Source organism: Desmodus rotundus, chromosome 1 (assembly GCF_022682495.2).
Source record: "Desmodus rotundus isolate HL8 chromosome 1, HLdesRot8A.1, whole genome shotgun sequence".
NCBI lineage: Eukaryota > Metazoa > Chordata > Mammalia > Chiroptera > Phyllostomidae > Desmodus > Desmodus rotundus.
In genome coordinates this window covers 98,813,839-98,919,244 of record NC_071387.1, presented here as the reverse complement: position 1 = coordinate 98,919,244, position 105,406 = coordinate 98,813,839, and the positions used below count along the sequence as shown (strand labels likewise).

At 54.7% G+C, this 105,406-nt stretch overlaps 6 protein-coding genes and 1 long non-coding RNA gene across 13 annotated transcripts in view; 4 read left to right on the top strand and 3 right to left on the bottom strand.

The window, feature by feature from the left end:
* The first annotated feature begins 5,618 nt into the window (after window positions 1-5,618).
* Window positions 5,619-6,479, top strand: UQCC4 (ubiquinol-cytochrome c reductase complex assembly factor 4). The gene is made up of 2 exons (XM_024553418.4): window positions 5,619-5,757; window positions 5,833-6,479. Exons 1-2 carry the CDS (start codon window positions 5,726-5,728, stop codon window positions 6,200-6,202), a joined length of 402 nt encoding a protein of 133 aa, XP_024409186.2. The 5' UTR covers window positions 5,619-5,725; the 3' UTR covers window positions 6,203-6,479.
* Window positions 6,480-12,325: 5,846 nt separating this feature from the next.
* UNKL (unk like zinc finger) lies at window positions 12,326-61,698 on the top strand. 7 transcript variants are annotated; one of them, XM_053927802.2, is made up of 16 exons: window positions 12,326-12,449; window positions 13,502-13,711; window positions 26,391-26,567; window positions 26,984-27,117; window positions 31,759-31,894; window positions 32,718-32,835; window positions 35,246-35,330; window positions 36,042-36,127; window positions 40,031-40,093; window positions 46,826-47,003; window positions 54,547-54,639; window positions 56,018-56,245; window positions 58,405-58,607; window positions 58,704-58,973; window positions 59,156-59,270; window positions 59,878-60,003. In XM_053927802.2, the coding sequence occupies exons 1-15, from the start codon at window positions 12,373-12,375 to the stop codon at window positions 59,267-59,269; spliced, it is 2,172 nt and encodes a 723-aa protein (XP_053783777.1). In that variant the 5' UTR covers window positions 12,326-12,372; the 3' UTR covers window position 59,270; window positions 59,878-60,003. The 7 variants fall into 7 exon arrangements, with proteins under 7 accessions (XP_053783777.1, XP_053783775.1, XP_053783773.1 ...); XM_053927800.2 differs by lacking the exon at window positions 59,156-59,270 and having other exon boundaries at window positions 58,719-58,973; window positions 59,878-61,698; XM_053927798.2 differs by lacking the exon at window positions 59,156-59,270 and having other exon boundaries at window positions 59,878-61,698.
* Window positions 61,699-62,332: 634 nt separating this feature from the next.
* On the bottom strand, window positions 62,333-80,265 carry GNPTG (N-acetylglucosamine-1-phosphate transferase subunit gamma). Its single transcript, XM_053927827.1, has 11 exons — window positions 80,145-80,265; window positions 79,969-80,026; window positions 79,817-79,884; window positions 63,923-63,977; window positions 63,774-63,857; window positions 63,589-63,682; window positions 63,396-63,510; window positions 63,243-63,325; window positions 63,031-63,162; window positions 62,857-62,938; window positions 62,333-62,755 (listed from the first exon to the last, which is right to left on the bottom strand). Exons 1-11 carry the CDS (start codon window positions 80,194-80,196, stop codon window positions 62,658-62,660), a joined length of 921 nt encoding a protein of 306 aa, XP_053783802.1. The 5' UTR covers window positions 80,197-80,265; the 3' UTR covers window positions 62,333-62,657.
* On the top strand, window positions 66,736-68,300 carry LOC139441043 (uncharacterized). Its single transcript, XR_011651442.1, has 2 exons — window positions 66,736-67,178; window positions 67,968-68,300. It is a non-coding gene; the product is annotated as an uncharacterized lncRNA (long non-coding RNA).
* TSR3 (TSR3 ribosome maturation factor) lies at window positions 80,262-83,116 on the top strand. The gene is made up of 6 exons (XM_053927823.2): window positions 80,262-80,462; window positions 80,567-80,786; window positions 81,394-81,587; window positions 82,066-82,239; window positions 82,387-82,450; window positions 82,730-83,116. Exons 1-6 carry the CDS (start codon window positions 80,351-80,353, stop codon window positions 82,944-82,946), a joined length of 981 nt encoding a protein of 326 aa, XP_053783798.1. The 5' UTR covers window positions 80,262-80,350; the 3' UTR covers window positions 82,947-83,116.
* Window positions 82,908-96,843, bottom strand: BAIAP3 (BAI1 associated protein 3). Its single transcript, XM_024553161.4, has 35 exons — window positions 96,825-96,843; window positions 92,462-92,602; window positions 92,176-92,263; window positions 91,909-91,989; window positions 91,470-91,577; window positions 91,057-91,116; window positions 90,853-90,919; window positions 90,547-90,739; window positions 90,191-90,235; window positions 90,017-90,094; window positions 89,832-89,934; window positions 89,409-89,516; window positions 89,206-89,301; window positions 88,981-89,084; window positions 88,700-88,820; window positions 88,121-88,245; window positions 87,952-88,042; window positions 87,770-87,826; window positions 87,586-87,683; window positions 87,437-87,488; window positions 87,216-87,346; window positions 86,835-86,958; window positions 86,608-86,751; window positions 86,426-86,518; window positions 86,136-86,327; window positions 85,984-86,052; window positions 85,812-85,891; window positions 85,638-85,746; window positions 85,199-85,270; window positions 85,017-85,097; window positions 84,816-84,936; window positions 84,616-84,739; window positions 84,335-84,540; window positions 83,863-84,238; window positions 82,908-83,201 (listed from the first exon to the last, which is right to left on the bottom strand). The coding sequence occupies exons 2-34, from the start codon at window positions 92,590-92,592 to the stop codon at window positions 84,135-84,137; spliced, it is 3,456 nt and encodes a 1,151-aa protein (XP_024408929.2). The 5' UTR covers window positions 92,593-92,602; window positions 96,825-96,843; the 3' UTR covers window positions 82,908-83,201; window positions 83,863-84,134.
* A 5,746-nt stretch (window positions 96,844-102,589) lies between these two features.
* The window catches only part of UBE2I (ubiquitin conjugating enzyme E2 I), a 15,126-nt gene continuing 12,309 nt past the window's right edge, over window positions 102,590-105,406 (bottom strand). Inside the window, exon 7 of the mRNA XM_053927797.1 lies at window positions 102,590-103,222. Coding sequence (XP_053783772.1) covers window positions 103,159-103,222 — 64 coding nt within the window. The 3' untranslated portion in view covers window positions 102,590-103,158. The remainder of the gene's footprint in view (window positions 103,223-105,406) is intronic.

Below are 105,406 nucleotides of genomic sequence, written 5' to 3'. Positions count from 1 at the left end.
TGTTGCGGGCAGTGTCAGGCCTTTTGGAGCTCTGTGTCCCTCCTGTTCCCATTGGCCCCCACCTGTCATCAGGCCTCAGTTCCCCGGGAGAAAGGCTCTGTTCTTCCAAGAGTGGCGGACCTGCCTGTCCCCACACACCACGTATTGATCTTCCCAGGGAAAATCAATAGCTCCAATATGTCAGCTCTCAAGTGGCGCTACAGTGAATTGCTCTCGGCTCTGGGCATGCGAGGGCTGCAGCCTTCCTGCCCATTAGTGGGACATTAGGCCTCGTGTGAGGTTTCTCTGTGTGCTTTGAGATAATGAAAGCTGAGGTGTTAGTTTATTTCCTTGGGAGGGTGGAGGGGGACCCAAGAGCAGGCAGTGCTGGCAGTGCCAGGCACCTGCCACCCAGTACGCAGGCCTGCTGGGGTCAGGGAGGGGAGGGCATCTGGCTTTGCCCACTTTGGGCTCCAGTGCATTGAGGGGTTAAGTGTACTGTAGTAGTTGGGGCTGCCGCTGCCCTCCAGCCTAGGCCGCCTGGAACAAACCTGTGGCTCAACAAGGTGAGTTTGAGCTCCTTGAAGCCAGGAGAATGTGCATGGGGATATGGGTGTCTCAGTAGGAGGGCGTCAGAAAGGGCTGTGCATTCAGGCCCGTGTTGGGTGTCACAAGTGGGCACAGGTAACAGGTTCTTGGTGATGGTGGGCAAAGAATTGAACCGAACACAGAGGTGATAGAAAGAGAGAGAGCAGATTTACTAAGCAATAGTACACCCCACTGAACACGGGAGGGGGCCAACTCCAAGCAGAGATTGACCTCAGGGGCTAGAGGGATTTGATTCTTATAGGGTAGATATTTCCTGGCTAATTTTGGCAGGTTTTTATTGCACATGTACAAGTAGTTATATCACTTTAAAGCTACCGTGCATGTGGTCTCCCATGATTTTCCTTGACTGGCCACTGGGGAAGCGGGTCGCACATGTTAATTTGTTATAATGCTGTTATAACGAAGCAGGGTCATGCAGCATCCTCTGCGCAGGTCCATTCATGATTCACCGTGATTCAGCGCTTTTCCGGAGAGCGGGAACGACTGGTCTCTCTGTCCTGTATCGACGTCCTTTATCTTAGCCCTGGGGCTCCTCCGGAGGTTCCTCCTTCCTGACCGTCTCCTGTCTCAGGGTGAATGGCTTTGCTCCAGGTTGCACACTGTCAGGCCGCAGGGTGACTGGGTGAGTGGCTGCCTGTCTCAGTCTCCTGGGGCTGCCCTAACAAAGGACCGCTAGCCAGACGATTTAAAACAACAGTACGTTGTTTTCTCACAGTCCTGGAGGGCAGAAACCCCAAACCAAGGTGTGGGCAGGAGCGCACTCCAGCTGAAGGCTCCACGCTGCAGGGAGAGTCTCTTGCAGGCCTGTCTCTGAGCTTCTGGCGTTGCTGGCAATTCTTGCTATTTCTTGGCTTGAGGCCACATCACTGTAGGCTCTGAAGATTTTATTTATTTTTTTAAAAGATTTTATTTATTTTTAGCGAGGGGAGGGATGAAGAGCGGGAGAGAAACCTCAATGTGTGGTTGCCTCTCATGCACCCGCACTGGGGACCTGGCCTGCAACCCAGGCATGTGCCCTGACTGGGAATCAAACTGGCGACCCTTTGGTTCGCAGGCTGGCACTCAATCCACTGAACCACCCCAACCAGGGCCGCAGCCTCTGCCTCTTCACATGGCCTCCTCCCGTTTGCCTCAGTGTCTTTTCTCCTCTTCTTAAAAGAACGCCAGTCATTTGGTTCAGGGCCCACCCTATCCAGTATGGCCTCATTTTAACAAATGACATCTGCAAAGACCCTGTATCCAAACAAGGTCACGCACTGAGGTTCTGGGTGGATGTGAATCTGGTGGGGGTAGGGGGGGCACTATTCAGCCCACTGCAGCATCTTAAAACGTCAGAAAGAGGGCTGAAGAGGCAAGGCTCCCACATGGCTGGAAGGAAGGCCATCCCTTCTCTAGCCAGGACAGGTGCGTTTGGTCTTTTTTGAGGTTTGGGCTGTGTCCGTGTTCGTCTGTGTTCAGATGTGACTAGAGGGGTTGTGTTTCATCTGGAGCTGTCACAGTCACGGGGTGGCCTGGTTCAACACTGATGTCCTCTGACAGTTTCCATCCAATGGAAGCCCTGGCTGTGAGCACAGGGTGGCTCCTGGAGACTAGGGGCTGCCATCCTGTTCAGCCTCTACAAATCTATGTCTTTTTTGCTTTTTAACCCTCACCTGAGGACACTTTTTTCATTGCTTTTAGAGACAGAGGAAGGGAGAGAGAAGCATCAATTAGTTGCCTCCCCTATGTGCCCAGACCAGGAATCGCAAGCACCTGGACTGGGAATTGAACCTGCAACCTTTTGGTTATGCGACAATGCTCCAACCAACTAAGCCACACCAGTCAGGGCTACAAATCTATGTTCTTTGCATCAGGCCTTCACCTACAACAGAAACCAAATGGCAGCAGGAGCTGGGGACAGAGGGATCAATTGAACATCTGGGTTTGCAACATTCTTTGTTGTGGTCATGCGCTGCTTCTCCCAGACCCTGGCCTCAGAGTGCCCCAGCAACCTGCTGACAGTGAGAGTGACCTCCACTGCCTCAGGATAGAAGGACATTTCCATGCATCCAGTTTTCAATCATAACAGCTGTGCTGGGATCACCAGTGGTGTCCCAGGCACAGAACCGTCCTAGCAGCAGCCTGCCAAGTAGGTGCAACATTTTACAGCTAAGGAAGCAGAAGCTTGAGGCTTAAGTCGCCCACCCAAGGTGTCTTCTTCCTGTTGCCCATCTGATGCAGTCATCCAGCTTAAGCCTGAGCCCCTGCCAGAGCCTCCCAGCTCTGCTCCTACTCTGCTGTCCCAAAGCAGCTTGTGCCCTGAAGCATCCCAACCAGACGACTGCATCTGCCCAATCAGCAGCTCCACCCCTAACCTTAGGGCTCTTTGATCTCCACCTCCTCTATAAAGCCCTCCTAAACGATTCTGGCCCATCCTACCACTTCATGCCCACTCCTCCCTCCCACAGTGGGTGCTCCTGGGGTTCCCTGTGGGCCACTTGGTTTGGCAGTGATTCTGGGTGCGGTTCTGTGGTGGAAATGGTGGGGCAAGGCACAATGAGGAGGATCTAGGCACAGAGATGCCTCTGTTGACCTAGCAACTTTGAACTTCTGGGCTGGGAGCTGAGCCGCCACCAAGCACCTGGAGCTGGGCTTCCTGGGGTGTGGAGGACTCCCAGATGTTGCTGAGTTCAGAATGAAGCAGGGCGCAGCCAAGAGGAGGGCCCCAAGAAGGGATTTGTAATGGGGTCCAGGACTCGGGGTGTCCAGGAAATATTAGAAAAATGTTTGTAGGATGTCCTCACCCCCACAGGCCTGAGCCAGGGGGATAGGACCCATGGAACAGGGCCATTCATAGCTGTTATGGGTAGCAAGAGCTTTGCAGCTAACCCCTGGCACAGTCATTTAACATGTCTATAACCTTTAACTGGTTTCATAGATATGTTAAATAGCTGTGGCCCTGCTTTGAGCCAGGGAGATGGGAGTGACTTCCACCCATGATGGGACTGGGAAGCAACTCCCCCTGGTTACAGGGCCTGCGTGAGAGCATGGAGATGATTGGCTCCACACCATGGGGCCACACCTGCCCAGACTTACTCTGGCAGCCCAGTAAAGCTGGAAGAATACGGGGATGCTGGCAGGTGTAGCTGACTGTAGGAGGAGTCGGAAATGGGGCTGCAAAGGAAGATGGGTGCTGGGATTTAAACAGGCGCGGCAGCCATAGAAGGGGGAGGACCACAAGGTTTTGGGGGAGAAAAGAGTAGACCACGCGGCTCCGAAGAAAATAGGGGGCCACACGGTTCTGGAGTGAATAGGAGAACCACGAGATTCTGAGGGGAAAGGAAAAGGACCACGCGGTTCTGAAATGGGGAAAAGGACCACACGGTTCTGAAGGAGAGTAGAGAGGACCGTGTGGTTTTGGAGTGCTTCTTTTTGCCACGTGGCTTAGGCAGCAGGAGAGACTTTGCCAAGAAGAAAAGGGGAGAAAGGACTCTTGCTGGTGGGCCATGAGAAGGTGCCTCATGTCTTTGGATTGGCTGGAGATTGCGGCAGCCACACAGCTGATGGTGCCGGGAGCCTGAATCACAGACTTCTACTTCTTTTCCTGAGACACGGTACCCCGGACTGGGCAGAGGGAGAGGGAAGGACTGTGCATCTGTGGGTATTCTAAAGGACTTTAGTATCTTATTGAAGACATTAAGCCATTACTCTAAGTCTGTGTAACTTAAATAAACAATTCCTTTCCTTTTCACCAGTCTCTGGCATTGAGAGAGGTCTTTCCTCTGGCGGCCGGCATTTCGAACCTAGCAGGTGGGCGTGGGGGAAGGGACCTCCAGAGACAGAAAGGGGGAATCCTTTCTGTAATAATTTATCGTGAACCACCCCCTGCCCTGCTCTGTAACAAGAACATTTCTAGCCCACCACCATTGCTCTAACGCCTGGAGAGTTCCTGGGGGTACAAAACTAGTTGTGGAGTCTGGTGCTTTTCCTCCCAGGAAGATGTGGGAGAGATGCGCTCCAGAGGCAAAGATGCTGAGCTAGCTAGCACATTAGTTCACAAGGTGGCCTCGTGGTCTTATTTTGTCACTAAGTCACCCCACCCCCCAACACACACACACACACTGAGTCTGTGATGATGCCTGGGCGTTCCTATGTGGTTTTCAGACAGGATAGCTCAGTAGAGCCAGGGCCAGTTTCCCTTGAGGGCAGAAGGCTCTAGCAGCTCCCCTATGAAGCCAACTGGGGAACCAGGTAGAGCAGCATGCTCCAGGACACTCTCCCAGCCTGACTCAGGAAGGTGGAGGGAGCTCACTGCAGCCTCATCCACAAAGAGGGCGAATGTTAGGACGTGTACACATGGTTCCGTTGGGCAAGAGATGGATCCGAATCCAAGTGCAAGTTGGCTTCCCCCAAGATCCCTAGGTGTGCCCTGCTGCGTGGGATGAGGGATCACGGTCAGGCGGCGGGGCGAGCACTGCGTGGCAATGCCTGTCTTGCAGAGCGGTGGGACCTGAGCAGCCTTGGGTATAGTATAGATGCAGCACAGAGCAACGGAAAGCACCAGGGCGCGGATCCCAAGGGCGCAGGGGCGCTCCGTGCCAGGGAGAGCCGGTGGCAGGCTCTGTGCTCACGGAACTCGGTCCTAGTGGGAACACTAATCGAGTTAACAAGGTGACTTCCTTGTCTTAGTCTCATGAGGATGGCTAACCGAGCCGTTGAGAGACTGCGGGGAGGAGGCGTCCAGAACTGTGCCGGTATTGCGCCAGCACGGCGCAAGGTGGGCAGGCTCAGGGCGCCGATCTGGGGCGAGGCCGGTCCTCTGGAGAACCCGCTCGGAGTCCAGCTCGTTGATAGACGATGACTGCAACCTGTTTGCCGGCTGGCCTCAATTTCGGAGCCGCAGCCCAGGAACCCGCAGGGTAGTTCCTCCTCGGACCACTGGAGAACTACATTTCCCGGCATGCCGTCGCGGCTTGCCCAGGCCGGGCTTGCGTCGAAAGAAGCCGCCAAAAGGATATACGTTAGTTCCGTTGCGCGAGTAGTCCCACGTTCTGTAGTCGTGAGCTGAGACCCGGAACAGCGGCTGGTTTCCGGTTCGCGCGACGGAAGTGACGCAACACCGGCGCGCCGCAGAGCTAAGACCAGAGCCGAGGTCGCGATGAATCGCGTCCTGAGTGTGCGGGCGGCTGGGTGAGCTCCGCGCGGTCTCGGCGGGGCCGAGGGCGGGCTCAGCGTGTGCCGCGCTCACTGCTCTCTTTCTTCCAGGGCTGTCCGGGACCTGAGGCTCGTATGCTGGGCTTCCCAAAATCTGCAGTCTCCGCCTGGTTCCCGGGCTCGGGCCCAGCCCGAGGGCGAGGAAGAGGACGACCCTAACCGCCCTATTCCGTTCTCCTCCAGCAAAGCCCACCCAAGCCGTTGGACTGTGGAGCATTCCCTGGGAGGGGAGCAGCAGCGGCCCTGGTTCAGGGTGCTTCCCTTAAGCCTGTCCCTCCTGGCTCTGGTCATTTGGTGCTTCTTTAGACAGGAGACCGACACAGACCTCTGGTTGAGACAGGTATTGGAAGAAGAGGTGCCGGAGCCCAGCGATCGTGCTGAGGAACGTGGAATTCCGGCTACCCACGAAGCGAGAACTTAAAAGTGGCGCCCTGGTGGGGGGTGGGGGCAGCGAAGGACTAGGCAGCTGCTCTTTGGCTTTGACGTCGCGTTTGACCGTTTCTGTCGTGGTTATGTGCGTCCCCAGACTGAAGGATTTGTTTGGATGGCGCATCTGGCCACGCCGACCCGCGGGAAGGAGAGAGCAAAATGTCCGCAGATCGGAACTGGTTCCTTGCTTGATACTTAATGTTCAGCGATTATGTTCAAATACTTTTTGAACCATAAAAAAGGTTTTGGTTGCAGCGTGTGCTGTTGTATTTGTGATTTTGCTCAATATGATGTTTCCAAAGCAATTCTTGCCACACTTGTAAACCAGTGTGCAGGTCATTTCCTTTCTGAGACAGAATAACTGGCAGAAGAGTTAAACTATTTCATAATGTACTGTTGTGTGTATGAATTTTAATTTGCTAATACAGAATTAAGCTAATACCCCTTTTTTCCACATCTCTAGTTCTTTTTCAGTTCCTTTGTTTTTTTTTTACCTCACCCCCACCCCCAGAATAGGAACTGAGGGGAAAAAACCTAAGTAAATGTAAATTGTGAAATACATTATCAAACGATACCAGAATGATGGAACTTAGATCTCTGCAAATTTTTGTTTAGCAAGGCAACAATTTTCTGAATAGAACTGATACATATTTCTTTTGACAAATTATAGACAGTGTTTCGGGTGACCAAATATGTTTTTCAAGTAGTTCTTAGGAATCTTGCATAATTCTGAAATACATGGTGCATAAAAGCAAGATTTTATTTACGTAAAGTTCTAGTGAAAGGTTTCTCCTTGGCGTGTGTATGATGCTGAAGGTAATGGGAGGCTTTCTCACTAGGGTGTCTAAAGGCCACTGGCTCTGTGGCAGTGCACTGGCTTCTCACAAGGCCTCTGCTGAAGTGCTCTGCGTCCCTGGCACGCCTCGGTAGATTATGCTTGTCAGGGAAGTGGGACTGATACAGGTATGTGCATTTTTTAAAGATGGAGAGTCCAAGGTTTGGAAACACTGACCCAATCATAGCTCAAGTCCCATTGTCAGTCCCTTTGACCTGGTGGTGTGAACTCTCTCTCTTATTTATTTTTTTAAAGATTTGTTATTTTTAGAGGGGGGGGGGAGGAAAAAGAGAGGGAGAGAAACACAAATGTGTAGTTGCCTCTCATGTGCCCCCTACTGGGGACCCGGCCCACAAAGCAGGCATGTGCCCTGACTGATCATTGAACTGGCGACCCTTTGGTTCGCAGGCCGGCACTCAATCCACTGAGCCGCACGAGGCAGGGCTGAACTCTTCCTTGAGCAACAGGCATGCAAACCTGAACCCTTTCTTTGCCCTCACTTGCTCCTGCATGAGAAAAAAAGTCAATTAATGAGAAAAATTTTATTTTAATTAAAAGTAACTCACAAGAAAAGCAATGTGATTGACCTGGCACAGCTACACATGATAACAGGCAGAAGGAAGAGAGGACACATCACACCATATGCAACAGATCCTGAGTGCCTCCAGGGTGGCTATTAACGAGGACTTTTCCTAGGTTTTGTCGTGAACCGAAAGGAGGACCGAAGGCCCACTGGCAAGTGTGGGCAGACCCTCCCAATACTTGGACTTTGCAAAGGGGTAGCAGCAGAATAGGTAGACAGGTGAACTGCAGTTGAAATCCTGTTATTACTTAACTACTTTTGTAGTATGCTTGTCTTATTTCCCCAACTGGGCTGTAGATTTTATGTTTCTCAGGGTGCTGGGGACATTCACTGCCTCAGGTAAGCACCCAGTAAGGATTTGGGAGGCAGAGGCCGAGTGCAAGCATGCTAGAGCAGAAGCGGTTGCAGTGATGAGGAATTACTGGGCGGAAGGAGGAGAAAATTGTTTCAAAGGAAGAGGAGGTTAACTAAATGGTCTCACATCTTCCAAGCAGCTGAGTTGTGTTGGAAGGTTCTGGTAATGCTGTGCATTTATTTACCCCTGTGCTCCAAAAGTAAAACACTTCTAAATTTACAGTGTTTTGCTATTTTATATACCTAGGTACTACTATAGCCTTTTAAGAACAGTCTTCAAAATCACAAAAAGTTACACTGAATTTTAATAATAGCCTAGCAGAATTTTCTTTGATCTCTTCAAGGAAGATGCCTCACAGATGAGGTAGAACAGTAGGCATCTTGGTACTCCCATCTCTATAGCAAAGGTCCCCAGATTTTAAGATCTTGAGCCCCAACTTCCTTTTCTGAGCTCGAAGTGGCTGTCTATACATCTCTCGTAGGTTCCAAATGGGATTCATCTCTTCCCAAACCTGTTTCTTTGTTAGGTATCCCTTCCAAGCTGGGGACCTTGAAATTACCTTGGACTTCTTTCTCATTCCCCTCTTCCTGGCAGTCTTCCTCCTTCAACAAATTCATGGGCCCTATCCTCTGCTTCATTTTCCTGCTTGATCTTAGAAGCTATCATGCTGATTTTTTTTTGCCATTTCCCAGGTTTAAATGTAATGATTGTAGAGGTAATGATTCATTTAGAAAATAAACATAAAAAGCAGGTGAGAGCTTTTATTGTGTTACTTGTAGTTCAAAAAGTAACTTACATACTTGGGAAAAAACATATGGAACTGTTATATCTTTCTTTGTTTTTCATTTAAATAGTATTTTTCACATCAGTAACAATTCTCAGGTAGCACTGCCATTAGCGTAGCACTCGGAACTTAACCCCGTCATGATTACTGGGCTGTTAGGTACTCTCAAGGTTTTGCTAAACGACTAATAATTACGTTTGTACGTGAATCTTACTCTGAATCTGATTCATTTTTAGGTCAGAGTTCCTACAAATGGAACATTTTTTCTGTGAAGGCCAGCACCAGTTTGCCCTCCCAGCTGTGCGCCAGTCTGCCTCGTTGCAGCCACCAGCGCTGCGGGTTGCTGTTCAGAGCAGGAGAAGTCTGCCCGCTCCAGTGCTCAGCCCTTGTTTCTATTTGATTTCTATTACTGGCAGGGTTGAACATACAAAAAATGTCTCTTCTGCCACATATTTACAGAATAATATACTCTGGGCCTGGGCTGTGTCCTGAAATGCACACCCTGGTTCTTACTCCATGGCCGGCTGAGCTGGGGCAGCTGCTGCTGTTTCTGAGTTCCCACCCTGTTGGTGACACTGAGCCTCTTGGATTCTTCTCTAAAATCAGCTTTACTGGCTTCCGGTCAAGATGTCAATGTGTGTAGACATGGCTTGCCTCTTTCCACAAACACTTGAAAATTATTACTAAAATATAGAACGACCATCACTCAGGGACATCAGAAATCAAGTTGAATGGAAGTCTGACAACTCTGGAAGCAAAGAAACCACATCCATCTAGATGGGCAGGAGGGGTGCGGGTGCAAAACGGGCTGGCTCCACACCCACGTGAATAAGAATTTGGGAGGGAGATCTCTGGAGGGAGGAGTCCCAGACCCACACCAGGGTTCCAGTGTTAGGAAGATAAGTCCCCACAACTTCTGGCTGCAAAAAACAACTAGGATTGAGTTGGTGGAGGAGGCTTCTGGAATCCCAAGCAGTTCCTCTTAAAGATCCCACACACATGCCCTGGCTAGTGTGGCTCAGTGGATTGAGTGTTGCCTACAAACCAAAGGGTCACCGGTTTGAGTCCCAGTTGGCACATGCCGGGGTTGTGGGCCAGGTCCTCCAGTAGGGAGTGAACAAGAGGCAACCACACATTCATGTTTCTCTCCCTCTCTTCTTTCCTTCCCTCTAAAAATAAAAACCTTAAAAAAAACCCCACAAATTTATTTTAAAAGAACCCACACATGCACTCGCCTACTCAGACGTACTCCCTCTGAGCCTGAGCACCAGGGTGGCAGCTTGAAGGGCACCAGTGGCATTCAGGGAGAGACTAAAGTGTCTGGCATCTAGGTGTGCAGAGGCCGTTGTCCCTTTGCTGAGCCCTGCCCCCAGAGCAGGTAGGCTGGTGGCACATCTGAGACTCCATCAAGCTCACTTACGTTGTTTGACCCACCTTGGAGATCCATGGAGGCTCTGCCCCACCCAACTTTATGGGCCCACCCAAGCTGCTTTTCCTTAAGAATGGCTGGTCTTGGCTCCTAATTCCTATCGAGCAAGTAACAACTGGTTACAGTGAGCCCGAGTGGCAGCCAGATTAGATTCATGGCTGGGCTTTGCTTGGGAATTTCCAAGCCCAGCACAAGTAGCAGTGCTCTCAGGTTGCTTTACAGCTCAGGCAGGGTTCACTGCACAAAACACAGGTGAGGGCTGACCTTGACCTGTTCCACCTGGGAAATCCCAGGGCCACAGTATGGGGCAGAGCACCCAATGGACAGCTACAGACCACATTGGAACACCACCACCCTGCCCCTGCACAGCTGATCCTCACAGGAGGTGGAGGTGGGTCGTCAGTGGTCACAGCCAGTCATTGTAGCTGACTGGCCTGGGTAAATCCCTTGCATTGATCTGCCAATAGCAACAAAGGCTCAACTACAAGAGGAGGGTGTACTCAGTACCTAGCTTGGGTGATGGTGGAGGCTGTGCCAATGGATACCTACTACATTAGGCCACACTACCAAGATGCGGGGTCAAAGCAGCTCTACCTAATACATAGAAACAAACACAGGGAGGCTGCTGAAATGAGGAAACAAAGTAACACAGCCCAAATGAAAGAAAAGAGCGACATTGCAGAAAAAGAGCTAAACAAAATGGAAATAAGTAATCTATGAGATGCAGAATTCAAAACAGTTTATAAGGATGCTCAAAGAATTTAATGAGGACCTCAGCAGCATAAAAAAGACCCAGTCAGGAACAAAGGATATACTAATTGAAATAAAGAACAATTTACAAGGAAACAAGAGTGAATGAAGCTGAGAAACCAATGATTTGGAACATGAGGAACCAACAACCAACCAATCAGAACAATAAGAAAAAAATAGTCCAAAACAATTAAGACAGCATAAATATCCTCTGGGACAACTTTAATAGGTCCAACATTTGCGTCATGGGGGTACCAGAAGAAGACAAAGAGCAAGAAATTGGAAATCTATCTGAAAAAATAGTGAAAGAAAACTTCCCAGTTTGGTGAAGGAAACAGACATGCAAGTTCAGGAAGCACAGAGAGTCCCAAACAAGATGTATGCAAAGAGGCCCACTGCAAGACACATCATAAGTAAAAGGCCAAAGGTTAAAGATAAAGAGAGAATCTTAAAAGTAGCAAGAGGCCCTGGCTGGTGTGGTTTGCCAGATTGCAGGGGGGAGGGGAAAATGTGTGAACAGGTGGGATGGAAAGTCCAGTACAGGAAATGGAGCAGCACAGAACCTATGGAAGAACCTATGCATGACCCACCGGTATGAACAATGATGGGGGCATTGCCTGAAAGGAGTGGGGGTGCTGGGTCAAGTAGGGCAAAGGAGGAAAATCAAGATAACTCTAATAGCATAATAAAATATAATTTAAAAAATAAGAGAAAAAGCTTTATTGATATATAGTTAACAAATTATTTAATTCACTCTAAGAATATACAATGAAAAGATATTTAGTATGTTCACAGGGGGCACCCCCATCACCCATCACCACAATGCAATTTTAGAACATGTTCATACTCCCTAAAAGAAACTCCGTGCCTAGGAGCCGGAAGCAATGGGACCCATTATTTTCGGCCTCAGCTCGTAGCTGGGGGTCAGAGTCAGTGAATGAGTGACAATGACTGAGTAGCCTGTGCAGGCTGTCTAAAAACCCGGGACCTGTTGGCTCCATCTCCTCCCGGAGCCCAGCTCCGGGTCACGCATGGCAAGCTGAGGGTCTGGGCAGCACCAGGCGGAAGAGGGGCTGTGGAGAGGGCAGGGCGCGTGTGCACTCGGACCACCCGGCACCCTCGGGGGACTGGGCGGCGCTGTGCACGAGAGATGCGGGAGTGGCACAGCCAAGCGCACGGGGTGTGTCCCGGGCTGGACTGGGTCTGGGGTCCGCGCGGATCGCCGCGGGGAGTTAGCGGGGCGCTGGCCGCTGGCCGCTGGCCGGCGCGCTTCTCCCGCGGAGGTGCACGCTGGGGCCGCGGCCGGGGCGGGACGGGTGGGCGTGGCCCACGGGGCCGGGGAAGGTGGGCTCCCGCCGCGGGGGAGCCGCGGAGGGGCGGGGGCAGGCCTGCGCGGCGCATGCGCGCTGCATTGTTTTGACTGAAAATGCCGTCTGTTTCGAAAGCGGCCGCGGCGGCGCTGAGCGGGTCCCCCCCGCAGACTGAGAAGCCGACCCACTACAGGTCAGTGTCCCGGCCGCCGCGGGAGCGGGCCGGGGTGGCCCTGTGCGCCCCTGATCCGCGCCCCTGTGCCCCTGGGCCTGGGTACCGCCGCTGGGTGCGGCCTGGGGCCCGGTGCCGCCCCCGTCCCACGCCCCGCGCGCCATCCCCGGCCTCCGCCGGCGCGGCGCCTGGGCTCTGGGCCGGTGGCCGTCTGTCCGACTCCGGCTGCAGCTGCCTGAAGTCGGGAGTCGGCGCTCACGGTCTGGGGTGGCACCTAGGCTTGGGAGCTGGGGGACGCACCGGGGTTCCGGGGTCCACGCGCCTCTGTTTAGGGGTCGGGGACTGAGCCTGGGGTCGGGGTGGGGGGCGCGGAGAATGCACCTGGGATCCGGGATGGGGAGCCATCGGGACTACTGCTGCCTCCGCCCGGGGTCGGAGGTGTTACCTGAGCTTTGGGATCGGGCGCTCTTGGGGTCTGGGTGTCGCGCCTTAAGTTGGGAGTCGGGTCTGTGGTCGGGATGGGGGGGGTAGCGCCTGAGATCTGGGAAACGCTCCTGGGCTCAGAGGGGGGCGAGGCTGGGGTCTGGGATCCTCTGGAGTCGGAGTGGCAGGCGCGCCTGGGGTCGGGGATGGAGGAGGCGGCGCCTGGGGGTCCGCGTCGTGGTTCCGGGGGTCCGCGTCGGGGTTGGGGATCGTGCCTGGAGTCGGCGAACTCTGCCTAGGGTCCGAGGAACGCGCCTGGGCTCGGGGCGGGTTGCCGCCGTTTCGACTCCGAGCGAGGGGTCGCACCTGGGGTCGGGGATGACACCCGGGCTCGGGGGCCGGGGCGCTCCCGAGGTCGCAGTGTCGCGTCTGTGATCGGGGGGGGGAGGGGGCTGTGCATGTTGTCTGGGGGATCGACACTGAGGTCCGGCTCAGGATGGGGGAGTTGGTGGCAGGAGCCATCTGGACTCGGAAGGGGGGTCGCGCTTGAGGTCGCGTTCCTCTGGGCCTGTGGGGTCAGGTCATCCCGCCCACGAGTTTCCAGGCTGCTCGCCGGCAGAAGCGACCTGCAACGCTGTTTGTCTTTTTAGGTATCTAAAGGAGTTTAGGACAGAGCAGTGCTCCCTGTTTGTGCAGCACAAGTGCACCCAGCACAGGCCATTTACCTGTTTCCATTGGCATTTCCTAAATCAGCGTCGGCGCAGACCGCTCCGCAGGCGCGACGGCACCTTCAACTACAGCCCAGACGTGTACTGCTCCAAGTACGACGAGGCGAGTGGCGTGTGCCCCGACGGCGACGAGTGAGTGTGTGTGTGTGTTGGGAGGGGATGTCAGCCTCCAGGGTGACAGCTCCTGTTGCTCTGCCTCTCCACCTGGCCTTGCCAGGGCGCGCAGACCCCTGGTTCTTTTAAGCACCTGGCACACCTGTACAGGGGATCCTATCTTAATTTTGAAGTTTTTCCTGGGACCAGGACTGGTGGGGGGGCGGGGCAATTCCCTATCTTTAGGCCGATGTGGGAAGGACTGTGTGCCTCAGTCGACTGCCACACACTTCTCCAAATTTCTTGCATTAGAACCAGCCCAGCCCTGGCTGGTGTGGCTCAGTGGATTGAGCGCTGGCCTGTGAACCAAAGGGTTGCTGCTTCAATTCCCAGCCAGGGCGCACGCCTGGGTTGTAGCCTCAGTCCCGGGTGGGAGGTGTTGGAGAGGTAACCACACACATTAATGTTTCTCTCCCTCTCTTTCTCCCTCCCTTCCGCTCTTTCTAAAAATAAATGAAATCTTAAAAAAAAAAACACGAAAGCAGCAGCCCAAATGAGGTATAGCTTTTAGGTTTGGGACCATTTTTGTACAAGAGTTGCCCATTGTTTTTGTAGCAAGAGAGTTTTTTTAATATGTGTGCTCACACTATGCAAATATATCTGTAATGTTACTGTTTTTGCTGTTTACATGTTTAATTGAAAAAACAATTTTACACCTTGGCTGGTGTGGCTCAATGGATTAAGTACTGGCCTGCAAACCAAAGGGTTGCCGGTTCGATTCCCAGTCAGGGTACATGCCTGCGTCGCGGGCCAGGTCCCCAGGTCAGGGTGCACGAGAGGCAACCACACACTGAGGTTTCTTTCCCTTTTTCCCTCCCTTTCCCTCTCTCTAAAAATAAATTTAAAAAATCTTTAAAAAAATTTTTAAAAATTGTATTAGGCTGTCGTCATTTATGCAGCACTTTTAAAGTTTCGGAAATCAAGATTTTTTGGGGATTGATTTTTTTTTTAGAAGTTTCCTGATGGTGTTATAAACAGATGGCTTTATTTTGAAATATAGGGTGGGGTTAAAGTAGGTCTACAGTTTTGAGTATGAGAAAACAGTTTATTCTTGTATTATTAATTATTGTGATATTTGCCATACAAACAACTGTGAACTTCCTTTTGCCCCAGCCTGTATGTAGAATGGGAAAACAGAAAAAAGTACAGTCAACTTCTATATTCATGGACAGAGATTGGGAGTTACTGGGAGGTTTTGCTTTTTCCTATGGGCTGTTTGATGGGGGTGGGGGGCCATTCCTGCCGAGAGGTAGGGCGGCATCACTGTGCCTAGGCCCCTCTAAGAAAGCAGCTTGGAACGCCTCTGTCTGGAAGGGGATCTGATTTGGGGGGGCCCTCAAGCCCCATCCCCTGACCCTCTGAGGGAGGTGATTCTTCAGCTGTGCTACCTTTTGAAGACTGGTTTTATCCTGCGACACACAGAGACTGGTGTGAGTCTGTTCTTCTTCATTTTCCACGGTGCTTAGGCCAGCGAGTCCATTTTTAATCAGTAGTGATTTTATAAACTTTATGCTCTACTGAAAGCTGTTTAGTTAACGCCAACTAGTTACATAGTGTTGTTGTTAAGGGGCTTGAAGCCTGCGGAAATAATGTAGCCAGCTCCACCAAGGTTAGGATTGTTTACTTCTGTGAGGTTTGAAAAGTGCCTTTTTAAATGCTTGTTGAGCCAAAGTTTTCTGCAAATGGGTCTTCAGCAGAGAGAAGTTTTTGTCTAGCTGAAGCCTGGTATCAGGTCCCCATTTCCCTGGGTCGGGTCAGTCACCTCTCTGGATCTTGGGGCCCGAGTCGCTCTGCTGCTTGACGTTGGTGCAGGGGTCCAGTCATCTGGTGTGTCTGACCCCGTCCCAGAGTCCAGCATGGGGGATTGAGTGGCAGTATTCGCTGGTGCTGCTGTTAATGCATGAAGAGAAGCACGTTCTAACAGCCGTCTTGGGTCCTGGAGTCTGGATGATCCGGTGGTGACCCGGCCGCACTGCTGGGCGTGGGGGCGGAGACCCACTCTTACAGGGTGAGGAGTACTGCAGTGAGCCGCTGTCTGAAGCTGGTCCTTTTAAGCTGGGTTCAAACAGTAACTAAGTGATACGTAATTTACTATAAAAATATTAAATATTATTATTAAAATAAAAAATATTAGTGTAGTCTAAATGGAATGTAGGTTATCATTGAGAAACAGGATGAGTGGGACCAAGATGCTTGCCTGGCATTCTCTGTTTTGGATGCATCCTGTGTATCTGTACACAGTAAGAAAGTCACATGTGTCTTTTTTAAAAAAAGACTTTGTTTATTTATTTGTAGACAGAGGGGAAGGGAGGGAGAAGAAGTAGGACAGCAGTACCAACGTGTGGTTGCCTCCCACGTGCCCCACACCAGGGACCTGGCCCACAACCCAGGCCTGTGCTGACTGGGAATCGAACCGGCGACTCTTTGGTTCGCAGGCTGGCAGTCAATCCACCGAGCCACAGCAGCCAGGGCTCGCATGTGTCTTATTAAAGATTTTGTTTGTAACTTCTAGTGAGCCTATGTGATGCCTTGCTTCGGACCTTCAGGGTGAATTTGACAGCCAGGCGGCTCCCCTGGGGACCTCTCCGTAGTGCCTGCTCGCTCCCTGGTAGAGAGACTTTCTTATCACCCACCAATGAATGCCCTGAAGTTTGTCCTGTTGAATTACATATGCTGGCTCACAAAGGGTTGCCAGGAAATTCATAAATACATACTACCTTTCAGAGCAAGGACAGAGTCTTTCTTTTATTTCAGTTCATTTTCTATTTTGAGCATTTGTATTACCAACCTATTATTTTAAGGCATGAATATGTATCAAAGAACAAAGACCCTTCAGCCAACCCTTCAGACGGGTGACAGAAGCACTGAATGTTGCTCTTGCCACTGGCGGGGACACCATGGGGCTGAGGCCTGGGGCAGGGAGGGATGGGGACTGCCGGGGGGTTGACACACCTGCCATCACCCTCCTCCAGTGGCCCCTCCCCTGCTGTCAGCCCCACTGTCACCTGCCCCGTCTCACAATCACCCCACCTCCAGTAGGTCCCTCTCTTGATGTCACCCCCCCCCACTCCCGCTGTCACCCCCGGAGAGCCCCCCTGCTGTCATCTTCCCCTCTCCATGGGCAGCCCCTGCTGTCACCCCTTTTCCTTGGTAGGCATCACCTCCCTCTCGCTCTCATCCCTTCTCTGATGACCCCTTCCCCTGCGGTCACCTGCCTTCTTTGGCAGGCGGTCAGTCTCCTCCGCCGTCACACACTCCCCTCCCTGAGCGTTCTCCCTGTCATCTCTGGATGGCCTCCCGCTGTCATCCCCCCAACCCAATGTCACCCCTTTCCCTTGGCAGGCAGTCACCCTCTTAACCCTCCTTACCCCTCCGTCTGTGGACTCCTACCCTGATGCAACGCCCTCGCTGCCACCCCCTCCCTCCGTACACCGGCACCCCTTTGGCTGGGAGGGTCCTCTCTGTGTGGGAGCCCTGCGGTCCTCCTGTTCCCACTGCCCTTTGTTCTGGTGGACACGCCCCTTCCTGGGCGCGGGCCGTAATTGGCTGTCCGAGTCTCGCGCTCCACCCCTTGCCCCTCCTCCGTGGGAACCGGTCTCACAGAGGTGCCGGCCCTCCAGGGTCCGCGGCTGGTTGCGGGTCTTCCCTAATCTTCGGACAACGAGTTGGCGGTGCAGAAAACCGCTTCTGAGCCTAAGGTCGGGCCCAGCTCCACAGGGTCAGTGTTCCCACCGGGGCGGATCCATCTCGGTTATTTCTTAGGCTGGAAAACGACTTTTGTGTGGAGGTTTCTTGGGGCCAAGCCACATCCTGAAAGCTGCTTGAGAGGGGCATCGGGTGTGGACAGCCCTAGGCCCCGCTCTGGTCGCACTGAGTCATCAGGGCTGGTCCTGGTCTTTGCCCCTGGAACCAGGTGTGGTCGGGACCTTCTGCTAGCGCAGCTCTCAGGCATGGTCAGGCATATACAGACGTCGGTTCTGACATTAAAAAAGAAAAATCCTCCCAGCGTCTGAGAGGCCCATCCAGGAAACGTTTTTTATTGGAAGACAATTCAGACAGTCCTCAACGATACGTATACTAAGTAAAAGTTCTCTTTCCTCTGTCAACCCTGCTCCTGTCCTAGACAGACTGTCCCTGACTCCAACAGTTACAAATTTTCTTGTTTTTTTTAAATTAAAGAAAATTCTTACCTGAGAACATTTTTTTCGTTGCTTTTAGAGAGAGCGGAGGGGAAGAGAAACATTGATGTGAGAGAGAGGCATTGATTGGTAGCCTCCTGTGTGTGCCAGGACCAGGGACGAGCCTGCAACCTAGCTGTGTGCACTGACCGAGGCTCAAACCCAAAGCTGGTTACAGCATGATGCGCCAACCAACCCAGCCACACCGGCCAGGGCAAGTTTCCTGGTCTTAATAAGAAATGGGCCTTGACCAGTGTGGCTCAGTTGGTTGAGCATCTTTCCGCAAACTGAAATTTCGCCATTTTGATTCCGAGTCAGGGCGCATGTCTGGATTGCGGGTTCTGCGCCCCCGCCCCCGGCCCAAGTCTGGGCTCATAGGAGAGGCAACGGATCCATATTTCTCTCTCAACATGGATGTTTTCCTCCCTCTCTTCCTCCCTCCCTTCCTCTCTCTCTAAAAATAAATAAAGTCTTTAAAAAGAAATGGGCCCAGCCCTGGCCAGGCAGCTCAGTTGTTGGAGCATCTACCCGTACACCAAAAGGTTGTGGGTTCGAATCCCCCCACTTCCCCATCAGGTCATAAACCCCGGTTGCAGGCTCAGTCCCAGGCAGGGACGCCTATGGGAGGCAACTATTCGGTGCTTCTCTCTTGCATGTTTCTCTCTCTCCCCCCACTTCCTCTCTCTCTAAAATATCAATAAACATACCTCCCGGTGATGATTAAAAGAAAGAAAGAAATGAGCCTGCTCATCAAGAGGTGTAACTTTCCAGGTTGACTCCGGAGATCTGCGTTATTCGTTGTAGGGCCCCCTGCCACTCTCCCCACAGGTCCCTCCCTCCTCACTGCACTCCGGGTTTCGGGGGGCACCAGCCTCTCGGTGGGCCAGTGGCATGTGATTCAGTGGACCCTCTCTTGTGAGCCAGGGCGGCTCGGGGACCTTTCTGCGTGTCTGAGGTTGGGGGGCCTGCTGCGTCGTACTTGGGTTTAGCGTGGCCGTTCTGTCAAAAGGTGCGTTTGCAGTGTTTACTTTTTTTATTGTATTTTTTCCATTTCCATTTAGTCCCCTTATGCCCCCTCCCTGCTGCAGTCACCACCCTGTTGTCCATGTCCATGAGTCCTTTTTCCTTTTTGCTCAATCCCTCCACCCTGTAACCTACCCCTCAATAGCTGTCATGTGCTCTCCACCTATGAGTCTGTCTCTATTTTGCTTTTGTTAGTAAAAGGGGAAAGATTTATATGATCTGAAGAGAAACCAGGGTATTTCACTTGTTAGTTCATTTTGTTCATTACATTCCACATATGACTGAAATCACGTGTCTTTCTCTGACTGGCTTATTCGCTTAGCATAATGTTCTCCAGGTCCATCCATAGTGTTGCAAAGGGTAAGATTTTCTTTTTTATGGCCGAGACAATGTTTAATTTTTAAAAGTCAAGTATTTTAGGGCCTGAGGCTTAGGTAGAAGTCTGTTCAACTTCAAGGTGGTTATAAGCTTGTTGTTCAAACATTTGTTTCAAGGTTTTATGGGGAAGGGAGGGAGAAAGAGATGGAGAGGAACATCAGTGTGTGGTTGCCTCTCATGCCCCCACTGGACCTGGCCTGCAGCCCAGGCATGTGCCCAGGTTGGGAATCGAACTAGTGACCTTAACGTGCTGTAGTCCACACGCAATCCACTGGGCTACACCAGCCAAGGCGTTGGTTAAGCGTTTTATGAGTGTGCTCTGCTTGCGCTTTTGGGGTAAGGTGAAAACCAAGGGCAGGTGTAGAACATTAGAGTTTCATTAGCATGAAATTCAATAGTCGGGGCTGCTTACAGACTAGAAGAAAACACAAACTTTTTGGTTTCAAATCAGCCAGCTTAAGAGAATTACAATCCGGTGACTGAGTTGGATCTGCAAGAACCCGTAGAAAATGTGAAAGCACTGAGTGACTGCAGCACCTCAGTTCCTCCTTTGGGCGAAGGGCCGGGGACAGAGATGGTGACCAGAAGAAACGCCTGTCGTGGAGAGGTCAGGTGCCCCTTGGAGGCCCGCGGAGAGATGGTTTCTGTCCCCTGGAGAGGGCGATAGCTCAGTGGGTGCAGAGGGAGGAGGCGCACCTGCTGCTGGAGCTCCTGCCCCACCTTAGGGACTAATGAGGGGTCACTGTCCTGGCGAGAGTCTGGGCAGCACTTGGAAGCCAGAGGCTGCAGGGCGCAGCCCTGCGCAGATGGACATGATCAACATTGGGGGTTGCCTGGAGAAGCCCCGCTCCCAGTGTCTGAGGGGAAGGACAGTGAGATGACGCAGTAGCTTGTTGCCGCAGGCTCCACCTTCTCGCCGCTCCCCACCCCTGACCCCTCGACCCCTTCCCCTGCCCCTCCAGTTGTCTTTCTGCTGTAGGTCATTTTCTGAACCCCCATCAGGTTGCTCGATTCTGCTCCATTTTGCACCTCGGTCATTTCTGTGTTGTGTTCTCTCCCACCTGTGCCTGAGCTCCGAGGACCGGGAGGGGGTCATCTTGAGTGTCCTTCTCAGCCCAGTGGGTCTCCTGGACTGGCCCCTAGACCAGCAGCATTAGCATCACCTGGGAACTCACCCTCCAGGTGATTCTGATGCGTTTTCCAGTGTGGGAGCTGAGGCCCAGCCCTGGCCTGGCTCCCGATGGATGTGAATACGCAGTGGGTCTGAGTTTGGTGGCCACCTTGGTCTCACACGTAGACTGATCTTGGTGTACAGTGGTCTGAGTTTGGTGGGTCCACTTTTGTTCCAGTGAGAGTTACTGAAGGGAAAGGAACCATGTCAGGCTCTCCTGGAGATGCAGGGGCGGGGCAGTGTTGAGCCACTGGCATGTTCCTGCCGTTCCTCCCGTCCTGCTTCAGCGGTCCCACCTCACCGTGGTGGAGCTGTGTCTGCTGTCCGGCGTGTACCCTCTCACCGTGCCATCGTGGAGCCTGTTGTAATTACACTGTTGGGGTCACTAATTGTGGCCAAGGTTGAGAACCGTGAACATCACCCTGAGTTTGGCAAGTGCTGCAGGGCTGGCCCTGGCGCCGCTGGTCGGCAGCAGGGCGGCCCGGCCCGGGGGTGGAGGAGTGCGTGTGTCAGGCTGGCCCTCCGGGCCTCTTCAGCCCTTTCCTGCCCCAGAAGGCCGCTTGCCCTTGTCACTGGGTTTTCTCTGAGGTTTTCTGTTTGCCTCTTAGATGTTCTTAAGGTAAAGCCATTTTTCTCGTGACACATTCTCCAGTCTTTTAAGTTCAGTCCAAGTTTTAACTTGTGAAGGAGGTGACCTGTTCCAAGAGAAATAGTAGTGCCCTTTTGGTGCTCAGTGCTGGGGGAGTAGAGGCCGAGGCCTGGCTCTAGTTGCCATGGTGATGATACTGGAGAGGAAACAAAATGATGCTCGGAGCCACGCTGAGGGGCCGCTGGGAACGATGAAAGTTTAGATTTAACGTCAGGGAATTCGGGAGCCCTCTGCTGTGCCTGCGGCAGCGGTGCGGAGTGGGGTCTCCGGAGGGACTTTTGCGGCCGCTCCAGCTCTGGCGTGCGGGCCGCTCCCCAGGCCGTGGCGTTCTCACGCTGGACTCGCAGTGGGCACATGAACGGTTCTGACGACTGGGACTGTTTTCGTAAAATGGTGGCTTTCCTATTAGTGTCAATTGTTTTACTTTATTTTTTGTTAAGGTAAAACTCATCCTACAGAATTTACCATCTTAGCTTTTCTTTCTTTTTTTTTTTAAACATATTTATTGATTATGCTATTATAGTTGTCCCATTACCCCCCCACTCCACTCCATCCTGCCCACCCCCCTCCCTCCCACATTCCCCCCCCATAGTTCAAGTCCATGGGTCATACTTATAAGTTCTTTGGCTTCTACATTTCCTACACTATTCTTACCCTCCCCCTGTCTATTTTCCACCTATCATCTATGCTACTTATTCTCTGTACCTTTACCCCTCTCTCCCCCTCCCACTCCCTTATTGACAACCCTCATGTTCTAGTTGTTTGCCTAGTTTGCTCTCGTTTTTGTTTTATGTGTGGTCGTTAATAACTGTGAATTTGCTGTCATTTTTACTGTTTCTATTTTTGATCTTCTTTTTCTTAGGTAACTCCCTTTAACATTTCATATAATAAGGGCTTGGTGATGATGAGCTTCTTTAACTTGACCTTATCTGAGAAGCACTTTATCTTCCCTTCCATTCTAAATGAAAGCTTTGCTGGATACAGTAATCTTGGATGTAGGTCCTTGCGTTTAATCTTGGGTAATGTAATTATGATGTGCCTTGTTGTGTTCCTCCTTGGGTCCAGCTTCTTTGGGACTCTCTGAGCTTCCTGGAAGTCTATTTCCTTTGCCAGATCGGGGAAGTTCTCCATTATTTGTTCAAATAAGTTTTCAATTTTTTGTTCTTCCTCTTCTCCTTCTGGCACCCCTATAATTCGGATGTTGGAACGTTTCAAGGTGTCCTGGAGGTTCCTAAGCCTCTCCTCATTTTTCCAAGTTCTTGTTTCTTCATTCTTTTCTGGTTGGATGTTTGTTTCTTCCTTCTGGTCCATACCATTGATTTGAGTCCCAGTTTCCTTCTCATCACTATTGGTTCCCTGTACATTTTCCTTTGTTTCTCTTAGCATAGGCTTCATTTTTTCATGTTTTTCGAATAGATTCAACCAAGTCTGTGAGCATATTGATAACCAGTGCTTTGAACTGTGCATCCGTTAGGTTGGCTATCTCTTCGTCGCTTAGTTGTATTTTTTCTGGAGCTTTGAAGTGTTCTGTCATTTGGGCCATTTTTTTTTGTTTGTTTGTCTTGGCGCGCCTGTTACTTTAAGGGGTGGAGCCTTAGGTGTTCACCGGGGCGGGGTAATGCTGGTCGCAGCGCTGTGACGCTGTACGTGGGGGAGGGGCCGAGTGGGAGCAATGGCGCCCGCCTCATTCTCCTCCGGATTTCAATCTTTCACTCTGATACCCACAATCAAACTGGACCACTCTGGTGCTGGTTCCTGAGTGGGTGGGCCTGTGCACACTCTAGGCCCCTGTGGGTCTCTCCAATGACCTCTCCTGTGAGGCTGGGAGTCTCTCCTGCTGCCGCCCCAACCCCCAGGGGCGTTTTCAATCAGAGGTTTGAGGCTTTATTTCCCCGAGCTGGAGCCCTGGGTTGCGCGGTCTGCTTCGCTGCCCGCCGTTCGTCCGGTTTATCTGTGGGTGAATGTGGTGCCGCGGGGTGCTACCCGCACTCTGCCTGCCCCACTCTCCGCCACTCTGAGTCTGGCCCTCTGGGTTTATCTGTGCAAATGTGGGGCCGCAGGGTCTGCTAGTGCTCGGACTGCCTGCGCCATTTGTCCCACACTCCGCCAGACTCAGTCCCGCCACAGCCACGCGAGTCCTCTCCACCCCGGTGCCTGTCTCCGCCCCTCCTACCAGTCTGGATGAATGTTTATTTTCTATTTCCTTGGTGTCGGTCCCCCTTGCTGTTCGATTCTCTGTCAGTTCTGGTTGTGCGAGGAGGCGCAGTGTGTCTACCTACGCCGCCATCTTGGTTCCTCCCCCATCTTAGCTTTTCTAAGTGCACAGTTTAGTGGTATGAAGTCCACTGACATTGGGGTGCGGCCATCACCACCTGCATCTCCAGAGCTTTCCATCCTCAGAGTGAGACTCTGTCCCCATTCAACAGTCGCCCCTCCCGTCATTTGTGATGGAAGCAGGTACATACGTGTTCTTGTTCCCCATCCCCTGATATCAACACCCTTTTCTGAATGTCTTTCCCCAGCAGTACCTCCTGGTGCCCCTCCCTCGTTGTCCGTACCAACCCGGTCCCTGAGAGCTGCCGGCGCCCCCGTGTTTATTCCAGAACTCCGTTGTCTCCAGCCTCTGATGACAGCAGACAACCTGCAGTGGCCACGTGGTGTGGCCATCGTTTTCTCTTTCTGCCAGCTGTCTCTGGGGCACCTGCCGTCTGGTTACCTCTCACCAGCCTCCCCTGCACAGAGGTCCCTGCACTCTGCCCTCCTGTTGGCGAGGGTGCCTGCTCCCCGCCGCCTGAGCCGGGGCCTCTCTCGTCACAGGCGAGGCCAGTGCCTCTCAGTGGTCGTGATGCATCTGCACTTTCTGTCTCGTAAACTCTTTGTTTATTCCTCTATCCCCTTCTGCGAATTCCTGGTCTCCTTATTCCTTCAAGTTCTCTGTTTATCAGTGATGTTAGTCTGTGTGTGTAGTGAAAAGGAGGGAGGGGTCTTGTGTTCTAGATCAGGTTCCCTGGCGTGGCAGAGGGTTCTCCTTGACCACCTCAGTGCCCTGGGGGCCGGGAACTGAGGCACATGTCAGTGCTGTGTGACGTCACAGGGAAGGGCTTGGAAGGGGCGCTTGAAGTAATAATGGGCGCGTAATATGTAAAGGACAGCGTAACTTTATGTTAGGGGTTTTAGACAAGGGCACAGCAGTGCTTAATACAGTAAATACCCTAGTAGTTGATCATCTCACTTCTATCTCCCGAAAACGTCTCTTGGATCTGGGTGCGCCCACTGAGGCGTGTCCGTCTCTGACAGCGCCGCCCGCCGCCCGGTCTGACCCATGCACTTTTCCGTGGGCGTTACGTGTCAGTGCGAATATATAAAAAATCTGTCTCTTCTGTTGCTCGCCATTGGCCTTGTCTAAAACCGTGATAAAAGATGTGTACAAATTGGCCATTTTAGCCATTTTAAGTGCACAGTTCAGGAGCATTATTACATTTACAACATCCTGTGACCTTCATCACTGTCCATTTCTAAACTCCTTTTGTCCCCACAAACTCTGTCCCCATCAGAGCCACTGCCCGTCCTCCCCTCCCCCAGCCCTGCCAACCTCTGCTTCCTGCCCCTGTGAATGACTGTTGTAGGGACCCCCTGTGAGTGGAACAGGTGATACTTGTCCTTTGTTTGTGGCAGGATGTTTCCAGGGTTCCTCCTACGGCTGAAAATACTCCATTGTCTGGATGGACCGCGTTTTGCTTTTCTGTTCATCTGCTGGTGGTGCAGAGATATCTCTGAAGAGCCTTCATCCAGTTGTTGGCGGTGCTTCTCAGGGCTCACAGTGGGTTTCTAATCAGACTTTTGCTTGGTTGGCTCCAGTGACGCGGGGACTTACCTGGGCCCTTATGTCTTCTCTCCCCTGTTCCCTGCCTACTCCAGGTGCTCCGTGAGATCGAGGCTGAGCCGTATGAACTCTGAGTCTTTGTTTCCTCACCTTATAAAGATAGGGGTTTAGATTGGATGATTACTAAATGGTTTATGATATTATTTTTGGGTCCTGTCGTGTGGCATAGGGCCACCCATCTGTACTCTGCATGGGGAGCCGTACCCACAGGAGCTCCCAGCGTCTGGGCCCAGGTCCACAGCCTGCCAGACAGCAGGGGGGAGCGGGCCTTTCCCAAGCCTCACGTGGTGCTCTTGGCCGACACTGGAGGTGAGGGGCCTTGTCCTTTGATTTGGGGACTTGCAGCAACTGGCCCCTGCCCTGTTCCTCAGGTTGCTCAGGGGCACGGTACCGCGTATGGTCCTTTGTGTATCCCTTCCCCTCTTGCTATGTCTCTTGTCTGGGGGGCTGACTCCCATGCAGGCTTGGTCCCCATGTTGCACATGTATTGAGACCTTCTGAGCCTCCTCTGCAGTAGCTGCCTCCCTGCAACATTAGCTGCTGTCACTGCTCGGGGACTGCGTGTGACTCTCCCAGGGAGCTAGTGGCTCTGAGCTTTGCATGGCCTGTGTGACCTGCCCCTTCTGTCCTTCCTCCCCATCTGCTTCTCTCCTGGCCTGTCTCCCACCAGCATCGCCCTCTAGCCATGGCCAGGCTCCCATGTTTCTCCCCTGGCTCCTCCCCTCCCTCCTCAGAGGGGGTCCCTGAGAGTACCTGGGTGGGGGTGGGAGAGGCCACCAACCCGTTATCTGATCATGCTCGTCAGGAAATGTGAATGACATGGCTGCATCCTGGAGGTGAACTTTATTTTCTCACACTTTATTTAAAAAGTTATAAAGGATTGCCCTGGCTGGTATAGCTCAGTAGATTGAGCACAGGCTGCGAACCAAAGAGTCACTGGTTCGATTCCCAGTCAGGGCACATGCCTGGGTTGCAGGCCAGGTTCCCAGTAGGGGGCACCCAAGAGGCAACCACGTATGGATGCTTCTCTCCCTCTCTTTCTTCCTCCCTTCTCCTCTGTCTAAAAATAAAATAAAATCTTTAAAAAATAAATAAAAATTATAAAGGATGATTTTCAGGGAAGTTCAGCGTGGTGTTTTTCTGCCATGTGTAATCGATGGATTTGTGAGGGTCTGAGTGCCTTGGGGGAGGGTCCCAAATCAGGGACAAGAGCTCTGTCCAGTTACGTCAGTCCTACTGTTAGAGCAAATACGCGGGTGGAGGAGAGTGGGACCAGCTGCTGGCCAGGGGCTGATGAGACATGGAGCAGGTTGGCGCTGAGGGTCCTCCCCGGGTGATAAGGCCTAGATGGCGTGTGTCACTCCTCTGCTTCCCAGGTGTCCGTACCTGCACCGGACAACAGGAGACACAGAGCGCAAGTACCACCTACGCTACTACAAGACAGGCACGTGCATCCACGAGACCGATGCCCGGGGCCACTGTGTGAAGAACGGGCTGCACTGTGCCTTTGCTCACGGCCCCCTGGACCTGCGGCCACCTGTGTGTGACATCAGGTGAGTGGGGCGTCCTGCGCTGGGCAGGCATGAGACCAGCTCACCTGCCCCTCATTTCAGCCATCACTGCTCTTAGACAGCTCTTTTTCTGGGCTTTGATTTTATTCTAATAAAATAAAGTTTCCTTCCTGCTGACTTGTGTGCCTTGGGAACTCACTAGGGGTGAGGGAGATGAGCGTGCATCCTTACTAAACACAACACAGCTTGAAGTCACTGCGAGTTGGGTCAAGACTGCTGTCCCAGGACGGGGGTGTGTCCGAGGGGTGCAAGATGCCTGTCCTGCACCCTGCAGGCAGTCAGCCTGTCCAGTGAGGAGCAGGGGGCTCCTTAAAGTGACAGAACCAAGTGATTCTCTCCCCTCTGGAAGGGCCTTGGACACACCCCGGAGCTGTAACCCATGTGTTGTTTGGTCGCAGGGAGCTGCAGGCCCAGGAAGCCTTGCAGAACGGCCAGCTCGGCGGTGGGGATGGCATCCCTGATCTGCAGCCTGGGGTCTTGGCCAGCCAGGCCATGATTGAGAAGATCCTGGGCGAGGATCCCCGGTGGCAAGGTAACCAACCCCATGGCCGCCACTGATGGTGGGCAGGAGTAGCCCTCATCACTGTATGTAAAGTGACCCCACAGTGGACCTCATTGCCCTCATCTGTAGATCAGATGGGGAAACTGAGGCTCACTGAGCCGAGTACTTTACCCTTGGTCCCAGGGGGTGGGGACTGAGTGGCGTATGAACCCAGACATCTGGCCCCCAGGCTTCTCTGAACCTTGACACCACGGCTTCTCTGAGCAGAGATCACACAGCTGGCGCAGCTCGTCCCCAGACATCCCCTCCCAGAGCTGGCTGGCGTTCACGTCGCTCCCTGCCCCTGCCCTGTGGGTCTCCATGTGGCCTTCAGATCAGCAGCCTTCGGTCCCTGGGGGTTTGTCTGAAACATGAGTTCGTGGCCATGTCCCTTGGGGCTGCAGGGTCCTGTCCTCGCAGCCTCCACAGGTGATAGCAAGGAGCAGTGGAGTTTGTTTGTTTTTAAATTTTCTTGTGGTAAAATACCCATACCATAAATTTGCCATTTTACACCATTTTAAAGTGAACAATTCAGTGGCGTTTAGTCCATTCTCAAAGTTACACAACAGCCACCACTGTGTGATGCCAGAGCATTTCCGTCACCCTGGACAGAAGCCCGTGTCCCGTTAAGCAGTCCCTCCCCTGGCCCCCGGCCTCCCTCATCTGCGTTCTGTCTCTATGTATTTGCCTGTTCCATATTTTGCCAAAGAGCAGTGAAGTTTTAAGAAAACCCCTCTAAGTAATGATGTGTCTCCTCAGATTTCCTTTACTGACTTCACCGCGCATAAACAACACTTTAAAACTGTAGTTATTTGGCTCTGGCTGAATAGCTCAGTTGGTTAGAGCATCATCCCGCTACAGCAAGGTTGTGGGTTCGATCCTTGGTTAGGGTACATACAAGAATCAACCAGTGAATGAGTAAATAAGTGGAACAACAGCCCTGGCTGGTGTGGCTCAGTGGTTGAGTGCCGGCCTGTGAATCAAAGGGTCGCCAGTTTGATTCCCAGTCATGGCACATGCCTGGGTTTCGGGCCAGGTCCCCAGTAGGGGGCATGTGAGAGGCAACCACATGTTGATGTTACCCTCCCTCTCTTCCTCCCTCCCTTCCCCTCTCTAAAAATAAATAAAATCTTAAAAAAATAAGTGGAACAACAAGTTGATTATTCTCTCCTTAAAATCAATTTTTAAAAGATTTTATTTACTTACTTTTAGAGAGAAGGGAAGGGAGGAATATATATAGAGAGAAACATCAATGTGTGGTTGCCTCTTGCATGTCTCCCACTGGGGACCTGGCCCACAGCCTAGGCATGTGCCCTGAATAGGAATCAAACCAGTGACCTTTTGGTTCACAGGCCCACACTCACTCCACTGCTCTACACCAGCCAGGGTGAAAATCGATTTTTTAAATATTTTTTAAAAAACTAGTTTCGAGCAGCGGATTCTCTTACAGTGCCTTTCGTCTGCTCAGAGTGTCCGTGCTGGGGCTGTGGTTCCAGGGGTGAATTCAGGTGACCGCACCGGCCTTTCCTGATTCCCCCCACCTCCTGCTTCCCCTCCTCGGGCCCTGGTACCACGTGTGGCACCTGCCTGGCCAGCACTTGGGGCTCAGGACTGGCCCCCCAGCTGGAGCAGCACTGAGGACCGTGGCCTTTGACCTTGTCCGAGGTGTGGAGGGTGCCCAGGGACTCTATTCCGGGTTTCAGGGGGACCTGCTTATGTTGTTGTGTCCATCCTCGTGTTTGCTGTCACTGCTTGGGGCAGAGCCTCCCCACAGAAGAAGAGCTGTGTTCCCGCAGCAACCTGCTTGCCAGCACTGAGGATAAACGCGTCACTTGAGAAAATGCCTTCAAAAATGTTCTGTTTCTTCTTTTCCGTCTAGTAGGCCTCCTTGGTTGGAGGATGCCTGATACCCACCTCCATAAAGCAGGTGCCTTGGTTCCCAATGCAGGCGTGGGTGAAGGTCCCCATGCCATCAAGGGCTTGCTGGGCTTGAGGAAGGGAAGTGAGAGGAGGGGATGGGCAGGCAGGGGCCTGTGACCCTCAGCACCCGCACCTGGCTCGGGGTCAGGACTGTCTCTCCAGTCCCAGCGCTCCGCTTTCCGAGTGCTCTAGCTAACACCAGCGGCGCCGACACCGCCTTCTCTTTCGGAAGAGCCGCCCCAGGCTGTGCCTCCCCGTTTGCACCCTTCACCCACCCGTGGTGTCCTGGCTGTTCATCAGTAGATGGCGTTTTTTAGGGAGGTTTTAGATTTACAGAAAACGTGCAGGGTTTCTATGTCCCCCTCACAGGTTCGCTCATTTTGAGCACCTTGCAGTGATGTGCATTGGTCGCAGTTGATGAACCAAGAAAAACATGTTATTATTATTAATCACAGTTTACTTTAGGGTTAGCGCCTGGTGCTGTGCATTCTCTGGGTTTCAGATGTATGATGACGTGTACCTACCATTGTAGTATCAATGCCCTAAAAATTCTCTGCGCTCAGCCTGTTCCTGTCTGCGCCCCCCCAGCTCCTGGGACCACAGATCTTTTGCTCCGTTGTTTTGTCTCTGTAGTTTTCCGGAATATCGCAGAGCCGGAGTCATCCAGGGTGTTGCCTTTTCAGACTGGCTGCTTTCACGTAGTACTGTGAATTCAAAGTTCCTCCGTGTCTTTCTGTAGCTCGATCGCTCCTTTCTTATTATCGCTGAGTAATATTCCCTTGCGTGAGCAAACCGTGGTGTACGAGTTCATTCACCTGCTGAAGGGCAGCTGGAGCCTCCGTGTCTCACGGTGGTTGTCACGCAGCTCATTTCTGTGCGTTTCGCGTCGCTTAGCACAGGACCTCGTATTTGTTCCAGGTACTCGGTCCATACTTGTGAATAAGTTTTTATTTTCTTAAAATCAGCTACTTTGTTGTCCAAGCCCCTCTCATTCTCTTTATGCCTTGCTGTGTGGCTGGCACCACTTGTTGTGTGAGAAGTTATTTGCAATTGGATTTGATGTGGGTGGAAGATATGGTCATGTGACTACCCTGTGCACAGTGCCGCCTGCTCCCATCCGCGTTGTGGGGCAGGACTGTCCCCTTCCTCCCTCCCTCCCTCCCTGCCCCCTGCCAGTCCCTTGTCCACCAATGTTTAGTCCACTGAGCAGACGTAGTTACAAACAACAGTGTGTTAAGAAGTACAAACTGGTAGTTATGTAATAGTCACATGGATGTAAAGTACAGCACAGGGAATGTAGTTTAATAGTATTGTAACGGCCCTGGCTGGCCTGGCTCAGTGGATTCAGAGCTGGCTTGTGAACCAAAGGGTGGGTGGTGGGCCTCCCATTCAGGACACATGCCTGGGTCACAGGCCAGGTTGCCACTAGGGGGCACTAGAGAGGCAACCACACATTGATGTTTCTCTCCCTCTCCCTCCTTTCCCTTCTCTTTAAAAATAAAGAAATAAAGTCTTAAAAAACTAATATTGTAATACCTGTGTGTGATGTCAAGTGGTTTCTGGACTTGCTGGGGGGACCACTTTGTACATTGTGTAATCTCCAACCACTGTGCTGTACGCTGATATAAAATAACACTGAATGTCAACTGGAATCGAAAGAAACCCAGCATACATAACAAGGTGTCGTTACTAACCAGCCCGAGAGGGGTAGGGATGCCAGGAATCTTGTCGTTACTGTATGTATGTATGTCTGTGTGTGTGTATTTTTAAGTGTTTGCTGTTTTTACATGACCCTTGAGGCTTTTTGTTTGCGTGGTTTTGCTTTGATATAAAATTCAGATACATGAAATTAATCATTTAAAATACATCTTATTTTTTAGAGGAATTTTAGGTTTCACTTGAGTGGGAAGTACAGAGAGCCCCCACGCCCCTGCGCCCCAACATGCCCAACACCCACCATAGTGGGCACTTGGGACAGCCTTGAACCTGCGTCCCGTTATCGCCCAAGTCCCCGCTTACCCCAGGGCTGAAGTGAACTGCTTGAAAGTGTGCGTTTCAGCGGTTTGTAGTGTAGTCAGATGTTGTGCAGCTGCCACCTTTGTCTAGTTCTGAAACTCTCTCTAGTTTCCCCAAAGAAGCCCCACACCCATCACCGGTCACTCCGCACACTCCCCTCCCCCAGCCCCTGGCAGCGGCCGGTCTGCTTTCCGTCTGCGGGTTTGCCTGCTCTCCGTCCGGCATAAACGCAGTCACACAGTGTGTGGTCTTTCGTCTCCAGCCTCTCGCCGTGCGCAGTCGTTTGAGGCTCATCTGCTTTGTAGAGGGTGTCGGTGCTTCACTCCTTCTTGCAGCCGAGCGGTTGTCCTGTGTGCGAGGGGCCGCGTTGTTCGTTTGTTCATCTGTGGATGGACGCTTGGATTCTTTCTTCTTTCTGTTTTTAAAGATTTTGTTTATTTTATTGTTAGACACAGGGGAAGGGTGGGAGAAAGAGAGGGAGAGAAATATCCTTCTGTGGTTGCCTCTTGCGCACCTGCTACTGGGGACCTGGCCCGCAACCCAGGCGTGTGCCCCGACTGGGAATTGAACCGGAGACCCTTTGGTTTGCAGGCTGGCGCTCAATCCACTGAGCCACACCAGCCAGGGCAGGTTATTTTCTCTTTTGGCTACATGAGCATGCATGTATTTGCTTCCATGTGGACCCCTGTTTTTCAGACACCAACTTTGTGCTGGGCAGCTACAAGACCGAGCAGTGCCCGAAGCCTCCGCGCCTCTGTCGCCAGGGCTACGCGTGTCCCCACTACCATAACAGCAGGGACAGACGGCGGAACCCCCGGAGGTTCCAGTATAGGTGAGCCCCGGGACCGTGGGCACCTGGGCCTTTATCTGATTCTCCTTCAGGCCCCGAGGTCTTCATCCAGCTCTTTCTTTGAGGGAAGAACCCCTCTGCAGGTACCCGAGGCCACCTCCCTTGCCCAGGAAACCGCCGGGTCAGGCAGAGAGTTGGTTTACCACGTTGTTCTTTCTCTGAGTCATGCCAGAAAGGAACGGAGGACCTAAATTAGTAGTCTCTAAGTTTTAGCTTGGGAAGGTAAAGTAAATTTGTTGCATACAGAACAGTAGAAAATTATAAAAAAAAAAAAAAAGAAAACCCTGAAAAACCAATAAAACAAAAGGTCTTATTTACCACTGATGGTATTTTTCCCTATGAATCCAAATAAGTTACAATAAAGCTGCCAAGTACATGAAAAGTAGAGGATTTTGGTTAGAATTTTCATATTGTGGGAAAAAAGTCTCACATCCAATTTTGAAACCACTTAAAGAAAAGCTAGGCTGTGGGCCCGGCTTGCCTCCTCCTGGCCTCGGCGGGCCGGCTGCTTCTCCAAGATGCTTTTCTCATCGGTGTGGGCAGCCCTGACTTAGTCTCACTTTAATTTTTATGGGAAACAAACACAGGAGTCCCGAGTACTCTCTGGGTTCAGATGGCACTTGGCCCGCCCTTGCCTGTCCTCGGAAGGAGGAAGACCAGCCCTTCCAGGGGCCGTTTGCCCGTGGCCCTCTGTGGTGTGGGCCCACCACCCTGCGAGGCGGGCCCAGTGATGGGTGGGGAGAGCAGCACCCCACAGCACGCAGAAAGGACATCCCCTCAGACCTATGACCCCCCTGTCCTCCAGGTCCACTCCATGCCCCAGCGTGAAGCACGGCGATGAGTGGGGTGAGCCCTCGAGGTGTGACAGTGGGGACAGCTGTCAGTACTGCCACTCGCGCACGGAGCAGCAGTTCCACCCGGAGGTAGGAGTGGGGAGGCCGGGCCGCCGCCAGCCGCTCAGTGTCACTCACAGCCCGGGAGAGGGTGGGTCTGGGTGACTTCTCCTTGCCTTGTTCAGCGGTCCCTAAGACCACCTTCAGGTGCGGTGGGACTCACGGACTCAGCGGAGCCATGAGGTCCACAGTTATGGTTTGTTGTCCCGGAGGGGCACAGACTGAAATCAGTAGGCGGCAGGGTGCTGAGCGACCGGGCACAAGCTTCCAGCTGTCCCTTCCCACGGAGTGAGGGACAGTGCGCGTTTCTGCCAGTGACTGTGCGTGACCACAGAGTGCTCCCCGCCAGTGGGAACTCAGCCGAGCCTCGTTGCCCAGGGTGTGTGTGTTTTGTTTTCCCTTGTGCCCAGGGTGTTTTGGGGGGGTTGGTTGTGGAGACGTGGCTGACCTGGGTTGTGTTGATGCCATGGGATCCAGGGCCCCCACCACCAGTCACAGTGTCACTATCCAAGTGGCCCGAGGCCTGGTAAATAGACAATTACCAGGCTATACATTCTAGGGGCAAAGAGGTCACCTCCTTGGAGATGGCAGAAGCCAGTCCTTCCTTTGGATTGTGCTGGGTGTGGACAACAAGGGCCTGCTGAGCTAACCAGAGCTCACTTGGATTTGTGTTAAAAATGAATATGTAAACAAACCTCCTTGGGAGCATGAGTTAGCAAGAGAGCTCGGGGACCAGGCGGGGGTGGGGGCTGGGCTGGGCTGGGGGCGGGGACGCCGGGAAGGGGTGGTGGACGTGCACCCATGGGGGCGGTGACGCGAGTGCTGGTCCGTGTGAACTAAGGGGTGGGCTCGTTTGCTCACCTCCAGGAACCTAGCGAGAAGCCGGTGCAGGGCAGTGAGGGCAACCCTGAAGCCTGTGTGGCCTGGTCAGGCGTGAGAGCTGTCCTCTGTGGCAGCGGGCTGCTTCAGGCTCTGTGGGCGGGAGGCCCTGGGCGGAGCGGTGAGCTTTGGTGCAACCCCAGCCCTCACCGCCTTGCTTGTCCCTGAAGCCAAGATGTGCATTTCAGGATGTATGGCCGCTGGTCTCAGGTTTTTCCTTTCCTCTTCTACTCACATGGCCATTCATTCACTCATTTGTTCAGTTTTTGGAACTCAGAATATACTTTGTGCTGGTTCACAACAGAAGTGTTTGAATGAGCAGTCTCACCCCACCTCTGGCTCTTCTGTGGCTCCTGCAGCACTCGTGGTTCTTCCCCGCATCCCAGGCCGATGCTTTTCTTTCTGTGTGGGTCAAGTAGGTGCAGAGCAGGGGCTTAAAGCCCACCGATACCAGTGATTCTTTACTCAGCGGTTTGTTCTTTATGTTGTGGCTTGATACAGAAGAAAAAGCTGGCTGGTGGCACCCTTGGGCCTTCACACCGGCCTTGTTCAGGCCTGCCGGCGGTGTTTGCGGCCACACAGGTGTGTGACCGTGCTGTGTCACGCACCATGTTACCTCTGGGTTGTTTGCCATCCGTTTTTACACACACCTTGGTGCACGCTCAAGCAAGACAAAACCTAGAGTGGTGAACGTGCCCTGCCCTCACCCAGCGCTAGCGAGCGCAGCGCCGCGAGCACTGCAGCCTCTGGCGGGAGTGCGGGCGGGAGGGAGTGCGGAGCTGTGCCAGATGAGGTGCCCTGGGCTCCCGGCAGGGGTGGCGCCTCATCCAGCGTCGATTGCACTTCGTTTCTTGAAAGTGTGTTCTGTTTAGATTCTATGCTTTACAATGCACATAAAGTGACATTTAGTTTCCTGATATTTTTAGTGAATTTGACATCCTTGGAAATGGCTTTTGTTGGTGTGGCTGCGAGGGGACAGTTGAAACGTCAGGGGAACTGAGAGGCATTGCAAGCGGGGAAGGGAGGAGAGGCGGGGGGATGTCGATTTGGGGCTCGGACAGAAGCGCAGAGGTCCTGCCGTGGCAGTGTCCACGAGCGGCATCTGTGCCCTGACTGGCCTGGTCCTCCTGGGCCCTGGTGCGCTGCAGGGTCAGACCCCCTGTTGTTGCCAGGGTGAGAGTGTCTTTGGCCCAAGTGACGTGGATTGGGTCTGGCCCTGGGGCGGACGCGCGTGTTCACTTAATAGGCATTTCTTGAGCAGCTTCTGTGCACCAGGCACCAAATCAGATGCGTCTTTCAGAAAACACCAAGTGGAAAACCTGACTCGTGTGACGTCAAGGACAGATGCTGCAGGCTCTTGCTCCCCAGGCTGACTGGCCCTGTGCGGGGGAGAGGATCTGGGACTATGGGCCTGCGGGGGAGGAGCCGAGTTCACACCCTCTCTTCGGACGACCCCTGTTATGGTTGGGAGCTTAGTCCTCTACACTGTGTACTTCCAGCCCCGCTTCCCGTGGAAACCCATTTCCAATCTAGCCTACCTTCCTCTCCTCTTGTTTCCCAGATCTACAAGTCCACAAAGTGCAATGACATGCGCCAGACCGGCTACTGCCCCCGGGGTCCTTTCTGTGCCTTCGCGCACGTGGAAAGTAAGTGCGCGACACCCCACAGGCTCCGCCTTGGCGGCTGTTGCAGACGCATCAGGTCAGGTGACCCCCAGGCGCTTTCTCTTCATCCTGAGTGAGCTCTAAGGATGGGGGGCAGGCAGGAACACCCTGGCACGTGCTTTAGGGTTCTTGGGATGGGACCTGTTGTGGGCCAGGCCTCGTGGGGCCCAGAGCAGCCCCCCCTGCAGGTGTTCTGGGGTCCTGAGCACAGTGGCTGGGCCCTGGCATGGCCGTTCTTTCTGGGCGGGGGAGGGGGTTGTAGTTCCGGTGGACAGACGGGCCGGTAAAATATTGTCAAAGGCAGAAGCGAATGTCGGTGACGGGAACACGCACACAGACTCGGCCTTTCCCCGCTGTTCTGAGGATTTCCTCTTAAGAGCTTTTGAGTTTAGGTTCCAGTTTTGTGAGTATAGTTGGCGACTCTAATTTTACTTTCTGATTTCTATTTTAATGGGGAGGGTAGCTTTTCTTATTAAAATTTTATATTGTTTTCTGATCCTCAAATCATGAGACTTGAAGATCACGGTGCCCTGACGGCTCAGGTGGGGGCTCGGGTGCCCCCCTCCCATCGCCAGGGAGGGTCTACTGTGGTGAGACCAGTGCCTGCTCTTTCCCCAGCTTGTAGGGGACCCTGTAACCAGAGACCTCATGCAGCCCTCAGCTGCTCCAAGCCTGCTTCTCCCTTCTCTGCAGAGAACCTGGGAATGGCCAGTGACTGGGGCTGCCGAGACCTCACCCCCACCAGCAGCTCCGCGGCCAGCAGCGGCCCCCCTGGAAACGTAAGTGGGCAGCGTCCCGAGGAAGGTGCCTGGTGGATAGCCTCCTGCCCTTTGTTTTTGTTCTTGTTGTTCTGTCTTTTTAAATTGATTTTAGAGGGGTTAGGGGGAGAGAGAAAAAAAACATCGATTTGTTGTTCTACTTATTTATACATTCATTAGTTGCTTCTTACATGTGCCCTGACTGGGGATCAAACCCACAACCTTGGTGTATCGGGATGACACTTCTAACCAAGCGTCAGTTGAGTACCCGGTCGGGCTGTCCTTTTTCTTTCCCCCTGTCCTTTGGTTTTAATTGAGCTGTAAGGGCAGATGGTTGTGAATTCTGGGTGATGCGCTGGAAGACAGGCTGCCTGTGGATCGGTGGCTCCTAGAAGACTCTCGAAGAATCTTGGCTAAGTTCTGGCTCGGGCCTTGCCTTTTGGCGGACACACACATATTGTGTGTGAGGGTGTAGTCTTGGACCGACCTCAAAGGAAGGGCCCCAAGTCCAGGCCGGGGGTCGTCTCAGGGCTGTTTGCTGCCCGGGAGGGACGGTGCTGGTTGGGGCAGGTGGAGGGCTGGTGTGGGCAGGTCCCAGACATGAGCACCCTCAGGGGTCTTAGTCAGGGTGGTCCTAGAGGTTTGCTGGGACAATGAGGTACTGAGGGGGTCACTTCTGAGCTGATGGCCCTGATGAGGTGGAACCCTCGGTCGTTGAGGGCAGAGTGAGACGGTGGGAACGGGGTTCAGACCTTTGGTGTATGATGCTCCAACCCACTGAGCCACACCCGGGACACAAATGTAATCTTCTTTTAAGATTTATTTATTTTTTAGAGAGAGGAAAAGGGAGGGAGAAGGAGAGGGAGAGAAACTTCGATTGGTTGCCTCTTGCCCCCCCAGCTGGGGACCTGGCCCACAACCCAGCCGTGTGTCCCAACAGGAATTGAACTGGGGACCTTTCGGTTTGCAGTATGACACCCAACCCACTGAGCCACGCCGGTCAGGGCTGAAATTAGCCATTTTAAAGTGGCACCTTGTACATTTACTGTGTGCAGCCACCCCCCTCTAGCTGGACTCGGCACCGGTTATCTTTCCACAAGACAATTCACACGGATCCGAGGGCCAGGAGGGAAAGTTGAGGAAGAAGTTAAAACTCTCTAAATGTTCATTCAAAAGACTCGAGCAAACTGTTTTAGTATGAAACATCAAGATTTGGGTGACCGAGGCATTGGAATTGGCTAGTTGTTCTTGGTGACACAGTCAGCAGATAACTGAATGAAGGTCCGGCGTGTAGGAAAACGGGCAGGGGGCTGAGGCGCTCAGGTTGGCTCTGGCCACCCTTTTGGGCTCGGGTTCCGCGGGTGGGGACATATAGATTCATTAGTGACCGTAAGGGAACAGATTGATGGGGACTCCTGAAGAATGTCAGACCTCAGTGTGGATGTTGATGTCCCAAAGAAGACGTTTCATGGAGGGCAGCTTCCCTTTCCAGTTTTCTGAATCTCAGTCACCTTTGACAACAAAGCCGAGCATAAGCGAAGAAGAGCTCACAGTGGCCTTCCGGGCAAGCCGCTCCTTGGTCCTCCCTTCTGCCTGAGTCCTCCACACACAGTCAGGTGACAGCCCGGCACTATGTGACAGGGCGTTGCCAGCCGAAAGAGTGTGAGCTGCCCCCACCCCCTGTAGCCTGAAGGCGCCGGGCAAGGGTGTAGAGAGGGGCCTGGACCATGGGGTACGGTCCCACGGCAGGGAGCTTTGTGGGCCTGCCCGGCGTCAGGACTCGCATCCCGAAGGTAAGCAGAGCTGCTTCAGGGTAACCAAGGTTTCTTCACAACTGAGTCTTAAAACGGGACTGACGCTCGGGTCTTGGTCAGCAGTTTTGGAGCCCCTCGCCCAGATCTGCAGCGAGGGGTCACTTCTGGCTTTAGAGAGACCCAGGGAGTCCAGACCCACCAGGCTGCCCTCAGGGTTGGCCCCGCAGCTGCTCTGCGGTGAGTGAAGGGGAAGGGCCCCGTTAGCGCCTGGTGGACACCCTGTCCTCTTCTGCCCTTCGTAAGCTCTTTCAGCCCTTCTGTTACCCACAGGGCCTGCCCCTGGGCAGGGCTGCCTGGGGCCCGCCAGTAGTGTGTGGGGTTTTGACTTCACACAGGGAAGGTTTCACAACACAAGTCCAGGTGACTGTGAGGGATATTTGTCAAAGCTGGGGACAGTAAAACGAGGACAAGCTTAGCATAGAGAAGCAACAGGAGAGCCTAGGCTGGGCTGCCTTAGCTCACTGGGAAGTCAGAGAAAAGGGGCCTTGGACAGGTTCAGGGGATTAATCTGAGACAAGCTGCCGCTGCCCACTGCTCCCCTGGTTGCAAGTCTTGGGGTCCCTTAGAGTTTAGGAGATGCATGCCTGTGGGGAAGAAGAGGGGAAAGGGAATAGTGTGGGCTGCTACCCAGAGGGAGTGCTCATTGAGTCTTTTGTCTTGGGGCTTTTATTTCTCCCCTGCAGGCGGAATGTTTGGGGGGGGGGTGTCTCAGCAGAATATGCGTCAGTTCTCCAGGGTGGTGGTCTCGTCTCACTGACTGCTCAGCGACAGGGCTGGGGGGTCGTCAGTCACTGCAGCTGGTCTGAGCACCAGCCACCTGGTTCTGCTCCTTGCTGGGCCCGGAGCTGAGGCTTAGGTGTTGTCTTCAGGGAGGTGACCTGGCTGTACGTTGCACGGTCAGTGTGTTCAGCTCTGTCTAAGTTTCCCTGTTCTACTTGTTAAGGAATTTTCCTGGCTCGTTATCATCCTGCCTCACTTTGGCAGATCCAGAAAACAAAAAGAAAAAAGGAAGAAAGGCCGCAGTGACCTGAGCCACCACTACAAATGCACGTATAGGATGGCATAAAAATCAGCATACCCTTCCGATGCAAAGGGCACTTCGGGCTGCAGTGTCGGTGCTCACGTTTGTCCTGAGGGAACACAGACCCTGAGTTCTGGGCAGAGCCATCGTCAGGCACAGTTTTCCCAGGAGGTGGCTCAGCAGAGTTAGGGATTTTATGTGTGTAGGGGAGGAAAAGCAGTTTTCCCTCCACCCTTGGAGGTTCAGGGACCGGGGCCCTGAACATTAAACTGACAAAAGACGTATTGACAGGAGAAAAAGTTTATTTCCTAACACATACGGTGTCCTTCCCAGAAAAGAGGTCAAGACCCGAAGAACTGGTAAGACCAGAGGGGTTTCTGCCTCCGGGCTGGTAGGCTGTGCGAAGGTAGATCTAAGGGGACAGCCCTAGAAGGCCAGGGTTGCTCCAGTGCGCTGCGTCACGCAGACTCAGCCTCCTGCAGTCTCCCGAGTCCCAGTGTCTGCTTGGTGTGGCTCCGTGGGCCGAGTGCTGGCCTGTGAATCGAAAGGTCATTGGTTCTATCCCGGGTTGGGGTAAGTGCCTGGGCTGCAGGCCAGGGCCCCAGTTGGGGAGCGTGTGAGAGGCACCTGATCAGTGTTGCCCTCTCTTTCTCCCTCCCTTCCCCTCTCTCTAAAAAATAAGTAAAATCTTAATAAAAAGGAGGTGGTATCGCCTTCCTGGGAAGGTAGGGGAGCCACCTTCACCAAGGGCGAGGAGAGGGGACTGCCGGAAATCATCCTTTGTCTCAGGCGTTGGTCTTTCCAGAACTGCCTAGCTCTTCAACCCGCCCTGTGGGGAAGGGCTGGCTTGTCAGGGGCGGGTTGTGGGTTCAGGGTGCGAGGAGCTCACTTGCTACCTTCACACAGACTAGCCCGGAGGTCAAAGGTCAATGTCTGGTGTAAGAAGTGGAGTTCACAACTGAGGAAGAGCTAGCTGATTGAATGCCTTTTTTGTTTTATGAGACTTTAGTACGTGACATTTTCTACATTTTGAACAAAGCTTAGGTTGCTGTATATCTTTAATCAACTGTTTTCCTGTTTCTGTTGCAGACAAAGCGGAGGGACTCACCTGCTGAAGGCGGCCAGAAGGCCAGCGAGCACGACGGCAAGCAGGTACCGTCCCCTGCGGCAGGTTGCACGCTGCCCCGGGAGCGTGGGGGCCGCGCTGTGTGACCGCTCCCTAACTCACTTGGTCATGCTCACTCCTGACGCAAAGTGACCTAGTTAATGTGCACATGTGACTTAACTATGTTTTTGGTTATCTCTTCAAGTTGTCTATTCCACGTGTCCTTTGTTTTAATGCTTAAACAACTAGTGTCGCGCAGGCAGACCTTGGAGATACTGCAGTCTCGGTTCCAGGCGGCTGCAGGAAAGCGAGCCTGGCAACAAGCCAGCCGTAATCTCTTTGCGGGTGGAGGGTCTTGCCTTCAGTTTGCAAAAGACGCAGTAAAACGAGGCCTGCCTATACCTTGGAAAAAACAAAACCCAAACCTTTGAAAGTTTCCTCCTCAGGAAAACAAGACGAGCGAGACCCGGCTCATCTGGGTCAGTGTCCTGGGGCCGTGCACCACCAGTTCATTCTCCCGCAGCCGGAAGTCTGAGATCTGGGTGTGGCAGGGTCTGTCCCAGGCCTCTGTCCTTGGCCTGTAGACACTGTCTTCTCCCTGGGTCCTCTCGTCTTCTCTGTTTCTGCCGTCCTTCTCCAGATTTCCTCTTTTTATAAAGACACCAGTCATAGTGATTAGGACGCACCCTAAAGGCCTAATCTTAACTCTATTCCCTTGCCAGAGATCCCGTTTCCAAGTACGGTACCATTCAGCGGTTCTGGGGTCAGGAGGGTCAGGGGGCACAGGTCAGCCCAGACAGCATCCAAGACAGTTGGCTCCGTCTCTCTAGGTCACACCTTATTGTCGCATCTGAGATAGTGGTCAGCATGTCCTTTGAGGTTTTGCTAACTGTTTCTGCTCCTCGGTGAGGCTGAGTGGGGGGCTTCCGGGAGCCTCTACTGCCCTGAGGCTTCAGCAAAGTTGGGGTCTGTCTCTCCATTCTGCCCACCCCAGCTTTGGGCTTGTCCAAACCTACTGTTTGTTTTGAGAAACAATTCTCCCCTCACCCCCACCCCACCACTGCCCTAAGGACTGAAAACTTACTTTTACCCCTCGCGCTAACAAGGCAGAGCTGTGAGCGTTTGGCCGGCCAGGCGTGGCAGGGAGCCAACGCTCACGTCTCCGGCGGAGGGCTTCAACAAGCAGCTGCAGCCTCTGCGGTGACCTTTATTTTAGATTCCTGAATGGGCAGCGCCTCTCCTTCCCTTCTGTCCTGGTTTGCTGGGTGTGCCCCCCAAGGGCACCTCCCTGCAGATGTCTCCTCTGGAGCCAGTTACTCAGTCACTTACGTTCTGTTAGGAGCTTCTGAAGCACATGTTCGAAATCAGGGTAGTTGAAAGTGAAAATGCAACTTAGTTATTTTGTGATGGTTTTTTTTCTCCATAGATGAAAATTCACAAGATGTTCATTAAGAATCTGAAACATGAAATCTTAGCAGTAAGGTAGCATGTTGCCTATCTCAGGGCTGCTGAAGAAGGGCCTGGAAAGGAGCCGCAGGGCAGACTCCCCAAGCCGCACGGTGAGGGACCCCACCCAGGCTAGGGTCCGGAAGCCCTAGGAGAGGGCTGGGCAGTCCCAGTGCATGAGCTGCCCTGGGACAGCGTGCTGTCCCCCACGCTGGTATGTCCTCACACTGTGGCAGCAGCCCCACTCCTTGGCACTGATACTACTAGACTGGCCGAGTTTGTCTACAGGCCAGCTCTTACCTGTGCCCAGAGACCCCCATCCATGCCAACCCAATGCCGGGCTCCAGGGGCAGTGGGTGCCAGGTGGGGCAGGATTGGAGACGTAGCTCCAAGGGTCTCTAAGTGAGCTTAGTGTTCCCAGCCTTTTCCCCACAACCTACCCCAACCCTCTACTCCCTGTCCCCAGGTTTCTGCCCAGTTTGAAAGGCTGAAGGGTACACCAAAGTGACACTGTGCTCTCATGGACAGACAGCTGTCTGGGGACCCCTTCCCTGCACATGGGCACCAGGCTGCTCTGGTCAGAGGAGAGCGTTGACCACTCTATCTCTGGGACCTGCCATCTCCTCTGTGTCAGCTGCAGGTCCCTGTGTCCCCAGTGTCACTCTGTTCCTGGGCCCTGGCAGTGGCTCCTGTTTTGGGGGTCTTGGCCATTTGGGTAAGAGCGGGGAGCACCAGGAGCCTCTCTACCCAGAGTTTTCTTTGGTAAACTGAGGTGGTTCAATTACTGCTTAGTCTGGGCCGCCCCGAGTTCCGTCTTCCTTCCTGGATGGTCTGTCCCCCGCTCGCCAGGCCGCACTTGATGGAACTCGTGGAGCCAAACAGCTCTCCTGCTGGTGGCTCTAACATTGCTCAGAGTGGAGGTGCCCATCGTGGCCCACGTGATGACCTGTGCCAGCTGCAGAGACTGTGGAAGTGCTGTCCCTGGTGTGCCCGGAGCCCAGGACTCGCTCTTGTTCCACCTGAGAGGCCCCCAACCTAGGGCAGCCAGGCATGTCGCCTTGCCAGCCCCAGAGTGCACGACCCTCATGAGAGCCGTGTGGTTGGCCACAGAGTCCTCATCTGAAACCAGGGGGTACCTGCTGCCTTGCTAACCTGCTAGCTTTCGAGGTTATCACTTTGACGAGACCCCAAGTCACTATAAGGTTCCTTTGGCCCAGTGTCTCGTGTTGGTGGAAGTTGCTGTCCTCCAGCCGATTACTCAAAACGTGCAGACGGAAAAGCTTCATTACACCGGGGTTGGTGATGATTTCTTGCACGTGACGCCCAAAGACAGGCAACAAAGGAGAAAAAGATGAGTTCCACATCATCACAGTCCAAACCTTGTGTGTGAGATAATCCTGTGAACAGAGTGAAAAGGCAGCCCACGGAACAGGGGAAACATTCGCAAATCATGTGTCTGATCAGGAGTTAATGTCCACAACTTCAAAACAACTCCTACAACTCAACATCGTCAAACCCAATTAAAAGTGGACCAGGGACTTGAATAGACATTTCTCCGAAGGAAAGACAGGTAGCCCGTAAGCACATGAAAAGATGCTCAACACCACTGGTCATCAGGGAAATGCAGCTCACATATGTTCCCGAACTCCAGGGGTTCGCCACTTGGGGTGCTCTATTCAAAGAAGGAGAGGTGGTTGTCACAAAGTTTAATTTACGTGACAGCAAGTCAAGGAGACAGGATTTGTATCAGAGCTCTGCCTCCCCTGAGGGAGGCCTAGCCCCTGCTCACTACACTGTTGGTCAATTGCGCGCTGATTTCTTCTTTGTAGTTGGCTCCTTTCATGCTTGGAGCTCCCTTCAGCTCCTCCTGTTTCCTGCCGCAGCTACAAAATACTGTGCTGTATTTTAACATTTAGCAAGAAATAGCATTTAGAACTGCCCGGACCTTGAGATTCTTGTCCTAACATATCCACAATGAGATACGACTTTCACACTCATTGAAAAAAAACCCCACCAGCAAATAATGTGTTGGTGAGGATGTGGAGAAATTACAACTTTAATGCGTTAGAAAACAGTATGGTGGTTCCTTGAAAAATTAAAAATAGAACTACCATATGATAGAGTAACTTCACCTCTGGATATATGAGGTCCAGAAGGTGTCCAGCCATGTAATATGGGAAATAGAGACATTTATTGAAGATACAAGAAACACTGTACATAGGACAATGACACCTCAGTCCCTTTCAAAGTAGGCACCTTGGGCCCTCACACAGTTCTCCCAATCCCCATCAGCTGCCCCATCATATTTTCCCAAATCTCATCGAAATCTCTTCCCTTTCAAAGGTGATTTTAGTTTTGGGAAAATCCAGAAGTTGTAGGGTGCCTAATCTGGGCTGTAGGGGAGCTGAATCACCTGGGTGATTTGATGTTTCACCAAAACACTCCGCAGGAGACATGATGTATGAGCAGGCCTGTTGTCATGCTGAAGCTGCCAATCACCAGTTGCCCACAGCTGTGGCCTTCTGAATCATCCGAATAGTTTCTACGGAGGAATGTTGGAGCTTAACGCAAAATGAGATGCAGATCCGTTGCTGTACTCGCTCATTTTGAATGTGACGGCCACACAGTGCACATGCTCACTCAAGAGCACCTACTGCCCCCACTGACTAGTACAGTGAAGTCGTCCTTGTTCACACATGGTCATTCCAGTCCACTCTCCTTGGCCGCCAGGTTACATGGATGTTGCACAAGCCGTTCTCACTATATTAGCAATGGCTGCACTTTTTCCGGACAGACCTCATATACCCAAAAGAATTAAAAGGAGTGTCTCAAAGAGAGATTTGTTTCACCCATGTTTATAGCAGCATTATTTAGAATTGCCAAAAGGTAGAAGCAACCTAAGTGCCGGACAGATGAAGGGATAAGCAAAATGTGGTGTACACCTATGGTGGAATATTACTCGGCCTTAAAAAGGAAGGGAATTCTGACACCTGCTACAACATGGGTGAACCCTGAAGACCATTAGCTAGTGCTGCCATTGACAAAATACCACAGACTGGCTGGCTAAACTAACAAACATATTTCCTCACAGTTCTGGAGGCTGCGAGTCCAAGATCAAAGGGGTGGGCAGGTTTGGCTCCTCCAAGGCCTCTCTCCGTGGCCTGTAGATGGCCGGCACCGCGCTGTGTACTGAGATGCTTTCCTCTGTGCGTGCGCCTCCCTGGCGTCTCTTGCTCTTCTTATGAGGACACCAGTCCTGTGGGGTGAGGACGCCATTCTTCTGACCTCATGTGCCCTTAATCACCTCCTTTGAGGCCCCATCTCCATGCACAGCCACACAGGGTGTTAGGGCTTCAACACTGTCTCTTGGAGGAATGCAGACAATCCATCCGTAACAGATAACTATGCCCAGTGAGAGAAGCAAGTCACAAAGGACCACGTATCATGTGATTTCATTCATGTGAGGCCCAGGGAAGAGTCAGATTCATAGACAGAAAGTAGGGTGGGGGCAGGCGGGGGTGGGGAGTTAAGGGTTTGATGGGGACAGTTTGGGAAGATAGAAAAGTTACGGAGATGCATGGTGCTGATTTTGCTCGACTGCGTGGGTGTACTGAATACCATTGAATTGTGCACTTAAAGTGGTTAAAGTGGTAAATTTTATGTTCTGTATATTTTACCATAAGAAAGAAGAAAGAAAATAAACCAGGCAGACAAAGCTATCGGGGTGGGTGTGGCCTCCACCTCGCTGGGTGTGTCAGGCTCCCCCGTTGATGGTGCCCCATGCTCGACCCATCCTGGTACATCTGTAACGACCACAGCCTAGGTGAAAGGGCTCGCCAGGATGTTCTCATCAGTTTTCAGGACAAAGTGTCACCTGATGTCTCTGAGGGGGCACCTCCTCCTGCAGTGTGAATTGTGTGGGCAGGCGAAGTCACAGTGGGTGCCTCAGTCTGGTGGCTCTGGGTCGGGCTCAGTGCGTAGGGTTCAGTTTGGGGCATCTGCAGTGTCCTTGGTTGGTTACAGCGGTTCCTGGCTTCCCTGGGGATGGCACACAGCCCAGTGGAGGGAGAGAGGGATGGGAGGCCTGTGGTCACACCGCAGCTGGAGGGACAGGAAAGCCTGCTTGTGGGTGACCCCAGGAAGCGTCGGGAAAGATGACTCTTCAGACTTCTGTAGTTTGAGTTGTTATTTTTAAATTTTAACCTCAAACATGCAGTGGCAATCAGTTCTGCACGCATGGACCCCATGGTCTGTCATGGAAGCTCTCCAATGTCAGTGGAGGGGTTGGGAGCCTGTGAACCCTGGGAATGAGCCCTCAGTGCCAGGAAACATTCTCTTTGAGAAACTGTACTGTGCTAGATTTCTGTGTGACAAAATGCATAGTGACACTCCTTAGTGTGGAAAGCTTCCCTGAAGCCGACAAACTAGTAGCCACACCCCCAGCCTTGTTTTTGGCCTTGTAGCTGCTCCACCCTCAGGTTAACGTCTCCGGAATTATTTTTTAAAATATTTTAATTTATTGTTAGAGAGAGGGGAGGAGAGGGAGAGAAACATCATTGTGTGAGAGGTTGGTTGCCTCTCGTACACCCCCAAATGGGGTTCTGGCCCACGACCCAGGCATGTGCCCTGGCTGGGAATCGAACCGACAACCTTTCATTCACAGGCCTGTGCTCTTATCCACTGAGCCACACCGGCCATAGCTTCTTCTGTGTTATTTTGAAGCAAAACCCAGATATCCACACTACTTCACCTCAATATAGCTCCGACTCCAGGTTTCCTAGTGACCCCAGAGCCTGCCTCTCAGAGGCGGCTGTGGGCTGGCTCGCAGCCTGTCCTGTGTCATTTGCAGCGTGTGCTCTGCTCGTGCACGGCACCGCGCACGCCTGAGACTGCGCCAGCTCTTGTCCTTTAATCTGTTACCCACCATGTCAAGAAAATGTGAATTGTCCCTGTTTTTTACTTTTCTTGGGTAACGGGGTCGTGGGACCGTTTCCTCTATGTGTTCAGCAGGTCTGGTGCTCTGTTTTGTCTGTGGATGGGTGGTTTTCCAGTACTGAATGCCTGCTTTTGAAAGCTGCTTTCTGCAGAGCAGTTCGTTCTATGAGACACTTTGAGATGCATTTGTTCCCAACTCTGGGTGATTGGCAGCTAGTGAGGCTGCTTGTCGTGGTCACTGTAAATAACTAGACATTTAGGGAGGCAGTCCACTCTCTTTATGTTTTGCTTTGGGGGGAGAGGCCGGCCAGTGCTTCTGCCTGTCCTTGACTCCGTGCTTAGGTCACGCTGCTGCCCGTGCAGGTGCGCCTGCTCATCCTGTTTGTGTCTTTGCACAGAACCACCTGGCGGTGTTCACAGTGGTTCACCCGCTTGCTCCCAGCGTGAGCTCCAGCGTGGCATCCAGCCTGGCATCCAGTGCTGGCTCCAGCAGCTCCTCCCCCACCGCTCTACCCGCTCTCTCAGCACGTGCCCACCCGCTGGACCCCACTGGCAGTGCCCTGGAGTCCGTCCCAGGTAAGCCCAAGACTCTCGTTTCCTTGACTTAGCACTTACATTGTAGCATTTGGAGAATAATTTATTTAGGGATACTTTCGGAATGCAAGTTTTGGTGAAAAAGCCACATGTGTTTTGGCGGTCTGTGCAATACCTTGGCTGTATCACGTGGTCATGGAAACACCTGCCTCGGCAGCAGCCTGGTGCTGCAGAGCTGACGAGAAGCCGTCAGGGGGAGGCAGTGGCGCAGGCCCCAGGATGAGGCCGAGAATGGGAGGCTTTAGAGGAATTCAAATGGAGTTGGGGGCAGTGAGGGCACCAGAAGGTAGGGGGCCATGACAAGGGTGAAGAGGGGGTGCAGATGCAGCCACAAAGCAGTGGGCATGGCTGCCAACTATTGGGGGTCCTTAGCTGCTAGGAGTCATTGAGGGTTTGTGGACTGATGACCAATGTGATTGGAGCTGGGCTGGGAAGGAACCTGTCTGGTGGCCTGTCTGGGGGTGTGGGGCTCAGGTGGGGGCTGTCGTGGAAGTGCAGGGAGCAGGATGGATACACAGTCACGGGGGCGGGGGGCCGTGTCTGTCCTCTTGTTCCCCTCAGGCCATATCAGGGTGGCGGGGCACCTGGCGAGGGCGGAGGGCTGTCTGCGTTGCCAAGCTGGCCCTGCCCCACGTCTCTGCCCTGGTATGGAGAAGCTCTGCCCCTGCGCTGTGGCAGTTCCAAGTTCTCTGTCTCGGGGTTGGCCAGGAGGGTGTGGCTGTTGGCAGGACAGGGGGCTGCTTCAGTGAGAGGCCAGGCCTGGGCAGCACAGAACTGTACCATTATGGGTAAGCACAAAAATTTTTAACATAAAGCTTGCTTTTTCCAATATAAAGGTAGTAATAGTAAAATATGAGCATAAGAGAGAATTAATTAGGAAAATGAAATTCCTATTCAACTCTGCTCACCTGAGTTAAAAATAGAACTAGGTACATCTATGCTTTGAAAGTGGCCTCTTGGGGCAGGTGATGGCTTACGATTGGAGTTAGCATATTCCTAGTAGTTTTTCCAGCCATTATCTTAACATCTAAGGGGCATTCTCAGCCTTTTTAAGTATGTCACTGATTGTCTTGCTGTGTGTTCTTTCACTGACTTAAACATTTCTTGAACCAACTACCAGGAGGCAAAGAGGTGATTTTTTTTCAGGATCCACATCGCCTCCACTTACAGGTTCAGGGTAACACGCTTTTGCGACCCTTGTTAAGGCAATGAGCTTCTATTGTCAGTGCCATCCTCGCATTCTCTCTGCTCACCCTCCTGAGGTCACGTGTGAAGTTACATCCTACGGCTGCCCCAGTTGTGGGAAGTAAGGGAATGCCCAGAACTGCCTCTGACGCCAGGAGGGCCCCCTACTTGGAGGACTCCGGGACCGTGTCCACCGCGCCTGCTTTGGCGCCGGCAGGGGTAGACTGCTGTTTTCTCCTGTTGTACAGTTTCATTCAGGTCATGCCATTACTAATGCACTGAATTTTTAAAAATCCATTTAAAAATTATTCATTCATTTATTTAGAGTAAACTAAAAATAAATAGGTGCCTTTTCCAACTATTCAGCATTTAATGGATTTAATGGAGTCATCTCAGGGCCATTGGACAGATTTTATTCCCTTTGCCTTTCACTTCATATGAACAGCTTTCAGATTAAAATAGTGACTATTACAGTAGGGGCCGAAGGAGTTCATTGCCGAGCGAGACGCAGCAAAGGGCAGCAGCAACCCTGAGTCCCCCCGCGGCGCGGGCCGGCGCCGGCGTCCGCAGGGGGCGAACCGCGCCCGGCTGTGGCTTGCGTAATGGGGGCGGGGCGAGGGGCGGGGCGAGGGGCGTGGCGCGTCTGAGGCTTGCGTCACTGGTGGGCGCGGCGGGCCGGGGTGGGCGGGGCGCGGGCCGCGGGCCCTATTTGAATCCACGGTGGTGGCGGTGGCGGTGGCGGCGGCGGCGACAGTGGATCGTGAGTCAGCATCCTCAGCCGCGCGCCTGCGGGTGCGGGTCGTCTAACGCGAAGCTGCGGAGCGGGAGGTACGCCCCGCCCCGCACCCCAAGGTGTGGTGCGCCGATCTCGCGCCGCATGTGCGCCCCCTCCGCGCGCCAACACCCCAAGTGAGGTGCGTCTCCCCAGCCCCCCTCCCCCGTGCACTTTCCCCTTCCCCGGGTTTGCCTCCCCTCTTCTCCAGGTGCTTCTTGTACTGGTCCTTGGTGCCCGCGCCAGGTGTGAAAGCAGGGGTTGGTAGCAGTCTTCCCGGGGGCTGCGGGGTGAGGTAAATGCAGATATGCCCTCTTGAGGAGCCTGCTCTGCAGAGGCGCCCTCTGGTCCTTGCGTGGGCACCAGCCGCGAGACTTCTCCGGCGGATCCTTCATCACCTAGCGGAGGTGGGTCTCTTCTTCCCAGGAGAGGACGGTTTCCTGTCTCATCAGCGAATCGCCGGCTGTGCCTGCACTGTCGGAAACTCAGACCCGCGGGTGAGCAGGTGTGCCAGGTGTTTCTCGGTCCTGTAGTCGGGGGAGAGCTGCCCGGACCGGGTGGGCGTGGGGAGCTCCCTCCGGCCTCTGGGTCCCCCAATCTGGCCTTTAATTCTGTGCACTATGTTTGTTGTCCCCGTGTGTTCCCTGACCCTGGGGCCGGGCGCTGCTCTGATGTGCTGTGTCACGTCAGGAACAGGGCTTTGCCAGGGCCATTACTCAGCAGCTTCCAGCCAGTTTCTCATTAACATCTGGGTGGTGCCTGGTGTTTTGGAAAGGCCGGTTCTAGGTCAGATGGCACAGTTTGTGTACGTGGGTTCTTCTGGCTTTTGAGTGCTAAAGCCTTTTTAAAAGTCGGTTCTTCCTTTAAGAGAATATTTTGGGAGATTTGGGTCTGACCTCAGGGAACAGCAAGGTGTGGAAGGACACCCGCCTTGCTCCTACGCAAGTGGGCCAGGACACATCCCGGCAGCGGTGGCTTCTGCCTTGTAAGCTGATCCGGTGCCACTTCTGCACCTCAGAGGGCAGCAGGGGTGCACCTGTGTGCTGAGTCATGGGGTGGGGTTAGGGAACAAGGGGAGATAAATCACTTCCAGGTGAGAAAAGGCTCCTGCAGTCCAGTCTGCTTTCTCATCCATCCATTCCTTTGTGCCTTTGTTACTCAAAAAAGTGCTTCTGGAACTCTGCAAGCTTTGAAGCTGGCCGTCTCTGACCTGGTCCCAGGGCTGCAGGTGCTGAGGGTGGAACCCACGTTTTCAGACCCAACTGACTGGCATGTTCAGGAAAGTGGCTTGGAACCCCGGGCTGAGCATAGATAGACACCAGGCCAGCTCACAAAGGGTGGGTTCAGGCTTCCATTCTTTTGGAGGAAGCAGGGCAGAGCGAAGGGGTGGGGGGCCAGGTGCTGGCTCTTAGAGGGTGGGCGAGTCTGCACGTCAGTCAGCCCTGGCTCAGTGCACCCGCACAGGCCAGGCTAAGGTGCAGGAATGGAGTAGGGGAGACTTTGAGGGGCTTTGAAGGCCGAGCAGGAGCTCTCCCAGGACTAGGGGGGCTAACGGGAGCCAGGCTAGGCTTAAGCCTATAGTGGTGTCATGGCCTGGGGACAAAGGAGGAGCCATTCTGGGGTGGGAAGGCTGCTTGGGCAGGGGCAGGAGGGGGCAGCATAGAGCAGACGGTGAGTGTCCTGCCTGCCAGGGGAGGCAGGACTCGTGACACAACGTGGTTGGCTGATGCCAAGATCACTCTTGGGACCGTGTAGGTCGGTGTGAAGGGGCAGCTGCAGAGATGGCTAGAGCTTGGGGCCTGGCTGGTGTGTGTTTTAAGAGGAGGAGCTAAGGGCTCCCACAGGGCTTGTGCTCAGTGAGTGAGTGATCCCAGGTTCACTAGCCTGAGGGACGCACCTGTGCCCAGATGGAGAAGGTGCTGATCCAGCAGTGGGGCCTCTCCCTGGTTGGAGGAGGTGATGCAGCCATACTGAGAGGCATCTGGGGCGACTGGAGGTGAGCGCCCCAGAAACCATGTATGTCTGGGCATGGAAGGGCTGCTGAGCTCCCAAGGAGGGTGGAGGGCCCAGAGATTGACCCAGAGGAAGGGGTGAGGGAAGGACAGACAACAGGTAGGGGCTGTCTTTGCCCACAGGGCTGGATGGCAAGGCCTGCGCGGCAGCTGGAGCAGTACCCTGGGAACGGGATGGCAAGAATCCGGGGTGGGCCAGCAGGGACAGGCTTGCACGTGGGGCTGCAGAGCCTACAGGGCTGTGGCTGTGTCCGGGAGAGCAGGTGTGAGTGAGAGACGGGGCCTTCTTTGTGGAATTCACAGTAACGGGAGGTAGGTCTGACAGTGGAGGGGTCCCAAGAGGTCTGGGCCCTGGAGGTGTGGGAGGTGCTAATTTAAGCACCAGAGCACAGCCTCCTGGAGGGGATGGACCAGATGGGGGGTGTCACCAGGTTGATCCCCATTATTGTGGGTTGAACTATGTTCCCCCGGAACATAATTCCCTCAGGTCTGCCTCCCACCACCGACCGGGCAATGTGACCTTATTTGGAAATGGTCTTTGCAGATGTAATCAAGGTAAACTGAGGTCGTTAGCATGAACCCAAGTCCAAGGTGACTGCTGTCCTAAGAAGGAGGAGAGAGACACAGAGGAGAGCCAGCCACGTGGCGCTGCATCCACCAGCCAGGGAAGGCCAAGGGTTTCTGACTAAGCCAGAGCTGGAAGAGGCAGAACGGAGCCTCCAGAGGGAATGCAGCCCTGTGCACCTTGATCTCAGCTGCAGGCTCCAGAGCTGGGAGAATGGGTTTGTGGTGTTTGAAGCTGTCTGGCGTCTGGCGCTTGGTTTCAGCAACCCCTGGGCACAAAGACCCCCGTGCTCCTGGGTGTTAGGAAGAAGCCGCCTGTGGAGAGAGAGAGACTGGCAGCAGAGAAGGGCTTGAGCAGCAGCGCTGATAGGGAGAGGGAACACGCAGAGGGAGAGTGCGGGCCAGAGGTCGGACTGCCTGTGTGTGCCTCCGCTGCCGGGTCTCCCTGGGGCCTTTCTGTAAGGACTGTGGCGGCAGGCCGTGCTCACAGGCCTGGTCCTTGGCTGTGGCGTTGGGTGCCGTCTCTGCCGTGTGTGTGTGTGTGTGTGTGTGTGTGTGTGTGTGTGTGTGTGTGACATTCGGGAGGCCACCGTAAGTGGTGGTGTCTTTCCACGGTCCCCTCAGGGACTAAAGAGCTTGCGGTACCACCAGCCTGGGGCCTGCGTCGGCTCCCTGCACAGTCGTCCTCGCAGAGTTAGGCATCTTCAGGGCCAGTGTCTCAGGCTTAACACCTGCTCGCCTCCCAAGATGGAGTCTGGGGACTCTGGTTGAAGCGGGGGTGATGGAGCCCCCTGAATGCTCACTGCCTTTCCAGATAAGACCGTCAAAGTGGCGTGAATAATTTCTCCTCGGGAGTGGGCAGGGCCGTGGTGCCTCCCCACTGCACCTGATGACAGACAACACTGTGGGGAGGACAGCGCTCTCCAGGTGACTTGGTAGCTCAGCCTCAGTGCTCCGGGGGTGGGAGGGAGTGGGGGCCCTCAGAGTGTCCCCTCAGCGCCCTCTCTGGCCAGTGGAGTATGGTCCCCTATGCTTTGGGTCCTGGTTCCCAAGTGTGACCAGGTTGGGTTGCCTCTGCAAGCAGCAGTGATGAAACAGGGAGACAGATGCCGGCCCTGGGCCTCGCCAGGCCTTGGCGCTCCCTCGTGTCCCAGACTCGAGGTCCCCCTGCTTCTGCCTTCATGTGTGTGCACGGGGCCTCACACCACGGAGGCCGGAGCCAGTGGCTTTTGGGTGTGCACCCCTGAGCTCCTCTCATCGGCGAGGAGCCCTCCTTGTCGTCAGCTCACGTGGTCCCCACGGGGGCTGAGCAGGGCAGGAGCAGTGCAGCCTGGGACGCCAGTCTGAGCTAGACCTCAAGTCTGCTCTACCTGTGAGCCACAGCTGGCTCCCCACGGATTTGTGTGTGCTGGGGACTGACGTTCTTTGGAAGGCACACGTCTGTTATCCCCTGTTTCCTGCTGATTACAATAAATGTGTCTCATTTAAAAAAGGCAGCAGCCTTTTCCCAGTGCAGGTGGGTTCCCCTGTTCCTTGAGCCGCACTTCTGTCCTCTTCCGTGGCTTAGCCTTTGCTCAGCTCTTATATTCGAATGCAGTTGTTTGAAGCAGCCCCAACCCAGCAGCTCCTTCCTGTAGCCTGGGCCGCAACTGCGTCCTGGCATGACCCTGTGCAGGGGATGTGGCTGTCCCTCTGATGCGGCCTGGAATCTGGGCAAAGCCAAGTGTGGGATGTGGTCAGGAGTGGGCAGGGGCTCCTGTCTCTGGGCAGCTTTGACCTGGATGTAGGACATGCTCTAGGGGACTCTGTGACACTTGGCAATAAGCAGCTAGGGGCCGGGCAGAGGCGGGAGCCTCCGGAAGCCCAGCTCACTCACCCAGAGCGGCAGGTCTGACCAGGGTCCCCATGGTGTGTGCCCTGGGCTGTAGAGATATCTGTCCTGGTGGCTGCGGCAGGGTGGCTTTGTGGCCTCTTGAAATGAGACCTGGTGCATTTGGCCAGGCATTACAGGGGGCTCAGGGGGCCCTCTGCCACCAGAGGGTCAGGGCTCAGCTGCACAGGAGAGATCCACCTGCCTCTGGGAGGGGTGCTGTGGGGGGAGAGGATGGGTCCCCAGAGGTGGGGTTGGGGGAGAATAGGGCTTAGCGTCAGAACTCCTGTGTGCAGTGTCTGCGATGTCACCAAGCTCCCCTGTGGCCCTAGCCTACCTTTGGGTGGGGAAGGCAGCTCTGGCTCTCAGGGTGTGTCCCAGGAGTGCCTGCTGCCCCTCCCCCGTCCATCTCCCAAGGGTCCTTTGGCCATGCCTTCCCTGAGCTGACCCTGCACAACCTCAGGAACTCATGAGATGTGCGCTGGCTTTGGGGGTGGTCCGGCCTGACCTCAGCCACCCCAAGACAGCTTCCTGCTCCGTGCCGAGTTGGGCCCTCCTGCAGAAGAGGGTTTCTGAAGAAGGCTTTGGGAATGGGGTACAGCTCCAAGGGGCCCACCATTCCATTCCTCTGTTTTGTTAACAGACGAGCCTGGGGTGCATTGGCGGCCTCGGTGGGACGGAATGGAAATAGGAGGGCCCCTGCTCAGTGCTAGGGTGGGGAGAACAGGATGGGGTCTCCCTGCTGTGACCCGTGGTGCAGAGGTCGGTGGCCCCTGTGTCAGTTCCAGTGCGACCTCACACCATTGTCTGTGAACTGTTTTCCCTTGGACAAGGCCCTCCCGGATTTTTTTTTACTAGTTAAGTATGTTTCCTTGGTCAAACGGCACCTGGTGATTAGAAATCTAAGGCAGAAAGCAGACGTCAGTGAGGTGAAGCCGGCCGTGATTCAGTAGCTGCATGTGATTTAGGGACGCCCAGAGACTCTGGTTCCGGGGGCGCGGGCAGGGGCGCGCTCTCGGCCCCCAGCTCTGAGGCAGGGTGTCCCTGCAGCCCCCTTCCAGGCATGCTCCCTGCTGCAGCGATCTGTCTCTCTGAGCAGTAACGCGGTGTCTTGTTGGACAGGCTCTGCCGTAGATCTGCATCTTAGTGATTTAAGCCTTGCCCCCCTGGATAAGGAGCTGGACGAGCAGGACGGATGTGACCTGCGACCCACCGGTAAGAATGATGACACCTGGCGCTCTTGTCAGGTAGCCCCGGGCCAGCCTGGCCTTTCCTTTCAAGAATCTGAAAGTGGCTCTAGGGTGGGAGAGGCCCCCTCCCCCTCCCCCAGGCCCCTGCAGCCCTGGCAGGGGCAGCCTCCCACCTCTTCAGTTTACCCCCATCTGAGTAAGGCAGCGCCTGCGCAGATGGGGTGTGGGGTGTGCAGGATTGGGGGGAGATGGCCAGCCTTTTCGGCCTTCTAAGGTACTTTAATCACTGCCTTGGCATGAAGATGGATGTATTAACATACGAGGTCTGCCTAGAAGGTATCCAGCCAAGTAACATGAAAAATAGAGACATTTATTGAAGAAGATACATGATACAAGAAACATTGTACCTTGGACAGTGACGCCTCAGTCCCCTTCAAAATAGGCACCTTGGGCCCTCACACAATTCTCCGAATTACCATCAGCTGCCCCATCATGTTTTCCTGAATCTCATCAGTGGTCTGAAAAATCTTCCCTTCCACAGGTAATTTTAGTTTTGGGAAAAGCCTGAAGTCACAGGGCACCAAATCTGGGCTGTAGCGGGGCTGAGTCACCTGGGTGATTTGATGTTTCACCAAAAAACTCTGCATCAGACGTGATGCATGAGCGGGCACATTGTCGTGATGAAGATGCCAATCACCAGCTGCCCACAGCTGCGGCCTTCTGAGTCACCCGGATAGTTTCCGTGGAGGAACGTTCAAGCTTACTGCAAAATGTGATGCAGATCATTGCTCTACTCGCTCAGTCATTTTGAATCAGACGGGCACACGGTACACATGCTCACTCAATGGTGTCTACCGCCCCCACTGACCAGTACAGTGAACTCGTCACTGTTCACCCATGTGCATTCCAGTCCACTCTCCTGGGTTGTCAGGTTACATAGATGTCACGCAAGCCATTCTTGTTATATTAACAATGGCTGGAATTTTTTCTGGACAGACCTCGTAAACTGAATCATTTCCTTTGACCTAAAAACTCATTTTTTTCTTCTGATATTAATACAAATTCATCCATTTCTGGGAGGCCCTAGAAGTGTTGAGACCGCCATGCCAGTGGCTCGGCAGGCTGGCAGGGCCTAGCGGGTGTCTGGCCTCTGTGGGAACCCTGCTGAGCCCCTTGTCCTGTGCACTTGCCACTGGTCCGAGCGGTTGAGGGCTGTGGCCACATCTCAGCTTGGGGGCAGCTCTGTCTCTGCACCTGCACGTGGTTGCTGCAGGCCTGGGACTCCCTGTCCCCCAAATCCGCCTGCCCTGGCCGCTGTACCTCTGCTCAGGGGCGTTGCCTGCTGTGTCCTGGGCAGAGGCTGCTGCTGCCGATTACTAACTAGGCCCCTCCGCTCTGCGCAGGTCAGAGGTCGCTGGGGGGCTCAGAGCCTGTCACCATTCCAGGCTGCCTGGCCCGCTCCCCGTCCCTGCACTCCTCGTCTTCCCTGTCCACCTCCCCGCTCAGCTCGCTCTCCCAGCCTCTGTCCGGGCCTCTTGTCTCCTCGGCTATGACGCCCCCCCAGCAGCCACCATCCCTCAAGTCGGAGCCCAGGGTGCTGGGCTCCTCAGCCTCGACCTACAACTCCCTAGGTGAGCTGGGGTTCGCGGGGGAGGGGCCGCCCTGTAGTGACAGTTTACTGTTGGGTGAACCGAGGCGTGAGCGGCTGCCCCCACATCATTGCCCTCCTGTTGAGGCACCCGCCACACTGCCCTGTACACTCTGTGGTGTGGGCCCCGGCGTTCCTCCCAGGCGACCCCTTGCCGATGCCTCTGCCAGTCCCACGGCGGTGGCCTGGGGCTCGGGCAGGGTGTGCGCCTCGGCCTCCGCCAGGGGCTCGGTCCGTGACCGCACTGCAGCGCGGTGGCCGGGCTCACTCACGTCGGGGGAGTGTCTGAGGCAGTGGAGATGCGATGCCGCCAGAGACCCAACACAGGAGCAGACGGATTTGGAAAAACAGAAAACAGTGCTACTTCTTGTTTTACGTTATTCCTTCACTGGAAAAAGCTATTTTATGTAACCTGGTATACTTTAAAAGAGTAAATATACTCTTAAAATATCTGTTTAATTCCTAAATGGTCATGCACCACGTGACAGCTTCTCAGTCGACGAGGGACCTCATCGTATGATGGGGGGTCCTGCACGACTGTCACGGAGCCGGGTTTTCTGTGGGAGATGGAAGGGCGTGTGGTTCAGGAGGGATGTTTCCCCCCATGCTGAAACAGGTCGGTGACTGAGTGACTGTGCCCTGACCAGGGATCGAACTGGTGACCTTAGGGTTCGCAGGCTGGCACTCAGTCCGCTGAGCCACACCGGCCAGGGCTCAGCACCCTCTTTAAATGAACGACACAGAGTTCCTTCGACTTGCCCCTGCTGCAATCCACGGCGCCCCGACAGAGCCCCGTGCTGCCTCACCTCCCCGTCCCCACCTTCACTCCTGCTGACCCTCCAACCGCCTGTCCCTCCTCCTCCTGCCCGCACGGTTGTGGTGAGGCAGCCCTCACCCGACCACGACCAGTTTCTTCTTGACGTCTCCAGTCAGCCCGGCCCAGTCGCTGTTCAGGGAGCAGCGCTGGCAGCTTCGGTGCTCGTTTCTCACCCGGCTGCGGGGGAGCGGGGAGGGCGAGTGGGGTGAGTGGGGCGGTGCTCATGGAGCCCGCGGCAGTGCACGGCAATAGCCTAGGCCTCCGCTTTCACTCACCACCCGCCCACAGCCGCCTCCGGTCTTGCCGTTACTGTTCGTGGTAAGTGCCGTGTACAGGTGTTCCACTTTTTATCTTCTTGTTTTAGGTTCAATTTCTTATTTTGAGAGAGGGGAAGGGAGGGAGAGAAACGTCAATGTGTGGTTGCCTCTCACGTGCCCCCTGCTGCTGACCTGGCCCTTAACACAGGCATGTGCCCTGACTGGGAATCGAACCAGCGACCCTTTGGTTCGCAGGTGGGCACTGGGCCACATCAGCCAGGGCTCATCTTTTATCTTTTATACTGTATTTTTACTGTATCTTTTCTTTGTTTGGATATACAGAACCTTACCATTGTGTTACAGTCACCTGTAGTATTTGGTGCAGTAACACGCTGTACAGGCTGGTAGCCTCAAAGCAGAATGTTCTGCCATAGACCAGGGGTGTCAGACTCATTTTCACCGGGGGCCACATCAGCCTTGCGGTTGCCTTCAAAGGGCCGAGTGTAATTTTAGGACTGTCTGAATGTAACTACTCCTTAACTAGGGGCAAGGAGCTCCTTGCTGCCGCTGGGTAGAAACAAGGTGCCGGGCAGAATAAAACAAGGGATTCGGCCCGCGGGCCTTGTGTTTGCCCCTGTGCCTTAGGGCCTGGGGACGCAGCGGGCCGTACCATTTAGGTTTGTGTAAGTGCAGTCTGTGGTGCTCAGTGATGAAATTGCCTAATGATGCATTTCTCAAAATACCTCCTGTTGTCGTTACACGTTACTGTGAACAGGTGTCACTTTTTCCTCTTTAAGCAAAAGCTCTTTGGGGGTCTCCAAACCCTGCATATGTAAAGGGGTCCTGGGGGCAGAGTTTGAGAAGTGCTGCTCCACGCGAGGCGGTCACAGAAACGTTGAGTTTATTTCTTTTCTGTTTAAACATCACAGGGGGCCGGAAGGGGGCCTGGGTGGACGACCAGGGGCAGCAGCCTTGTCAGTGGAGCCCCAGAGGCTCCGGAGCCTGCGGGAGAGCCGTCTGTGATGTCTCAGCACGCCTGGGGCCGACACCTGTCTCCTCCCCACTCAGGTTTGAATGGCGTCCCCGGGAGCATCTGGGACTTCGTTTCCGGCAGTTTCTCTCCCAGCCCGTCCCCCATTCTGAACGCTGGCTCCACGTCCTCTGCAAGTGCAAGTCCCAGCTGTGCTGAGCTAGCTCGGGTCAGGCGGCAGCTGGAGGAAGCCAAGAGGAAGATCAGGCAGTGGGAGGAGTCCTGGCAGCAAGTGAAGCAGGTGAGTCCTGGGGCGGGGCTGGGACTCAGGGAGACTCCTGCGCCTGCAGGACGCCCCCCCCCCCCCCCCCCCCCCCCCCCCCGCCAGCCTCTGCAGCCTCCTGGGTTTCAGGCCTGTGACGCGTGGCAGCGGGAGGCCAAGGAGGCGAAGGAGCGTGCACTGGCGGCCGACAGTGCCCGGCAGCTGGCACTGCAGAAGAAGGAGGAGGTGGAGGCCCAGTTTAGGCAGCTGCAGGAGGAGCTGGAAGGCCGAGGCATGTCCACACTGCCTGGGCTGCGGGGCTGCAGCGACATCGGGGCCATCCCGCTGCCCAAGCTTCATTCGCTGCAGAGTCAGCTGCGCCTGGATTTGGAGGCGGTGGACGGGGTGAGTCCTGGGTTTGTTCTCAAGGTGCCTGATGTCTGTCCCTGGCGCTATGTGTGGGGGAGGAGACGACTGGGACCTGGCCTGGCGCTGCTGCTTCCTGTGTTGGGCCCTTCTCATCTCGACTCCTCCGGTGGCAGCGCATGCTCTGCTTCAGGGAGTGTGTGTACCACCTCTCCTGCCAGGCTGGCCCTGCCCTTCCTTTCTGGAACCTTCCACGTCTGTCCCCTCCTGTGCCCTCGTGGATAAAATGGACACCCCTCTTGCCCCACACATTTGGAACCATGGTGTATGTCTGAGGTATGTCACTGAGGTCACCCTCCAGGGTCACTGGTCACCTCCTTGCCTGATTTCATTCTCCTTTTTTTTCTGGAGGAGCATAAAACCTGCTGTTTTCAGCTCAGCTAGAAACCCCTCCCACACCGGGGCATTTTGTTAGCACTCAGAGCACCGGCGAGGTCCCACAGCCCCGCCTCTCAGCGCTCCGTTGACAGGCACTCCGTTGACAGGCCGTGGTCTGGCTGCACTGCACACCCCTGCTTCACCTGAGGTGCCGTCTCCGGGCTGTGGCTGTCCCCTTGGCTAAAGGGCTGGGTCTCGGACCAGGGTCCCACTAAGCCCGAATCTTGGCACTCGCCAGCCGCCAGCCACAGGTCACAGGCCTCCACTGTGGCCCAGCCCTACCCGCGCAGGCTTGGCCTCCCAGGAGCCAGTCCTCTGCTCGCAGGAGTCCTGGAAGAGCAGGGCCAACCCCATCTTTGTGTTCCTGGGGTGACCCGTGGCACGGGTGTCCCACCCTAGCCCTGGCCAGGGGGCCATTATCCTCGCGTGTTCTCACATCATTTTTGGGCAAGGGGCCATTGGTGGGTGGGGCCTTCAGTGACCCCACCCACTTCTCCCCCTGCAGGTGATCTTCCAGCTCAGAGCGAAGCAATGCGTGGTGTGCGGGGAGCCGTCCCGGGGCGCCGTCCTGCAGCCCTGCCAGCACCGTGTGCTCTGTGAGTCCTGTGTGGCCAGTGCACCAGAGTGCCCCTACTGTGAGGGCCAGCCCCTCCAGTGGTGACGGCAGCCATGGTGGCCTCGCTTCCTGGTGCCACCGACGTCGGGACCCCGGCCCTGAGCTGCACCCACGGTTCCGTGGTATTCTCGCAGACCTTACAGGCAGACGCACAGCACCCACCTGCCCGCTGCCCAGGGTCTGGGCGGGCACAGTAATTACGCGGGGTGTGCGGTCCTGACACTACTGTGACCACGTCCTGGGAACTCACATCCCGGCCAAGCACTTTTGTAAATTGAGGAATTTAAATGGACGGTCTGAGTTGCTATTATAAGCTGCTTTCTAGGTTCATGTTTTTTTTAATACGCAATATGAAGCTTTGTATGTGTACTGTGAACTTAAAATATTTCCTATCGGTTTATTGTTAATTCATAGTATGGTAAATATTAGATTTCATATTCTGAAATTAGTACTTATGAAATGAGCATTTATCTAGTAGTGAGAAATGCCTAGGATTTTTATAGGTTTTAAATGAAGTGAAAACAATATTTATGGCAGAGTGATTATTGAAGACTTACATTTAGAAGTTTTTAATTTTATGAAAGGAACTATTCCTAAACGCGTGCACGCGCACACCGATTGGAATTTTATTTCCCAACACCGGGAGATGAGGGAGCTCCCTCACAGTCTGTGACCCGGGGCCACTTTCTCCAAGTGCCTGTGCCTTGCAAAAGAAGTGAAGGGAATGGTTCCTTCCGTTTTATTTTCTCCCTTGAAACTTTGTAAGACAATTTGATACTAGTTACAAAAGTGCAGCCAAGGGAGTATGTTAACTTTAGAGAGCTGGTTTCCGGTCTCCTGCCTTCCTGGAGCTGGCTGCCAGGCATCGCAGCTGGCCCACAGGTCCTCCCCGTAATCCTGCGGCCACGTGCGCTCCTGCCAGTGGGACAGGCTCGCCAGTCTTTGGCGTGTTTGACTTCAGGGCGGCACTTCTGACGTTGTCATCCAATCTGTGCATCCAGGTACTATCGGTCATTCGTGAGGACCTGGCTTCAGGGCCACGGCAGAAGTGCTCCTGAGAACGGGTCTGACTTTAGTGACGACTCGAATCTCCTTTGGTCTGTAATGGGTCTTTTTCCTAGACTCCGGCGAGTGTAAGATGTCTGTCGTCTATCCCAACTGTGCTCTCAGTGAAGCAGGTGGAGGCTGCCGGGAGACGACCTTGGCAGAACCTGCCGCTGGAGGGGTGGGAGCAGGTACCGGCCCCTCCGGCCTGGAGGTGAACACTGGTGTGCTTCTACTTGCCTGGGGCTTTGCCAAAGACTTTTAATAGCATTTTTAAAATGCAGAGTGACTAGGCAAAAATTTTTATCAGTGACTAAATTAGAGTATTTACTATAGTAAGAAGTTTAAAACATTTTTTAACAAAGACAAACCGATAGTCATTTTAAAGTGGCCCCATGACATTCCGCAGCTGGTAAGCTACTACTAGAGGTTAACTATTGACTTGGTTTTAGTGAGTATGTTTTTAATTATAGTGATGATTTATTAGCTCTTAGAAGTTACGTATATTTTGTGCTATTGGTATCACTGTTTAAAATTATTTTTATTAGTATTTATGCACTTGTTTCCCATTTCAGGCCTTTGGCCTTTTTTGGGATAACAGGACAGTGTTTATTACTGACATCTAGCCTAGACATTTTCAGATTATAAACGATTAAGAACAATTAAGCTTTAGGTCTATTTATAAGCTACTCTGGTCAGTTCTGTGGAGTCTGGGGGCTGGCGTGTAGTGCTCACAGGGGTCCCACAGTGGGGCTCTCGCCCTTCTCGGGGCAGGCCTGGCTCTGAGTGGGGCTCTCACCCTTCTCGGGGCAGGCCTGGCTCTGCGAACACCTGTGGCGGGAAGACCAAAGAACCCAAAGAACCACCCAGAATGGAATTCCAAGGGTGGCCAAGCGCTGGCAAGGCTGTTGCTGGGGTACGCCCCCCTGGGGGGGGGGGGCACTGCCCTTGGGGTACTGTGTTCTGACAGTAGCCCTAGTCTCCCGAGGCCGCTGCACTTCCTCTGCAGGCCTGGGGACGGGCTCTGCCTCTTGGGGTTTCACTGTCCCACCCGTGGGTGAGGAGAGGGGGCGCTGGGTGTAGCAGCAGAGGCCGTGCGGCGCGCAGTGTCGTCTCTCAGCTCCAGTGTTCAGTATTAGCGGTGACATTCTATCGCCACACCCCTCACGTAACGATCAGGAGACCTCAACTCAGTGTGAATGCTTCATGTGGGTAATTTATGGAAGCCCCCAATCTGTATGTTTGTTCTGAGTATTTAGATGAGAATGTTATTGGAATGGAACTTTCGTAACCCAGAAGGTAGTATTTATAATGCACAATCATTTACTTGTAGTGAATTGTTTAAAGTTAACACTTGTTTAAATTTTTTTACACTATAGCATTTATGCAATGGTTTACAGAATTCATGGAATTATTTTTATCAGTATGGGAATTAAAACTTTGAATCTTTATTTGTCCACATCTTCACGTATGACCCTGAGAGCCACTGGCCTAGAAGGCAGAGAGGAAGCCCGTCCTCTGCCTGTAGCGTGCTTGTCCCGGGACTTCTCACCCTACACTGTGGCCCGGCCTGCTCCTCGTTCCTGCTACAGGGCGCCAGTCTGGTTGTCTTTCCCCCACCTAGGTCACAGGGTGTTCCCCAGCAACCCTGCGTTGCCTTGTAGCTGCTCTGCTGTCCTGTCCGAGGGTGTCTTGGAGCCCAAGTGCTCAGAGCTGGAAGTTTCTGCCAAAATACCAGAAGGACGACAGATCAGGGCCTGGCTCACAGGCCCCAGGCCCCAGGGATGGGCTTGGCACCCCCCCCCCCCCCCATGCATGATTTACCTGCAGGATGGCTGTAGGGGATGCCATGTTGGGTCAGCACGCTTCTGAGTCTTTTAATCTCCTTTGACAGTTCCTTATGTGCCTGTAACAGAGGAGTGGGAAGGGAAGAAGGGAAGGTCAGGCCCCTGGACCGGAGGCTGTGCGCACACAGGGCAGCCGGCCCCCACTCCGCACCTTACTGCAGCTCTCCAACGTTTCAAACACCAGGCCCTGACCACCACCTTCCTGTTGTGCCGACTCACTTTCTTCTGGGGTCTTTAAATAGCCAGCGTCCTCGAAAAGGGCTCTGAGTAACTTCTCATATCCCTGTAGGCAAAGGAAGAGGGAACACCCAGTTCCTGGCTGTGCTGCCCCTGATCAAGGGGGTGCCCACCACAGCACCTCACCTGGGAAGTGATTAGCTCATCAGCCAGGTCCTGTTCCACCTGGTCCCACCTCTGCTGCAGGGCCGTGGGCAGGGCTGGGTACACTGAGATTCAACATAACCCAGACTTAGCTGAGCCCCTCTGCCCCACCCCCCCAAGCCCCCAGCATACTACCTAACAAGGAGTGGGGGTGGCAGACAAGGGGTGTCTCGAAGGTCAGTGCGTACACACAGGTGCTTGGCTCAGACACATGAGCTAATCGGTTGCTTTTTCCACAGGTAAGCTCCACCTGGGGGGAAACCTTGGTTGGTGGGTGGGTGGGTGAAGTGGGGGCCCCTCTTCCAGGCCCCCTCCCACACAGCCCCACCTTGCTCTGCCGGCTCCGGGAGTGGCAGGAGTCACCGTCCCTCATCCACATGCCCCTGAAGGTGTTGTTGGCAATTTCCCACTCGTGCCAGATGCTGGGGAGGATGAGAACACAAAGGTGGGGTGGGTGGGGGGCACCACTCCACGGGGCCTGCAGCGACATGCTCGTCTCTGTGCCCAGCTCACCCGAGGATCCCGCTGTAGGCGTTCCAGCGGAAGGTCTGCTCGTGCTGCGTCACGTTGTGGAATGGGCAGAACTCGTACTTGTACCTGGGGGTACAGCCGCCGTCAGGGGCGTCCCAGCCCCTTCCCCCGCCACCCCTCCCCTCACTCACGTGGACTCCACCAGGCTGAAGCACTTGCCAGAGAGTCTGAAGAGATGCACAGGCCCTGGAAGAGGAGCATGCAACACACTGAGTCCAGGTGAAGAGCAGGCTTGCAGGCCAGGCAAAAACCCCCAACGGCCCACAAAACAGGCTGCTCAGGAAAAAGGTTGGTTTAAGCTTTAAGAAGGGAGCACGTGTGATGTCAGCAAAATCTCAGACCAAGGAAGCTCCAAGCTCATTTCCCTGCGAAACACTGACAGCGCACCAGAAGCTGGCTGGGCTGGCCTTAGAGGGGCTCTGGAAAACAGGTACAGCAGCCAAGCGGACCCGAGAACAAAAGCACCTTCCAACTGGTTGCACAAGTGTCGCAGCATTTTCTCTTGCCCCGTGCCAACCCCACCCCAAGCATGGTCACAAGGAGCAGGCCAACCTTGTCTCCAACATTCCAGCCTGGCTGGGGGCTACCAGAGGACTGGTCCCCGTTTTGCCTGGCTCAGACCTCAGGTGGGAATTCGCAGGCACTGCTCACAACAGCTGTGGGGGCCTCGAGATTCAGAAGCTTGGGGCCAGAGGTTATGGGGAGACACAACAGACCATGTAAGGCCCAGGGAGAGGCTGGGGTGGAACTTGAAAAGAGATTTTAAGAGCAGCCACGTGCGTGCCTGCAAATGCACGTCAGGCCGCGGCCCCCTCGGCTCAGAGTACACCCAGCAACTGACAAAATCTGCTCCAGTGCAGAGCCGGTCTGCACACAACTGGCACAGGCGTCTTTTCTCAATGAACCACTTTTCAATAAAATACTGCAAGGCATACAAAGGAACAGGAAAACACCACCTATTCATAGGCAAAACCCAGCAGAGCCACCCCAGGGAAAGTCCAAACAATGGACTAAAGACTTTTAAACAACTATCTTCATGGTTTGTAGCAGAGAGAAAAATTATAGAAGGAACCCTGACCAGTGTGGCTCAGTGGGTTGGGGGTCGTCCTGCAAAGCAAAAGGTGCCGGTTTGATTCCTGGTCAGGGCGCATGTCTAGGTTGTGGGTTCAGTCCCAGATGGAGCACGCGCGAGAGGAAACCAATCGATGTTTCTCTCCCTCTCCTTCTCCCTCCCTTCCCCTCTCGAAAAAAAAAATGCTGAAAGAAAACATTAAATAAAAACATAAAATTATAGAAAGAAATCAAAAAAATCCTGGAAATGAAAAATACAAATGGAATGAAACATCACACAAGGGATTCAACAGCAAATCTGCGCAGGCAGAAGAAAAAATTAGTGACCAGAACTTAAAGGAGACCTGGGGGCCGCATTATGGGAGTCCCTGAAGGGGAAGAAAGGGACAGAGATTAAGGAAATGATTGTCAAGAATGTCTGACAATCGTCTGACAGAAGGCATGAATCTACAAATCCAAGAAGCTCCAAGTACAATGACCTCAAAGGAACTCCCACTGAGACACAAAAATGTCAAAAACCAAGTCTTGAAAGCAACAAGTGACTTGTCCTCAAAAAGATTACCAGCTGATTTCTCTGCAGAAACTTTGGAGACCAGAAAACAGGGGGGTAAAAACCAAGGATTCTATATCCAGGAAAAATATCCTCCAAAAATGAGGTAAATAAAAGCTAAGGAAGTTCACTGTCAATTAGCCCCACCCTACGACAATGGCTGAAGGGCGTCCTTCCAGGTGGAAGGCCTACAAAACCTCCCATGAAGGGCAAATTACAAAGCCAGCATTGCGATTTTGATTGGCACATACACAGAATTTAAAAGATGCATAAAAAATTTCAAATGTTGGTGAGTGCACAAGGTTTAAAGAGGTAATTTGTGAAAACTAACAGTTGGTGGAGAAACAGCTGAATAGAAGTAGTTTTTATATGCAATTGAAGTTAAGCTGATATTGACATAAATTCAGATCAGACTTTAGAAACGTCAGGAGGGCACGAGCAGGGCCACCTTTCCACTGTGTCCTCACGTGGGGGAAGGAAGGAGCTGGCACCTCTGCAGCCCCTTTGTGAGGCAGGGGTCACAGGACTTTCGCACCTCCTCCCAAAGACCCCACCTCCTAATGTCATTTGACGGGTTACGATTTCAACATGAGTTTGGGGTGACAGGGACCACAGCAGGTGTCTACTGCAGTCATGTTCACAGGGCGAGAGGACGGCGGGTGCCTGGAGCGGGGGTCGGGGAACGAATGGGTGGTTGGTGTCTGGCGGAGACGGGTTCCGGAGACAACAGAGCGGACCCCGTGCACGCGCTCCGCGCCTCCGATCTGCACACCTAAGCGCGGCCGAGCTGGGGGGGTTTGTACACATTACTGCAACAAACGGGGAGATCATGTTTTCTTAGACTTGCGAAACAACAAAACACCAGAAGGTTAAGCCACAAAACAACGAACAAAATAAGAACAGTGACACTGGCATAAAAACTGACACACAGATGGATGGAATAAAATAGCCCAGATACAAGCCCATGCATACACGGTCAACTAACTTACGACAAAGGAGCCAAGACACACAGCGGGGAAAGGGCAGTCTCAAGAAATGGTGCTGGTGAGACTCAGGCAAAAAAGCGAAACTAGACCGTTACCTTCAACGTGCACAAAAATTAACGTGGATGGAGAGCTTGAACGTAAGACCCTAAACCATAAAACACCTGGCAGTGAGGACAAAACGGAGGCAGTAAGCCTCTTGACATCAGTCTTGGCAATTACTTTTTAGATCCGACTAAAAAAACGCCGAAGTAAATGGCACATTAAAATCTTTCTGTATAGGAAAGGAAACCAACAAAATGAAAAGGCAACATACTGAATGGGAAAAAATATTTGTATATCATGTAAATCTTAATATCCAAACTATATAAAGATTTAATACAATTTGCTCTGGCTGGTGTGGCTCAGTGGACTGAGCGCCGGCCTGTGAACCAGAATGTTGCTGGTTGGATTCCCAGTCAGGGCACAGGCCTGGGTTGTGGGCCGGGTCCCCCATAGGGGGCGTGCGAGGAGCAACCGATCTATGTTTCTGTCCTTTTCTTTCTCCCTCCCTTCTCTAAAAATAAGTAAATAAAACCTTAAAAAAAAAAAAGCATACAATTCAATGGCAAAAAAATCAATCCAGTTAAAAAGTGGGCAGAGGATCGATCGGGACAGACATTTTTCCAAAAAGAACACTCAGACGGCCAACAGGCACAGCTCCACGTCAGTCATCAGGAACGGGCAAAGGCAGACCGCAATGAGATGCCACCTCGCGCTGTCGGAATGGCTGTTACTAAAAAGGTAAGAAGTGGCAAGTGTCGGCAAGGATGTGGAGAAGAGGGAGGTCTTAGACCTTGCTGGTGGGGGTGTACACAGGTGCAGCCACTGTGGGAAACTGTGTGACAGCCCCTCAAAAGCTACAGCTACCGTATGATGCAGAAATCCCACTTCTGAGTGTTTAGCCAAAGAAAACAAAAACCCTGATTTGAGCAAGTATTTTCCTTATTTTCACGGCAGCATTATTTGTAATAACTGAGATATGGAAGCAACCTAATGCACACCAATGAGCGAATGAGTAAAGATGATGAGATGTATACATACAGTGGGATTTACTTAGGCATAAAAAGGGGGGAAATCTTGACTTGATTTCCTTGACTGTGCTAAGTGAAATCGGAGAAAGATAAATACCATATGCTTTCACTTATAAGTGGAATTTTAAAAAAAATCCACAAAGCTATAGATACAGAGAACAGATTTTTGGTTGCCAGAGAGGCAGGGGATGTGGGGGGCGGGGGGCGGTTAGTGGCACAATGGATGCCGGGGTCGACAGGCACGCAGACGACAGGTTGTAAGACAGGCACGTTGCGGGGCTGCGGTGTGCAGCGTGGTAACTGTAGTCAGCACACACCATACTGCTCGTTGAAAGCTGCCAAGAGAGCAGGTCCTACAGGTTCTCACCACCGGAACGCAAGTAGCTACGCACGGTGCCAGCAGTTAACTACACTCCCTGGGTGATCATTTTGCAGTAAGTACGAACGCTGAATCATTATGCTGTACATCGGAAAGTAATGTTCTATGTCCACTATGCAGAAAACAAACAAAACCCACCCGACGACAGCCCCCCCAGCGAGCACCGTGTGATGGGAGGGGCAGGCACAGGAGCGCCGAGCGTGCCTGTGTCCAGGGCTTTCCATGTGAGCCGTGTGCACCTGTTTACACACTCAAGCTTGAAATGAAAAGGGTCCCTACAGCTGAAGTCAAAGGAGATGAGCCAAACTATGCACAATTAGTCACGTCGCCTCAGAGGGAAAAGAATCGCTCTCAGTGGTGTACGAACATGTACTTTCACGAGTTACTAGTAATATCATCTTAAGAGTGTTGACATCATCACACGTGTGCTTTAGAATAAAGCAAATAACTATGTGGACGATATTAAAAGCCACTTCAGCTGATACGAAACTAAACCTCGAGGAGGCGGAACTGGAACACCCTGCAGAAAACATCTGAATGACTGACAGCGCACAGGACAGAAGGAAAGGGGACACGGGCCAGTGCTTGAAGGGAGAGAAGAGCTCTGACTCCTCTCTGTGCAGCTCTGCCGAAGGGCCGGCCCAGCTGGCACCCCTGCAGGGCTAAGGCCAGACAACCCCCAGTCTCACTGGTGGTAGGAACTGGGACAGCAGAGCTGACCCAGCCACTGGCAAGTCGGGAGCGACATCAAAACAGACTGCGCCACAGGCTGTCCCCAAACCCTGCATCTCAACTCCGCGTATGTGCCTGGCTGAACCCCCAGCACACGTCGGGGGACAGCTGCACAGTCCAGCGAGAGCTGTGAGGCCAGGCAGGGCCAGTGTGTGAGCCCAGCCTACCCAACCCCCTGAAGAAAATAATGCTCTTCAAGGAGGACAACAGGCCCCAGAGCAAGACGTGCTTCAAAAGCATCAGACCAAACGGGGCGAACGGGAGCCACGTCCGAGAGAAGAGGCAGCCACCAGGGACCGGCCCAACACGGCAGGTGTACTGGAGTTGAGAGGATTTTAAAGCACCTATTTTACAACTACATTCAAGGGCATGAAGTGAAATACAATGAACAAATAGACAGGAAATCTGAGCATAAATTAGAAAAAGAACCAAAGGAAATTCTAGAAATGAAAAACAAAGAAATAGTGATTTAAATGCAGCAATATATAAAACGTATGTACAGCTGACCCTTCAACATGCGCTGGAATTTCAGGGGTCCATCTACACGTCCATGTATAAGTGGACCCACAAAGCTCAAAACCATGTTGTTCAGGGGTCAACTATATTTTCGACTTGCGGTCGGGAACCCACCCCCGTGGAGGGCTGACTCCCGTTGTGCGTGGGTGTCTGACCACATGGGGTCAGCACACTAACCCCGCACTGTCCAAGGGCCACGGTGTTCGTCATGACCACGTAGGGCTTCCTCCAAAACACACGCTTGGCTCGGCCTTAAAAAATAATGCTATTCCACTGTAAGCAGCCTAGGAAAGAAGAGCCCTAGGATCATCAGAATGGGTGCAGAAAATGCAGCCTATGAAATCAGAGAGCATTCATGGTAGAAACTCAACCACCAGGAAATTGGAAGCTTCCTCTGCTCAACACCTGGCTACAAGCCACCGTCAGCAGGGCTGAGAGCAGGAGACTGAACCCACAGCAAAGGAGGACTCCCGCTCTCAGCACAGCTGTCGGCAGTACAGGCAGCCGGCCGGCAGCAGGCAGAAGGCAGGTGGGAGACGACCAAGAGCACACAGGAAACCGCAGGAGGCCACCACCTGATTTCTCGGCAGCGGCTCCATGGGCCAGAAGGGAGCAGCAGGGCCGCTTTAAGTGCTGGAAGAGAGGAGCCTACAACGCCAGCCAGGATAGCTGACCCAGCAAGGCTGTCACTCAGAATTGAGGAAGAGAAGGAAGTCCTGCAGTTTCCCACACAAGCAAAAGCTAGAGGCTTTGTCACCATTAAACCAGCTTTACGAGAAATGTTAAAGGGTCTTCTTTAAGCAGGAAAGGGAAGGCCACACACAGCCAGAAATAAGAAACTATGAAAAAGGGATGAGAGTCTCACAGGTAAGGCCAAATATTTAATAAGCACAGCCTATCAGGTATTTATAAAGCCGGGATGAAGGCCCAAAGAAAAAAGTGTCGAATTCAAACTACAAATAGTTAGAGGATACAAGCACCAAAAGACCTAAAAACAGACGCCAAAAGTACAAAGCACGGAGGGGGAGTGACAATCCAAGCCCGACAGCACGTATCTGAACTCAAACAGCTATCCGCTTCAGACAGACGGCTGCAGACAGAGGGACGCACACGAACTCCACGGTAACCGCGGACCAAGCCTACGAGACACAGAGAGTAGAGTGGAAGAACCCAAACCCTGAAGAACATCAGCCACAGGGGAAGAGATTAAGAGAAGAAAGGAACAGAGAACTATAAAAACCACCAGAAAACTGTACAATGGCAATAGGACATACACATAGCAATGATTTTTTAAAAGATATTATTCAATGTATTGGGGCGACGTTGATTAATAAGATTACCGGGTTCCAAGCGTGCACTTCTGTGACGCGGGGTCTGCACACGCACTGTGTGCCTGCCGCCCAGAGCCAAACCGTCCCCGGTCACCGTGTGTCAGCCCCTCCCCAACCCCCTTCCCCCCGGAACCCCACACTGCGGCCTGTGCCTCTGCGCTTCGGCTGTACATCCCGCCTGACGGAATCTCATGGTTCTTAGCTGTTTCTGACTTATTTCACTCAGCACAGTATCCTCAAGGTCACGGACAGCGGTAGTCTGTCTTTTCCCGCGCTAAGTGGTACCCCACCGTATATGCGCACCACGCCCTCTCCATCCAGTCCTCTATTGAGGGCTCTCTGCTGTCTCCGTGTCTTGGCCACCGTGGATAAGGGCACGACCAGCACAGGGGTGCGTGGATCTTTGCTCATACACGTTTTCCAGGTTTCAGGTAGACACCAGGAGAGGGACTGCCGGGGCACATGGTAACTCTATTCTTCGTTTGTTTGGATGACTGCCAGACTGTCCTCCAGGGTGGCGGCACCTGTCCGTACTCCCACCACCAGTGAGCAAGGCTCCCTGTCCCCCACAGCCTCCCCGACACTGCGTATGACCCACCTGTTCGAGAACAGACATTCTAACAGGTGTGAGGTGGTGTCTCATCAGAGTCAGCTGCCTTTTTGGTTTTTCGTCAGTTTCTTCTGCTGTGTGCAAGCTTTTTAGTTTGATGTAGTTCCACACATTACTTTAAATGTAAATTACATTACTTTAAATGCAAATCACATTACTTTAAATGTAAATGGCTTAAATGCTCCAATAAAGAAACACAAGGTGGCTGAATAAAAAATATGACCCACTAAAAGCTGCTTATGAGTCAAACTGAAAGACACAGTGATAAGTAAAGGGCTGGGAAAAGATGTTTCATGCAAATAAACACAAAGAAAGCAGAGCACGCTCAGTCAAAACAGACGTGAAAACAAAAAGTGTAAAAGAAGACAAGAACATTGCATAATTCTAAGGGGGTTAATTCGAGAAGAGGATGTAACAATTGCAAATATCTACACACCCAACACGGCAGCACCTCAACACAGGGTGAGGCAATGCAAGGTTTACAGCTGTTTGTGTGGAAAGCAGTACAACGATGAGTAAGTAGTAACACGAGAATAAATTGGGGTTCGCGTTACTCACAACTCTAAACCTACTTTGGCTCCAGCCTGGATATGAAGCAAGTATTAGTGGACAGAGAGGGAGAAACCCATAGTAATAGAGTAACAGGAGGGCATTTTAACACCCTACTCACATCAACGGGTAGATCAGACAGAAAAGCAACAAGGAAATAATGGCCTTAAATGCCACACTATACCAGGTCGACTTAAACACAGAACACTTCATCTAAAAACTTCAGGATACATATTTTTTTCCAAATACACATGGAACATTCTCCAGGAGAGAAACAAGCCTCAATATGGTCAAGAAAACCAATCATTTCAAGCATCTTTTTCAACCACAATGGCAGGAAACTAGAAATCAACTACAGGAAAAAACTGGAAAAACCACGAATACATGGGGACTAAACAGCATGTTACCAATAGGAGGAAATTAAACAGGCAATCAAAAACTATTTGGAAACAAGTGAAAACGACAACACAACTTTTCAAAATTTGTGGCACAGTGGGGTGCTGAGCTAGAGGTCCCCAGTAAGGGGGGATGGCCCCCGCTGCCCCGGCTGGGGGACGTGGAAGCGGAGCGGGGCGAGCGAGAGCTACTCTGCAAACCTGAAGAAACCCGCCAGTGTTGTGGTTACGTTCAAGGCTGCTCCCGCCAGGGAGGTGGGCCTGCCTCTGACTCTCGGTGTAGCCACCCGCACCTGCAAGAGGGGCTCGGAGAGGCTCCTCTGTCACTGTCACAGGGCCACACTGCCTGGACTAACAACGGCAGCTGAGAAGGGCAGGTGATACGGGGAAGGGCAGATGGAACCCATTGTGGGAGGGGTTGGAAATGGGGTTACAGAGGAAGATCTGTGCCAGGACTCAATCCCAAGTGTGGCGCAGCCGTGAGCTCTTACCCATGCGGCTGGGGAAGGAGAAGCCTCTTCACCGTGTAGCAGCCTTGTGGGGTCTTGGCCACACGGTTTGAAAGGGCGCAGGAGGACCCCTCACCGGCCTGCCGCGAGGAGGGGCCATGCAGTTTTAGATTAAGAGCAGGAGCCTAGCTGAGCACGGACAGCGGGGAGAAGCCAGAATACAGACGGCAATCTGCCCGGTTAGCTACAGACTTCTATTTCTTTTCCTGAGAGACGGTCCCCCTGACTGGCCTGGTCTGGCTAGGACAGGCAGGGCTGCTTGTCTGTGGGTGTTTTTTTGTGTGTTTCTAAAGGGCATGGGATTTAACAGAACTCCACCATTATTCTAAACCTGTAAAGCTTTTGAATAAATAGTGCCCTTCCTCCTCATACGACTCTGGCATTGGGAGTCACTTTCGGCGAGGGGCGAGAGAGCCCGGAGGAGGAGAACCCAGACTGGTTCTGTTACAATGGGCTGCGGCAAAAGCGGTCCCTCTTAGAGAGGGAGTTCATAGCTGTACGAGCCTCCTCAAAAAGCAAGAAAAATCCCAAATAATCTACACCAAAAGGAAGCAGAAAAAGAACAAAAACCGAAGTAAATAGAAAGAAGAAAATCACTAAGGTCAGAGTGGAAGTAAACAAAACAGAAATTTTAAAAACAGCAGAAAGGATCAATAAAACCAAGAGCTGGTTTTAGGCGACAACATAAAACTGACCAACCTTTAGCCAAACATCAAGAGCCCAAATAAATAAACCGTAAATGAAAAGTTACAACTGACATCACAGAAAGGGAGTCATTAAAGAACACTGTGTACAATTACATGCCAACGCATTCAACAATCTAGAAGCAATGGATACATTTCTAGAATAATAACCTTCCAAGATTGAACAAACAAGAAATACAAAATCTAAATTGACTAGCAATGAAATTGAAATAATTAAAAAAAAAAACCAACAAATGAAAGTCCAAGAACAGAGAGCTTCACAGATGAATTCTACTAAACATTCAAAGAAGAATTAATACCTATCCTTAAACTATTCCAAAAAAGGGAAGAGGAAGGAATTGTAGCTTCCAAACTCATTCTATGAAGCCAGCATTACCCTGATACCAAAATCAGACAAAGACATTACAAAAGAAGAAAATTACAGGCCCAAAACCTCGATGAACATAGACGTAGAAATTCTCAGCACGTTAAAAGGATCACACACCTACGACTCACAGGAGGGAGGCCGATGGAGACACCTGCAGACGGAGCGCTGTGCCCGCTGGTGCCAACAAGAAAGACGAGGCCGGGGCTGGGTCAGCAACTGAATTCCAGCTTAGAGACAGATTTGGTCACGGATGTGGTCAACCCCATCAGTAAAGTTGGAGGAATTATTTGGTGTTGAATAAACTTAGGGACAGAAAATTTAAAAAGAAAAGAAAGGAAAGAAAAAATAAATAAATACCACTTCACTTAAAAAAATTTAAAATATAAAGATGCTTAAAGGACATGTGGGTACCTGTAAAGCATACACGGCACGTAGACCATAGACACTGACGCAGACAAGCCAACTATTAAAACTTATAGGCGCTGGCCAGGTGGTTCAGTTACCTGGAGCATCATCCCAAGCACCAAAAAGGCTGTGGGTTCAGTTCCCGGTCAGGGCACACGTCTAGGTTGCGGGCTCCACCCCAGTTGGGGCACATACAGGAGGTGGCCAAAATTCATGGAACAATTGGCGATATCTAAAACACTAAGGGGATTTCTGTTGATCGGTAAGGAATTGTTACTTTTTAAAGAGTGTGATGAAGATATTGTGGCTATGCCCTTAGGAGATACACACCAAAATATTTACAAATGAAAGAAGTAAGAAATTTGTTTCAAAGCAGCAAGGGTGGCTGACAGAAAGCAGGGTGAGGGCTGAGGCCGGATGAGGACGCTTGGTGTCTCACATTACCCTCGCTTCACTTTTATACGTGCTTGAACTTGTCTGTAACGCAGAAAAAATGTAAGCTTAAGGAAAAATCAGAAGTGAAAAATATGTATAGCAAGTAGTAAAACTGAACGCAAGCAGAAACATATGAACCAAACTGCGAAGTCAAACTGGTAACAGAGGGCCCTGGCTGGTGCAGCTCAATGGATTGAGCACCAGCCTGAGAACCAACGGGTTGCTAGTTCGATTCCCCGTCAGGGCATATGCAAGACCAGAGCGCCAGGACCCTGACCCTGAAGGTAACAGCGGAACAAATGGAAGCCTGCACAATCAGCCCGAAACCTCCTGATGCACAACCACTTGCCGTGACTACCCGGCTACAACCCCTCCCCCTTTTTTTGATACAATAAAAACTCACAGCCCCTACCCTTTGGGGCTGGTGTATTTCTCCGCACCCAGCCCTTTCCCTCTCTTGGGAAAGTAAAACTTTGCTCTCTGCGTATTCTTCTCTTTGTGAATTATTTCACGGCCTGGGTCACCGGCCACCCTAACATTTGGTTAGATACATTCTAAAATAAACTAACCTCAAACCTCACTTTACAGTTAGTAGTAATACTGTTACTGCAGTTCTGAAACCATCTTAATGTAAATTATACAAGAAAACCAGTACATATATTTATGTGATTAAGGAACCCACCTTTTCAGTGTTAGAGAAAAAGACAGGAATAGAAAATAAAGGGAGCCGCCCCTTTAAGTAACAGAAGCACCAAGACAAAAAAAAAAAAAAGGCCCAAATGACAGAACACTTCAAAGCTCCAGAAATAATTCAACTAAGCAGCAAACAGATAGCCAACCTATCAGATGCACAGTTCAAAACACTGGTTATCAAGAAGCTCACAGAATTGGTTGAATTTGGTCAAAACTAGATGAAAAAATGAAGCCTATGCTAAGAGAAACAAAGGAAAATGTACAGGGAACCAATAGTGATGCGAAGGAAACTGGGACTCAAATCAACAGTGTGGACCAGAAGGAAGAAAGAAACATCCAACCAGAAAAGAATGAAGAAACAAGAACTCGGAAAAATGAGGAGAGGCTTAGGAACCTCCAGGACATCTTTAAACGTTCCAACATCCGAATTATAGGGGTGCCAGAAGGAGAAGAGGAAGAACAAAAAATTGAAAACTTATTTGAACAAATAATGAAGGAGAACTTCCCTCATCTGGCAAAGGAAATAGACTTCCAAGAAGTCCAGGAAACTTAGAGAGTCCCAAAGAAGCTGGACCCAAGGCACATCATAATTACATTAGCCAAGATTAAAGATAAGCAGAGAATCTTAGAAGCAGCAAGAGAAAAGAACACAGTTACCTACAAAGGACTTCCCATAAGACTGTCAGCTGATTTCTCCAAAGAGACCTTACAGGCAAGAAGGGGCTGGAAAGAAGTATTCCAAGTCATGAAAGGCAAGGACCTACATCCAAGAGTGCTCTGTCCAGCAAAGCTATCATTTAGAATGGAAGGGCAGATAAAGTGCTTCTCAGATAAGGTCAAGTTAAAGGAGTTCATCCTCACCAAGCCATTATTATATGAAATGTTAAAGGGACTTATCTAAGAAAAAGAAAATAAAAAAATATGAACAGTAAAAATGACAGCAAACTCATAGTTATTAACAACCACACCTAAAACAAAAACAAAAGCAAACTAAGCAAACAACTAGAACAGGAACAGAATCACAGAAATGGAGATCACATGAAGGGTTATCAATAGGGGAGTGGGAGGGGGAGAGAGGGGGGAAAGGTACAGAGAATAAGTAGCATAGATGATAGGTGGAAAATAGACAGGGGGAGGGTAAGAATAGTGTAGGAAATGTAGAAGCCAACGAACTTATAAGTATGACCCATGGACATGAGCTATGGGGGGGGAACGTGGGAGGGAGGGGGTGGGCAGGATGGAGCGGAGTGAGGGGGGGGAATGGGACAACTGTAACAGTATAATCAATAAATATATTTTAAAAATCAACTGCAAAAAAAATCCATGAATATAAAAAAAAGAAAATAAAGGGAAAAAGAACATTACATTTCAGTTGGAGACTAAACATCATATGGATTTCATCGATTCTCCCAGCATCAATATACACACATGCATTTTTTACTTAGAACTATTCCGTAACTGCAGACCTACAAGGAGTAGCTGCACCTGCGCAGACTGGCCCTCGCACAGCCTCCAGCCTCCCCCAGACCAACACTGCACACGACATCAGCCCGTCACCACACCATGGAACTGATACTGGCACGGCACCACTAACTACATGAAGGTCCTCACTCAGAAGTCACGGGGTTGTTTTTTTACTTTTATCCTCACCTGCAAACATTTTTCCCCTTGTTTTGAGAGGGGGAGAAAGACAGTGGGAAGGGAGAGAGAGAAACATGGATGCAAGAGAGAAGCATTCAACTGGCTGCCTCTTGCACACACCAGAACCAGGGATCACACATGCCCTGACCAGGAATCGAACCCACAACCCTTCGGTTACAGGACGACACTACAACCAACTGAGCCACCCCGGCCAGGAGAGAAGTCACAGCTGTTATGTGCACTTGGCACCAAGACGAAAGCAGCAGTACTGAGAAGTGCCAGGCACGGGACTGTGCACCTCTAATATCTGAAACCCGAGCCCTGATGAGACTTCTCTGCAGTGACAGAAACCGGAAAGCAACGGGTGGGAGACTTGGAAAGGGACAGAGGAATTCTCTGGGAGATGGAGTTGTCCTCTATTTTATTTCGGGTGGCAACTGTACAGATATGCTCAACTGTCAAACTCCATCAGACTGAACATGTTAATTACACCTCAATAAAAATATGGTTCAAATGGGAGCCAATAATGATATTCAAAAAGAAAAAAAGAAAAAGGAATGCTCTTTTTTTTTTAATCCTCACCTGAGGACACGTTTCCATTGATTTTAGGAAGAGCAGAAGTGGTGTGGTGGCATAGCGGCAGGGGGGGGAGTTGGGGGGGGAAGGAGGAGGGAGAGAAGCATGGACTGGCTGCCAACACGCCCCAACCCAACCCGGGATCAAACCCACAACCTAGGCATGTGCCCCGACCAGGAATTGAACTGGCAACCTTTCCGTGCACAGAACTGAGCCACAGCCAGGGCACGGATGCTTTCTTACCAAAGACCACCAGCTAGTACGTGCAGAAGGCATGAGGAAAGAGAATCAGCTCTCCTCCCCCATCAGGCTGGCGTGAGGCTCCTGGGGACATGTGTTCACTGGAGCCGAAGAGGCTCCCAGACAGCAAGCTGAGAGCAGCGGGAGAATCCCACCTCGGTAACGGGTAGACGCTGGTGACACTCGCCCCCCGACTTGATGCCACACGTAGTGGACTGCTTCCCTAGGAGGTGTTCACGCCCAAACTACTTAACCTGCCTGTAGGCAAGCTCTGGGCCTATCTTCCCACTTCTGGAGCGTGTGTCAAGTACAGCAAGCTAAACGACATCACGGGCCAGACAAATCCAAAGGGTCACACATTCTGTAAGGCAATTGGCCTGAACCCTCTCCCAAAGTCAATGTCGCAGAATCTTTTAAAATGGGGGAGGAGCAGGGGGATGGAGCAGACCTGTTCCACGTTAAGACTAAAGACACATAACTAACAACACGCATGTGTGACCCCTGACTCGTCCTGGTGCAGGACAACTGCAGAAGGCATTCCCGAGACAACAGGGGAATGTGGGTGTGGACTAGTTACATTACAGAATTACTGCTCTTTTGGGGGGCTGCCATGGGAGAGCACATTGGAAACATTTAGGAATAAAGTATTGTGATGTCTATAACAATGTCACATGGTTCAACAAAATGAAAAGTTTGCTTTTTAAAAAACGAAAACAGGAAGATGAAGTAATAAGCAGGCAAGATGTTAACTTGCACTGGGGCAGAACATGCTGGAGTTCACGGTCCCGCTCCTGCTTTTCTACGCAGAACCTTCCCTAATAAAAAGCTGGAACAGGTTTGTTTAAAGTGAAAGCCCACATCTGTCCCCTCTATCTCTACTCTCATCCTAACGCCCTCTACTCCCCTCTGGCCTCGGATCCTTGCTCAAGGCCTTCACTGGCTACTCCTTTTGCTGGACCACTCTTTGCACCCCCTCCATATCCATCTTTATCTCTCACTCCCTTTCCTTTTCTACCTTTGGACCAAAATATCCCTTCTCAGTCTTTTCCTGAGCTCCCACTTAAACCGGCAATCCCCTCAACATGACACCCTCCCCGGCACACACACTCTGCTTTTCACCCCTACAGAGAATTTTTCATCATCCTACACTTTACCTACTTCTTTGTTCATTGCCCAACCCCCGTGAAACGCTTAAGTTCACAAAGACAAGCATTGTATGTTTTGCTCTTTCTGCATCCCCAGCACAGGCCCTAACACGTATTCAATTAAAGAAAATATTGGGCCTTGGTTGATGTGGCTCAGTGGATTGAGCACCAGCCTGCGAACCAAAGGGTCACCAGTTCAATTCCCAGTCAGGGCACATGCCTGGGTTGCGGGCCAGGTCCCTGGTCCGGGCGGTCCAGGGCACGCCAGAGGCAACCACACGTTGATGTTTCTATCCCTCTCTTTCCCCCTCCCTTCCCCTCTGTCTACAAATAAAATCTTTAAAAATATATTGGATTTTGTTTCTTATGTTTAATTTTCATACACCGACCTAGCCACTTCCCGTATCCTGTCTTAGGAAACCACTTAAGAGGCAATCCCTACCAGGCATACTCTTCCCAGCACCGTTTCCAATGACCAAAAAACATAAACGACAAAACGCTTAACAATAAGTAACGCAGAGCCATGCTGCAGAAAACACCAAGTATCACGTGGGGAGAACGTAGATCGACATCCAGCCCCATGAAGAGTTCCAAAACACACAACGAGTGACAGCAGCCAATTCGCTGACCGGGGAAGGAGTACTGTTTAAAAAAGAACGCAAATGGTTCGATCCCAGGTTTTGACACCCCAAAATAAGTAAATAAATAAATGAAGATTAAAAAAACCCACAAAGATCACACACACACACAAAATTACTGCACGTTTTTTTACTTGTACATCTAGGCACGTAAAATCATAGAAGCCATCTGGAAGGATGGACACCAAACTGTTAACAGAGACCACCTCTAAAGGAAAGAAAGGACTAAGTCCGAGGCAACTATTTAACTTGGTACAAGAACGTTCTGGAGTATTACCGCGCACTCAAAAACCACTTTAAAAGGCTGACAAGCCAAAGCATTGGCCTCCAGGCCCTAATTTTCAGGACCCCTCGCCCGCGACGCCATCCTACCCTCCCTGCCCCTCTCGAGCGGGCGCTGACCAGGTCCACTCCGGAATCCAAGCCAGCTCCCTGCTCCCTCCCTGGCCACAGCCGTGTCTGCCGCAGGGGTGCCGCGCTCACCAGAAACGGGGGAAGGCTCTCTCTTGGGCTGCAGGCGACTGGTCTGGGGCAGGAATGGGTTGTTCAGCCTGCAGGAAATACCAGTGTCAGCGGAAAACCGGGCCCTAGGCCGCCCCCCGGCCCGCCCCGCCGCACCCCGCGAGGATGCTCACCCGAACGTGTTGGGCTCCTCCACCACTTTCATCTTGGCGGCGCCCGCGTACCCCGGCCCTAGGTGGAACGGGCCGTGAGGAGGCGCGCGGACAGCAGGGCGGGGGCGCGGGGATGCGGGGAAGGGCGGGGAGGGGGTTCGGGGTCGCGGGAGCGGCGCGGGGGCCCGGACACCCACCGTACGCGGCGAGCGCGAGCAGGAGCAAGACGCGGGCAAACGTCGCAGCCATCGCCGCCGGCGCCGGCCGAGCGCGCGGTCACGTGGAAGCCGCCGGATCACGTGAGAACCGGAAACGGAAGAGGCGTTCGTTCCGGCTCACAGCGCGGGCCCCGAGTGCCCGCGGAGGGCCGCGCCCACCGGTCGCCGAGGCCTTGCTCTCCGCTATGGGCCGCCGGAGGGCAGCGCGCGGCCCAGGGGCCGAAGGCGGCCGCGCTCGGCGTCCCGCGGGCCGATCTCTGGAGGCGTTCGCAGAGGAGGCGGGCGCCGCGCTGCGCGGTGAGTGGGGGGTGGTCAGGGGCGAGGGCGGGGCTGAGGTCGGAGGCCCGGGGTCGGCCGGCTGAGCCGCGCCTGACCCCGGTCCCGTGCTCTGCCCGGTGCAGCGTCCGTGAAGCCGGAAGCGGCCGAGGACGTGGACGGCCCGAGCCCGGTGCGGCTGCCTTGCCCGCTGGCCATGTGGGAGCTAGGGCACTGCGACCCCCGGCGCTGCACCGGCCGCAAGCTGGCCCGCCTAGGCCTGGTGCGCTGCCTACGCCTTGGCCACAGGTTCGGCGGCCTCGTGCTCAGCCCCTTGGGCTCCCAATATGTGTCTCCTGCGGACAGGTAGGCGCGAGGGGCCGGGGGGAGGGGTGGGAATGGCTGGGGTGCCTGCGTGGACTCTCTCGTCCTAATAAGCCCCAGACTCTGGCGCATCATTCCTTTCAGGACCCATTTTTTCATACCTATTTGTCTGGCGTGCCCCTATTGCACAGGTGGCAGACACACGGCCTGCGGCCGAATCCGGCCCTCCACCTTGTTTTATCTGGCCCGGCACCTTGTTTCTACCCCGCCGCAGCGCCAAGCTCTGCCTTAACTGTTAAGAGTAGTTACATTTATACAGTCCTAAAATTACGTGCGGCTCTTTGAAGGTAACTGCCAGGCTGATGTGCCCCCCCTCCATTGAAAATGAGTTTGACACCCCTGCAGGGGACCTATTGTCTAGCACGGAGCCCAGAATATATTAGATCTCAAATAAACAGTCATGTGAATAAATGAATCTGTTCCAGTTACTTAGCTGCTTCAAAGCTTGGCCTATATGGGCCCTTAGAGATTATTTGAGGCAGGGAAATGATGTCCTTGTATCCCTAGTGAGGTCAGTCTCCAGGGACATACCTGTGCTAGGGCTACAAAGGTGGTGTTGGCCCCCAGAACCCTGTGCTGCTCTTGGCAGGCAGCTGGTGGCACAATCGGGGATAGCTGTCATCGACTGCTCCTGGGCCAGACTGGAGGAGACACCCTTTGGGAAGATGCGGGGGAGCCACTTTCGGCTGCTGCCCCACCTGGTGGCCGCCAACCCTGTGAACTATGGTCGGCCCTGCAAACTGTCCTGTGTAGAGGCTTTTGCAGCCACCTTCTGCATTCTGGGTGAGTGTCAGGGCAGCGTGGAGGCCTGGCTGTGCACCCAGCAGTGTGTTTTCTGCCGGCAAGTCCCAGGAGACACGAGGGTGTGCGTGGACGTGGTTGAGATGGACAGGCCAGGGTTTCTCTTCCAGCTCCCACTTAAAAGTCCTCACTCCGTGGGTGGCAAAATGGATAGCTGGCCTGCAAGCACTCCTGTTTGGCCTTGTTATCATGGCACCACTGCCTTGAGAGCCCTCCGTCAGCCTTCAACTCATCCTCAAGAGATTTTTTGGTCCCAATAGAGGTCCCAGTGGGCAGCCCCATGAGACATGGGCAGGGGGATTTCATGGGCTTCAGCGTCAGCCATGGGCTGTCTGGGTTATAAGGTGGTGTCTGGCAGGGACTTTTTAGTATCCAGGACAGCGTTGAGGATGCTGGGGACATGCTTAAGATTGGAAAGGGATTGTTGACATTCTTGGGTTTCCTGTTTCTGTGGCATCAGGCTTCTCAGACCTTGCTGTCATTTTGCTGCGGAAGTTCAAGTGGGGTAAGGCCTTCCTAGACCTGAACCGTCAGCTCCTGGACAAGTATGCAGCCTGCTGCGGCCCAGAGGAGGTGCTGCGGGCAGAGCAGGAGTTCCTGGCCCACGCCAGGGAGTGCCCCAAGGAGGCGATCGGTGAGACCGGGCATGGACCTGACCCCCCTGGGTAGGAGCCAGGGCCCTCCATGCCTGCCACCTCCCTGAGAAGCTCCAGGAGTGGAAGGCTGGGTTCTGCTCAAAGCTCACCTACGCGCCACTGTTCTCTCTGCTCCTTCCATTCAGATCCCTTTGATGTGGATTCTGGACGAGAGTTTGCCAACCTCAACAGGCCTATGGCTGGCACCTGGTAGGTCCTCAGGCTTCCCAGTTTTGTGACAGCTCAGATCCAGGGCTGTCCTCGGCCTCTGGCCTCAGCCCCTCCTGCTGTGGGGTGGGGAGGAAATGGTGGTTTTGACTGTGGAAAAGGGGGTGCGGACATCCCACCGAAAGGTTTTGGTTTTGAGAACACAAGGAATAGGAGGCGTTTGTACTCAGCCTGGGGGCTTTTGTGGGTCAGTGTGCTGGGAAAGGACTGCCTCAGACGAGCCACGAATGACGCATTCGGTGAACAAAGCTCTCTTTCCAGGCTGCCCAGGAACAGTGGCGACAGTGACAGTGAGGAAGAGTCTGAGGAACTTGTGCCTGAAGCTGAGGATGGAGGAGGCAGCAGCGACAGCAGCCCAGAAGAGGAAAAGAGACTGGAGCAGGAGTCAGAGGCCAGGGCCCCCACCAAGGTGGGGAAAGGAATTGAGACACGGCAGAGAGACGGAGGTTGCACACGTGTATTTTTTGAGGCAGAGTAATGCGGAGTCTAGAGACTGCGGCGGGGTTGGTGGGAACGAAGGGGCCTGGCGGCCTGGGCCCATCGCATCTGCAAGCAGCACTGGGCTCGGTCGGGTTCTCTCCCGAAGCTTCTGTCATATGCTTCGCCTGGGTCCTGCCACAGAGTGCCCAATGAAGCTGCAGACGGGGAGACTGTGTAGCCTGTTACTTTGCGCTCGGCCTGGGCGCTCAGGAGACCATCAGCCTCTAGTGAGGCAGACCTGTCCTGGAGAGATCTGGGCCGAGGGGGTGGCCGGCCATGGGGCAGGTGTTGTGTGGGTACAAACATGTACACGCAAGGAGAAGCCCGATGGGTGACCAGTCAGTGTGGAGCCCTCATACTGACCTAGCAGCCTCAGAGTGACCCCAGGGACTCTCCTGGGCCTAGGATGCAGGTGGGGGACAGAGACCTAGGATACTTTGAGCAAACCTTTCCTCCCTCCCCATGGCTTCTGTGGGTGGAGGGCTCTAGAGCCCAGAGGGGGCGAGAGCACTGGCTGCCCACTCTCTTCCTCTACCTGGAGCCCTGGGAGCTGCTTCTCTCTGTGGTTCGGGTTGTTCAGACTCAAACCCTGCTCTTCCTGCCTCTCAGCCTATTGAGCTCCTCTTGCCCTAGAAGGCTCTTCTGTGGCACTGGTGACATTGGGGGTAGATCATTCTTAGTTCGGGAGAGGGTCCTGTCTGGCTTATTGCAGCATATGAAGCCGCATCCCTGAACTTTATCCATTGGTACCAGGGGCACCCCTTTCAACCCCCAAGTGTGACCACCAAAAATGTCTCCAGGTATGGCTTAATGTCCCCTGGGGGGCAAAGGCCCCAATAAGAACCGTGCTCTAAGGTGAGTGCCTGCCAGCCCTGGGGCTGTGGAACCCCCAGGAGTCACGTGGGGAAACTCACCTGGTGGCCAGGCTTCCTCCGCTCCACATCCAGGCCCTGCCGAGCTGGCTGCCCAGACACAGGGTTCGGGAGTGCTTGCTGGGTACAGGGGTTCATAGCGCGTACCACATGGACACTCCACGGCAGACAGGAGCCAGAAGGCCCGGCCACAGCACAGATGCCACACAGCAGGGAAAGGGGCGCCACAAGTCCTGGTGTACCAAGCTGACTACAGGCTGAGACAACACTATGGGGACTCGGGGAGTTTCTGGGCCTGGCAGCTGTGGGGGGGCTCATGGGTCTGCCTCCATGAATTTCTCCAGCTCCCGGAGTCTCTTGACAAACTCCTGTGCCTCCCTGTTGGTGCGGCCCTCCAGCATCCGCAGTGTGGACCTCACTGCAGGCGGGAGGGCAGGGCAGCGTCAGGCCCTGCCAGCCCTTAGACCCACCACCCCCAGGCCCGGGCCCCCCCCCCCCCTCCGCCCCCACTCACCCTGGGCTCTGGGCCGGCGCAGGTGCAGCGTGATGGGCTGTCCAGCCTTCGTGCTACCCCCAACTTGGGGTCGCACAATGCCACCAATGCTGCCCAAGCCAAGGGCTGCCTCCCCTTCAAAGTCATTGGTGGACAGCCAGTCATGGTCCATGACTGTGAACAGCACACAGGCACCGGGGCGGCGGCACGCCTCTGCTGGCACGGAACTGCAAGCAGAGGACAGTCACTGAAGCCCCGTTCCCTGTTCGGCTGGGCGCTGGGCATGCAGGGGCAACACTCACAAGTAGAAGAGTTCGTCATACACTGGGTGCAGCGTACGGCTTTTGACCTGGGTCCTCTGGCTGTGGACCAGCGGGAAGAGATGTGGCGGGCCCAACTCCACGATTACGAAGGGGTCACTCAGGCCTGGGGGGCAGGGATGTGAGTAGACTGCCCCCATCCCACTGCCTTGTCCCCACCCGGCCATGCCTCTGCCCCTCACCATTGGTGTCCAGGGGGAGCAGGTCGGCAGCGTGCAATACCTCCACCGCCAGCCGCTGCTCGGCTGCCTCATAGTAGCAACGAACACTCAGGCGCCCGTACCGGTTCTGCCCCAGGGACCTCTGCAAAAAGGCCCTTGGGCCAGTGAGCCCCGCTCAAGGGCCCCGGGGCAAGGCAGCGTGCCCACACCCGGGCTGCCTACCTGCTTGAGTTTGTCCAGGTAATACTGCTCGATGCACTCGCGGGCAGAGCACTTGTGCAGACGCAGCTGCTCCTCCAGCTTCTGCAGGGGAGGGGGCGAGAAGGTGGCCGCCAGCTCCCCCAGCCTGCGGGCTCCTGAAGGGACAGGCTGATGCAGGGCAGTGGCCCAGGGCTAGGCCTCACCTTGTAGCTTCCGTCCTTCAGGTTCTCCAGGGACAGACCCTGTCCCTCCGCATGGAAAAAAGTGACCAGGGCCTAGGTTGGCAAGAAGGAAGAGGTGTCAGATTGTGTTGTGTGCTGGTGACAGTGGCCCGAGACAGGTGGAGCCTTGAGTCTGAGTGGCACTGGGATCTCGGGAGCCCAGGGAAGAGCCACTTGTCACACTGGGGAGCAGCAGAAGCCCCCAAGAAGTCTGGGAAAATGCCGACGCCTGAGGCCAGACAGCTGCTTTAACAGGTGCCTCAGGTGCTGCCGATCCAAGTGCGCAGCGGGGAGGAAATGCTGCCCTGGTGGCTCCCAGAGGAGAGGCTGTCCAGAGTGGCAAACCAGGCGTCCCAGCATGGGGGCAGCAGCCTTGCCCCCCGGAGCCCGGCAGGGGAAAGGGCCCTGCATGAGGTCCTACCTCCAGTGTGAAGTGGAAACGGCTGTAGAAGTCAGCAGAGACGTCAAGGTTGGTGCCCAGTGCCCGCAGAATGGCCTGCAGGAGCAGCTCCCAGAGGGCCTCCAGCACCCTGCAGGGACACAGGATCTGTGACTGGACCCCGGTCTGCCCCACTCCAGCCGGTCAAGGCCATACCTGTTCAGGTTCTCCTTCACCAGCAAGGCTTTCAGCAGGGCCAGCTTCTCATCCAGGTATTTCATGAGCGGGGCCACAGCCTGTGGGGAGTGTCCTCAGGGTCGGGCTGCACGTGGTCCCACCACGCGCACACTTCCCACCAGGCTGAGCCCTCAGCTGGCTGAGCACTCACCTCATCGTTCTGGATGGAGTCAGGTGAAAGGCTGATGTGCTGCACGTACTTCCTGATGTCGCCCACCATCTGAGGGAGGGCAGTGCTCAGCACTGAGGGCAGTGGTGGCGCGGAGCGGGCAGTCAGGTCCCTACCCCACCTTCCTTGCCCACCTTGGAGGTCAGATGCGCAGTCACAGTGCAGGCCTCCCGCTGCAGGTCCTCATCCAGCGTCTGCGTGCAGCCGAGCAGGGTGCGTGGGAGCCCTCCAGGGAGCCCTGAGGCCCCCTCTGGCCAAGCCAGGCCTCGCAGTGCCTGGCCAACAGCCCTGCGCAGGAGCTCCACGTTGTTGAGGACCACGCAGAGCTGGAGAGAGGTGCCAGATGGGGGGCGGTGTTTCTGCGGTCACGTGCTGGCCCCACCTAGCCGCCTGCCTCCATTCACCTGCCCGCCAGCCCACTCACTGGCTCACTCACTGCCTCTCCCGAGGCCCTGGGTTGAGTGTCCACCTTCTTCCGCAGCAGCTCGGTGTAGAAGACAGCGGCCTCACACAGGTCCTGGTAGGGTGCAGGGGCTGGCTGTGAGCCATGTCCCCTGGCCTGCTGCCCCTCTGGGCCCTGACCTATTCTCGGGCTGTAGTTCCCACCTGGCTAAGCTGGGTGCCCAGCTCCTGGGCCTGGGCAGGGTCTGGCCATGCCAGGTAGGCCCACAGCTCCCGGATGTGGCTGAAGCAGAGGCTTGCAGTGGCTGCGGAGCTGCTATGCTTGGAGGGGTTGTCCATTGGCTCCAGCTGGGAGGGCAAGAGGAGGCCCGGGTTGGGGGGGCGGACACCCTGGGTAGGTCCCAACACCCTTGGACCGGGTGCTGACTCACTGTGTCAACATCAACAGCTCCCTGGAGCCTCCATTTGGCCTGGTCCCTCATCACCTGTAGCCAAAGCTTCACAGCAGGTAGGAACGGGACGTGGATGCCGGCCAGGGCCAGGGAGCGGCTGTCCCTGTGGCGGGAAGCCAGTCAAAGCATGCCCAGCTGAGACAGCCTGAGCTGGCATGGCCCAGGGTCCCTAGCCTAAAGAGCACCCAGGAGAGCCCCCAGCACAAGGCTCTTGGGCTCTTGTTCTAGAGCCCTCCTAGAGGAAGCTAGAAAACACGTGGGGGAGGGCAACGGGTGAGGGAAGAGAAGCGGGGGTAAGGTGGATGGGGTAGGGGGACAGGTGGGGGAGGGAGGGAGAATTGGATGGGACAGGACACGCACCGGCCCAGGATGCTGCTCCAAAAGCGCTGGATGTCTGCCAGGGACAGGTAAAGCTCAAAGAGCTGTGAAGCCACCTCGAGGGTCATTTTGAGGTTCAGCTCCTCCGTCAGTACCCACACCTCCTCGGCTACCTGCCCAGAAAGGTGGAGTCAGGCTGCCAGCAACAAGGAAACCTAGGCCTCTTCCCACCCAGGAAACCTCTCCCCAACCCCCTGCCTCACCAGCCGCTCAAGCTGCCGAAAGGTGAGAGTGAAGAAGTCGATCTTGATGATGCTGCAAAGAACACGTCTCAGACACCTGCTCACCCCTGTCCCCAGGCAGCACTCGAGGGGCTGGGTGCCGGGGCAGCAGCAGGAGTTCTGAGCGCCACCTGTGGAAGAGGCTGGCGTAGATGCTGTAGCAGGACTGCAGGTCCTCATAGATGGCATCAACCAGCTCCACCAGCCCAGCAAGTCGCTGCAGCCCCGGCTGCAAGGAAGCACTGTTCACACTGATCTTTTGGCCTGCACCCCACCCCCCCGCCCCCTCATGGCCACGTCCCCTCTGAGCTGTACCTGCTCTCGAGGACTCTTAGCATTCAGGAGCCTGTCATACCACTCACGGTTGCCTCTCTGCAAGGGAAACCACCAAGGCAGTGTGGGAAGGAGGAAGGGCACGGCCTGGACTACAGCACGTCCAGGGCTGGTGGGTGGGGCAGGGGCTGGGCAGGTAGGCCAGGCCCCACTGCCAGACACACTTTCAGGGCAGCGGCGATGTCCATGTTTAGCTCCGTCTCAAAGGGGCAGATTTCAAAGGAAGGCTGGAAGAGCTGCAGCTTGTCCAGGCACCTAGGTGAGGAGCCGCAGCTGACTGCTGGCTGCCCCACCGGGTCCCCTACCCCACCTTGTGCTAGCGGCTGTACCCACTTCAGCAGCAGCTCCAGGCGGTGTATGGCTGTGCTGTTGGTGGCAGGGAAGTAGTCCCGGAGCTGGCGCAGTAGGCGCAGTGCGAACTCAGAGAAGGCAGAGAAGCTGTCAGCCAGGCTCTCCTCCTGAGGGTACAGGGCCCTTCATAGCTAACCTCAGGCCCTCCTCCTCCAGGCGGGGCCAGCAGGTCAGCAAAGCTCTGCCCTGAGGAGCAGCTTCCAACCCCATGGTCCTCTTCCTGCTGGCCTCTCCGACCTCAGCCTCCATAGCTCCCCCTGGCGGCACAGATGGCCTCACCTTTGCACCATCTGCTGTTCCCCCAGCTCGGTCTCTGCAGTGCCCACTCTGTTGTTTACCAGCAGAAGTGCAGGATCTTCCTCACCATCTCTAATGTCGGTATTGCCTACCACTTGCTCTCTCCTATGTCATACAGTTTGTTTGTTTTCAACCTCCTATTGCCCTCGCGAGACGTGAACCCAACAAAGAGAGGACTCTGCCTCTCACTACCTGGCCCAGCCTGAGCAGGCCCACAGCACACCCTCCAGGAACAACATTTTCAAGCCACACGGTGAACCCCACCTGCTCCTGAGGCAGCGAGGCCGCCTCCTCCCAGTGTGCCTGCATGTCCTCCAGAAGGCCCAGCAGGTAGCCGTAGTCCAGGGTACAGGTCTGATGGTGGCGGCTGCTGACCTGCCAGTGTCTGTGGGGGCCGGGCCCAGAGCTAGGGCAGCGACTTCAGACCAAACTCCCACAACCCAGGGAACCCCCAAGCACCCCGCCCACAAACGGGGAATGAGGCTTCATGCCCCACCCACAAACTGCCACTGCCCCGCCCTTCGCCATCAGTCCTGCCCACTCACAGCACCGCCAGTTGCAGCGCAGACAAGTTGTTTTGTGCTCCGTGGAGGCACAGCACGGTGGCAGCAGGCCCGCTGAGCTCGCCTCGCCAGCTGCTCGAGTTCGGCTGGGGGGCGGGCTGGGTGTGGGTGGTGGTGGGAGACTCCCACCCCTCCTGCTCGTGACCTCCACCACTTGCCCTCCCCATGCTGTCCCCAGCTGCCCCAGGGTCCCCAGGGCACCTCTACCTCGTCAGGTCGGTGCTCAAACTGCAGCAGACGGCTGAGCAGCAGCAAGTAGGACAGGAAGCCCGACCGCCCGCGCTGGCTCATGCCCGTGTCCCTCTGGGATGCAGAGCCAGTCCTTACCAAGTGCCGGAGCCACGGATTGGGGCGCAGGGCAGAGGTCCCCACGATCCCCGCCCCACGATCCCCGCCCCCCGGCTCCCCACCTGCGTGGTGATCAGCTTGAGCACCAGCTGGCAGTCTCCCTGCACGCGGGAGGCGCTGGAACGTGGTTCCAGCTTGAACCATCGGTCCTCTCCAGCCACCGGCACCTCCTGTTGGAATGGGGTTCAGACCGGAGACTCCTATCTCCTTTCCCTCCCACATAGACGCTGTGGGACTAGGGGGAGAACATAGGCCTTGGCGCTTCCCATTGAACTGGGGCAACTAGCACAGAGTGAGCATTCAGGGGTGCTGGACCGAGAGGCCCCAGGAGGCTATTCTTCCCCGTCTCAGCAAGGGTCTTCCCCCAGCTCATGAAGGATGGTAGACTTTGGGGGGATTACAGGACACAGCCACTGTCAGTATCCCAGGAAGGTGAGGCACCCACAAGCAGGTGTTCTGTGAGTGAAGCCTCTGCACCCACTCACCCAGATGGGTATGTTGAGGCAGCCCAGGAAGTCGTCAGTGTGGTCCTCTGGGGGCCCAGACCTCCCGTTTGCACGGGCTGACTTGACAATCTGTTTGAAGTACCTGGGCACAGCAGGGCAGGTGTCACACCTGTGACCCCCCGGGAGCAACCATCACCAGCTGCGCAGGGTCCCACGTGCTGTACCTGCTCATGCCCTTCAGGCCAATGACTTCATTCAGCTTCCTGCATGCGTCCACCAGGGACACGTCATCGTCATGGTCCCTGGGTGGTGTGGGGGGCACCTGGCTTGTCTGGAGCCCAGCCTGGCCCTGCCCCCTCCCACTACCCTCAGACCGGAGGCGCCCACACCCCCTATACCAGATGTCCAGATGCAGCTGGTCCGTGCGGACATCCTCAATCTCACTACGAGGAAAACGGAGAGGTACCCGTGAGGGTCTGAGGTGATCCTCTGCCCAGAGCTGGGGCAGGGACAATTCCAGAAGCCACAAGGAGAGGTCCATGGCAGGCTGTGTGGCCATGCGGGCATGATGCCTCTCTCTGATCCTTAGTTCTCTCCTCTGGGAAGTGGGCTTATGATCAGTCCCCTTGGTTCTCTGGGGCAGGCACTGACCGAGACCACATACAGCTGTGACCCTCTGGTCACAGCCGCCCGCACGCACCCCCAGGACTGGCTCTGGCACGGCCCGACCATCCTACTGGGCGAAGGGCCTTACAAGAGGAAGTGCTCCTTCCACACAGGGTTCAGGGTGCTGCTCTTGACCTCGGTGACCTGGATGCACTTAGCCAGCGGACTGCCACGCTTGGCACCTTTGCGGAAGCTGAAGCGCTGCTCCTTGTGTGGGCCTGGCTCCCGCGGGGTGCCTGAGGCCGGCAGGATGCCCAGCATGCAGTAGGGGTCACTGAAGCCTGGGACACAGCAAGTGCCTCAGTCCCCGACCCCAGGGGACTCAGCCCTCAGTCCTCCCCTCCATGATCACCAGGCCTGGGCGCAGCTAACATCCCAGCCGGTCCTCACTCACCATTGGGGTCTTTGGCCAGCAGGTTCTTGGCACGCATGACGGATACTTTCAGAGCATATGTGGGGGCCTGCGGGCAGAGAGGTGCTGAGGGGCCTCTAGGATTTTAGTGTGAACGTAACAGGGCCCTCTTCTATGCCCCCACCCAAGTCCCTGAACATGGGCGCTGTGGCTGGTCAGCTCTGTACAAGCGGGTGGCAGCCTCACCTTGGCTTTCTTCACACGCTCAATGGCTTCTGCATGCTGCTCGGGGCTGGTGCCAAACACCTGGAGAGGGCAGGCAGGTGTGAGGGCCCAGGTGACCCCCAAAGTGAGGCTGGTCATCACTCTGGGGACCTCAGGCATGGCCCCAGCCGGGGATGCCTGACTGCAAATGTCATGGGTTGGGGAGTGCACACAGGTGAAGATGCGAGATGTGTCCGCCCTTCTTTCTACCCTTCTGTGTGCTGTGTGTCTGTCCATCCTTCTGGGTGGGCCTGTCAGACTAGACACATGTGTGTGTGTGCATGGGGTACATCTGTGTGTGTTCAGGGGACAGTGAGGTCGGCAGGTGCGGGAGGAAGTTAGGGGTGGGCAGTGGTCCTTCTCAGAGCAAGGTGAGCAGGGCCAATGGGGCTCACCTGCTGTAGGTAGCTCAGCAGGGCCTCCTGGTTGTCCACCAGGTCAGGGCCCATGGTCCCCGCACGATAAAGGACGGTGTACAAGGCTTCTTCGTAGAGCATCTCCACCTGGGGGTGGAGTGGGGAGCACACCCTGAGTCTCTTGCCACCACACCGTTGCCTCCCCTCAGGCTCCTGCGGCCCACCCCGAGTCCAGCCCTCAGCCCTCAGCATCCCCTGTCACTGTCAGAGCCCATCTCTGCCTCAGTGCCTTTGCACCTGCACAGCCCTCCACTGGGGGCCCCTACGCATCCCTGACCTCGGCTCCCTACTTGCTTCCATGGGGAGGCCCGGCTACCACCCCAGCCACCTTCACTGTCCACCGATTCCCGGACTCTGAGCCTGGTGCACAGTAGGTGCTCTCAGCCCCAACTTAGGGTCAGAGCTCTGCCTGTCTTACCTCTTCCTGGGTCAGCGCTCTCAGGCCACGGTTGGGGTCCATGGGCTCAGTGGGGGCTGGTGAGCTGCTGCGCAGCAGGACCTAAGAGGGGAGAACTTGGATGAGGGCCTCTGAAGGCCAGGATCCTGTGGCCGGCTAGGTGGGCGTGGCCCAGGGAGGGAGGGAGTGGCGGGGGTGGAGGCTGGATGCAGGGGTGGAGGGGACATGTGAGGAGGCCTGGCATGGGGCACCCCATGCTACACAGCAGTGCCAGAGCCCTGACCTCACCTCAGGGCATGGCAGGCCCCGTCGGCCCTCCCCTTTCTTCAGGATGAGGCGCATCTGGGTGAAGAACTCTACGCCATCCCCTGGTTTCCTGCCGAGAGAGGCCGGGCTTGGGGTCAGCAGATGCTCCCCAGAGCTCAGGGCTCACGTCCATGCGTCCCAGCTCAGGACCACCCACCAGCCTGCATGACCCAAGGCATGCCTCAGGGCACAGTGTCATGTCCACAGGGCACTCCACAGCCTTGGGTTCAGACCCTCCTAGGCTCCCTTTGGGCCAAGGGGCACCCACCAGGCCCCCGTGATGGGCTCCTGCGGATCAGTGCTGGTGCTCCCCGGCTCCTCCTCAGTCCTCCGGCGGAAGGACGGGCAGACCTGCACCTGCCTGAGCACACTGCTCTTGATCTCCAGCAAGGTGGACATGGCGGCTGACCTGCAGGCAGAGAGGGCGTGGCTTCCAGTTGTCTGCTCCTTCATTAGTTCAGCACTGCTGTTCAGTCCCCAGTATGCATGTTCCACGCCATGTTGGGCAATTACTGAATTAACCGTAAACCATCAGAAGCCATGAACCTGGGAATAACCTGCAGCAGGAGGAGGGGTCCCCCCGGGAGACAAGTGGCTGGCACCGTCATGGCCACCAGAGGCAGGGCGTGCAGAGGGCAGAGGCCCCGGGGCCCATCCCTGACCCTGGACTCTGTAGGTGCCCAGGGGGCCACAAGGACTCCTGCCAAGTCACCTGTTCTCTCTAAGTCATCGGCCTGGGCAGGGGGGTACTGTCATTTTCACTTGACGGTACCCCAATCTGCAAAATGGGAAACCCCTGCAGGGTGGCTCTGCGGATGGGGCAAGCTGTAAGAAATGGTGAGGCGCCCTGCAAAGCCTGTGCCCCGCTCCTGTGTGGCCAGGATGCACAGGAGGGGTCCCCGACCAGGAGACGAATGGAGCCCAGGCCCCACAGCCCCTGCCCATGCCCTCTCAAGCCAGTTCAGTCTTGGTCATTCTGCTCTGTGTGGCCAGAACCTGTGGGGGGGACAGGGCTCGGACTGAACAAGTCTGTAGCTCTGGGAGGGTCTGGAGACAGTGACCCCAGCAGCAGGCACTTCTGAGTAACAGGGACACCTTTTGTCCGGGCGGCAGGGCCAGGCTTCCTCTGAGAAGCCTCACTGCTTCTGCTCATTGCTGGCACCAGGCTCTCTTGCCTAGCCCGCCTGCGGCCGGGGAGCAGGCCTGGTTTGAGGCAACACCTGCACGTCTCCTTCAGGAAGCTCAGTGTTCACCGCAGACCTCAGGAGGAAGGGTGGGATGAGAGCGAGGCCGCTGCCGCCCCTCATCCTCCAGGACCACCGCTTCCATCGCACTGTCCAGCCAGACACCCGCCTCTCCCCGGGTTGTGCACCAGCTGGCCCTGTGCCCTCCTCACACTCCAGGGTGTTCCCCTTGCTCCCCCTGAAAACTATCATGGCAAAGTGCGGACCCTCTGCCAGGCCACCTCTGCTTGCTCGGTGCACACCCCTTGGCCCCTGCCTGGGCTTGCTGGCCTCTGGTGCAGAGCACACAGCTTGCTCCCCTTAGAGCAGCATGGGGCCTCTCTGCTGGCCGCCTGGGTCCCCTCCCTTGCTGATGGGAACTTGTCCATGGATTGAGGGTGCTCCCAGGTCAGGCACATCCGCCTGGGCAGGGGCTACTGTCATTTTCACTTGGCAAAATAAGAAATGGGGGCTCCGCCAGATGGATCTACTAGCCCAGGCCTCCTGGGCAGTTAGTGGTGGGAATGCCAGATGAGACCGCTTCTGCCCTGTGTGCCCAGGCCATCCTCCCTGGGTGGGGCTACTGCTCAGGAATCATGCCCACGCATGCGCAGCCCCTCAAGCATCTGCTGCCTGTTCCTTGGAATCTTAAATCCTGCTGAGAGAGCTGGGGCCAGCGCACACCTAGCACCGGGTGGGGCCTAAATTGACTTTGTTGACCAAGCCAGGTCCCTGCTCCAGCTGTGTCTGTCCATCTGTCTCCTGGTGGTCCAGGGCTGCTGTTCCTGGTTTACACCCCCCACCAGCTCAGGCCCTCCACCTCCTGATGGGAGAGGCAAGCAGCTTGTCTCCCTATAGTTACCAGAAATGCGGCCCCACCTCTTTCATACCTATCAGTGCCTGCCGCTGGGAGCTTCCCCCCAAAGATGGGGGCTCCGCAGCTTGGGCACACGCTTCCAGAAGCTGTTGTCTCTACAGCCAACTGTGAGGTCCTCAGGGGCTGGGCCCCACAGGCCCCTTCCCTCTCTCTAGTTGAGTGGAAGGAGCTGCTCCCACAGCAGCCCCCAAAGCCAGGAGAGCAGCCACTGCTTGAGCTGTTGCCAGGGCAACCGCCAGTGGCTGTGTCTGCATGTGACAGGGGCCACAGGGGCTCTACATCTCAGAGGCAAACGTGACGCAGGAGCCCAGTGCCCTGAGCTGCAGGGATGGAGAACAAAATGTCCATGGTGGGGGGGCAGCAGCCTCCCTGCGTCTTCCACTCAACGGCTCACCGGATAATGCTCAGCCCTAGAGAGGGGTGTTGCTTGGTTCCCCTCATCTGAATGAGGAAACTGAGGCCTCAGGCTTACAATACTGCCCAAGGCCGCGGAGCCAGCATATGGGTCAAGGTGGAGTCCAGGTCTCCCTGGTTCCTGTGTCCAAGCACTAAGCTCCTAGCACGTCCTGCGCCCTGGGGTCCAGGTGGGCCAGCCTGCCTCCCTACTCCCTCAGCCCATTGCCACGATGGCGGCAACAGTGGCGCTTGCGCACACGTGTCTGGGACAGACGGCTCATTCTGAGTGCTCAGAGACTCCTCATGTTCCCCTGGGAATCCTGTGCTGCCAGGGCGGTCGGTGGCCTCATGGCATCCAACAGCCTTGGCCCCGGGAACCAGCCAGCATGTCACCCTGAGCTGCCATCAACGGTGGGCCTGTGGCCATCCCTCCGGGAAGCTCTCACTGGCTGCCAGGGCACCTCAGCTCACATGGGGCAGGAGCAAGCTGGGCACAGGGCTACAGGGGCCCTCCCTCTGTGTGATGGGCCCCCCTGGGCCTCCTTCCTGAGCTGTCCAACCCTCCCGGGCCTGGGCAGCACAATAGAACGTCCCTGCCAGGGCCCAGTCGCCAGGGCCCGAACCACAGCTCCCAACGGTCCAACAAGCAAACAGGCCGGCCATGCTGGCTCTGCCCGCAAGCCAAAATGGTCAGGTTGGCCTTGTCCCCTGGCTGTCCCCAAGGCCCAGGTTGAAAGGGAAATGACAACACTGAAAAATGGATGTCCCATGCACAGCCCAGGACTGGGGTGACTTCCAGAGCCGGGATTTGAACCCAGGGGTGTAGGCCAGGCTCTTTCCTACTAGCCTCTGTGTGGTTCTGAGGCAAGTGAGTCTGGGGCAGCTGAGCTGAACCAAAAAGCCAGATCAGTCTCCCTAGTCAGTGTCCCCAGTGGCCAGCAGGGCACCCTCAGAGGTGACACACACCTTCAGAGTGCTGGGACACCCTTCTTCCTGAAATTAGGTCCTTGGCAACTTGGGGGGTAGGGGACCCACTGATGCTGCCCGGGCCGGGGGGCAGGGTGTCTGGCCTCACACGCTAGTTCTCCATGTCTTCTTGGTCTTGTCTTCCCAGCCTGGCCCCCACCTGGCCCCCCACTGTCCCTTCACTCCTTTTTGTTGATTTCTGGCTGCCATCTCTCCACGGCCTCGCTGACTTCCCAGGCAGTGCTGCCTTGCACAACTCGAGGGCAATGCCCATTGCAAACGCTGCTCCCTGGGGAGGGGACTGGGAGTGTGAATTTTAACCAACTTTGTAGGTGTTCTTAGATCCCCATGGAGCCTGAGACCAGCTGTGAAGAGCTAGCTAGATGCTTCTGGAATGAACACATGAAAAATGATTTAATCCTGGAAAGTTTGTTCTTCTTCGAGGCCCCCTCTTACCTGTCCTTACTCACCTGTCTCCACGCAACGTTCCTCCCCCCCACTTCTCTCACTGATAACCTCCTTCCTGTCCCTCCTTCTTTGGTGCTCCCCACGGAGCTCCCCATGGGAGCCCAGAACGTCCAGTTCAGAAGGGGTCTTTCCCCCATTGGAGGGAGGGTGGTCCGGGAAGTTCGGAAGATGGTCAGGTGAGTATGGATATTTTTAAGCCCCCCTGGACCCCTGGGGTAGGTGAAGAGGTCGGGCGGGTTTTTCACTGACATGGATTTCAAGGAGGCTGGGGGCCTAGGAGGACCAGGTAGGGGCGAGAGGGACGGTGCGCTGGGGGCATCTTCTTCCTGGCAGGTTGCCTGAGAAACGCCGCAAAGCATCTCGGGGTCCTTGGCCCCAACTCCCCCTCCTACTTCCCCACCCCCGTGTGGCAGAGTGACCAGCCCTCCCAACCCTTGACCCCATCTTCTGTGTTTCTAGGGGAGGGCGCTAAGGGCGCGGGTAGAAATGCCAGAGACCTGCTCCTCTGAGCACGCACCAGCCTCAGTTTCCCCGGAACTAGGGGCGTGTCTTTGTGACCTCCCGCCGCCCTGGGCCTCAGTGGGGGCCTCCCGGTGCCCCTGGGGGTGCGCACGGAGGAGCCAAAGGGGGCGGTATCCCAGGTCCGTCCAGGTGGGCTTCCGCTGAGCTTCGACGGCGCGGGACGGAGTCACAGCACTCACCGTGGGCTGGGCGAGGGTAGGGATGGGGTCCTGCGGGTGCCCGGCTCGCACCGACTCCGGGATGCTCTGGACAGCGACTGCTCGCAGCCTCGCGCGCCCACTACTGAGCGCAGCTGGCCCACCGCGGCTGCAGCGGGAGCTGGGGGCGGGGGCGGGACCTGGCCTGCTCGCCCCGCCTCTGCTGCTTGTGGCCCGCCCCAAGCGCCCTCTCCTCTTCCTGTGAACCCCTGGGCCCCCCACCCAGCGAGGCCAGGCGAGGGTCCCTGCGCCCCCAGTGCCAGGCCAGGGAGCTCCCTCCCCCTGGACTCAGGGGCACTGAGCTGTCAATCAACCCACAGATGGGTGCAGACCCGGGAGCAGGCTCCGCTCTGCGTCAGTACCCGCTGTCCAGGGCCCCAGTGAAGCTAGTAGGGTCCCTGAAAACGAACAAGCTCGACTGGCACACAGCTCAGACAGGGCTGTGCAGTCATCTCCTGAGTCGTCCTCCCAGCCCAGTGCTGTCCCCTGCGTCAACCCGGGGACTTAGCCATCTCAGGCTCACTCTTCTCAGAGGGGACAGGGGGCACGCAGGGCCTCTCATGCGGGTGGGGTGCTGCAGCCACCAACCCCGGATGCCCCATGACAACCCTGATTACCTGTTGGGGTGACCGTGCCCATGATCCAGATGAAGCCCCAGCCACCCCAGGTTGGGCCACGGGCCTGGTCACACAGCCTGTGGAACCCCACGGCCTGAGCTGGATACAGCCCGGGCATTTCCCAGCCCACTTTCAGTGTCCCTTTCTGGGCTCCCCACTCCAAGTCCACTGCAGCATTCTGAAGCTCGACCGTGATCACCCAGAGAGCCTGTTGACACAGACTGCTGGGCTGCCCCAAACCCACTGATTCCAAAAGCCTGGGTTGGGGCAGACATCTGCATTTCCGAAAAGCTCCAGATGCTGCTGGGCCTCCTGGGACCACACTCGGAGAAGCGTGGGGGCTGTGCAGAGGTTCTGTCCTGAGGTGCACAGGGTCCCGACCCCAGCCCTGCCTCTGGCCGAGCCCGCTGGACCCTCAGAGCACCTTGTTCTTGGGGACCAGACCAAGATTTGGAGTTCTCTTCCCAAAGGACAGAGAGACAAGCCCCGAGCCCTCTGCAGCTCAGGCCCAGAGGCAACAGTGTTTCTCTCTGGGAAGCCAGGGGTCAGGAGAGCTGAGAGGAGGGAGGGCCAAGGGCTGGAGGAACAGGGGCCCAGAGCATCGCTCCACGCAGGGAGGCGACATCCATAACAACTGCGCCTTTCAGTGAGTTGCCCACTTACAGTGTGTCTCTCCGCCCCCCTTACACAGGGACGGGGTGCACACTGCTCTGATGGGGCTACCACCTGTCTCAGCTTCCAGATGCAGACTCATATCCCTGCTGCCCCTTGCCAGTCCAACTACAGAGAGTGTGTGTGTGTGTGTGTGTGCGTTACCGCACTGCAGGGGGTTAGAGACGGCACTACAGGTTAGCTTCTCCCGGAAGCTCTGACCTGGGACAGCCAGGCAGATCAGGGACACCATCCACTGCTTGTGAGAGATGAATCAGGGAAGCAGGGGAGGGGGCCTGGACCCGGTACTGCCCAGCTGGTCTTTCCCTGGGTGACTGCCAAGTCCTGAGCCAGGATCCTGGAGCTGATGCCCCTCACCCCTGCAATTTTGTGTCAGGTGCTGCCAACCTGTTGGAATAAACACACCAGTCTGGTTGCCATGGTGACTATGATGGCTTGGAAGAGCTGAGGCTGCAGCTGCTGTAAACAGGAAGTTAGGAGGGGCTGCTTGCACCACTCACTCATGCCCTGGGGGTGCCAAGGGCAAGGCCAGTGGCATCAGAGGCAGTAGCCCTAAAACTAATTAACCTGTTGGCAGAAAGCCCTGGAGACTTCATCGTTCTCCTTAGACAGGCAAACTGAGGCCCAGACAGGGAGAAGGGCTTGAATAGGGCCACAGAGCAACAGGTTGGGTCCCAAGCTCAGCCTTGAGCCTCAGTTTCCCTAGGAAAGGTTGATCCCCAGGGCTTCCCTCCACACACACACTTCCAGGGACTGGAGAGATGGTCCCCTTTGTGCCTGATCCCCTCATTCTCCCTATCTGTTCTGAGACCGAAGTTGGGCCTATCTGAGCCCATTGGAACCCTTTCCTGTTGCTCCCCTCTGCTACCCTGGGCCTTAGTTTCCCTCATTTATAAATAGCAGTGTCCAGCCTGGGGGCTGCTGGGAGACCTAAGCAGGTAAGCCTCGGCATGGAGCACATGCTGGTCAGTGCCTGCTGCACGCTCCTCATTCTGCAGGGATGGGAGCTGTTTGGCCTGACCTCCAGGGGCCTGGGGAGCGGAACTTTTCCACCTCTGAAGTTTGGGGGTGGCATCCAATCCTGCTGATCCCACAGCCAGGAGAGGGCATGGAGGGTCCTGCCCTGCTCTTCCTGCCTGCGCCCCAGGCCCTGCTCTGAAGTGTCACCCTCTGCTCCAGACCCCCGACAGCGGTCCTGAGCAGTGGTGGTGAGGGAGTGTGGGGCACGCATGTGTCACAGCAGGTGTCAGGGCACAAGACGTTCTGCCTAAAGGAGGTCAGGGCTCTGGGCTTCTGGAAGGAAAGGGCCTGGCAGGTGGGAGGACTGGTTTTTCCTCCTTTGGGCTGGGAGAAAAGCGCCCGGCTGTGGATAAGCACTCCGAGGGCTGGTGCAGAGCAGGGAAAGGCTGGTACAGGAGATGGGGGCACCTCGGTGAGTCCACACTGTAGCTGCAGGTTTTAGTAACAAACCAGCTCACACTCACAGGTGGCAGCCTTTGGAATTGCAGGCACAGCCTCCGGGTGGTCAGGCTCTTCCCGCCACCCTCTGAACCCTAGCACCTGTCCAGGACAGAAGCAGGGAAAGGGGGTGGGCCATGGAACTTGGGCAAGGCTCCCTGCCTGCTCTGGGCTGGAGGACGCTGAGGACTGCAGGAACCTGTCCCATTGCCTACGCCATCCTGAGTGGTTCTGCCAGCAGAGGTGGCTTCAGGTGGGGGAGGGCCTGCCCCAGGTGACCCCTTGCCTTAGAGGCTGCTTCCTGGGGCATAGTCCCCAGCAGCTCAGTGGGGGGATCCTGTTGCCAGCACCTGCACAGGTGGAGTCTGTGCTAGGCCTGGGGCATAAAGGCGGTCTGTTCATTAGCCTTCCCATCAGCTTTTGGCCCAGAGGCAGGTGTGCTGGGGCCAGGACAGTATCAGGAGACAGAGCTACAAGTGGGCCCAGAACTGGCTCCTCCGCAGAGCGGACATCATTCTCTGCACAAGTGAGGGCTGAGATCCCCTTGTCCCTAGCTCTGGGGGCTCCAATTCCTCCCTCCTTGGAGGAATGGAAGGGGAGGCATGAGCATCCAGCTGGCCCCTCTTCAGGAGGGCATCCTGGAAGGGCAGAGCCCAGGAGGGAGGAACCCAGGCCTGTGCTCTGTGACTTTGCTGCTTCCTTGTTGCCAGTTGTGGGGTCTGGGGACAGCGGGATGGATGGGACCCTGGTGCTCTAGCCCCATGGGCCCACAGCCTCTACAGATGGGGTCAAAGCGTCTGGAACCCTCTGGGCACCTCCTGGGCCCCTGCAGCAGGACACCCCCAGGTTCAGCAGAGGGGTGGTCGGGGCACCCCTGTGCAGGCGTTCCTCAGGCCTCCCAGCTGAAGCTGACTCAAACCTCCTCGAGCCAGCCCGAGTCAATCCTGGGCTTCCGACCTGCCAACTTGTCATTGTAGCCTCACACTGGAGGCCGCCCACGGCAGAGCCTGACGTGGGAAGGCCTTGGGCTGGCAGGTCAGGGGACCCAGTCTGGCCAGACGACTCAGGCCTGTAAGCAGTCACCGTGGGGAGATGGAGGCTGAGGGCTGGCTAGCCCCCAGCCCCGGGCACGTTACCCTGGGGGCCCCATTAGGGTCTGACCCGAGTGCCTTGTGCACCTCGGCTCTGCGAGGATGACATCCTGCTCCCTGAGGAGGCCCAACTAGGTGACAAGAACCACCCCAGGTCCCCAGTAGGAAGACCCTGCTCCGGCAGGCCAGTGGCCGGCACAGGATGCCTTCCAGCCTTGCCTGCCCATGCCAGGGTCTTACAGGGGACAGAAGGGGTTTGACTGCAGTTCAAGGAGACATCACCCCCACCCCCAGGCCACTGAGGGTCCGACGCTGGAGGCCGTGGAGAGAAGGCCCGAACCCCTGGCGGCGCAGTAGCAGCAGCAGCAGCAGCAGCAGCGAGCAGGGCGGCCTGTGTGGGAGCGGGGCAGGAAAGGACACACCCTGCAGGCAGCAGTTTGTGGAAATGTTTTAATTAGAGGATTTTTAGATACAGTGGTTAATCTATTGCCCACAATTCCTCACTAATTAGGTGCCTCATGCTGGGAACACACTCTCTTCCCTCACAGTAGAAACAGAACGATCACATTTCAGAGTTCTCCTGTTACAAGATTCACATCTTTAAGCCAAGAACTGTGGCACAAAAGGACATTTCATTAGCCAAAGTCACGACAATGTGCTAGAAACATCGATTACTTTAGAATGCTTTAACTAGAAAATATATTGCATTTCCATATATATTAACCATATACATGTGTAACTATTACTAAGTGTAGTTCAGTCATTACAAAATAAGACATTCTGGGAGGGGCGATACACACACGACCCTCTGAACCCCCCGCATAAGGCCCTCTGCGTCAGATAACCACGGACATCGGCCGAGAGCTCCGAGCTCAGCAACCCATCAGGCGTGTGGTCGAGCAAGTGAACAAGGCACTGGGCCCTCGGGCCGCGCCGTCAACTGAGGGGCGAACAGAGGCACCCTTCTTGGCCAAGGGCCCCAATGACCAGTCCTGTGCTCCCTACCCCCTTGGGGACCATCCCTACCCCAGTCCGTGTGCTAGAGCCACAGGCAACTGGTTCTGACAAGGGTCCTTGGGTGGGAGGGTGAGGCTGGCTGGTAGGAGGCCGGCTCTGGGCCTCAGTACTGGTCAGCACTGTGCTCACTGGGACCCAGGGCCAGGTCCCTGCCTGCCACTTCCTGTCTCCCTCTACAGCACTCCCTGCTGAGCCAGGACCCGGGACTGCTTAGGACAGAACAGCCAACTCCTGGAAGCTCTGCTGGGGGGCACGGGTTCCAGGGTTCTGAGGAGAGCAGCTTCCTCGGGTGACCGGGTTCAGACCGCTCCAGGAGACAGGAGTACGTGACAGTGGCCCTCAGAGCTGCCCTCCAGGGGTGTCCCGGTGCCTGAGACTGCCTGCATCCAGGGGTGGGGGCTGAGGGGTGAGCACGGGGGTCGGATGCTACACCCAGAGGCCCGAGGGCAGTGCCAGATGCGAGAAGGTCACATGCTGTGGCCCGGCCACCCTGCACCGGCCCGAGGAGGGCGAGTGATTTAGAGTGGCTCTCACTCGGGCTCTGCCCTGGCCTGGCTCTGGGCATCTCCTCCTCCTCCTCCTCCTGACGGCTAGGGCGGCACGCACATACGACGGGTCTTGACACCAGTTTCAACTTGACGAGCCCTAACTCTAGCGCCGCACAGCCCGAAGACCCAGGAGGGGCGCACAGAACCCTGCGGGCACACCGGCTACACACAGCGCTATTTACAAAGGGCCCGGCCAAGTGCCCCGCGGGACCCAGGCACGGGCAGCAAGACGTGCTGGGCAGAGGCCAGTGCTCTGCGGGGCCTACAGCTGTGTGTGTGTGTGTGTGGGGGGCACACACCCCAAGGCTGCCTCCTCATACTTTTAATGACGATAATGCAACAAAAACCTTTATATAAACAGTTTATTTACTCTAAACAGCAACACAGACAGAACGCCATATAAACACAAAGGAAGTGATGCGGAAACAAGAGGCTGGCCGACTGCATCTGAGGCTCACAGCAACACAACCCGGGTTCTGCGGAGAGAAGCACGGAGGCGCGAGGGCGGGGACGGGCCGGGTTCTTTTTCGTTCAGCCAGCTGGAGGCTACGCGTAGCTCTGAAGTGGGAAGCATGCCTGCGCCCACGGGCAAAGGGAACTAGCTCCTCAGGGACTCGTAGAAGTATAAAAGTTTGTAATTTTACAGCAGTTGAAATACTGACATCAATATTAAAATAAAAGCAAGTTTTACATAACAATCAAAAATACAAAAGACTGAAGGAAGAGACCCTGTATGAAAAACTGGGCAATTCAGCGAGTGGGAACTGTGTGCCAGCGGCGGAAATGGAAATGGCGCCCGCCTGCCTCCCCCAGGTGACTAGTAATCGTGTAGAGCAATGCTAGGTCTGCGAGCGTTGTAAACAAGTTCTTGCCAAACCAATCCCTTCCTTTCGATGTTGCCGCAGGTCGCTGCTTATGAGGGTGCAAACTTCTTGGCTTGTGCTCGAACCCTTTTCTCATATTCCACTCTGTTTTGGCTGAGGAGGTCAAGAGAGAGAGACGTTAGAGCGGCCTGGGCCAGCAGTGCGCAAGTCCAACCAGCGACCGGCAGTTTCCTCTCTCCCGTTTGAACAGCACGAGTCATTTCGGAGAGAAAACGTGGATTGCTCACCTAGTCTCGGAGAACAGACAGACATCTGGTGGGCTTTCCGGGGGACTCTCAGTCCTGAGTGGGAGGGTGTGTGTGGGGGGAACTTTCTGGTGGGCTGGGGGGACCTCAACTGGGACTCCAGCGTGAGGTGTGCTGCCAAGGAAAAGGGACCGGCAGGCACTGCCCAGGCCAGGGTGGGAGGCAGGGCGGGAGGGCAGCAAACTTGCCATCAGAGAGGAAAGACCAGTTGTACCGGGGATCAATGTGACCTTGAGGTCCGCGGGTACACGATGATGTTTATGAACAGGGCTGCTGACACACAGCCACAGCTGTCAAACACCCCATGGGCTGGTCAGGGCCTCCCTGGAGCGCAGGCACAGTGCGTGCGCTTGGGGGCACTCATACCCCGGTAAGTGTGTCGGGGTTCCTCCAAAGCTGTGCTCTCAACAAGCGTGGCCTCTCAGAGCACTGGCCCTGGCCCACATGCAGGCCCCAGGGTCAAGGGACAGAGGGGCCACCACAAGAATTTCCCTCAGCAGACTCTGGCACCCCAGGCCGACCTCACTGGCCTCTCTGGAGAAAGACTGCAATGCCAGCACCAGGGGCGGTGGAGACCTGCCAGAGCCGGCCCCGGGCTGGCATGGCACCACGGTGCCCACCCGTCCTGGGGGGCCAGTGTCAGCACCATGCCCAGCCGGGGTGCAAGAATGAAGGCCAGGGGACAAGCTTCTACAGCTAGGCTGTGCTGTCACCCTGGCCAAGGGCCCAGATCCCCAGGGGGGAGGCGGCTAACTAGGTGAACCCTGGAAGGAGCTGGAAGCGACAGCAGGGGCAGCCTAGTCGAGCCCTGCCATTTACCAAGCGAAGCCAGGCACAGGCTGGCTGTCCTAGAGAGCAGCCGCTAGTGTAGGACACGCCCTCCCAAAAGCACGAGAAGAGAGACCTGAAAAGAAAGGTTCTGGTAAACTAGTTGCTGACTGGAGAAATAACATCTCACTCCCGTGGAGCAGTGTATGGCGCTGTCTGGCACGGAAGGAGCCCGGAGTATACAACCAGGAGCACACTCGCGCACACAGCTGCGAACACCACAGCCCTGCAACTTCACGGGGAGCGCCAGGGCAGGTGGCGCTGTGGGCCACAGGCACAACAGACATGACTCACCCAAGGCATCGCACCCCCCGCAGCACACTCCCGGATTGGAGAGCTCTCTAGAAACAGCAAGACGACACTCTGGCTCTGTAGGCCACGTGGCCTACCTATCGCAGTGGTTCGGCTCCGACAGCAAGGCCCCAAGTGGCCCCATTTATAAAGAGGCGCAGGCTGACAGGGCGTGATGCAAACAGAAGTCATGGTAAAAACTAAGCATTCAGCTCAAGGGTCCAGGTACGAGGACTCATCTCCCAGAGCTGCGAGTAAACTCAGGCTAAGCTGCTGGAATCCCAGCAACCCCTTGGGTTGGGAGCAAGTGGACCTCAGCCCCTGCCCAGTAGCGTCATGCCACTCTCTGCCACCAGGGGGCACCCCTGGCCAACAACCGGGTTGGACCCAGGAACTGGAAGCCATTTTGGGGGGAAAATGCATCTCTTGCAATGGGGTGCTTCTCTTACATGACTCAGACCACCTGTCTGAGACCTCTGTTGCTCAGAGGCCTACCTATGACTTGTGGCAATTCCAGAAACGCCCCCTTGGAAGGAACAAGTCCCTGCCTGGCCTCTCCCTGTGGATCAGCCCCTTGGGCCCCAGGTATCTGAATGTGGGAAGGTGGAGGGAGCAGTAGGGGCCAGAGCCCCCAGCCCAGATTAACAACACCGTGTCCAGATCGGCCAGGAAGGTAAGGGTCCTCCTCACTGTCCACCCAACCAGCCCCACATGCCAGGGTTAGCTCCATCACCCACACCAAGTCACACAAGCTGTCCTCCAACAGCACCCAGCTGGGGATGTCACAGCAGCTGGGGGACCAAAAGCAACTCAAGAAAGACACTTCCCTAGTGCTGCATGTGCTTTGGAGTTGCCACACCCAGGCTGGGCCCAAAGGGGAGAGGGGAGAGGTCTGGGTCTCTTCCTCCAGGGT

Coding starts and splice junctions, on each gene's coding strand:
- UQCC4 (XM_024553418.4), top strand. CDS start 5,726: ATGAATCGCGTCCTGAGTGTGCGGGCGGCTGG. Junction 5,758..5,832: donor CTGAGTGTGCGGGCGGCTGG/GTGAGCTCCGCG, acceptor TCTTTCTTCCAG/GGCTGTCCGGGACCTGAGGC.
- UNKL (XM_053927798.2), top strand. CDS start 12,373: ATGCCGTCTGTTTCGAAAGCGGCCGCGGCGGCGCTGAGCGGGTCCCCC. Junction 32,836..35,245: donor AGCAGCAGTTCCACCCGGAG/GTAGGAGTGGGG, acceptor CTTGTTTCCCAG/ATCTACAAGTCCACAAAGTG. Junction 58,608..58,703: donor CCTGGCAGCAAGTGAAGCAG/GTGAGTCCTGGG, acceptor CAGCCTCTGCAG/CCTCCTGGGTTTCAGGCCTG.
- GNPTG (XM_053927827.1), bottom strand. CDS start 80,196: ATGGCTGCGACGTTTGCCCGCGTCTTGCTCCTGCTCGCGCTCGCCGCG. Junction 63,858..63,922: donor TTCAGCCTGGTGGAGTCCAC/GTGAGTGAGGGG, acceptor CTGTACCCCCAG/GTACAAGTACGAGTTCTGCC. Junction 63,683..63,773: donor GCCTACAGCGGGATCCTCGG/GTGAGCTGGGCA, acceptor CATCCTCCCCAG/CATCTGGCACGAGTGGGAAA.
- TSR3 (XM_053927823.2), top strand. CDS start 80,351: ATGGGCCGCCGGAGGGCAGCGCGCGGCCCAGGGGCCGAAGGCGGCCGC. Junction 80,787..81,393: donor TATGTGTCTCCTGCGGACAG/GTAGGCGCGAGG, acceptor TGCTCTTGGCAG/GCAGCTGGTGGCACAATCGG. Junction 82,240..82,386: donor GTGCCCCAAGGAGGCGATCG/GTGAGACCGGGC, acceptor CCTTCCATTCAG/ATCCCTTTGATGTGGATTCT.
- BAIAP3 (XM_024553161.4), bottom strand. CDS start 92,592: ATGTCCACCTTGCTGGAGATCAAGAGCAGTGTGCTCAGGCAGGTGCAG. Junction 92,264..92,461: donor GAGCCCATCACGGGGGCCTG/GTGGGTGCCCCT, acceptor CTCTCTCGGCAG/GAAACCAGGGGATGGCGTAG. Junction 91,578..91,908: donor GAGCGCTGACCCAGGAAGAG/GTAAGACAGGCA, acceptor CTCCACCCCCAG/GTGGAGATGCTCTACGAAGA.